At 42.1% G+C, this 144,179-nt stretch overlaps 1 protein-coding gene across 1 annotated transcript; it reads right to left on the minus strand.

The window, feature by feature from the left end:
* Window positions 1-48,621: 48,621 nt before the first annotated feature.
* Window positions 48,622-115,259, minus strand: LOC134600980 (solute carrier family 45 member 3-like). Its single transcript, XM_063445384.1, has 5 exons — window positions 115,042-115,259; window positions 75,485-75,782; window positions 64,258-65,079; window positions 51,968-52,233; window positions 48,622-50,626 (listed from the first exon to the last, which is right to left on the minus strand). The coding sequence occupies exons 2-5, from the start codon at window positions 75,630-75,632 to the stop codon at window positions 50,183-50,185; spliced, it is 1,680 nt and encodes a 559-aa protein (XP_063301454.1). The 5' UTR covers window positions 75,633-75,782; window positions 115,042-115,259; the 3' UTR covers window positions 48,622-50,182.
* Between the last annotated feature and the right edge of the window lie 28,920 nt (window positions 115,260-144,179).

Consider the following 144,179-nt stretch of genomic DNA (forward strand, 5'->3'; position numbering starts at 1 on the left):
TACTAGTTGAAGAAATAGCTAAAATGACAATGAAGGGGGAAGTTATCATCATGGGTGACTTTAATCTTCCTGATATAAATTGGAAAACAAAAATAGCTACTTGTGCCAGGAGCACACATATTCTAAACTCCCTACTCGGATTGTCTCTAAAACAAGTCGTTGAGGAGCCAACTCGTAAAGAGGCCATACTAGATTTAGTGTTAACAAATGGAGATTTGGTATCAGATATTACTGTAGGTGAAAGTTTAGGATCCAGTGATCATCAGTCAGTGTGGTTTAATATAAGAACAGTGACTGAGTCACACCACACAAAAACAAAAGTTTTAGACTTTAGAAAAACAGACTTTTCCAAAATTAGAATATGTGTAAAGGAGTCATTATCAGACTGGAGCAATTTAAATGGAGTCCAAAAGAAATGGGATTATTTAAAAGTTGCACTACTGAAGGCAACAGAAAATTGCATTAGGCTTGTCAGTAAAAGCAAAAAATTCAAGAAACCACTGTGGTACTCCACAGATGTAGCCAAAATAGTAAAAAACAAAAAGTTAGCATTTAGTAATTATAAAAAAACCCAGAGTGAGGAAGACAGAATGACCTATAAGATTAGGCAGAAAGAGGCTAAGCAAGTTATAAGAGCTTCCAAATCACACACAGAAGAGAAAATAGCACATTCAGTAAAAAAGGGGGACAAAACCTTTTTTAGATACATAAATGAGAAAAGAAAAGTAAAACAAGGATTAGTTAGATTAAAAACAAAAGAAGGAAGGTATGTAGATGAGGATAAAGGTCTAGCTGACTGCCTCAATGAATATTTTTGTTCGGTATTTACAGATGAAAATGAAGGAAAGGGACCTCAGTTAAGAAAAAGGATAAATGAGTCATTTATTACACGTGAGTTTACAGAGGAAGAGGTTCTATTTCAACTGTCAAAAGTAAAGACAAATAAGTCAATGGGACCTGATGGAATACACCCAAAGCTATTAAAAGAGCTTAGTGGTGTACTAGCAAAACCATTAACAGATTTATTTAACCAATCATTGATAACAGGAGTAGTCCCAGAAGATTGGAAGTTAGCGAATGTTGTGCCCATTCACAAGAAAGGTAATAGGGAGGAGTCGGGCAACTATAGGCCAGTAAGCCTAACTTCAGTAGTGGGGAAAGTGATGGAAACCATGTTAAAGGATAGGATTGTTGAACATCTAAAAACACATGGATTTCAAGATCAGAGACAACATGGGTTTACTTCAGGGAGATCATGCCAAACTAATCTTATTGATTTTTTTGATTGGGTAACTAAAATTATAGATCAGGGTGGTGCAGTAGACATTGCTTACCTCGATTTCAGTAAGGCTTTTGACACTGTTGCACATAGAAGGCTTATCAACAAACTACAATCTTTGAGTTTGGATTCCAATATTGTTAAATGGGTAAGGCAGTGGCTGAGTGACAGGCAACAGAGGGTTGTAGTCAATGGAGTATATTCGAAGCTTGGGCTTGTCACCAGTGGGGTACCTCAGGGATCTGTACTTGGACCCATTCTCTTTAATATTTTTATTAGTGATATTGCAGAAGGTCTTGATGGTAAGGTGTGTCTTTTTGCGGATGATACTAAGATATGTAACAGGGTTGATGTTCCAGGAGGGATAAGCCAAATGGAAAATTATTTAGGTAAACTAGAAAAATGGTCAGAGTTGTGGCAACTGACATTTAATGTGGATAAGTGCAAGATAATGCATCTTGGACGTAAAAACCCAAGGGCAGAGTACAGAATATTTGATAGAGTCCTAACCTCAACATCTGAGGAAAGGGATTTAGGGGTGATTATTTCTGATGACTTAAAGGTAGGCAGACAATGTAATAGAGCAGCAGGAAATGCTAGCAGAATGCTTGGTTGTATAGGGAGAGGTATTAGCAGTAGAAAGAGGGAAGTGCTCATGCCATTGTACAGAACACTGGTGAGACCTCACTTGGAGTACTGTACACAGTACTGGAGACCCTATCTTCAGAAGGATATTGATACCTTAGAGAGAGTTCAAAGAAGGGCTACTAAACTGGTTCATGGATTGCAGGATAAAACTTACCAGGAAAGGTTAAAGGATCTTAACATGTATAGCATGGAGGAAAGACGAGACAGGGGGGATATGATAGAAACATTTAAATACATAAAGGGAATCAACACAGTAAAGGAGGAGACTATATTTAAAAGAAGAAAAACTACCACAACAAGAGGACATAGTCTTAAATTAGAGGGACAAAGGTTTAAAAATAATATCAGGAAGTATTACTTTACTGAGAGGGTAGTGGATGCATGGAATAGCCTTCCAGCTGAAGTCGTAGAGGTTAACACAGTAAAGGAGTTTAAGCATGCGTGGGATAGGCATAAGGCTATCCTAACTATAAGATAAGGCCAGGGACTAATGAAAGTATTTAGAAAACTGGGCAGACTAGATGGGCCGAATGGTTCTTATCTGCCGTCACATTCTATGTTTCTATGTTTCTCTGTCCTCTCGTGGTTTTCTTTTTATCCCTCCCAACGATCATTCAGTGTCTCCTTTTCTAATGATACCTCCTCCCCTCGTCCTGTCTCGGTTGGAGTCCCCCAAGGCTCTGCCCTTGGTCCCCTTCTATTTTCTCTTTATATTGCCTCTCTTGGCAAACTTATTACCTCTTTTGGATTCCACTACCACCTGTACACTGATGACACCCAGATATATCTCTCCTCCCCGGACTTCTCCCCTGCGGTCCTGCAACGTGTCACTGCTTGCCTTTCTTCCATCTCTGACCAGATGTCCTCCCACTTTCTGAAACTCAATCTCTCTAAAAGTGAGCTCCTTGTCTTTCCTCCTCCTAATACTGATCCTCCTCTTTTGCTCTCCCTTCAAGTAAGTGGTTTCCACATAAGTCCATCCTTGCAAACGCGCTGTTTGGCGTCATACTTGATTCTGGCCTCACCGTTGAGCCTCACATGTTGCCAAATCCTGTAGATACGATCTTGAAAACATAGCCTGCATCCGCCCGTTTCTTACGCAAGGTGCCACCAAGGAGCTTGTCCATGCTCTAGTAATTTCCTGCATGGATTATTGTAACCCTCTCCTAATTGGTCTTCCCAAAAGCCTTATTGCCCCGCTACAGTCTGTAATGAATGCTGTCGCCAGACTGATTTTCCTCTCTAGTCGGTCCTCTCACACCTCACCCCTCTGTCAGTCCTTACATTGGCTTCCTGTATCCTATAGAAGTCAAAGGAAAACCTGTGACCTTCTCCTGTCTCATAATATTGTAAAGCGCTACATAATTTGTCGGCGCTACATAAATGGCAATAATAATAAGATACATTGTTCTTGTTCTAAATAAATTTTATTTGCATCAATTGTTTTTAGTAAGTCACCTAAAATTGCTCAGATCAGTCCCACCCTGGCCACATGCCCACTCACCCTGCTAACATTAAACTGTTCACTATGCCCATTTGAAATGTTGGAAGGTGTGATTCTCTTTAATTAAGTCATAATGGGAAAAAAACTGAAAATGTATTACCTCAATGCAATGCAGCAAAGCTGTGTAGCTACATCTGCCTGCACTTAACATTGCCTCAATGCTTTCATTTCACTGATGCTGGATATCCTCATACAAAGAGTGAGGACATCAAGCATCATTTAGGCAACCAGTAGTTTTTCCATTAGAATCCAGTAACTGCATCTAGTGGCTGTCTGACTGACAGCCACTAGAGGCAGTCATAGTCCTGCAAGGTAATCATTGCAGTTTCTTTAAAACTGCAATTACTTACATTGCCTGACTAAGTGGAACAGAGACACTGCATCCAGACCACTTCAGATGAAATGGTCTGAGTATATGTAGTATACGTATGCCCAACTAGTACTTGATACTAAACACAATACAGAGTCCAGAGTATGCTCAGTATTATTCTGTTCTTTTTCTCTGTAGGGGGTCAAGGGCATCCCTTACATTTTGTTTTTGCTGCATGCACTTTTTACCAAGCAGCATGGCGGCTGGGCTTGTGGTTTTTTTGCAGCATTCCAACTAACTCGGGAAACACACACTTGAGTTACAGCAGCCTGATATAGCTGTATTATCACCCCGAGCACACCATTTTGCTCTCTCCTTTTCATCTCTGTGTCACTTCATATAAATGAGGAGGAGGAAGAGGCTGACAAATCAATCCTTTAATATGAGGCAGCCAAGCATGGAAATACGTTTGCAGCCTCCCTCCTCCTTATTATTATGCAGTGAAATAGTAAAACAGCTTGAGAGCAAGAGGGAGGAACTAGGGCCATGTCTAACTCTGGGCTGCGGCTAAAACCTTTATAGACCAGGCACTGTATTAATCCTTTATTCTACTCCTAAATTCTTATCCATATTTCCTAATTAGGCAGAGTAGGACTTGTGTCTTGTAGTGGGCGCCTATTTTTAACACTTATAATGGGCATTTTTAGAGCTTAAATGGGCTAGTGGAGAGAGATATGTATTAAAAGCCTTTGGGAGTGTCATTTGTAGCAGTGCTACAGGAACAGTAGTGTTTGTGTGTGAGGCTGGACAGGAAGTGGACGGAATAATTTATAATTTGTTCACTAAAAGCCTCTCTCACAGGAAATGCCTTGCACAAAGAGTAAGGACAGTAATTCACACTGTACTGCAGCTCCAATATCAATATTAAGGGATCACTATAGGGTCAGTAAACATGTATTCCTGACCCTATAGTGTTAAAACCACCATCTAGCCCTCCCCTCCAGGCCCCTCATGCCTCCATAAATATAGCAAAATCTTACTGTATTCAAGCCAGATGCTGTTGCCTCAAAAAAGCAAGCAGCCTGCTGACATCATCAGAAGTGGTAGCCTGATCCAATCACAGTGCTTCCCCATAGGATTGGCTGAGACTGACAAAGAGGCAGATCAGGGGCAGAGCCAGCATGATTCAAACACAGCCCTGGCCAATCAGCATCTCCTCATAGAGATGAATTGAATCAATGAATCTCTATGAGGAAAGTTCAGTTTCTGCGTGTAGAGGGTGGGGACACTGAATGTTTGGATGCATTTTAGGCAGCCATGACCCAGGAAGGATCTCTAAAAGCCATCTGAGCAGTGGCCAGTGAAGTTATCACTAGGCTGTAATGTAAACACTGCATTTTCTCTGAAAAGACCGTGTTTACAGCAAAAAAGTCTGAAGGTAATGATTCTACTCACCAGAACAAATTCAATAAGCTGTAGTTGTTCTGGTGACTATAGTGTCCCTTTAAGTGATTGTCTGGGCTGTAGAAGACATAGGATGGTGAGTAATTTGCAAATCACTCTTACATGCCCTAAACACCTTTTTTCCCCTAACCCTAAATGTAGCCCCTTCCAAAATCTAAACAAACCATTTACTGAACCCCAAACATAAGCACTGAAAGCCTAGACCTAAAAAAACACACCTTTATCATAGGTTTAATTCCTTATGTATCCTGCTCACCTTTATTAAAACCAGAATCACTCCCCCACCAGTTCAGCGTAAACACATGACCAGAAAGCCAAACCATTTTAAAGATTCTCTACTCAATTCATAACCTCTTTAGGCCCTCATTCCTACTCACCTTCAAGCTTCATATTTCTACTAAATGTTCCACTTACCCACCTGATCAGACCTACGCCCTATCTATCTGTTTAGACAATACTTGTACAGCTATTACCACAATACTGCATGAACCCATTGTGTTGTCATTGTGTTTGAAAAATGTGTTTTTGGTATTATATAGTGCATGTATTAATTGTAATTACTTGTTTACTAATGTTCTGTATATTTGTATTTTATTGAAGTGTCACAGCAATCTAAATGTAATGACCATATGGGCTAGTGCCAGGTAAAAACAAAGCGTTGTATGTTAGTTCCTTTCGGAACTTGTGTCCTGTGTGGATTTTTAGGGATCCCAGTAACAGAGGTTTCATACCTGTTGGCTGGCTGCACGATCCTTCTAGCCTTGAGATAAAGCAAGAGAACTAGGCCTGAGAGCTGCAAGTGTCTTTATAAAGGCAATAGAAATCACGTTGCATCCAGAGGTGGATGCCTGCCTGGGAGAAGGGCTGCAGCAGAATAGGTAGAGGTGACAATACCTGCCTGGAAGAAGGGCTGCAGCAGAATAGGTAGAGGTGACAATACATGCCTGGAAGAAGGGCTGCAGCAGAATAGGTAGAGGTGACAATACCTGCCTGGAAGAAGAGCTGCAGCAGAATAGGTAGAGGTGACAATACCTGCCTGGAAGAAGGGCTGCAGCAGAATAGGTAGAGGTGACAATACCTGCCTGGAAGAAGGGCTGCAGCAGAATAGGTAGAGGTGACAATACCTGCCTGGAAGAAGGGCTGCAACAGAATAGGTAGAGGTGACAATACCTGCCTGGAAGAAGGGCTGAAGCAGAATAGGTAGAGGTGACAATACCTGCCTGGAAGAAGGGCTAAAGCAGAATAGGTAGAGGTGACAATACATGCCTGGAAGAAGGGCTGCAGCAGAATAGGTAGAGGTGACAATACCTGCCTGGAAGAAGGGCTGCAGCAGAATAGGTAGAGGTGACAATACCTGCCTTGAAGAAGGGCTGCAGCAGAATAGGTAGAGGTGACAATACCTGCCTGGAAGAAGGGCTGCAGCAGAATAGGTAGAGGTGACAATACCTGCCTGGAAGAAGGGCTGAAGCAGAATAGGTAGAGGTGACAATACCTGCCTGGAAGAAGGGCTGCAGCGGAATAGGCAGATAGGACGATACCTGCCTGGAAGGAGAGAGCTGCAGAGAGACCCCAGTCAAGCTTCGTCGGCTGGGGCTGAAGTGTTCCGGGTGCCTGCAAGCGGCTAGAAAGTGAACTCGGTGGAGTACAGGAGCACCGTCACACCCACAATATTAGACAGTTTATCATCATTATTCAGCTGTAACAAAACACCCCTTCCCCCACACTCACTACTGATCTGATAAATAAAATACTGATCCATTGTACAGAATTAGATACAGACCCAGCATCCATAGGGCTACTTTGGTGCAGTTGTAGGATTTAATTGAGGTCGATGTTTTTATTCACTGATGAAAGATGTAGAACCTGTATTTTGTGTGTATGTACTTTTCTTTTTAAGTGTGATTTCATAACACAATAATTATACACATGCCTTATATATTGACATTTGGTATTAATTTACAGTTATTGTGTGCTGTTTCTGTTATATAAGCAATTATATGCACTGGGTGTAGCTGAATGCTTTTTTAACTGAATGCTTTTTTCTTTTTCCCACAATGATGCATCTTGGTGTATAAATTATTATTGAGGAATGTAAAGCTTCAAATCAGATGTGTCCTTTTTGAAACTACATGAAAGGAACAAAATGAAATAAAAGTGAATACTTAATACAATCAGGCAGGGTTTTTCACTAAACTCTTAATTTGTTACTGATATAAATGAAAAAAATATTGGACATTTTTTTTTAAATTTTAGAATTAAGCAACATTGCATAGTTTGTGCAAAAAATGATCATAGGCATGATCAACAACTTCATGAATCGAACCCACACCCTATGCACATGGTGTGATGGAGGAGGAGGGAGCCTGAGTTCCCATTCTGGAAGAAAGGGGGTAGATCGATGTTGGGGGTGGGAGGGCAGGGCACACAGAAATCTCAGAAGTGCCAATTTGGTGGCATAGCTGTTAATTTTGTTTTGATAAATATCTAAATTCCATACAAATGAAGTGCTATTGTTTACAAAAGTCATCAATTTGCTCAGATTTCAAATAAAATATTTTCAGTGGAAATGTCTCTGTATTGTTTAATTAAAACCAAATATGGATAGTGAGAAAACTGAACGTCAGAGTAGTGCAGGCAAGCCATTATATACAGGGATGCACTCCCTGTATCCCTTAAAAAAACAAATGTGCAAACAAAACGGTATATACGATACAGAAATAGGGCGCCACTTATCACAAAAAACAAATGGTGAGTATAGTTACCCTCCAGCAGATGGACATGGAACATTTATATGTAAGAAAATAGAAAAATAGAAAACATCATAGTGGAAACTTTAATAAAGAAATGGTAAAACATATAGGATAAAAACACTCAAAAACGATGTGGCACATTTGAAAACATTCAATATGTGCTTAAAAGCTGGTGCCTCAAATAGGCTAAAACCCCAGGTTAGGCGATCTATGTGTAGGTCTGTGCAAAACTGCAGAAAGAGATGGACCAGAATATTCACCACCAGATGCTTCAATTGTCAGGGTAGAAAGCTGCTCAACGCGTTTCGTCTGAACACTGGAGACTTCTTCAGGAGCTTGCGTGTATCTTCTTGATTCAGCATTTAAATATGCCAGGTGGCGTCCCATCTATGTGTCTGCGCATGCGCAGCCAAACCATCCGTCGGCGTCCGCCGCGCATGTGCGTTCCACCATGGAACACAAGCAAACTTTATTGTTTTAAAGTACCAGGGACAACACTCGAAACCACATAAAAAATAGCCGATATGTGCCCCAATGCTATAGTATATTGGGTGCACAGATTAGGAGTGTTCTGAAAACTAAAAATTAGTAAATAGTTACCAAAAGGGAGAAGCTGCTGCCTCTGCCTGTGAATTGTTTCAGGAGATATAAATAAAGACACTGCAAGCTATTAGTGTATAGCAGCCATGTTTCAGGAGATACAGGAAGGAAGTACACACCCCAACAGGAAACGTGTGCAATAGAGAATAAACCATAGAGTTAGTTGCATGTAAACCAAACATAACATCCATAACAGCTGCCTCTTTTAGTATTAATAAATCAACATTGTGAAACACTGTCCTTGTAATAACATTCTAGAGGTTGAGTCTTAAGTGGTTGTGAATGTCTGCCACTACGAGTGAAGACTGGTCCAGGTTGTGCAAATAGTCTTTTAGCCCTCTCTGAGGTTACTGGACTCTTCACACCACTTACTGGCATGCTTTGAACTTGACTTTCAGTGGACAGGTCAGGAAGCAGTTCAATTTCCCAGAAGCCTGAGTAATGATCGACTAAGAGCAGGTACTCTTTTTCAGCATAGTTGAATAAGTCCATGCTGACAATCTGCCAAGGACATGTAGGTATCTCATGTGACATCATGGTTTCTTTTTGTGGCGAGTGTGCATATTCATGGCAAGTGGGACAATTGCTAACAAAGTCTTTGATTTCACCTTGCGTGTTGGGCCAGTAAAGAGTATCATGAGCTTGTCTGTAGCAAGCCTCACCTCCGATGTGGCTTGAGTGTATGTGCGATAACATCTCTGCTCTTAGTGACTTCAGCACTATGACCCTTGGGTGTTTGTACAAGATACCATTTTGTATGCTGATCTCATCTCTGAAGGACCAGTATTCCTTCACAATTGCAGGTGCTGCATCCTTTTCATCTTGCCACCCCAACAGAACTATAGACTTCAGTGCTTGCACAGTTGCATCACTTTCTGTGTGCTGTGTGAGCTGATGTAGCCGCGGATCTGTGACATTAAGATAGTCTGGTTGATTGACTTTGGCAAAGAAATTCTGTTTCTGCTGCAACAAACAAACTGCAAGATGCTCATACTCACCTCCAGGTGCCACGTGTTCCGTTGTAGCTCTGATTGTAATTCTGCAATGTAAGCATCTGCAAACGCTTTGGAGCACATAAAAGCAGCTTCTTGAATATGGCTATTAGCGGTTTGTGATCAGTTTCAGCTATGATTGCATTCCGGCCATAGAGATAATGATGGAAACACTGACAGGCAAAAACAATGCTTAAACATTCCTTTTCAATTTGAGCATAATTTTGCTCAGCTGAAGAGAGTGCTCTGGATGCAAATGCAACTGGCTGACCTTCTTGCAATAGACAACATCCTAGGCCATTTTTGCTTGAGTCGCTTTGTATAGTAACAGGCTTTTTTACATCATAATATTTTAGCACTGGGGTAGCTGTGATCAAGCGTTTTATTTCCTCCACTGCCTGGTCATGCTTGGGAAGCCAATGCCAAACTGTATCTTCATCTAGAAACCTTCTCAATTGCTCACACACCTCAGACAAATGTGGCATGAATTTCGCTAGGTATGTGACAAAGCCAATAAAACGCTGCACTGCTTTGGTGTCACCAGGCTGAGGCATGTCCACAATGGCTCTAATCTTATCTGGGTCAGCTTTCAAGCCTTCTTGAGACAGGATATGTCCATGGAAGGGAACGTCTTGTACCTTGAATTGTATACAAGTCTGAAGCTGTTGCCGCTGCCTGTGAACTTCCTCTGACCTCTGACATCATCAGAACTGGTGGCCTGATCCAATCACAACTGACAAGGAGGCAGATCAGGGGCAGAGCCAGCACAATTCAAACACAGCCCTGGCCAATCAGCATCTCCTCATAGAGATGAATTGAATCAATGAATGTGTCTGCAGAGGGAGGAGATACTGAATGTTTGGATGCATTTTAGGCAGCCATGACCCAGGAAGGATCTGTAACAGCCATCTGAGGAGTGGCCAGTGAAGTTATCACTAGGATGTAATATAAACACTGCATTTTCCCCTGAAACAAGCAGTGTTTACAGCAAAAAGCCTGAAGGGAATGATTCTACTCACCATAACACATGCAATAAACTGTAGTTGTTCTGGTGACTATGGTGTCCCTTTAATTTTATCTCTTATTTCTAGAATGCATTTTAATTTAGCAGACTTGAAGCCATGGACATTGCAGTAGCAAAATAAAAATAAATACAGAATAAAAAATATAAATGCGTTTTGTGAAAACAGTGTGCATATTGGTGTATGTGTGTGTGTGTGTGTGTGAATACATATATCTACATAAAAGTATATATATATATTACGTATATATATTTTCTCAATGATTACGTTTACTGGAAAACATCTGGTGTTTTAATCAAGAAACAGAAATATTATACATAGATACTTATAGCACAGACTTCACAAGTTACCGGCTGTAAAAATATTTGGGTCCCCACAGGAATTTCCCAATAGGAAAATTGGAATGTCCATGGGTGCCTGTGCACACCCATCACTTGTCATCAGTCTGCATTGTATGTTAGCGCAGCAAAAACCTATAGGTATATCTGACCCATGCAATTCTAACCCAAGACTTTAAGCTCACTGAGCAAACCTCCATTTGTTTAAATATGCATAGGGATTTGGGATAGTGCGCAGGTAACTCAATTCTTTGGTTTTTGTTGTATGTATTGGGGCTGATGTGTGCTATGGTCCTTGCTGATGCTCAAGAGTAGTGGGAGTCTGAGTGCAGGACTTATTTTTGTGTATTAGTATTTGCATTTGTATCACACAGCCATGTTTCAATGCTGACGCCCAGCCCATGTGTTCAATATTAAGTGTTAATAAGCATGTAGGGGTTAACAAAAATAACCCTCTCTGTCTCATTAGAGACTTTTTGCCTGAAGTTGAAGGACGCAAAGTGAATTGTTAGTGTAGGACCCACCTAAGAAGTTTGCCTTGACATGGCAGGTTGGCTTACACCTAATGGCCATTGGAGTGAAACAAAAAAACTTCCTTTGTTTAAATATGCATAGGGATTTGGGGTAGTGCGCAGGTAGCTCTTTTCTTTGATTTTTGTTTTAAATACTTCCATGGTTATTATACTTGAATATTTACTCACAAAAAAAGATAACTCTACTAAAAAGAAACTGACAAAAAAACAAACAAATATGTCAACATATTAATAAAACAGTAAATGATGGAGTTAACAATGCTGTTCCAATTCAATGACACCTGTTACAGTGTCATAAAGCAGGTTGAAAACAGCTGTCAGCATTAGGTTTTACTTACATTAAACTATAAGTGAGAGACAAATCAGTGTTTCATTCAAAGGCCACAATTAGCTATTGAAAAAACAACTCGATCTGAAAAAGAATTGGACTGATATCATTATCAGAATGAAGTTCTACATTTCATAATGGCAGGGGCTGGGCCTAGGCTTCAAAGCGGCTGGATGTGCCTTGCATGAGCTTTGAGCCTAAATTTTATATTCTATCGAGAACCCAATAATCCCATGGCTAAAAAGATGAAATTGGTGACTTACCTGAAGCTGGTTGAGGTGCCTCAGATTAATCAACTTGACTATATTTTGCATTCCTGACAGAAGTTCCAGCAGGGTCTAGTATTCTCGCTGGACTATGAGGATGAGTATCAGGCACCATCACAGACTTTCCTTGCGGTTTCTTCCTTCTGGACCGGTGGGGAATTTCCCAGTCCCCAATGGCTTGCACTGTGAATTCTAGCTGCGGAACCTGTTTAAATCTTTAACACCACTTACCCTGCAAGATAGCAGCGGCACTCTCACCCGGGGCCAAATTGCCTCGCCCCCCCCCCCCATAAGTCTACCCCCCACCCCTTACATTCCTGCCCCCCACGTCACCGCCACCCACACACATGCGGAAAAACAGATACACATGCAGAAACATACACAGACACACACACATACATGTAGACACACACATACATACAGATACACACATAAAAACACACATACATACATAGATACAGTCAGAGACACATACATAGACAGACACACACATACACATACACACACATGCAAAATGTTAACGTCACCCTCATGTTTCCTACCTTTTAGATGCAAGAGGGTGACTTTCCCTGGGGTCCAGTGGCGCAGCCTGATGGGAGTTCCCACTCTGACTCCCTCCTCTACTTCCTCCTGGCTCCCGGTGGTTGCCGGGAAGAAGTGACTGGGCAGTCACTTCCTCCCAGCATCTGACATTATCATAGGGGGCCCAGTCGTGCTGTTAAAGCGCAGCACTGACCGGGCCCCCTAGAAATTAATTTCCATCGGGTGGCCCATGCTGTTAGGCCCTTCAATGTTGCCCCGGCGGTTACCCCGCGCAGGCCAGGGCCGGAACACATGGCAGCGGGCACTCGGTTGCTGGGGTCCGTAGGGCGGCCGGGCCCCCTAGAGTGACGGGCCCAGACACAGCTGCGACCCCTGTGACCGCAATAGTTCCGCCACAGCTCATGTCTATATATCTAAATATACTGATGACCCTTTCTTCACTTCATGTAGCGTATTTAGACATGCTTGCCTCTTTACCTATTATTTTTTTTTAAATGTTGCCTGTTCTCTCTCATGCCACATAATATTAATGCTGTGTACTTAACAGCCCAGAGGAATGGGGAAGGAGATGGGGGTTAAAAGTAGTCACCAAGTCATTACTGTTATTATCACCCTGCTCCCAACCACAAAGGAGGAGTGTCAATCTAATAAACATGCAAACCTGGGGCTAACCATATAAGAAACGTACACACGAAAATAGAAATGCAGCTTTCAATTTTACAAGGCTACTTAAAATCACCTATCTCAGCAAACAAATATAAGGATTCACATGGCCATATCCTGGTAAGCCCACCACTACATCACAGCACCCCAATATTGTTGGGTCTAGGGGCTGTTAGGCGAACTAGGTGCTGGAGGCGGGGCCGCCATCACGGGGTGACAACCATGACGGTGGTCACTGGCCCGGCAGCCCGGGCCCCACGTGGAGCGGCCCTGATGGGCCCTATATCTTCAGGGGCCCGGTCAGCGCTGCGGCCATGTAATTGCTCGACCAGGCCCCTTTAAATAAAATTGCGGCTACACCGCAAGTGCTGCTGGGAGGAAGTGACGCCCGGTCACTTCCTCCCAGCTTACTCCACGCGGGGGGAGAGGGTGAGGAGAGGACACCAGAGGCATCCGCTCCCATCATCCCCAGCCACCCTCCTGCAACTTAAAGGTAAGAGGAGGGTGGATGATAAATGAGGTGTGTTATGTATGTATGTCTGTGTGTGTGTATGTATATATCTATCAGTATGTATGTCAGTATGCATGTATGTCTGTGTATGTATGTCTGTATGTCAGTATGTATGTGTGTATGTCTGTGTGTGTATGTCAGTATGTATGTATGTCTGTGTGTGTATGTATATATCTATCAGTATGTATGTGTGTATGTCTGTGTGTGTATGTCAGTATGTATATATGTCTGCATGCCTGTGTGTGTATGTCAGTATGTATTGTGACCAAAAGTACTCCTTTCCCTTGGTACCTTGTCCTCAGGCTTTAGAGACACTTCACACGCTGGATGAGGTAAAAGGACTTGCTCTTTTATTGTGGATCCAAAATAAATGCACAGTAAGGTATAAAGGTAACAAAAATATACAAAACAAAAGCCTTGCTCTTCTGAGCACTAACTAAACTAAATAATCAGCTAACTGGGTTGGATGGCTTGTCCATTTCCCAACATAAACAACCTCACTGTTTCAGGTTTTCAGCTCTCTGTTTCCACTCACAGAAACCAAACACAATCTCCCTCCTTCCTTGGCAGGGGAGTACTTAATAGCACTGGTAATTGACAATCCTTTTCAGGTGAGTTAAATTAGGATTCAAACTCTGGAACTGGACTTCTCACCTGTAGGTTACAAGCAACTTCCAAAATGTGGAGTGGAGCACTGGCCAACCCTACTCTCCAAGTACTCCACCCCAGGGCCCAAATATACACATATTTAAAGTGCAACATTCATTATAACATAACACATTTCCCTGGGGCTAATTACACAAAGTAGGATCCTTGCAAAATCTGGGGAGGTATATAGATTCCCTCCAGCACAATTCCTTGCTTTCGGTCACACATCCTCCCCCCCAGCTCAGACCTATTGGGTCGAGCGACCATGGACATTAGCGAGTGCATCCGCGAAAGACCATCTGCATTTCCCTGTTTACTCCCAGCCCTATGCTCTATGGAGAAATTATAGGGTTGCAAGCTAAGGAACCAGCGGGTTACTCTACTATTTTTCTCCCTGTTTTGGCTCATCAAAGTAAGGGGTGCATGGTCTGTCACTAGTCTGAATTTTCGTCCCAAGAGATAGTATTTAAGTGTGTCTACTGCCCACTTTATAGCTAGACACTGCTTCTCAACAATGGAATAGTTTCTTTCTTGGGGATTAAGCTTCCTGCTTAAATATAATATGGGGTGCTCCTCACCCTGAATTTCCTGAGAGAGAACAGCACCTAGTCCTACATCAGAGGCATCTGTCTGTAAAATAAATTCTTTAGAAAAATCAGGTGTTACCAACACTGGTTGGGCACAAATGGCTTCTTTAAGCTTTCTGAATGCTTGTTCAGTCTCTGGGGACCATTTTACCACTACTGGAGCATTAGCTTTAGTAAGGTCAGTTAATGGGCTTCCAATTGTAGCAAAATTGGATATAAATCTCCTGTAATAGCCAATGAGGCCAAGAAATGTTCTCACCTGTTTCTTAGTCAGTGGTCTCGGCCAATTTCGTATGGCTTCAATTTTAGCAACTTGGGGTTTCACTAGTCCCCTACCAATAGAGTAGCCCAAATATTTTGCTTCCTCTAGGCCAATTGTACACTTATTAGGGTTAGCAGTTAAGCCAGCATTTTGTATTGAGTTAAGGACAGCCTGTACTTTTGGAAGGTGAGATTCCCAATCCTCACTGTGTACTACAACATCATCCAAGTATGCAGCTGCATAGCGCACATGCGGCTTTAGTATTCTGTCCATCATTCTTTGGAATGTGGCAGGGGCACCATGCAAGCCGAAAGGCAAAACTCTGTACTGAAATAGGCCATCAGGAGTAGAAAATGCGGTCTTTTCTTTTGCTCGCTCTGTGAGTGGTACTTGCCAATAACCTTTGGTTAAATCTAGTGTAGTGAGGTACCGAGCTCTCCCAAGTCGTTCTACTAGCTCATCAACTCTAGGCATGGGGTATGCATCAAACTTAGAAATAGCATTCAGTTTGCGATAATCATTACAAAACCGTACTGTATTATCAGGCTTTGGTACCAGCACAATTGGACTGCTCCAGTCACTTTGTGACTCCTCAATGACTCCAAGATCTAACATTTTCTTAACCTCTGCTCTGATAGCTTCTCTGCGAGCCTCGGGTATTCTGTATGGTTTGAGATTGACCCTTTTTCCTGGTTCTGTCAAAATATCATGTTTAATCACAGTAGTCCTTCCTGGGACTAGGGAGAATGCCTCTTTATTTAATCTAATAAACTCCTTAACTTCCCTTGTCTGGTGTATTGACAGGGTCTCTGAGATATTTACTTCGGGGTCAATATTACACTTATCAGGGAAGGTTGAAGCCTCTGTAGTAACCAGAACTTCCCTTTCTTTCCATGGTTTTAGCAAATTGACATGGTATATTTGCACTTCCTTTCTTCTACCTGGTTGCCTTACTTTATAATTTACCTCTCCTACTCTTTCAATAATCTCATATGGCCCATGCCAAGTTGCCAGGAATTTGTTCTCTACTGTGGGAACCAGGACTAATACTCTGTCTCCTGGTTGAAATACTCGAATTCTAGCATTCTTATTATAGCTATTCTGCTGATTTTGTTGAGCCTTTTGCATGTGTTCTCTGACTATTGGCATAATGGCTTCAATACGTTCCTGCATCTGAGTTATGTGTTCTATTACACTGCGATGTGGGTTTGCTTCTTGTTCCCAAGTTTCCTTTGCTATGTCAAGTAATCCCCTGGGGTGTCTGCCATACAATAATTCAAAAGGTGATAAATCCGTGGAAGCTTGGGGTACTTCTCTAATGGCAAACATTAAATAGGGCAATAGAAAGTCCCAGTTTTTCCCATCTTTATCAGTTACTTTGCGCAGCATAGCCTTTAACGTTTTATTAAATCGCTCAACCAAACCATCGGTTTGTGGGTGATAAACAGAGGTTTTGAGGTGTCTAATGTGAAGGAGCTTGCAGAGTTCCTTAGTAACCTTGGACATGAATGGAGTACCCTGATATGATAGGATCTCCTTGGGAATCCCAACCCGGCTAAACATCATCATTAACTCTTTAGCAATGGACTTTGCTGAGGTTGTGCGCATAGGTATTGCCTCAGGGTAACGGGTAGCATAATCTAGTACTACTAATATATACTGATGCCCCCCACTGGATTTTACCAGAGGACCTACAAAATCCATAGCAATACGTTCAAAAGGCACTTCAATAACAGGCAAGGGTACTAAAGGGCTACGGTAAGCCGTAAAGGGCGCAGTGACCTGACATTCAGGGCATGACGAACAGTAGTTTTTGATAGCTGCGATTACTCCAGGCCAATAAAATCTCCTCAAAACACGCTCTCTTGTTTTGTCAACCCCTAGGTGACCTCCCAAAACATGGCTATGTGCAAGGTTTAACACAGTGCGCCAATAGGCTTGTGGTACTAACAGCTGCTTTGTAATACTCTTTTTTCTCAACTCTGTACAACAGATCATTATCCACTTCAAAATAAGGGTAAATAAGAGAATTCCCTGCATTGACAGGGGATCCATTCCTTATAGAAATATTATTCCTGGCTACCAATAATGTTGGGTCAGACCACTGTGCACTTCTGAAGTTACCAGGCCTAACCTCTAAATCAACTAACTCTATATCTGGTTCAGAGCTTCTAGAAGGCCCCGCATTAGTTTGTTCTGGGTTTTCACCAACTAATGTTTTTATAGGGGAGTGATGCATACTGTTAGGCTCATCATCCTGATCTCTCTCATCTGCCAGAGTATCTGCAAAAGGAAATTCATCATTCTGTTCACCTGATGGGTTTTCAAAACATGCCCATAGGTCTAGAAAATGGGGAAAATCCCTTCCAATAATCATCTCATGTGCCAGTTTTGGTACCAGCCCCACTCTGCAGTTTACAGTACCACACTGGGTTTTAACAAGTATATCTGCAGTAGGGTAGTTATGTATATCCCCGTGCACACAAGCAATATCAACTTTTCCAGAGTTAACAATATGAGTATCCTGTAATAAGGATTGGTCTAGAAGGGTAACCATACTCCCTGAATCTAGCAATGCCTGTATATTTTTTCCCTCCACATTCACGGTACACCCAGGGTGACTATTCAAATAACCATTTTTTTCCACAGAACATACAACCTGTGAATAAAGTGCAATTCCTTCCCAATGATTACCAAAATTACACTCCATTGGTTCAACATTTTCAGGACAGTCTTTTGCAATATGTCCAAAGTTTCTGCATTTAAAGCATTTTATACCATAATTAGTACTTTTTGATTCATTTGTAGGCTCTTCCCACCTCCCAAAGTCTTTTTCTCTTTTAACAATGTCTCTTGGGTAATAAGACCCTGTTCTCTCATCAAAAGACCCCCTTTTCCCTGGAACAGTCTTACCAGATTTGCTGGGGTTGTAGGTTTTCGGATTCTTGGGTCTCTCTTGGCCAGAAGGTTGAAGCAGTTCTCCCGCTGCTATATACCGTTCAACCAATTCAACCAATTGGTCTGCTGTTTGGGGATTGCTCTGGCTGACCCACCAACGAAGTCCAATAGGTAAGCCTCTTAGGAATCTTTCCATCACCAGTTGCTCCACAATGCGGCTGGGTGAGTTGATCTCTGGCTGCAACCATTTTCTGGCAAGGTGTATCAAGTCAAACATCTGTGAACGAATCGCTTTATCCAGGCTGTAAGTCCATGAATGAAACCTCTGGGCACGGACGGCTGTTGTCACCCCCAGGCGTGCCAGTATTTCTGCTTTCAGCTTCTTGTAGTCACTGGCTTCCGCTGGTTCCAGATCATAGTAAGCCTTCTGGGATTCACCCGTAAGAAATGGTGCTAGCAGACTTGCCCATTCCACTTCAGGCCAACCTTCTCGCTCAGCGGTTCGCTCAAATGCCATCAGGTAGGCCTCTACATCATCTGTGGATACCATCTTTTGCAAGTAGTGACTCACTCTGATCACCTTTGGACATTGTGGTGATTCTGTGGCATCCCTGGCCAGCCTTTGTGATAGACTCTGGATCTCCTGCTGTATTACACATGTGGCATGCTGCTGCTCCTCTCTGAGCAATTGATGAGCTGCTGCCTGTGTTGCTTCAACTTGCTTGAATAAAGCATCTGTATTTTCCTTTTGAGCCAGTACAAGCTGCTGCAGTATTGAAATGCTCTCTTGCTGTATTGCATTAGTCTCTGCAGTCCTCCTGTTTGTCTCTTGCTGTACAGCAGTGGACTGGAGCAAAGCTTTCATGACATCCTCCCTTTTCTCAGCAGTCTCTTTCTCCCTACTTACAGACTTTGCCGTGTGCTGCCCGCATCCTCCACCATATGTGACCAAAAGTACTCCTTTCCCTTGGTACCTTGTCCTGGGATTGGGGTGTTACACACAGTCTTTTCAGGCTTTAGAGACACTTCACACGCTGGATGAGGTAAAAGGACTTGCTCTTTTATTGTGGCTCCAAAATAAATGCACAGTAAGGTATAAAGGTAACAAAAATATACAAAACAAAAGCCTTGCTCTTCTGAGCACTAACTAAACAAAATAATCAGCTAACTGGGTTGGATGGCTTGTCCATTTCCCAACATAAACAACCTTACTGTTTCAGGTTTTCAGCTCTCTGTTTCCACTCACAGAAACCAAACACAATCTCCCTCCTTCCTTGGCAGGGGAGTACTTAATAGCACTGGTAATTGACAATCCTTTTCAGGTGAGTTAAATTAGGATTCAAACTCTGGAACTGGACTTCTCACCTGTAGGTTACAAGTGTAACGAGTATATACCCCTACACGCAGGATCCAGCCAAACAGAAGACAGCACAGAGGAGAGATACGTCTACCGGACCTTAGAGTGGCCGGACTCGACGTAATAGGAGAAGTACAGAGTCAGGAACGATCCGAGGTCAAGGGCACAAAGAGACAGCGTAAACGAGAACTAGCCGGGGTCTGGTACACAGGAATCAGCAAGCCGGCAAACAGAACAGACAAGGATAAAGCGAAAACGAAGTCAGAATACAAAGCCAAGGTCAAATACGGAGAAACACAACTGAACACAACAAGCACTAAAGGGAACTGTAGCAGAAACCACGATAGGGCAAGGAACTAAGGGAAAAGGGTAAGTATAAATAGGTTAAAAACTAATGTGATTGGCTCCTGTCACGTCCACACCCCCAAAAGGTAAGTGTATGGGGTGTGTGGGATGACAGGGGCCAATGGGAGCCTTTTGGCAATTTAGGCTCCCTGTCAGGCTTACCTTGCTGGGAGTCCAACATGCAGAGATAAAAGCTCACCCTTGCAATTAGACACAGGCCGAGGTGGTCAAGGTAGAACTCACCTGGCCTGTGAATCTGTGCACGGGGGCTGTGCAGGTGAATGCTTGTAGTCGCAGTACAGACAAGGAAATCCAGGAGAATAGTCGTAGGTAAGCCAATGGTCAGAGGGTGCCGGAAATCAGGGGATACGAGTAACAAGCCAAGGTCAAAGGATGCCAGAATTCAGGAGATACGAGTCACAAGCCAAGGTCAGGAGAATACTTAGAACGCAGAGTAGCAACTCTCTAACCAGAGTCATTGAACTGACACTGCCCTTAGGGAGGAGCAGTGTCTTATACCTTGATGATTAGTATATCAGGTTCAGCTGGAGAGTGATCGACAGGTCTGAGCCAGGTGAAGTCCAGCCCCTTAGTGCTGCAGGTAATACAAGATAAAACAGGAGTTACCCCAAGTCCTGAAATGGCTCAGAGGTTAAAGAGCAGGTTCAGAACTGCCAAGTTTACAGGTTCAAATCCCTCTTCGGGCAATAAAGGGGCGACCCCGTCTGGCAGTCTGGAGGTCTTGGGGTGAATCCTGACAGTACCCTCCCCTTAAGAACGCACTCTGGGCGTGAACAGGTTCCTTTTGGGAACTGTATTCCTCGTCTTCGGACTCCGTATCACTGAGGAAGTCCTTGTAATCAAAGTATCCAGAGCGGAGTCCCTCAGTCGGGGACTTTGGGGTATCAGTGTCGGGTACTGGTGGAGAAAGGTCTGGGCCATTCAGAGACCTGGTACAGGCGGAAATAAACTTAGTCCCACAAACCATATTATCTGAACTATTTCCCATAGGTGAGTTTTCTGGAAGTAGTGATTTCTTGTGGTCTTGAGATCCACTGGCATCAGCAGCCATCGTAGTCTGGGTACTCTTCTGCATCACGGAACGTGGAAATATCCGACAGCACCTTTGACATTTTTTAGGCCGTGTTGCCGGAATAACAGGGTGCAGCTGAATTGTACCCACTTGAAGAGGTTCAGGCCGAGTTGGGCGAATAGGGCAGTGAGAGATAAAGTGCCCTTCTTCACCACAATAAAAACAGAGACAACGCGCCCTCCTTCGATCTCTTTCTCTAGATGGCAGTCTTGTTTTAGAGCGGACGAAGCCTATCTCCATGGGTTCCTCCCTGTCCACTGGAGATTCACAGCTAGCTAGAGGAAAACCAGGGTCACAAGGCGGTTCCTCCATGTCCATTGGAGTTTCATAGCTAGCTTGAGGGAAAACAGGGGTACAAGGAGGTTTACTGGAGGAGGGTTTGCGTTGTGCCCTTATGGGGACTTGGTAGGAGTCCTTTTCTTTAGGTAACAGCGATTTGCGGTTAGATGGAGCAGGCTTGGGAGTAGCTTTCCTGGAGGTAGAGCTCTGAGAATCCATTGCGGACATAAATGACTCCCAACTGTCCAAGACAGTGCTTTTCTCCTGTAGCTTCCGGTATGCCCACTCCTTGATCCGTCCGACAAGTAAGTTGATGGCCGAACGGACCTTGACAAAGTCACTGTTGTAAGTTTTAGGCTTGAGAGCAAAAAGAAGTTCACAATCCAGTCTGAATGCTGTGAAGGAGGAACGGGAACCATCAAAGCGGTCAGGCATCACAACAAACGGTTCTGGAAAATCAGGTTCTGGAACTGGGCGTACTGGGTCTTTAAGAGATAAAAGTTCTTGCTGCAGTTCCGAAACAGTCTGGGTCAGGCTGGACACTTGCTGAGCAAGGGAGGTGAGCATTATCTCTGTGGACTCCATAAAGGTCAGTTCAATCTGTCAGGCTTACCTTGCTGGGAGTCCAACATGCAGAGATAAAAGCTCACCCTTGCAATTAGACACAGGCCGAGGTGGTCAAGGTAGAACTCACCTGGCCTGTGAATCTGTGCACGGGGGCTGTGCAGGTGAATGCTTGTAGTCGCAGTACAGACAAGGAAATCCAGGAGAATAGTCGTAGGTAAGCCAATGGTCAGAGGGTGCCGGAAATCAGGGGATACGAGTAACAAGCCAAGGTCAAAGGATGCCAGAATTCAGGAGATACGAGTCACAAGCCAAGGTCAGGAGAATACTTAGAACGCAGAGTAGCAACTCTCTAACCAGAGTCATTGAACTGACACTGCCCTTAGGGAGGAGCAGTGTCTTATACCTTGATGATTAGTATATCAGGTTCAGCTGGAGAGTGATCGACAGGTCTGAGCCAGGTGAAGTCCAGCCCCTTAGTGCTGCAGGCAATACAAGATAAAACAGGAGTTACCCCAAGTCCTGAAATGGCTCAGAGGTTAAAGAGCAGGTTCAGAACTGCCAAGTTTACAGGTTCAAATCCCTCTTCGGGCAATAAAGGGGCGACCCCGTCTGGCAGTCTGGAGGTCTCGGGGTGAATCCTGACACTCCCACTGTCTCTTTAAGAGCGCGCCCGAGACTCGCGGCGCGCTCTTAGATTCAGGCGGGACATGTGACCACATCTCGCGGTCACTGCCCGCCTTCCTGCCTGAAGCGTCGGATGAGCCGCGCGCGGCTCGTGCAGCCGCAGGACCGCGCGCGGCTTGAAGAGAGGACCGCGGCCGTCCCTGGGAAAGGTGAGTAACGCTACAGTACCCCCCCCTGAGGTCACGCCCTCCGGGTGGGCAGGACTACGTCGGGCAGGAAAACGTGAATGGAAAGAACGCACAAGGCGGGAAGCATGAACAGCATCCGCAGAAATCCAACTGCGCTCCTCAGGCCCATAACCCTTCCAATGTACCAAGTACTGAAGCCGACCCCTAAGGAAACGAGGGTCAAGAACAGCAGACACTTCGAATTCCTCATGACCCTCCACAGAGACAGGAGGAGGAGGAGGAGCATGCCGGGTATAGCGGTTGCGCACGTAAGGCTTCAACAACGAGGTGTGAAAAACATTAGGTATGCGCAGATTCTTAGGCAGACCCAAGGCATAAGAAACGGGATTAACCTTATGTATAATACGATAAGGACCAATGAAGCGGGGAGCCAATTTCATAGAAGGCACCCGGAGACGAATATTCCGCGTGGAAAGCAAAACTCTGTCCCCCACAACATAGGAAGGAGCCGCTCTGCGATGCTTGTCAGCCTGAGCCTTCTGGCGAGCAGCGGAGTCCACCAAAGAATGCTGAACCTGCTCCCAAGTATTACGCAAACCACCCAAATGCTCATCCAGAACTGGCATGCCCTGTGAGGAGAATGCAGCCGGGAGAACAACGGGATGCTGGCCATAGACGACGTAAAAAGGGCTTTTGCCGGAAGAATCATGAGTGGCGTTATTCCGAGCAAATTCAGCCCAAGGAAGCAGGTCGGACCAATTGTCCTGATGGTGAGACACAAAACAATGGAGGTACTGCTCCAGAGACTGGTTGGCACGTTCAGCAGCTCCATTAGACTGGGGATGGTAAGCGGAAGAAAACGAGAGAGAAATACCCATTTCTGTACAAAAGGCCTTCCAGAACCTGGAAATAAATTGGCTACCCCTATCGGACACAATAGATAAGGGAATGCCATGTAACCGAAATACTTCTCTAGCAAAGATAAGGGCCAGTTCCTTGGATGTGGGCAACTTGCGAAGAGACACAAAGTGAGCCATTTTGGAAAACCGGTCAACTATCATCAGGATGACTGTGTTACCATTCGAAGGGGGTAATTCAACAATAAAATCCATAGATAGGTTGGACCAAGGTCTCTCGGGAACGGGTAACGGATGCAACAGCCCACAAGGAACTCTACGAGAGGATTTCATACAGGCACAAGTAGTACAAGCACTTATATAGTCAGTGACATCCTTTCGTAAGGAATCCCACCAAAAATACCGAGAAACCGCTGACACTGTTTTGGAAATACCAGGATGTCCAGCAGTCTTAGTATCGTGATATAGTGACAGAATATCCCGTCTCTCGGGAACGTCAACAAACAATTTATCATTAGGCCTCTCGCTAGGTGCCAGGCTTTGTTTCGCTTGTATGGTCTGCAATAGGGACGAGGAAATTGATATTACAGTAGTAGCTATTATCCTGTCTCCATTCTTTGAGTGCTAAAATGATAGCAAGGAGTTCGCGATTACCCACATCATAGTTCCTCTCTGCTTTGGACATTTGTTTAGAAAAGAAGCCACAAGGATGCAATGGCTTTTCAGGAGACTCTCTTTGAGATAAGACAGCACCTACCCCGATATCGTAAGCATCAACTTCAAGTATATAGGGCAATGAGGGGACAGGATGCTGTAAAATAGGTGTAGAGGCGAACGTAGTCTTAAGGAAGTCAAAAGCTTGAAGTGCCTCGGTAGACCAGACCCGAGTATTGCCACCCTTTTTTGTCATACGAGTAATAGGTGCTACAATAGACGAAAAACCTTTGATAAAACGTCTATAATAATTAGAGAAACCCAGAAAACGCTGGATGGCTTTTAGACCTTGCGGCAGAGGCCATTCTATGACAGCAGCGAGCTTCCGGGGATCTATACGAAAACCCTTAGCGGAAATCAAATACCCCAAAAACTGGACTTCGGATTGGTCGAATAGACATTTTTCTAATTTACAATAAAGACCATTAGCAAGAAGGGTCTTCAGAACGGTCATAACATGTCTGTGATGCGTGTGTAAGTCTGTAGAATATATTAAAATGTCATCCAAGTACACAATAACGAATGAGTGAATAAAGTCTCTCAAGACATCATTAATAAACTCTTGGAATACTGCTGGGGCATTGCAAAGCCCAAATGGCATGACAGTATACTCATAATGACCTGACCTAGTGTTAAAGGCTGTCTTCCATTCGTGGTCTTTTTTATACGTATCAAATTGTATGCTCCTCTAAGATCTAATTTGGTGAATACCGTAGCATGTTTGAGCCTGTCAAACAATTCTGTTATTAATGGTATAGGGTAAGCATTTTTGATGGTGATTTTATTAAGACCTCTATAATCAATGCAAGGTCTTAAATCACCTTCTTTCTTCGATACAAAGAAGAACCCCGCTCCAGCCGGAGAAGAGGATCTCCTAATAAATCCCTTATCTAATGATTCTTTAATATATTCCTCCATGACACGGTTTTCTTGAACCGATAAGGGGTACACCCTGCCCTTTGGAGGAATAGTGCCAGGCAACAAGTCAATAGCACAATCGTAGGGTCTGTGAGGCGGTAATTTGTCAGCCTCTCTTTTATCAAAGACAGTCTTTAAAGATAAATACTGAGAGGGTATAGCCGTAGACAAAGGAGGAGTGGTCGGAACATTAATAGAATTCACAGGCGTGACTTCAATAGTACACGATTCATGGCAGGCCTCACTCCATGATTTTATCTGCCCTGTCTCCCAGTCAAAAATGGGATTGTGGAGGGCGGGGCCTGGCCGCCGAGCTGGCCGGTCGCACGGCACTACAGTTCCAGCGAACCTCGCTTAAAAAACTCAAAATGTAGACCTATTGGATCCACCTGTCGACCTACCGCGGTGGACCGGCACCTGTGGAGACACTGGACCCGGGGTGAGGCTTGCAGCTGCTGTTTTAGTCCCCCGGGGGGGTGCGCATCGCTCCCTCTGGATGAGGCCTACTTGGGTGGTGAGTGAGGCAGACGGCCGCCGCCCACTATCCTGCCCGAAGCTATCCAGCCAGACTCCCTCGGCTGGGCGGAACGGGCCCTGCCCCCCCCCCTCGGGGCCAGTGGGGGTGATCCCGGCCCGCACCCAATACGCCCTGTGGCCCCGGCTACACTGAAGCTCTCGAGGCCCGACGGGCCACCAAAACGCAGCCCAGACCGCAACTAAAATGGCGGCACTGCGACCCTGCTGGCACACACGAGCACTTCAGGCCGCCAAGGGGATGTTACCCTCCGGAATTCCACGCAGGCACTGAGCGCCTGCATGAAATAACCCAGCACCCACTAACTCATAGCAACCGCCGGATAAGCACTACCAAAGCCTGGAGCCCACCCTCGACAAAAAGGCGGGAGCGTTTGCCTGCTGACCAGCGAGGAACAGACCCATCAACCTACACCCAGCAGTCGACCCCTCGGGCCTGCCCAGACGACTAGCGCAGAGTGCACACCCTAACTCTGCTCCGAGGAGCGGGCCTGCACCGCCTTCACAATGGCACAGCGACACCTACCAGCCGGACTGTAGAGAAGGGGCACCAAACAGTCAGAGGAAAGCCGCGGAAAAAGGCTCCACATCACAGGGGGACTCACGGGCCTTCAACACCCAAGCTACGACCCAAGGCAGCAACGACGGAACGAAACAGCTCTGGACTCATTGGGGGTGCAGAACCTGCATGACATCCCTCCTTGGAGTGCAGGTGCTTGGCGACCTGCCACTGGGGTGTCGGGGTGCTCTTACAGCATAAGCGAGTGATCTCAGGACTCTTACTGTATTTTATGCTTACATGTCTGCAGCATGCTAAAATATAAGAATGTGTAATACATACACCTATAAGCTATGACAGATCACCTATTCCCTTTTCCTATTTTCCTTTCTTCTTCTTCTGTTTTTCGCTAGCGATACAAAGCAGAGTTACCAACATATCCTGTCCACTAGAAGAAGTTCAGCAGTTTTTGTCAGCTCAGGCTTTTATTTAGCAATGCACAAACTAGCACAACGCAACCACATAGCAGCACGACTTAACGCGACAACCATAATTAATACAGCGAGAACCTGATCTGCCGTAATGGTGACCTGGGTACAAACATCTAACCATCTAACCTCATAACATGCAGGGCGGCATACCTAACCATACCACTAAGCGAGAATAATTTTGTAGTATACACATGTAACCTAGCGTGTTTATTGCAAATTGCGAATGTCTTATAGCCTGTTATTTTCATGATAAAAACAAAAACAAAAATGTGCTGTCTAAACTGCCACACTGTGAAATGATGTGAAACTGCTTGCAGCGCCTGTCGTGGCTCTTTACGCTTATTGTTACTTCAAGCACAAATAAAATAAAGAATTAAAAAAAAAAAAATGGGATTGTGGGCACGTAACCATGGATACCCTAACACTAACTGTGAAGAGGGAGAGGTGATGACCTGGAACCGAATGGTTTCATAGTGTAAAACCCCTGTGTACATGTGTAACGGTGCAGTCTCATGAGTAACAACTGGAGATATCAGTGGTCTACCATCTATGGCCTCAACGGCCAAGGGTATCTCCCTGATGGGAATGTTGTTTTTCTTTACAAAACCAGAGTCTATAAAATTCTCGGCTGCCCCAGAGTCAACCAAGGCGTATATATTTTCAATTATACAACTCTTTCCCATATGTAACGAAACAGGGAGAAGCAGTCGGTTAGGAGGCAATGTAGGAGACTTAGAAATCACACCCAAGGCCAGTCCCCTATAAGGTCTTAGGTGCGAGAGTTTTCCGGGAGCAAAGGACATTCCTTTACCATATGGTCTCTCCTACCACAATATAGGCAGAGTCCCTCCCTTCTCCTATGTAATTTTTCATTATCAGAGAGTTTGGCAACCCCTAATTGCATAGGTTCCTCTTCGGATACTTTTACACTCTCCGGTGTATCAACTCTGGGGTGAATAGGTTTAACAAAACGTCTGTTTCTGTTCTTGGTATAGAGCCTGTCACGAATCCTATTATCTATATCGATGAGGTAGTCAATAAGGTCCTCTAAAGCAACAGGAAGCTCCTTAGCTGCTACCTCATCCAATATAGAGTCCGATAAGCCTTCCATGAAGGCAGTAGTTAACCCATTGTTGGTCCAATCTACCTGTGAGGCAAGAGTACGAAACTGTATAGCGTAATCAGCCACAGACCTAGAACCCTGTTTAACCCTCATTAATGCTCTTGCGGCATTTTTAGACCTTTTCATAGTGTCAAAAGTTCTGCGAAATGCTGTAAGGAAACTGTGAAAGTCATGCACCATAGGTCCATTAGCCTCCCAAATAGGGTTTGCCCATTCAAGTGCTTTGTCGGTAAGTTGGTGCATAAAGAACCCAACTTTAGACCTCTCTGTGGGAAATGAACATGGATACATCTCAAAATTAAACTCTATTTGGTTAATGAACCCTATGCATGTCTTAGAATCCCCTCCATACCTAGGAGAAGGCGTTAAATGGGCCGAAGTAGTAGGCAAAGCGGATACTTCAGGAAGCAGGGGTGTAGGAGGGTTAGGTACGGTTGCTGGAATGGTTCTAGCTAAGAGCGTCTGGAGAGCCTGAGCTATCTGATCCATACGGTGATCCTGCTCTACAAATCTAGCCTCATGGGACGCCATCTGTTGAGCTAAATCTGCGGGGTCCATGGCCCTATCGTAATGTAACGAGTATATACCCCTACACGCAGGATCCAGCCAAACAGAAGACAGCACAGAGGAGAGATACGTCTACCGGACCTTAGAGTGGCCGGACTCGACGTAATAGGAGAAGTACAGAGTCAGGAATGACCCGAGGTCAAGGGCACAAAGAGACAGCGTAAACGAGAACTAGCCGGGGTCTGGTACACAGGAATCAGCAAGCCGGCAAACAGAACAGACAAGGATAAAGCGAAAACGAAGTCAGAATACAAAGCCAAGGTCAAATACGGAGAAACACAACTGAACACAACAAGCACTAAAGGGAACTGTAGCAGAAACCACGATAGGGCAAGGAACTAAGGGAAAAGGGTAAGTATAAATAGGTTCAAAACTAATGTGATTGGCTCCTGTCACTTCCACACCCCCAAAAGGTAAGTGTATGGGGTGTGTGGGATGACAGGGGCCAATGGGAGCCTTTTGTCAATTTAGGCTCCCACTGTCTCTTTAAGAGCGCGCCCGAGACTCGCGGCGCGCTCTTAGATTCAGGCGGGACATGTGACCGCATCTTGCGGTCACTGCCCGCCTTCCTGCCTGAAGCGTCGGATGAGCCGCGTGCGGCTCGTGCAGCCGCAGGACCGCGCGCGGCTTGAAGAGAGGACCGTGGCCGGCCCCTGGGAAAGGTGAGTAACGCTACAACAAGCAACTTCCAAAATGTGGAGTGGAGCACTGGCCCACCCTACTCTCCAAGTACTCCACCCCAGGGCCCAAATATACACATATTTAAAGTGCAACATTCATTATAACATAACACATTTCCCTGGGGCTAATTACACAAAGTAGGATCCTTGCAAAATCTGGGGAGGTATATAGATTCCCTCCAGCACAATTCCTTGCTTTCGGTCACAGTATATATGTCTGTGTGTGTGTCAGTATGTATGTGTGTATGTATGTCAGTATGCATGTATGTATCTGTGTATGTATATATATGTGTGTGTGTATGTCTGTATGTATGTATATCAGTATGTATGTGTATGTATGCCTGTATGTATGTATGTCACTATGTATTTATGTGTATGTATGTTTGTATGTCAGTTTGTATGTATGTCTGTCTGTCAGTATGTATGTATGTCTGTATATGTGTGTGTCTGTATGTGAGTATGTATGTACATCAGTGTGTGTGTCTGTATGTCAGTATATGTGTGTGTGTGTATCTGTATCTCCTTATGCATGTGTATGTGTCTATATGTGTATGTCTGTTTCAGTATGTGTCTGTTAGTATGTGTGTATCTTTCTGTGTGTGTGTCTGTGTCCTTTTGTGTCTGTTTGTGTGTATTCCTGTGGGTGGGATTTGGAGACGGGGCTTGGAGGCAGGCACCCGGGGGCCCAGACCTTGAGCTGTGTTAGGGGCCCCACAATTTCTGATAGCTAGATGTTTCCTGGTGGGCTGCCTGCCCCTGTCTGGGGCTGCAGCGCTGGGTGAACCGCTCTTGAGCTGCCCCCAAAGCAGGGCCGATCCTCAATGCGCCCAAAGGTGGGGGCGCCGAGAGGAGCCCAGTTTCAGGGGGGCCAGGAGGTGGCCATCTGGCCACCTCAGAGCGTCCCCAAAAATTCACTAGGTAAGGCAGAGCAGGCACCTGCTTACATGGGGGTCCGCAGGAATTTTTCTATGGGGGGGGGGCATAATTATAATGACATCCATGTTTGGCCCATGAAGGGGAGGGGCATAGTCATTATCACATAAAGCCAGGGTAAATAGCGTTTTCACAACTATGGTGTCAGGAATACATGTATGTATTCCTGACACTATAGTGTTCCTTTAAACAAATTAATGGAACATTCTGGTCACCATAACAACTGTGACGAGAGCAATCTCGCCACATTGCATTGGAGAAGCCTGGCTGCCCGCCTGCTGCCTTTGGACTATGGCCCTGGGAGATTGGGCCCTTTAAAAACAGTATTCGGCCATAACAGAGTGCATGTCACTCATTCTGGCCCTTTAAACACAGTGGGGCCATTCGGTACTTGCCCTGTGTGAGCGGGGATACCCCCAGATAGCTATGCCATGGAGCCTATTCATATAACGAAAGACTAATGGAAAGACTTTAGCTCCATGGCAATTGAACTGTGTGAATAGGATCTGAGCGCTATTCGGTAGTTTCGCTATTCGGTAGCTATCTGGGGATATGTGAAATGTCTGGGTGTTATGTGTAAAAGATGACTTTATGTATTTTTAAAGAATTTTATGTCTTTCTGTAACCATGTGGTTTATGGAGTCTGCCTCTAGCCCTGGATAATTGGATTACTTTCCCCTTTGTCTCCAGGATAGAGGCCTCTGTAAAACCTGTTTAAACCAGATTGCCATGCTGCCAGTAAGGGACAAAAGATACTTTTACTAACTTTTGAACCCCTGGTCTGATTCATGCCATTTTCTAATATGTTGTTCCCCTGAATGGATTGATTGTGAATATGTAATTTTTTATGTGAATGTGATGTATGGTTTTAGAGTTATGAATGTTAGGTAAAAAGTATGTTAAACTGTAAATGTTCTGGCCAGCAGATAATTGAGCTATGTATATTGCTAAAACTCAATTATCTAGCCTGGCCCAGAGGAGGAGTTTTGTGTTGCATAAATTGTGAGTTCTGTGTGCCAGTAAATCAGTCCTGTTCCAGCATTAAGCTTTGGCTCATGTGTGGATTATTCGGCGATACCAGCAATTTATTACTCTGTGGATTACTTGCTGATTTTATTTTATGGGAAGAAGGGAATGCTTGATGGAGTAACGGATTGTACCGTCACAACAACTTCATCTAAATGAAAATGATGCCAGGATGCCTCTGGGTGCATCTTTCCTTTAAGGGGTTAAACCTCTCTCAAATGATTTAACCCCAAAGTCTTCCTCCAGCTCCAGATCTCCAGGTCGCTCAGTGGTATTCAGCTTCTGAAACGGAGTGTCAGGAAGTGCAGATTGACGTCAGGCATGGGTGCCACTGATTGGATAGAGTCAGCTGTCGCTCTAAGTCAATCGCTAGTTCCCGGTTCATAAAATGTTTTACTTTTTGTGAATGGGGAGCTACTGATTGGCTTAGAGTGCCAGCTGACCGCTCTAGCCAATCTGCGACACCCCTACCCAAAGGCACTCTGTGCTTCCTGACAAATTAATAAAATACACATTAACACTGAGATTTTTTTTTTTTTTTACCTGGGAAGATGAGAAGGTTCAAAGTTTCCCTGCCAGGCACTTCTTTTGCGCCCTATTTCTATTCCTTTCTGTTTCTTTTCCTACTTTACCTTTGCTCTCCTTCTGCCCCTTCCGCTCCTTTCTACTCCTTGCTGCCATTTCCAGCTCCTTGCTGGCCCTTTCTGCTCCATCTTCTTCTTTACCTTTGTGCTCCTTCTGGTTCTTTCTGCTCCTTTACCTTTCTTCTCTTTGCAGACCATTCCTGCTGCTTGCTGACCCTTCCTGCTCATTGCCGCCCCTTCCTGCTTCTTGCTGCCCCTTCCTGCTCCTTGCAGACCCTTTCGGCTCCTTGCAGACCCTTCCTGCTTCTTGCTGCCCCTTCCTGCTCCTTGCAGATCCTTCCGGCTCCTTGCAGACCCTTTCTACTCCATGCTGCCCTTTCCAGCGCCTTGCTGGCCCTTTCTGATCCTTCTTATACTTTACCTTTGTGCTCCTTCTGATTCTTTCTGCTCCTTTACATTAGTGCTCCTTTTGTCCTTACCTGCCCCTTGCAGACATAGAAACATAGAATGTGACGGCAGATAAGAACCATTCGGCCCATCTAGTCTGCCCAATTTTCTAAATACTTTCATTAGTCCCTGGCCTTATCTTATAGTTAGGATAGCCTTATGCCTATCCCATGCATGCTTAAACTCCTTTACTGTGTTAACCTCTACCACTTCAGCTGAAAGGCTATTCCATGCATCCACTACCCTCTCAGTAAAGTAATACTTCCTGATATTATTTTTAAACCTTTAATTTAAGACTATGTCCTCTTGTTGTGGTAGTTTTTCTTCTTTTAAATATAGTCTCCTCCTTTACTGTGTTGATTCCCTTTATGTATTTAAATGTTTCTATCATATCCCCCCTGTCTCGTCTTTCCTCCAAGCTATACATGTTAAGATCCTTTAACCTTTCCTGGTAAGTTTTATCCTGCAATCCATGAACCAGTTTAGTAGCCCTTCTCTGAACTCTCTCTAAGGTATCAATATCCTTCTGAAGATACGGTCTCCAGTACTGCGTACAATACTCCAAGTGAGGTCTCACCAGTGTTCTGTACAATGGCATGAGCACTTCCCTCTTTCTACTGCTAATACCTCTCCCTATAAAACCAAGCATTCTGCTAGCATTTCCTGCTGCTCTATTACATTGTCTGCCTACCTTTAAGTCATCAGAAATAATCACCTCTAAATCCCTTTCCTCAAATATTCTGTACTCTGCCCTTGGGTTTTTACGTCCAAGATGCATTATCTTGCACTTATCCACATTAAATATCAGCTGTCACAACTTTGACCATTTTTCTAGTTTACCTAAATCATTAGCCATTTGGCTTATCCCTCCTGGAACATCAACCCTGTTACATATCTTAGTATCATCAGCAAAAAGACATACCTTACCATCAAGACCTTCTGCAATATCACTAATAAAAATATTAAAGAGAATGGGTCCAAGTACAGATCCCTGAGGTACCCCACTGGTGACAAGCCCAAGCTTTGAATATACTCCATTGACTACAACCCTCTGTTGCCTGTCACTCAGCCACTGCCTTACCCATTCAACAATATTGGAATCCAAACTTAAAGATTGCAGTTTATTGATAAGCCTTTTATGTGCAACAGTGTAAAAAGCCTTACTGAAATCTAGGTAAGCAATGTCTACTGCACCACCCTGATCTATAATTTTAGTTACCCAATCAAAAAAATCAATAAGATTAGTTTGGCATGATCTCCCTGAAGTAAACCCATGTTGTCTCTAATCTTGAAATCCATGTGTTTTTAGATGTTCAACAATCCTATCCTTTAACATGGTTTCCATCACTTTCCCCGCTACTGAAGTAAGGCTTACTGGCCTATAGTTGCCTGACTCCTCCCTATTACCTTTCTTGTGAATGGGCACAACATTCGCCAACTTCCATTCTTCTGGGACTATTTGTGTTATCATTGATTGGTTAAATAAATCTGTTAATGGTTTTGCTAGTAGACCACTAAGCTCTTTTAACAGCTTTGGGTGTATTCCGTCTGGTCCCATTGATTTATTTGTCTTTACTTTTGACAGTTGAAATAGAACCTCTTCCTCTGTAAACTCACGTGTAATAAATTACTCATTTATCCTTTTTCTTAACTGAGGTTTCCCTTTCCTTTATTTTCATCTGTAAATACCGAACAAAAATATTAATTGAGGCAGTCAGCTAGACCTTTACCCTCTTCTACATACCTTCCTTCTTTTATTTTTAATCTAACTAATCCTTGTTTTACTTTTCTTTTCTCATTTATGTATCTAAAAAAAGGTTATGTCCCCCTTTTTTTTTTTTTTACTGACTGTGCTATTTTCTCTTCTGTGTGTGATTTGGAAGCTCTTATAACTTGCTTAGCCTCTTTCTGCCTAATCTTATAGATCATTCTGTCTTCCTCCCTCTGGGTTTTTTTTTACAATTACTAAATGCTAACTTTTAGTTTTTTACTATTTTGGCCACATCTGCGGAGTACCACAGTGGTTTCTGGAATTTTTTGCTTTTACTGACAAGCCTAATGCAATTTTCTGTTGCCTTCAGTAGTGCAACTTTTAAATAATCCAAATTCTCTTGGACTCCATTCCATTCCACCATTCCTTCTTCTTGCAGACCCTTGCTGCCCCTTCCTGCTTCTTGCAGCCCCTTCCTGCCCCTTGCTGACTCTTTCTGATTCTTGCAGACCCTTCCTTCTCATTGCAAACCCTTCCTGCTCCTTGCTACCCCTTCCTGCTTCTTGCAGACCCTTCCTGCTAATTTCTGTTCCTTTCTGCTCCTTCTCCTACTTTACCTTTGTGCTCCTTTTGCCCCTTCGAGCTCCTTGCTGCCCCGTTTTGCTCTTTGCTGCCCTTTCCAACTCCTTGCTGCCCCTTTCTGCTCCTTCTCATACTCTACCTTTCTGCTCCTTCTGTCCCTTCCAGCTCATTGTTGATCCTTTCTGCTCCTTGATGTCCCTTCCTGCCCATTTCTGTTCCTTCTACTCTACCTTCCTCCTCCTTGCTGACCCTTCCTGTATGTTGCCCCCCATCCCTCACTTACCTGATCTGTAGGCTGCTCCCCCATGCTTCCCTTAACTGATCTGTAGGCTGCACCCACCACCCCTCACTTACCTGACCTGTATGCTGCCCCCATCCCTCACTTATCTGATCTGTAGGCTGCCCCCCATGCCTCACTTACCTGATCTGTAGGCTTCCCCCATGCCTCACTTACCTGAACTGTAGGCTGCCTCCTCACTTAGCGGATCTGTAGGCTGCCACCCCTATGCCTCACTTGCCTGATCAGTAGGCTGTCCCTCATCCTCACTTACATGACCTGTAGGCTACCCCCCATGCCTCACTTACCTGATCTGTAGGCTGCTCTCCCCCATGCCTCACTTACCTAATCTTTAGGCTACTCCCCCCCATGCCTCACTTACCTAATCTGTAGGCTGCCCCTCATATCTCACTTACCTGATCTGTAGGCTGCCCCCCATGTCTCACTTACCTAATCTGTAGGCTGCACCCCCTTGCCTCCCTTAACTGATCTGTATGCTGCCCCCCATGCTTCACTTACCTGGTCTGTAGGCTGCCCCCCATGCCTCACTTACCTGAATTGTAGGCTGCTCCCCATCCATCACTTACCTCTTCTGTAGGCTGCCCCCTATCCCCCACTTACCTAATTTGTAGGCTGCCACCCCCCATGTCTCACTTGCCTGATCTGTAGGCTGCCCCCCCTCCATCCCTTACTTACATGACATGTAGGATGCCCCCCCCATGCCTCACTTACCTGATCTATAGGCTGCCCCTCCACCCCTCACTTACATGATCTGTAGGCAGGCTGCCCCCCCCATCCTTCACTTACCTGAACTGTAGGCTGCCCCCCTATCCCTCACTTACCTGATCTGTAGACTGTCTCTGCAGTCTGGTAGTTGCTGGCTGCATTCTGTGCTGCTCCCCTGCAGATTCAGTCAGGGGAGTGTAAGTGTTTGACTGTCAGTGTATGTGTGTGTGGGGGTGTCTGTCAGTGAGTGTTTGACTGTCAGTGAGTGTCTGGTGTGTGTGTGTGTGTGTGTGTGTGTGTGTATCAGTGAGTGTATGTATGTCAGTGAGTGTCTTTGTGTGTGTGTGTGTGTGTGTGTCTGTCAGTGAGTGTCTGCTGTGTGTGTGTGTCAGTGAGTGTATGTATATCAGTGAGTATCTTTGTGTGTGTGTGAGTAATTGTATGTATGCCAGTGAGTGTCTGTGTGTGTCTGTCTGTCAGTGAGTGAGTGTATGTCTGTCAGTAAGTGTTTGTGTGTGTGTGTGTGTATGTCAGTCAGTTAGTGAGTGTACAATTTAAAAATAAGGTGCGCTATACCTTTAAAACACTTAGTACGTGTTACCCTCGGGTAACCAGTGCCATTGTTGCATTTTCCAGCCACAATTTGTGTATCCTTTTATATATATATATATATATATATATATATATATATATATATATATATTCTCACGTGTTGCACATTGCACATGCACTTTATAATATTGATATATCATATGGAATGATATTCTATGTTTTACACATACTAATTGTTTTAAAGGTATAGCGCACCTTATTTTTGGATTGTATACTTAGTGGTGTTTTGAGTTATTTCTCACTCTAAGGTGCAGCTTTATAATTAAGAACATTGCTTCACTTGTTAATATTTTATGTTCACTATCACTGTAATTGTATAGCGCCTTTCTTTTGCTTGTATATGATGTTTTAGTTAGTGAGTGTATCCTGACTGAATCCCCGTATTTCTTTGCTGAGATGATTTTAAGTAGCTTTGTAAAATCTAAAGCTGTATTTTTGTTTATTGAGTGCACTGTTCCTTTACCTATAATTTGTATACATTTTGGTCTTTATGGCAGCACCACTATTTAGAAATTTAGGTTTTGGATGTGTCCCCAATTCCCATATTACCGGTCCTTAACATTAAAGACAGTCCGAAAACAGTAAAAGAACTACAGAATTGGAGAAGAAGTCAAGGTCATAAATAATAGATGTGTGAAAGAGGGATAAACAAGCCGAGCTGGTAATCAAAAGGAGAATCAGAACTATGAAATGCATTTTTAGATATCAGAGGCCACAATAGCACGATTCAAATACAGAGGAGTGGCCTTAATACCAATAGTTGGTTTTCTTTAGTTTTGACACCAGAACATGTGCAACCTGCATTTGATATATTACATGAACAAATGTGGCTCAAAAGAAATAGGTTGTGCTGGCATAAAAAAATGCAGGGATGGAGCAGCCCAAGACAAATATAATGATGGATTGGCTCATAAAGGGTTATTCGCTAAATTGAGAATTCCAGGCGAATTCAAAGTAAATTTCAAATTTAAGGTCAAAATAGCGGGACTGGAAATGTTCCCTAAGTCAGCTATGCTTTCAGTTTGGCTACTCTGGCTTGAAATGTGAAATTCACATTGAATAACCCTGATGGTGTCCATTCATGTCATGCAGTATCTTAGAGGGACAGAAGCCATGACAAGGAGTGAGAATAGGTTAAGGTAAGCAATACATTGGGACTCCTTGGATATTTTTAAACATTTGTTTGTTTGTTTTATTCAAGGATATAATAATTATGTGGGGTAACAGTTTGCAATTGTGGCAATCATTTCCAATCACTGGTGCTGTTATTTGAGGCTGCCTAGTCGGTATCGAAATTGCAAAAATAATGGCAGTACAAATGCTGGAATTTTTCTCATGTTGAGATGTACAATACTGTGCCGGCCAGTAGGGGCTGTTGTTTGTGTAGAGAGACAGGGATAGGAAGTTACACTATTTCCCTGCCTCTCTCTACTGACTGAATACGCAAGGGAGCAGCACAGAGCATAGCACCTTCAGCCAGCTTCTCCCGGCCTGCAGACAGACTGCATATCAGGTAAGTGAGGGATGGGAGCAGAGATATGATAGGACAGGCTGTAAGGAGAGACACTGAACAGAGACACTGAACTACAAGGAGAGTCACAAGTGTGGATCAAGAGGTGAAGAAAAACAAAGATTATGGGGGTTAACAGGTGGAGAGAGACACAGATCATGGGACTTAACAGGTGGAGAGAGACAGATTGGAGATAACAGGTGGAAAGAAACAGATCAAGGGGTCTAACAGGTAGAGAGAAACACAGATGGGTTAACAGATGGAGAGAGACACAGAGGGGGTTTAAAAGAGCATGGTGACACAGATTGGGGTTAACAGGAGGCGAGAGAGACACAGATCAGGGTTTGCACAGGTGGAGAGACACAGATGGGGATTTGGACACTATGGGAGACACAGATGGATGTTTGCACAGTATGAGAAAGCCAGATGAGGGTTGAAAAAGGAGGAGAGCTACAGATGGAGTTTGATAAAGGAGGAGATACACAAATCATGAAGGTTAACAGGTGGAGAGAGACACAGATCATGGGAGTTAACATATGGAGAGGCACAGAGGAAGGTTAACAGGTAAAGAGAGACAGTTAACGGGGTCTAACAGGTGGAGATAGACACAGATGGGGGCTAAAGAGGACAGCGATACAGCTTGGGGTACCAGAAAGAGAAAGACACAAATCTAGATTTGGATAGGTGAAGAGACACATATGGGAGTTTGCACAGCAGGAGAAGGACATATGAGGGTTGATAAAGGATGAGAAATACAGATGGAAATTGATAAAGAAAGAGAGACACATAGATCATTAGTGCTAGAGACACAGATGGGGATTTGGACAGGTGGAGAGAAACAAATGGGAAGTTTGACAGGTGGAAAGAAACAGAAGGGGTTTGGACAGGTGGAGAGACAAAGATAGGGGGTGTGACAGGTGGCTATCTATCTATCATTCATGAGTTATATCCACTCCACCAGGAGAGTTTGCATGTTGGAAAAACTGTGGAGTGGAAGAGTTTGGCAATGAATGTCCTGGTGAACTGGAAGCAGTCGAGGACTTTCTATTCACATTCTTATTCGCCCTTTACTTTCTTTGTTTATTTTTTATATGCCGAATTTACATTTACCTTTTGTTTGGTTTCTATGATTATTTGCAACGCAGAAATGTGTGGTACTTGTGGCATTACATGTCTTACTTGTCTGATACCACCATGAATATAAAGTATTAAAAACAATAAAAAAAGGACAAATTGAACTATGACAGCGTTTAAAATACATTACCGAATTAAAATTTTTACACTTACAGTTGCAAGAAAAAGTATGTGAACCCTTTGGAATGATATGGATTTCTGCACAAATTGTTCATAAAATGTGATCTGATCATTATCTAAGTCACAACAATAGACAATCACAGTCTGCTTAAACTAATAACACACAAAGAATGAAATGTTGCCATGTTTTTATTGAACACACCATGTAAACATTCACAGTGCAGGTGGAAAAAGTATGTGAACCCCTAGACTAATGACATCTCCAAGAGCTAATTGGAGTGAGATGTCAGCCAACTGGAGTCCAATCAATGAGATGAGATTGGAGGTGTTGGTTACAGCTGCCCTGCCCTATAAAAAACACACACCAGTTCTGGGTTTGCTTTTCAAAAGAAGCATTGCCTGATGTGAATGATGCCTCGCACAAAAGAGCTCTCAGAAGACCTACGATTAAGAATTGTTGACTTGTATAAAGCTGGAAAGGTTTATAAAAGTATCTCCAAAAGCCTTGCTGTTCATCAGTCCACGGTAAGACAAATTGTCTATAAATGGAGAAAGTTCAGCACTGCTGCTACTCTCCCTAGGAGTGGCCGTCCTGTAAAGATGACTGCAAGAGCACAGAGCAGACTGCTCAATGAGGTGAAGAAGAAACATAGAGTGTCAGCTAAAGACTTACAAAAGTCACTGGCAAATGCTAACATCCCTGTTAGCGAATCTACAATACGTAAAACACTAAACAAGAATGGATTTCATGGGAGGATACCACAGAGGAAGCCACTGCTGTCCAAACAAAACTTTGCTGCACATTTACAGTTTGCACAAGAGCACTTGGATGTTCCATAGCACAACTGGCAAAATATTCTGTGGACAGATGAAACCAAAGTTGAGTTGTTTGGAAGAAACACACAACACTATGTGTGGCGAAAAAGAGGCACAGCACACCAACATCAAAACCTCATCCCAACTGTGAAGTATGGTGGTGGGGGCATCATGGTTTGGGGCTTCTTTGCTGCGTCAGGGCCTGGACGGATTGCTATCATTGAAGGAAAAATGAATTCCCAAGTTTATCAAGACATTGCAGGAGAACTTAAGGCCATCTGTCTACCAGCTGAAGCTCAACAGAAGATGGGTGTTGCAACAGGACAATGACCCAAAGCATAGAAGTAAATCAACAACAGAATGGCTTAAACAGAAGAAAATACGCCTTCTGAAGTGGCCCAGTCAGAGTCCTGACCTCAACCCGATTGAGATGCTGTGGCATGACCTCAAGAAAGCGATTCACACCAGACATCCCAAGAATATTGCTGAACTGAAACAGTTCTGTAAAGAGGAATGGTCAAGAATTACTCCTGACCGTTGTGCACGTCTGATCTGCAACTACAGGAAACGTTTGGTTGAAGTTATTGCTGCCAAAGGAGGTTCAACCAGTTATTAAATCCAAGGGTTCACATACTTTTTCCACCTGCACTGTGAATGTTTACATGGTGTGTTCAATAAAAACATGGCAACATTTCATTCTTTGTGTGTTATTAGTTTAAGCAGACTGTGATTGTCTATTGTTGTGACTTAGATGATGATCAGATCACATTTTATGAACAATTTGTGCAGAAATCCATATCATTCCAAAGGGTTCACATACTTTTTCTTGCAACTGTAATTCTTTAGTTTAGAGAATAAACTAGAGAGGTTTATTCATTAAACTGTGAAATGTAGCGAATTGATATAATAATTGTAAATTCTAGACAAAAATAATTGATTTGCTAAAATTCTCCAATTCAGCCGAGGCACAGCTTGGCTATTTGAATCTACATTTTGTAATTCGGATTGCAGTTTATTACAATTTGGTGTTGAGTGAATAAAACCTGTGTATTTGCATATATTGTCTATGAAGCAGACAGGGATATGATGCAGACAGCGTACTGCTGGGTCCATTGAGGGACTATTCAAAAGAGCAGTCTAATCTCTCTGAACTGCAGAGCAATCGCTCTAAACAGCAGAATCAAATTGTAAATAGTTGTTTTTTTGTGATTTACACAACGTACAAATGTATGTTTTACTCTTATGTCACTACTTGTGATTTACATACTGTGGTGTCAAATCCTGTGATATCATGCATATATATTACTTATGCAAATTAGCATGGCCAGTATTTTTTTCCTAGAAAGTTATCTAAATTTTTTTTTTTCACATCAATCTGCACTTAATGTGTGAAGACTTTTCTCTTTGTCCTCTTTTTTCCATTTCAATAGAAATTTATACTTTTATAAATTAACCTATAAATGACACCCCCATGGCTGTCAATCAGACGGCAGGTCCTGTTACTTCCTGGTTTGTTTAGCTCAGTGGAGCTAACCTCAAGAGTCCGACATTGCCCAGTGCACCTGCCTTGCAAAGGCTTCTCATCGAGCTGCATTGGGAAGTCTGTGATTGGATAACCAGAAGTCTGGGCGGGTTAGAAAGGCAGTTATTTCAAAGGCTGGAGACAAGAGCACCGCAGCTTTTGCACATAGTTTTAGATATACCCACAATGAAAAAACATGTTTTCAGTGTGGTTATATCTATTAAATAGAGTTTGTTTTTTATTTGGCCAGTAAATTGTCTCCTTAAGCATTCCGACCCTTAACTCAGTACTCAGCATCTTTGACAGTGATTACAGCCTTAAGTATTTTTGGATATGATGTCCCATCAATAAAAGGGTCAACGTACAACTCTGCTATCTTGTACTTTCCCATGGATTTACTTGCTGTGGAGTAGCAAGATTATGCCATCACATAATGCAGTGACCAAGGGGTAACAGGCTGGACATGCACATGCAAAGTATATATATATATATATATATATACACACACACACACACATGGATATAACCCCTTCTACCTTTCATCAGTTTCATCTGAACTGTAAGAGTTTCCTGCTAATTTGTATTTCAATCAAACTAGGCCTCTATGCCTTTAAAATAGCTGCAGAATGTATTTATTTATTTAGTTTTTAACATAGCCGCTGGATTCACTTATTACTAGGCCTATATGGATTTTCGTATAGCCGCTGGATCAGCCTAAGGCCGGTGAGATAGCTCAGTGGGCTAAAGCATCATTAGAAGAATCTGTTCAATCTTTGGGGGCTGCAGGTTCATTACCCATCAGAGTTGATTCAGCCCTTTATCTTTCTGAGGTTGATAAAATGAATACTATTAAACTGGGAAAAAGTAACATCCCCAGGATGTAGTTGGAAACCAGAGAATATCCATTTCCTTGTTGAACACTTTGTTTATGTTTTTCATAGTGACTTTTAAAACAGCTGCTGGGTTCACTAATTCATTTATTCACTTTTTCTAGGCCTCCTTGACTTGTAAAATACAATTGCGACTGTGACAAATGCTCTTTACCATGGACTTTTGCCACAAACTCCTGGAGGAGTGTGGAAGCTGGCCTCCTGCCCACTGACTATGGTCCATGTCGGAGACCCCGTTCGGGAGTTACCCTGCCCAGCCGCCATTACCCCGGTGCCCCTGTTTCGGCACTTTGCCTTCTCTGGAATTTAACCGAACACCTGGTCCCTGGTGGGCGTTTGCATGAAGAAACCCACGAATGGTCCTCAGCGGTACTTAGCCGCGACTGCTATGGAACTAATTTCAGCATGAGGACTTTGTGGGTTCCCGGTCACCTCAGCAGGACTTAGCCGCAAATGTTATGGAACTGTCGACATGAGGTGACCCTGCAGTTCCCGGATAACTTGGTCTGCGGGTAATGAACCACTTTGTGAAAACAGTTAATTTGTACCCTTCATCGAGTCTTGGCTGATGTTTGGGTATACCAGAGTTATAATCACTGCTTCATTTCTGAATATGGGAGACTATTCAACGGATATACTCAGTCGGAGTATAGAGGGTCCGTTACAGCGGCTATTCTCAGCTTTATTCACGGATTTGTATACTACCAGAGGAAGAGAACCTTGTGATTTCTAGACATGTGCAATTCGTTTTGGTTCGAATTTAGGCACTATAGGATCCCTTTATTTTTTCATATTCATGGTGAAAGATAAATGTCTTCTGAAGTCACCTTGTTCCCTCCTAGTTCAGGGTATAGCTGGGAACACGGTTCGACACAGTCCAAGGCATGGTACAGCTCTCTTCAGAAAGTGCAGTAAGACTTATCATGTAAGTAAAGAATGTTGACTGTCATATTACTTTAGCAGAGAGAGTTTTGATCCAGGTCCTCCACCATAGGTCTAATAAGATGGTCACAAGGGAGAAGGCTAACTTTTCTATAGAAATCCCTTGGACAGTGATAACTACGAATACCATCCATTGGGGTCGAGAAACTTTTCTCCAAAATCGAATACGATATGAAAGGGACATCCTTAACATCCAACACCTTTCTTCTGCATAGGTTGAATGTCAGGAGTCTGGTCGGGAAGGGGTGCTGACTAGTGCAGCAACCTCTATAGGGTGGAACCCAGAATGCAAAGCAACCAATATACACACAAATAAAGGCAAAAAAATAAGTGTATTGATATTTAAGGAAAACCATTAAATAAAATACAAACACAGATAACTGAATGTAGGAGAAGGACCTCTGGATACAGGAAAGGCCTGTGGATACAGAGAAGGCAGGACAGGCCTTGGATACAGAGAAGATAGTACAGGACTCTGGATACAGGGAAGGCAGGACAGGATTCTGGATACAGGGAATGCCAGCTCAGGAACACAGGGAGACAGCTAGCACAGGAACAGGATAGGCAGGGCCACACCAACAACATTAACATTAATGAATTGGTAAACAAGAAAGGGTGAGGCTTAACTAAATAGGGAAATGTTAATCACAAAGTAAGGCAAGCTGGGAACAGGGAGAGATCTCAGCCTGGTGCAGCAACCTGGTTTAGCACCACAGACAGGTAGTGGTAGTGTGAGGTACTGCACCAGACTGAGAAACCAAATCATGACTTTGCAAGAGCCAATATCAATCATCCTGACCGTTCCATGTTGGTATCTAGTCCATGGTTTCCACTTCTGCTTATCATCTTCAACACCTCCATTGGATCTCCCAAAAGAGTTATTCTCTTTTCTATTGCTACTTTCCTCATTCTGAAGGTGTGGATATTAAAGGACCACTCTAGTGCCAGGAAAACATACTCGTTTTCCTGGCACTAGAGTACCCTGAGGGTGCCACCACCCTCAGGGACCCCCTCCCGCCGGGCTCTGGAGAGAGGAAGGGGTTAAACTTACCTCTTTTTCCAGAGCCGGGCGGGGAGCTTTCCTCCTCCTCTCCATCTTGATCGCGACGTCATCGGCTGAATGCGCATGCGCGGCAGGAGCCGCACTCGCATTCAGCCGGTCGCATAGGAAAGCATTTACAATGCTTTCCTATGGACGCTTGCGTGGTCTCACTGTGATTTTCACAGTGAGAAGCACGCAAGCGCCTCTAGCGGCTGTCAATGAGACAGCCACTAGAGGCTTTGAGGGCTGGATTAACCCTCATTATAAACATAGCAGTTTCTCTGAAACTGCTATGTTTATAAAAAAAAGGGTTAATCCTAGAGGTACCTGGCACCCAGACCACTTCATTAAGCTGAAGTCGTCTGGGTGCCTAGAGTGGTCCTTTAAAAAGAAGGGCTTAAATATCAGCCTTTTCCAGCAGCCGTTATTAATACCCTTCTGAAAGCCAGGGTAAACATATATCCTCTGCTACATTTACAGAGTTGGGTTGCCTGTTTCCTGTACTATTTCTAATTAGGTGATTATTCAAATTCCTTCTACCAAGGAGGTTCTAAATTCTTCAATCCAGGACTCATATAGGATTTATTCACATCACCTCAGAGGTATATGTCTCAGCATTCTCTGATCTTTCTTTTTGCAAAGGGGATTCGATATGGAGATATCTAAATATTGTTCAGCTGTATTTATATGATCCCTCAGTTAACCATTGTGTCCCATGGAACTCTTTCCTGTGTTTTTCTTTTTTTAAAGGCAATGAAATCTTCACCCCTTTTAACCATGAGACTCTAGCTCTCCACAATTGCTTAATACTTAGTTTGCTCTATCAGTGACATTAGCATCAAGTGGAAGGATATCAGATCAAGTACTACTTTGCCTAGAACCCTTTACTCCAAGAAGAAAAACTCACAGGCACTCCAATTCTCAAGCCGCAGGCAGATTTATTGTGACAGAATGCAACGCAACGTTTCGACCGGAAAGGTATTTTTCAAGCTTGAAAAATACCTTTCTGGTCGAAACGTTGCTTTGCCTTCTGTCACAATAAATCTGCCTGCGGCTTGAAAATTGGAGTGCCTGTGAGTTTTTCTTCTTGGATTATTGTTCTGGGATTGCTGGTCCTGCTCTGGAGCACCCTTGGCCGTTGGGATTGAGTGCGGTTCTCACCATTTACTCTGCTTAATAGAACCCTTTACTGTCATTTAGAATAATCCTCAATCTGTTCCTGAATTTAGTCATAAAGTAACTTCTTCTCTCTGTATCAATGACGAAATTATTATTCCAGCTCTAAAAGCCTTTTTATTAGAATGAAGACTCAGTAATGAAACTTTCTCCTCTTGTCCTAGATGGATGTCTTAGGATCTATTTCTATAGATCTGCTTTCTGGATTTCTTCTGTTAGTCTGTTTATCTTTCTTAATGAATCAGGCAAGTTCTTCAAGCCTCTATATAAGCCATCAGTAGATGGTCAGTCTTGACTATTTTCAGGCTACTAAGCCAAAGGGGTTACAGTACCAGAAGGTCTGTTAGCTCTCCACTAGTGCCCTTTATTATTTTATTATTTATATAGCGCCATCAGATTCCGTAGTGCTGTACAATTGGAATTTATTCCTTTTGAGCATTAGTGGTCACGTTTCCATGGAACTTATCGGTAAAATGACTGCTTGGTCATCAACCAATAATTTTTTCAGACAATCTTTTGGTACATTTTAATTGGTCAATTTGATAATGTTTCAATAGTGGTCAATTAGTTGTGTCACTTTCCATTCATAATTTAGAAGTCTTGTGTATTTCTTTCCCTCCCTTGGGTCTTACCCATAGTTGTGCTGCCATGGAAATGGCCAGGTAAAAGGAAACGGTATTCCTCCTTACCGTAATTTTCTGTTTCTGGTCATGGCAGCACAAAGATCCTGCCCTGTGATATTGCTGGACACTAAGGGTGGGATGGCTAGGAGAGGTCACTTATGCCTTTTGTTTTAATTAGGTCCCTGTCTAATTAGGGATAGGGAGGAGCTACCCACTGTTGTGCTGCCATCGCTTATGAACTAGAAAAGAAAAGTACGCTAAGTAGGAATACATTTTCCTATATCTATATACATTTTTATTTTTTTAGGAAAATGTATTTATATATATATATATATATATATATATATATATATATATATATATATATATATATATATATATATATATATATATATATATATATATATATAAATAGAAAATCCTTGCACTCACGCTCTCATCAAATGTTGGCCGGGTGCTTGCAGTCCAGGGAATGGCATACAATTGTAGATAATGACCAGCACTCACGGACTTGGTAAAGTTAAAACTTACAGTTTATTGTTTTCCATATTAAAAGATCAAAGTTTCAGTTCCCTCTGGAACTTTCATCAGGATCAGGCCTGATCCTGATGAAAGTTCCAGAGGGAACTGAAACTTTGATCTTTAAATATGGAAAACAATAAACTGTAAGTTTTAACTTTACCAAGTCCGTGAGTGCTGGTCATTATCTACAATTATATATATATATATATATATATATATATATATATATATATATAAAACAGTGGCAGAACTGTGCAAGGCAGAAAATAAATACAGTGAATTAAAAATTGGCTTCACTGGGGGGAGACAAGTAACAAGAGTTTTTGTATTTTTTTTTCTGCGATGGAACTAATCTGTTTTGAGGTTTACCTCAATGCTATGAATGGTTTAGTTTTTTTACAATATATGTTTATGTATCAAAACAGAGTCATTGTAACACACATTAACTGTAGATGTAATTATTTTGCCTACATTTGACTGATTGTGGTACCACCAGGCAAACATTAACTACACCTAGGCTGATGTTGCATTTTAAAAGGACTATAGGTAAAGATCTTAATGTTTATGCTCTTGCCCTCTTGTAGATATTTCTGATGAATTAGAATAAATTTTAACTGTAACCACTGGGAATAAAGTTAATTTATTAAACACTGAATTCCAGGAAAACCAAAATCCAAACTGTTAATATTTTTCCAAATAAACTGTTGTTGCCCAAATCTTGCAATTCAACTCTCAATTCTCTACAATTCAGTGTCTAGCAAACAAACCTCAACATGTTTTAATAGCGAACAAACCTCCACGGGTTTTAATAATAACTTTAACATTGTAGGTGGTTTAATCCAAATAGGGTTCATGAAAATGAAATACAATCTAAGCCAGTTTTTAAAATCTCATAACAAAAAGCCACCCCCAAAATATAGCTAACAGGATATAGGCATGATTGATTTCCCAGGATTTGTATTAAGTATCATTGTACAGAAATTTACATTTGTTTTTAGGAGTAACAGCTATCACATGCTGCATTTGTAAAATGCGAAGGGTGGCACACCTTATGAATTGACATAATCTGGTCATTTCAGGTTTGTTTTATACCAGGAAGCCTTATGACCCAAGATCACAATATATGTGCATTGGAGTTTAATGTAGTTAATGGATTTCTCTTAAAATATTGCTTCTTAACTTCAAAAGAAAACCTTTTTGATATCTACTTTTATACAAGTAATGTATTAGGGAAACAACTTTGAATTTACACCTCTAGTTAACTTTATAAAATCATTTGGGTGCTGATGTTTTCAGAAACTAATCTTAATGTGGTTTATGGAAATTAGGGCTTTATTACTGGGACTAGCACTTTACTAAAATATAAACCAGTAAAAAAATAAAAAAAAGTCATTCCTTCAGCATTCAAACAATGTGGAATTACTTACTTACAATTATTATTTTGAACAGTTTTGTTCCAGCACCCACATTTCAATAAACTCAAAGCCATGTGTCAATATCAAGTGTATTCAAATGGCTTGAAGTTACAGAGATAAAGAATATCATCAAGGTAAAACAAAAATATAAAGAGCAGATACAAGATTCATATATCTATAATTTGAATATAGGGCAGAAAACAGAAATTGCCAAGGCACATTTGGGATTCATGTTAAAAAGAATTCCCAGAGTTATGTTTAAATGTTATGTGTATGCAATTAAATCTTGCATTCATTCTCTGAAAAACACATCACACATTCCTACTATAAACAGCCCTATAAACGTTTTTAAAGCACACAGATCACATCTGATCTGTTTCCTTATGATTTTTCAATAATTACCCCCTGGATGCAGTTCTTTTATCTCTGTGTAAGGAGATCCAGTAAACCTGAAAGTAACCTGTAAATATGTTTAATCCTATTAACAAGTGAAACTGAAGAGGCCATTGGCACAACTTGCATAGGCTTGGCCATAGGCAGATACACTTATGTACCAGTGTAGGGTGTAACCGTAACAGGACCAGGTGGATGCCCATACCAGTAAAGTTCTTAGTAAGCCAGAGGAGCATCAGTATGAAGAGATGCTTGTGTAAGATGCATGGTTGATGGGTACACAGACCAAGGATTAGAAGGCTGGGTGGAATAGGCTGGGGGTAATAATAAGGCCAGGGAATAATGAAAGTATTTAGAAACTTGGGCAGACTAGATGGGCCGAATGGTTCTTATCTGCCGTCACATTCTATGTTTCTATGTAGGGTACTGTTCATTATCATTCATTGCAATAGGTCCTGCTTATGTTGCAGTGTCTGTATACTGTCAGTGTTGTTGTATGTAGAGATTTTAGATTCCGTGTTTGTGTTTCAGTCTAAGCTGTTGGTTGAAGAGTTACTTTCACAAATTAAAGACAAATATCAGTTAAGTATATATTTATTTTAATAACTTTATTTTGTTATGACAATAATGGCAATTCAGTGAAATGTCCCTGTTTCAACCAGTATTCAGCTAGTTCTACAGTAAGACCCAGACTTGTTACTAGGTCTTCAATCTACAGTAAAACATGATGACCCCTACACTAACGGAATGGTAGGGATATGTCATGACATATCGATTCCTCTCTAGCAATAAACAGAGTGCAGCTGAGTGCTGTATCTCAATGAAAGTATAGCCGCAAACCAGCACATGCTGCACATCCAGGCAATCAATGCGATCCTGCCATGCTACCTAACAGTGTACAGCAAAGTTCTGTTCTCCAGCACCACTCCTGACAGTCACTTTAAGTACTCTGGAAAGGAACTTAACTACTGAGGTTTCTTTTTAAAAGTAGGTGGCTGCTATAAAAAAAATAAAAAAATGATTGATGTTAAAAAAAAACAACAAAAAAAACAACAACACACGTATCCTCCTGCCCCCTCCACCAACTGAGATCCAGGGCTAAACAGCCCCCTAAGCTTCCCCCCAGCAACATATATGAGAAGACATAATGAGATTGCATCCAATAACACATGTACCGTTGGTTCTTACATATTATAAATACATACATATCTAGCAGCTTATTTTTTAGTTACACAAGGTCTACCATACATGATAGTTAATATGCCAGAATATTCAAAGATTAAATTTACACAGTATGCACATTTCTACAAATATTACATATTTAATATAATATGCATGTGGATATAAATAGCTATATGAAGAATTAAAATAACTGTGCAGTTTAATGATCTCAAGATAAATAATAAAGCTATTATTGAGATTTTTCATCCAAAAGAATACATCTACAAGAATTAAGTTTTCGTAGTAGTGTGATTAGTTAGAATTTGCAACACATTCTCTACCGATTTCTAGGTAACAATATAAACAAATTATTACATACATTTTATATAGGTAATAATAGCTTAGTTACTATCTATCTGTGTGTGCTGCAAATGTAAAGCATTTGTACTTGCCTTCTAAGACCTGCCAATTTTTACATTATATTGACTAACATTCTTTGGCAATCTATGCCAAGATCATGTATAGCCTTTGGATAGCACGTCCGCAACCAAAAATGTACTATATTAGCATAATATGTTTTCATGAAACAAAAGTACAAATAAAAAAATATATTTATATCTTTATACATTATGTAATTGTAAAAATAATCTGAGTTTTTTTTTCTTTTGTTATATTCTATAAAACTGGCAAGTTGCTGTGTTTCAGTGGTCAGAATCATCTCTCTAGTTTTATATGGTGCCCGTAGTCCTTAGGGAATTTGAGTTATTCTGTTAGATGTGAGAAGCAGTCAAAATACTGAATAGCCTGCCTGGTGACCAGTTTAGCACAATGCACAAAAACTCACACAATATGAATTGTCAGTGTTGTTGTGCACAGTCCCAGCTGACATGAGCTTCTGCATAATCATTTACCCTGCTCTAAAAATCTTCAACACAAATTACAAAAATTAAAACTTATTTTGTAAGTGTAAACATAGAACTCTGTAAACACACACTTGTTGCTTAAATATGTAAAGAAAGTGTGAGGCTTGAGAATCTTAGCTCCAGGAGTCTTTTTGGTCAAATGTTATTCTGTTTGCCAGGAAAATGGCAAAAATACCAAAAATAACAGATGATGCTATATACACTGTAACGCTTTCCATTAACTGTACAGTCATACCCATGAATAGAGAAGGAATTACTTGTGAGAGAAGTAAGGTGCTGTCTAAGATTGCAAAGTCTAGTCCAATGCCACGTTTGGTATAATGATCTTTGCAAGTCTCATTCTTTTCATTCTCGGGACTAAAGATATTTTTGGAGTAGTATTGGTGATCAGGAGGAATTTCGCTATACACAACGCTTTCCTTGTTCGGAACCCCTCTGCTTTGCTTCACAGTACCATCTTTGTGGCCATTTGGTATATCAGGTGCAAAATATACTGCTTCTTTGGTGAGAGTATTTCCATTTGGAGACTTAAATTCCACTGGTCTTGGTATAAACATCTAGTGAAAAAAGACAACATTTATTGTAAAGATTTAAATAGATCTTAAAGTATATCGTTGTACATCCCACAACAAAAATATAGAAATAAACAGGAGACACATGAAAAGGCTGCATTTTCAGATATACCAAGAGAAAGGGTTACATGGCTATAAAGATACATGTTTGTGTAGCTCGTAAAACAGGATTTAGGGACATGATAAAAACAAGGATCAAGTGGAAATGGACACGTCACAATATATTGCTTATTTTTAGGAAAAACGGTTACTGAGGAATTTACTGATGTATCTTATTTCAAGAATATAACACTTACAGGGTTATTTACTAAAGTGTGAAATGCCAGGAATTCAAAGTGCATTTCAATATTTATTTCTAAATAAGAAAAATTTCTAAGTCAATTATTTTTTCAGTTTGCCTGTTTTGTCCTTAAATTTGATATTCACTTGGAATTCCCAGCAATTCTCACTTTGGTGGAAAAGTGTATAGCAATGATTTAGCTGTCTCCAAATTAGACCAACCCCTTTGAAATTACACTCCTCTAAGAATAGAGCAGAAAGATGTGTGCCCTGTGTAGCAATAGTAGAGACAGAGGGTGTATGTGCATTATCTCACATGCAGGAGCAGTCAAGCAGTCTCTCAATCCCACCCATTGCACAAAGAGCAGGGGAATTACAGATTCACTAAGCAGGCCTAGTGAATGCTCCCTTTTCCTCCAAACCATGTAACTTGTAGTGGAGGGAATAAAAAGCTGGGTAAATGACCCTACCCCTTCCACAACCAATATGATTTTGGTGGAAGGTGATTAGTGAGTCCATAAGCCCCTTATGCCAGTGATAATCCACATGGCTTAACTAATTAAAAGAACCCTCTAATAGAGTACAAGTGAATTATCTCTGCTTGTCCTAAAAGTTAACACCAGGTGTTTTGTGGTCTTCAAGACCCTAGCCAGCAACCAACCCAAACAATATGCACCCATCCTTAAATCCCTACCTACTTAATGAGGGGATCAAATGAAACCTGGCAATTTGGAAACCCCCATAAATGTATCTATCAATGTCAACCAAAATAAATTAGTTATAAAAATATTATCTGATTCATCTAAATAGATAGAAACTAAAAATAAAAATTATTCACTCCCTTTGTCACAGTGCAGTGAAGGTTCTCCATGATAACAGATGAATATAAATGCTCCGGCTGACAGAAGAGCCCTTAATTGATAAGCCACCATTTAATTATTTATTTTTGCCAGCGAGCTATAAATTGGTTAGACCTGATCGATATTTTTAAAACAAAATATACTTCACAAAAACAAGAACCAAAAACATTAAAATTACAATACGTACATCTTTTTCTTTGTGGTATAAGCAGATGAAGGTGTATGGAAGTGTCTGTAGTGTAGCATACGCAAACCCAGTCAAGGATGACATAAAAGTAACTACTGCAATATTCTGCGAAAAACAGATGACCAGGGCAGAAAATGTAAAAGTGACCATGCTGGCAAGATAGATTTTTCTTGATCCAAAATACTTGCAAAGCTTGTTCATAATCACGGAAAAAAAGGTTGAAGTGGCGCATTGAAGAAATAGTCCCAGACTCCCCATCCGGATTCCTGTGGGAAGATGGACAGCAGATTTTAGGTTTATGAGTATAAATATTGTCATACTGAAAACTGGGTGGGTAGAAAAGTACTAGTTTTAATTTATATAAAGTGACAGTATCTCAATTTGGTCGTGCAGTTCTCTGTCTCACATGCAAGTAGTCCCAGACAGCAAGAAAAAAAAAAAAAAAAAAAAAAATCACATTTTATATACAAAACTATAACTGTACTTCCACAAAGCCCACCAAATATACGGTTTGGAGGGCTCTGTGAATTCTATATTCACAAGTTTTATCCTACTTTGATGTCTTTTCTAGAAACTCGAAAAGAATTATCCACTAAAGTGAGAATTCAAAGTGAATTTAAATTTAAAGGGACACTTCCGACATCTAAAGCATTTTAGGCTGCTGAAATGCTTTATGTGTCAACAGTGTGTCCTAATATGTTTCAGTGAAGCTAAACTCAAGTGGCAGCAATTGTTCAGTGCATCTGCCTTGCAAAGATGTTTCATTGAGCAGCATTGGGAAATCTGTGATTGGACAGTCACAGAAGTCTGGGCTGGGTTAGAAGGGGAGATTTGCAAAAACAGCGGAACTGCAGGTTTTGCAAGCTGTTTTTAGATATATCCCCAATGAAAAAAATGTATAATTAAATGCATGTGTTCATTTGAGGTATATCTGCTAAACAATTATTTTTATTTATTTTGTATTTGGGCAGTGGAGTGTCCCTTTAAGGTAAAAAAAGCCAAATCAGAAAAATCTCTCTAAGTCAGCTACGTTTTCAGTTCAGCTACTCTGGCCTTAAATTTGACACTCACTTTGAATTCTCACTTTAGTAAATAAGTCTGTAAATTACTGGTTTGTATAGTTCTATAGTGAGTTCTATAGTGGTAAGGTATTCTACTTCCATCCTAATATGAAGTAAATGTGTTTATAAATTATGTATATGTATGTATAATTGTATATGTATGTATAATTAAATATGGTGTTCTTGTTCTAAGTGGTTTATGCATTACATGGTGAGTTATAAAAGCTCATTATGTTGTCTAACAGTCTTGTTCGTTTGCTGCCCTGTTACCGCACCATGAATAATCACTACAAAAAGTGTCCATCTTTGGCTATTTGAAATGCTGGTTAGCATGGACTCTCTTTTTTTTTTTGAATTCTTTATTTTTGTTGCGCAGGTTTGTACAGAAATATTGACGGACGCCACAACAGCGTACATGTGCATATCAACGAGTTAAACAGTGGTAGCGATACGTGCGCATTTTTAGATTTTTAGGTACAGGCTTTTCCATGCGCCATAGTTGCGTTCATATATACGTATACATGCTTAGTATTGGCGTGAGTGTATATACATGTTAAAACAAAAACAGACTAGACAATTACGTGTTGAACATTACTAGTAGATTATGGCGCTGCTATAGATTACCCTTGTGTAGTGGTAATAAACAGTTGCACCTCTAGCATATTATGATTACAAACTAGTGGTCATGACCTAATGCTAGAAGCTCAGAAACATTTGTAGTGCAGGCAGGTTGATTTCCCATGGCGTCATTGCACTAATATTAATAACATGGTAACACGGTAATGGTACAGATTTACTAATTACAGCTGAAGCACAGTGACATGCATGGCAGTATAAGCAGTGCAGTAAACAGAGTCTTAGTGTTGCTCTAGTCCGAGGGGGCACATATAATGCTCTGGATAGAAAAGAGCTGTTAAACATCAACTTGCCCGAGGTCGCCAGGAGGACACCAGATGATGCGGTTACCGCAAGCGCTGTGTGCTTGCAGAGTGTCTTCGGTGCTAGGGTCTCTGTAACAGGCAAACAATTAAACACGAACTGGTTGAGTTCTACATAGGTAGGTTGGCAGCAGGTCCCCTTCTAGAATTTATGTCCGGGGTTAAGGTAGTGGCTGCCTTGTAATTATCCTCGTGGAGTCTTCGTGGCACAAATGGAGCTGAGCCTGCCGGGTCCCACGTGTGTGTCGTGGCTGTGGCGCTCGCTCCTCCGGTAGTGAGTGCGTCCCGTGGGAGGCCCAGAGTCTCCAAGATGGCCGTTCGTCCTTCGAGGTCCCGGATTGGGTAGGTGTTGTCGGCCTGGAGGACAGTTAGGACATGAGATCCCCTCCAGCGATAAGGAATGTCCTTGGCTCTGAGTAGCGAAGTGAAAGGCTGTAGTGTCTTGCGCCACCCCATGGTACTCCCCGATAAGTCGGCAAAGAAAGTGAGGTTCGAGTTCTCAAAATTGTAGGCGGTTTTTCCCTTGAGTGCCCCCATTACTGCAGCCTTGTCTTGCTTTGTTTGAAAACGGACTATTAGGTCCTGTGGGGCTGTGGTGGGTGCCTTCGATGATCTCAGGATGCGGAACATTTCTTCAATCGTCACCGCTTTCGCCTGTTTAGGTGTGAGTATCGCCGTTATCAGCCGCTTCACGCAGTGCGGTATTTCTGTGTCCGGGATCTCTTCAGCTAGGCCTCTGATTTAAAGATTTTTGCTGCGCCTGTAATCTTCCATTGACGCGAACCTCTGTTCCGTGGCTGCATGTTGTCGGTGGAGTGTTTGTATCTCCTGATGCAGGTGGGCGATTTGTGCCTTTGTGTCGTGGGATTCCTTTTCCATAGTTCCCATCCGACCCTTTAGGACCTGCAAGTCTTTGCGGAAGGCCGCCATATCCCCTTGGAGGTCCATCCGCAGGCCTGCCAACAGCTCCTGCATGTCCGCCTTGGTCACCGGTGCGGAGTCCGGTTTGGTGGTAGTTGTTGCCGGTCTCTGGTTTGGCTCTCGTAGGGAGGGCATGTGGAAGTCCTCAGGCTCCATGAGCTGGTCGTCTGAGAGGTCGGAGCTCTCGCCCAGGTAGGCGGCCATCTTGGGTAAAGAGGAGCCATGTGCTTGCCTCCATAAGTCCCCGATGCTGGTGCCTGGCTTCGGCTTGTCCGGTTTTTGTTTTTTAACTTTTCGACCCATATTGGCTTGGGTTGCCTGGGGATCCGGTTTCTCACGGCGATTTGGGGATTTTAATACATTTAACAGGTTGCTGGTCACGGAGCGCAGTTTGCATGCGACCGTTCAGCTCCATAGCTTGACTCTGCCCCGAAGTGGACTTTCTTAATGCAAAAAAACATACGGAGAACCAATCAGCTGAATGTAAAAAAGTAGCAACTGACCAAAAAGCCAAAGACGCCACAGCACCCCTAACGGAATGAGGGTGGGATCGATACCCGCTAGAAAAAACAGCCATCTTAACCATCTGGCAAGATAAGTAACTGCGTGCATACGTAGGAGACAACAGTTGGATCGAAGGAGAAGATTGCAAGAGTGTCGTAACCTTGATATAAGGGACCAAGGCTGAAACCCAGCACTACTGCGGATCTGAACTTAAAAACATTTTGAGCGCAAGGCGCAAACATCCAACGGAATTACACTAGACATTCCTGGCATAAAGAAAGATTCTCATTACCCGGCCAATCATGCAAAAAAACACAAAATAATAGAAACATCCCATCAGTGAATTTACCTGGCACCCATGGGACATATGCCCCACATCAAAAGGCAGATGAAGGGATCCTTGCATACAAGGATACCTAAAATTGGGACCTGAACACCTGAGATGCAGATCACATTACATTGATGGAGTGGTAAGAACATCCAGAGGAAAAGAGTGTAGACAAAAGATTTAGAACGGTAGAGACAGAGGCTGTTATCTATACTTTTTCACACACACCAACCAGACTAGGAACCCCAGGAGGACAAGTAACAAAAAGGAAGTATGGGTTCCAGGCGACCATGAGTCCCATAAGAGGTCCTTAGCCGCCTGTGATAGCTCATCAACATGAAAGAGTCCAAGCCACCAGACAGAAGAAGACTCTCTTCAAGAAGCATAAGGTAAGGGATATCTCACAGATCCATGAGAAGCATTGGGTAATGTGGCAGAAGGAGTAGGTCCTCGCATGACAATTCAAGAACATCCAGGAACAGTGGATGGTAACTTGCTGTCTGGAAATATGGTGATTGACCATTGCGACCATTGTGAAGGGCGGAAATGCATATGCCCCTTGAGTAAAGCATCCAGAAGTCTGATGATTGCTCTGGGAGGCAAACAGATACAACATGAAGGGTCTCTCATTGATAATAGGAGAGAGAACATCAATGTATCCAGTCCCCAATAACTGCTGTCCCTCCAATGCCTGGAGAACCAATCCATGTGAGATTTGTGTGCCGTCGAGGTGGTTGATATAACGCATATAGGACACATTGTCCATTCTAAGCAGGATGCAATAGTTGGAACCCCCCTTCACCAGGCTGCTGGCTAATGGTCCTGCTTAGAGCTCCAAATAATTGAAGTGGAGTGAACGTTCCTGTGCACCCCCTTTTCGCTGGCTGTGCCCCAGCTCAAAAGGTTGGCATCTGACTCCAGTATAAAACTCGGTAGTGTAACCGTCCTGGAAATATTGCTTGTATAAAGGATGCCAAAAGTCCCACAATCCTTGTGAGCAACCGAAGTGGAAGGGAGTTGCGGTGGAGCACCCTGCGAATCTCCCTGCATATTGATGAGATATGTGAAGTAGGTAACCGGCGCACACAAGAAGTGGAATTAATCTTGAATCTCAAGAAATGAACCGCCTGGGAAGTATCTAGAGTGGAGCAGTCCAGATTGAATCCAAGAGATTCGAGAAAATTCACAACAAAAATGAGTCTGCCATTGTAGTCTCAATGCCTCAGAACAAAAGATCAGAATGTTATCCAAGTAGATAATACAGCGAATCCCCTGTGCCTATAGGTGCACGACCACTGGCTTCAGAAGTTTGGTTAAGCACCACAGAGACAAGCTGAGGCTGAGGGGAAGGCAGGTGAATTCCCCATCAGCAAAACTGCAGATAACATTGGTTGGCTGGATAGACATTGTTTGGCTGGATGGACAGGAGCTGACATATATGCATAAACCAATCGCCCTCCAGGACGAGGTACCTCAAAAGATGTATACCCTTTATCTTGAAGTAGCAGTAAACCATGTTAGCATTGAGATCCATCAGATTTATCACAGGTCCAAAGACTATGTTTTTTTTTCCTGACCAAGAAAATATTACTAAAGAAACCTCCGCAATCTGTGACGGGCTGCATAGCTCTATTAGTTGCAACTCTCGGACCTCTGTGTCTATGAGGTGGGCATTGCTCGCCGAGAATTGGATGGAGCGAGGTGGAAACCCTTGCAGAGGATCAGTAGTAAACTATATCACGGAGCCTTTGACGATCTGTAAATTCCAGACATCTGGATTGATGTGACGCAACTCCATTCAGACGCTGGTACACTTACAAGGAAAACAGGGTGTGGGTGTCATGGAGGAGGTTTGCAAGTAGGCAAAGAACAGAGGAGGAGTGTGGGTGGACATGGGAGTTACAAAAGATTTGATGAGATAGCGGCAGGGGAGAGGAGGGCCAGGTAAACCATGACAGTTTCACTTTAACCAAGAAGCAATAGGCACAGCAACAACTGTATTAATTGCAATAATACTGTGGCTCACCAAGGGATGGGATGCCACAATAACTTTGCAATGCAATACACACAGTCCTAGAGGGACCAACAATTTAACCCAAAGGTTCGTAAAAATAAGGGAGATAAAGTGGCCACATTAGGAATAAAGATCACATACAGCAGTTAGCACAGAGTTGACAGATGAGGGAAGGGATGTCATAACAACAATTCAGATAAACAATTCAAATAAAACACCACTATTCACACAAAGTACAGAGAAGCAAAAACTCTGACCTGTCCTTTGGATTGAGCAACAATGAAAGAAGAGGTGATTAAGTCCAAATCACCTCATATACATACTGTCTGTTTTTAATATGTTTTGTTTTTTTGTGCTGCTAATTGCATTGAGTAAAGATATACAAAATATGAAGCTTCTTGAAATGTGGTAAAATTAACCCAGAGGTGCAGTGCCTCTTCATACAGAGCATATAAGAAACTTTAAATGCACTTTTATTTTTGTTCATTAGTTTACAATATTCTCAAAGCATCGTGTGGCCTCTATTTCCTATCTGAAAACACAAATTAATAAATTTAAGATTATCCATTACAAAATCACATTTTAACATAAAAATGTCAATCCTGTTTTCCCTTTGATATAGAATAAATAAAATAAAAATAGATAAATAAAAAAAGTCCACATCACAAACAACCCAAAGTATTAGTTTAAAAGGACACTATAGTCACCAGAACAATTACAGCTTAATGTAGTTGTTCTGGTGAGTATAGCCAGCCCCTGCAGTAAACACTGTCTTTTCAGAGAAAAGGCAGTGCTTACATTACAGCCTAGGGACACCTCCAGTGGCGACTCCTCATATGGCTACTGGAGGTGCTTCCTGTAGCAGTGCTCCACAGTGTGCAACACTTACATTCAGTGTCTCCACCCTCTGCATGAAGACACTGAACTTTCCTGGTAGAGATGAATGGATTCAATGCATCTCTATGAGGAGATGCTAATTGGCCAGAGTGGCATTTGGCTCTGCCCTGACCTGCCTCCTTAGTTGAGATAATTAGAATTTATATTCTCAGTCAATCCATTGACTTTTGATGATGTCAGCCAAGGAGGCAGGTCAGGGGCAGAGCCAGCACCAGCAGACTGGAAATAAAGGTAAGATGTTACTGCATTTAGGGGCATAGGTGGCTAGATAGTGTTTTTAACACTATAGGGTCAGGAATACATGTTTGTGTTCCTGGCCCTACAGTGTTCCTTTAAGGAAGCCACTACAAAACATGCCAAAACGATTAGATTCAGCATCCATTTTAACAAATTCAGTCATTTCTGATAGCCTAAAGTCTCTGTTAGTCTGATCTTCTTTCAGTGAATCTGAAACAAAAACTTTAACATAAAAAAACTTTCTAAAGCCAGAGTAAATTTACATCTCAGTAGTAAATGGTATTACATTGGAACATAATCAATGTAAATAAATGGTTGAAAACCATGGCTTAGAAAATGTTTAAGAGAAACTGCAAAATGCTGCATTTCATTTATGGTTTTCATGGTGATACTATGGGAATGCCATTCAGCAAGTTAGTGGGTGTACAGGCATATCATACAAATTCATGTATATAGATTTTCTTTTCTGCGATATTTTGCAGAACCAAATAATTTTTACATTTTGTTAGCAGTATCATTCCCTAAGCAGTGAGCTGTAGTGAGTTTCAAAAATTAGGCCTAGATAGCAGGGCACATATTCTTCGACTCTGCCCGCTTTCCCATTGGTCTATTTTACGCTAGATTTTGCAAACGCTGTTGTAATCTTACCACAAATAACTATTTAGCAAATAAAATCCCTAAAATTGTAAAACATTTTTAGAGCCTAAATTCCTGAAAATGTATAATGAAGAATTAATTGAGACCGAGAATAGGCACTACTGTTCTATTTTTGATTGTGCCAGTTTAACTATGTGAAAAATGTATGATGAATCTAAAAGCTGATAGCAGCTAGTAAAATGTCTCTAACTGGAACATTTATAGAGAGACAGCCGTCTTTAATTTCCACTGCGGTTTCTGTAGATTAAAAGATATGCCAGAATATCTTTTAACATATGTAAGCCTTATCTAGGATTCCTTACAGCCCCCAGTAACCCCCAACCCTAGTGTTTACTTTAAATATAAAACTGAAATATTCCAGAGCTTTATTTTTATCAAATGATGTCATGATATACGTTCTAAACTATTGTGAAGCCTGTAGATTCATTTGTAGTTAACTCCTGAAGTGCCATAAGCAAATACACTGAAGTGATCATGAATGTCCTAGGTCCCCCTTGCCCTCCCTTTCTTTCTTTTAAATAAAGGGTTACTTACCTGTAATTCAGTGGGGAGAAGGTCTCTTGCCACAGCTCCGTTTGTTTGCCAGGAGATTATCAGCATGAATAATCTCCTGGTCAATCCATGCTTCTCATAAAGAAACACTGTAAAACAGGGTGAATTCACAGAAATTGCCAAGTTGCACCTGTAGTGCTTGCCATAATAAAGGATTGAATCCAACGCTTCTCTTTTAGAAGCATAGACTACCGCTTAGTCTCATGGGACATGAAGCAAAATAATAATGGATAACGAAGTCCCAAGGTAAGGCAATCAAAATAAAAAAATGCATTAGTAAAAAAATTAAACCGTTCTTAAGAGGGCAGATAAAAGTGTTGTTAACAATATATTTACAGTTTTATTGAATAAATGAAATTAACTAAAGGGCAGGCTGTTAATTAATCCCTTGTCCGAACCCTGAAAGGACCCGGAGATTTATAAGCAAACATCAGGAACTTCAGCCAGGGCCGGACTGGCCCACCGGGATACCGGGAAATTTCCCGGTGGGCCGCGGCACCTGGGGCTGGGCTGACAGCCCTTATCATTGCTCAGGCTCCTGTAATCCTAGCAGGCCATGTGTGAGCTGTGCAGCCGCACAGAGCCCCATGGGAGCAGGGGGAGCCAGGCGGCCGGCACAGGACATATGGCCGGCCGGGATCATGAAAAAAATGTTTTTTAGAATTTGCGGCGGGGGCAGGGCTAGCGTGTGGTGGGGGCGGAGCTTAGGGTGCGGCAGGGGCGGAGTCTAGTGTGAGGCGGGGCGGAGCTTAGCGTGCGGCGGGGATCCTGGTAACTGCTGCATGGGAAGCAGGAAGGAGTCCCTGCTTCCCCAACAACCAGCCTCCAGGAGCTCCAAGGGAAGTGGAGGTAAGAAGCAGATCAGTATGTCTGTTTGTGACTGCCTGTGTGTGTGACTGTCTGCCTGTGTGTATGACTGTATGTGTGTGACTGCCTGTGTGACTGTCTGCCTGTGTGTGTGACTGTGTATGTGTGTGTGTGACTGTGTGTGTGTGTGTGACTGTGTGTGTGTGTGTGTGTGAGACTGTCTGCCTGTGTGTGTGTGTGTGACTGTCTGCCTGTGTGTGTGCGCATCTGCTAGTGAGAGAGTGAGCTTCTGTGTGTGTGTGTGTGTGTGTGTGCGCGCGCATCTGCTAGTGAGGGAGCCTCTGTGTGTCTGCGCACCTGCTAGTGAGTTTGTGTGTGTGTGTGTCTGCTAGTGAGTGAGCTTGTGTGTGTAAGTGAGCTTGTCTGTAGGGATCATATGTGTGTGTGCGTGTTAGTGAGCTTGTCTGTAAGGAGCATGGGTGTGTCGGAGCCTGTCTGTGGTGAGCATGTGTGCACAGTGAGCTTGTCTGTAGTAAGCATGTGTGTGATCGTGAGCTTGTCTGTAGTCACCATATGTGTGTCAGCGAGCTTGTCTGTAGTGAGCATGTGTGTGTCAGTGAGCTTGTCTGTAGTGAATCTGTGTGTTAGTGAGCTCTTCTGTAGGGAGCATGTGTGTGTCAATGGGCTGGTCTGTAGGGAGAGTGTGTGCGTATCAGCGAGCTTGTCTGTAGTAAGCTTGTGTGTGTATCAGAGTTTGTCTGTACTAAATTTGTGTGTGTGCCAGTAACCTTGTCTGTGTGTGTCACTGAGATTGTCTGTCAATTAGCCTATTTGTGTGCATCAGTAAGATTGTCTGTGTGTGATGTGAGTATGCTTTACTGTATAATTTAATTACCCTGAAAGGACTAATATTTTGAATTAGAAGAAGAAATGTATCAATAATATATATATATATATACACACATATATATATATATATATATATATATATATATGTCTCAACACCCTACATAGCACAATGACTTATGGGGTTGGCATAGATTTTTTTCCAGGGCTGCTTCGTATCCCCAGTCCGGCCCTGACTTCAGCATATAAGGCCCACCCCTAACAATGCTACTGATAAATACAAACATAATAGCATACACCTCACCACCTATTTCTGATACACTGTGTATTTTCCATGAATGTGAAGGCTTTATGCCTGGAGTTGTGGAAGGTGTTTTCTGGCCTTTATCATCCTACATCTTGGTGTTTAGTCAGGTTGGAGTCCCACCCATCACACCCTTTGTTATTCCTTCATTAGGTGTGCCTACGTTATTCAGGCCTACCCATTCGTCAGTTTTTGGCACACAACTCAACTGACTTGCTTTTATTCATATGGCCCTAATCTTACTAATTTTATATGGCATTTGTCCCTAACCACAATGTTAAGTATATGCATTTTCAGAGCTGTCATTTAACCAATAAAGAAATTAAGAAGAAAAAAAGACAAATAACTTTTTCTTATACATATTTTCCAACAAAATGTTGATCTGCCACACAGTTGTAACCTTTTGATAAAAAAAAAAAAAAAGTTTGGACAAACCCACGGTGTCTATTTTGGCCTACAGGCAATTGAACCTTTCACAATGAAACAGCAGTATAAGTACACATTTACCCAGTAACATAATCTGAATTGCTATTAAGTGGATACAAAGTGCTGATACATATACTATATTTATCTTAAAATCAGATCACATTAAAATATTTGAAGTAACACTTTGTAGTACATAACTGCCATGTAACACATTCTTATTTGTACACTGATTCTAAATTTAAAACATGTAGGATACATTTTGAGGTTTAAAGAGATATGTCCCTTAAAGTACTTCAGCTTGCTGAAATGCTTTTTGTGTGAAGTGTGTCCTTTTCAAAAACTTACAAAAAGTGCAGATTTCAATAGAATTTGAAATTGGCACTTGTATAAATTAATCTTGTTACATCCCTAGGCTAGACAATTCTGAGTTTTGTGAATTACACTGACTGTTTCACCCTCAGTACTCGCATAGTCTCTCCCTTTGTCATGGTCTGTCTAGTCCAGTGTGCACCGGCTGTGTGGTGTGTTGGCTATGCTTATTGTGTGATGTGCTGGCTGTGTATGATGTGTGTGTCTCAATATATTCTGCATTCATGTGGCTTTTTATATATTTGGGGCACCTCATTGTTTGCCTCAAACAGGCAGTTCTATTTTATCCCGATAGTGAATTTTACCATCCGTGCTAGGCATAAGCTTAATATTCTAACGTTTATTAATTTACATTTCACGCACACTAAGATTCAAAGAGTCGCACACTCAGCTTTACACTCGCACACAGAAATTCACAAACTCACAGATGCAGACACACAGATTCACAAGCTGTATTTATTGAGATATTCTTCCACCATGTTGCTTTATTTTTATCAGTCACCCATATTCCTTGAAGCGGCTGCACCATTTATTATATTTAAGGTACTTATTATACACAGTTTTCCAGTTTATGTGTTACTATTAAAGAAGCAGTACAAACCTGTTATATGCTTACAGTCTTTATGAGATAGGCTGTGTTCTAGGTAACTCTACCCATCCCTCTCAAAGCTACTCTCATCATCCCCTGTTGCAGTGTGTATAGGTATCTACAGGATTCCCAGAGCACTGGCAGACTTAATTGGAGGCATATTGTGCACCCTGCAAGACAGCAGAAGTGATGTCTGTGAATGTGCGTCCATGTTTGGCATGTGTCCTAGGCTATCATCAGTGACATCACAAAATGTTTCAATTGGACATGTGTGACCGAGTCACACACATGCAATTCGACTTTTCACCATTCCCAAGGATAGGACTTTGATTGGTTAGATCAGTGCCCACCCTGTGTGTGGGTGTGGAATATTCTGCCTACAGAATGAGACAACTTTCTCATTTAAAGTTAAATCTGTTAATTAAACAGTTGTCTCAAAGTGATACATGTCCCGTTAAGCATGGTGTATCCACAATCTAAAATTTTGGTTATCCATATTTGGCTCAAAAACCTAAGTTCAAGTTTATTTTCCTCTTTTTATATTGACACACATTTCTGCTGACAACTTCCATAAAGACCTATTTTCATTTAAAGCATATGTTTTTCTCACGCTGTTATGTAAATACTTTATTTGTGTTTTCTCTATATAAATATTTAAATTATTTTTTTCTTTTCCTTTAAATTTTTTTTAAATAATTGGAATGAATGTTAATTTATTTAGACTATTATGCTTTAGACTATTATGGTCTGATTAATGGTCTTCTATATTCCCAAACTGATGTTCAAATTTTAAAAAGTAAGGAGAGAAAAAAAAGCTTGAAATGTTGTATATAGTATTACCTTCATCATACCGAAGTCTTGACTCTGTTCCAGGCGCTGCACTTGGAATTCCTTTATACAATCCCTCACCAACAAAGTCTGTATAGAACAACATGAATGACATTACAGCCATCCAGCTACAAAGCTGTGCAGCACACAGCTGCTTCATGATCTTAGGAATTTGACAGTAGCTGTGATATATTTTAGGGGTAATTTTCCAACATAAGCTCAATAAGCAGAACAAAGGGTTGGATTTCAAGCCGCGGACCTTTAATTTTGGCACACAACAGCACCTTGAAAAGGATATTGATGTGAAAGAAGAATTGTCCAACCCTTGTGGTGTTCTACAGACTGACTCTTCAGAAGCTTTCATAGTGACAAGGACACTTACTATAAATATAAAAGTTAGCACTGAAAAAAGGCAATCATATTGTCCACCCAGGTAAAGAGACATAAATGTGTAGTTCCAGTTGACAGAGGTAAGCAGATACCCTATGCATCCACCTATGCTGATCATGAAAGAGAAGGTGGCAAAGGCTTGACCACAGCCTTCATCGTCATCGTAAAGGTCAGACAGAAGGGCTTCAAGTGGGGTGAAACAAACTTGGGCGCAGCAGTCTAACAATCCCACCCCACAAATTAGGAAATAAATGTGGACCGTTTTCCCACCCCAACTGATGTAGGAGGCCAAAGTATCTGAGTATGGAATGATGAAAAGGGAGAGAAGGACCCCAAGAGAGAGAATCCAGATGAACGGACGTCTTCGACCATAGGTACTTTGGCAGTTGTCGCTGGCATATCCAATTAATGGTACTAATATCAGTCCCAGTACTGGTCCTATGCCTGTGGAGAAAGTACAGAAATGATCTGTGAGATCACATATTTACAATATTATTAATAGTGCTATAATTTTTCATTTTCTTAAGTGTCAGAATAACAGCAGTAGATGGTCTCAAAATTAAAGAAGATAATCCAGCAAAAAAACAAACATATTTATTAAGATAATTGTACATTTTATTAACAATAGATTTCAACTCTATTTTTAAAATCATCACAATGAGCTATAGTATGAATTGTGCTTAAATTGTTCTCTTAATTCATATTTTTTGTATGAGAATGCATCATATGCATTAAAAAGTAGTTGTATTATTTTGTACTTCAACATGCTGCTAATGGGTGGGGGACACTAGGTTCCCCCCTTATTATAGAATTTAGAGCCCACACCTGTCACTAATGAGTGGGGACTATTGTGGGGAACACTATATACCAATGCTATAGATTCAATAGCCCCACCATGTGGTGGCTGGCTAACAAGTGCTCGGCAGCCGCACATAATTAATCCTTGCAGTCCTGAGGGTTATTAAACTATTTGCCCACTGGCTGCTAGTGCTGCCAGTGGAAAAATAAGATTTATAAAAAAAAAATTCCCCCAACCCCAACAGACGACACAATTCATACACCCCCCCCACACCAACAGAATTGAACGCGCACCGAAATCAACCCAACACCCACTCACCAGAACACCTCACACCTACAGCACACTCATTCCACCCCTCTCACACACCGAAACCCAGCACCAAGGAATCCCACTGCATCCCCCTACAACACGGCCACCAAAGACAACAATAACACACCACACCTCCAAATCCAAAAGACTGACACATTATCCCCCCCCACCCACCACAGCACGAACTCCTCAAGTCATGTACAACCCAAGCAACACAATACGAAACATCCGACAATACACAACTACAGCCATACTTCCTACAAAATCCCATCTTCCTGACTCATCCGCCACAATGGCAACAAGTCAAAGAGGGTACCACCTTCAACACATCAATCACCATTGGACCGCAAGTACCTGAAAATGGAAGCCCCAAAAATGGAAGCCCACGATAAAAATGACGTGTTGTCTACAGAGACACCCAAAACGGAAAACCCGCATACCGTAAGCGCTACTCTGCATAAGGACAGAAACTGCATGGCTTTGTATCGTGTACCCCCTCTCCTCCTTAACATGCACCTACAAAATTATAAGCGACAGGTATATGACAAGACACCCTACCCCCCCACCCCTCTTTTTTCTGTAACCCACCCCACACCCGAGACTAACCCATCACAGAAGTCGAAATAGTGACAGTACATGCATATTTGATGACAACACAGGCAGTAACTATCGACAAACAACCGATATGCATGCTTGAAATGTATGATAAATATTAACAGAAATTACAGAAATTTCAAAAATAAAGAATTTACAAAAAAAATAAATTAGGTCTCAGATATGAAGCATTCAGTTCTGGCGGTATTCGGTCTGGCTGCATTCTGAACCGAAAATCTGCATGAACTATGTCCACATTTTGAAGTCTGAATGGACTGTAGGTCTTCAACATACCCTCTCAGTTCAACTTATATGCCCTTTTTACTCCTATATAATTATGAACCGTCAGTAGAACTTTACAATTCATCAGGTTTAGCTGTCTGACACATCTCAATGATTGCAAGTTGCTGTTCTGTAACTCTGAAGTTGCTGATAAAACGCAGACTTTACACGTGCTTATAGTTTAACTCCAATGACATTTTCCCATAGTTTATAATACCTACGCTGCATTTTTCTATAGAAGCAATTTTGTTCTTCAGATTATCTTTATTTTGAGGAACATATTCATGTATAAATAAGTTTCCAATAAGGCAAATCTAAAAGGCTTTTGGTAGGCGTTTAAGCTTAATAATGTTGAAGATAATAATCTTTCTTTAAAGGGATAATAAAGAAATGTAATGTATATATATATATATACTGTACATACACACACACACAAATTATGTCTGTCTCAGAAATTATTTTTGTTGGAAATCTTCTGTGTCTGCTACATTCCCAAGATAAAATAAACCATGTTCTAAAACAATGGTCCTTAAAGGAACATTCCAAGCACCATAACCACTACGGTTTGACAACTTACTTGTTATTCAATAGGTGGCCACTGATACCTCATCTTTAAATGGAAACTCCATCAAGCCCCGCATGCAGGGCCATGCTCACTGGCTGAGAGTGCTCAGCTTATGCTTTCATTGAAAGATCCAGACCCGTACAGCAGGGCTTAAACCTGGGGAGCAAGTGGATGCTCATAGGAGTTTATGTCTTACCCCAGATAACTGTCAACCCATTCTTAAACAGTTTGACTACTTACACGGTAACTCCTGGCACCATGGTCAGTTCAGTGAGCTGTAGTGATTAAAGGTGCTTGGAGTGTTCTTTTACATGTTTTGATATGGATCCAAATTATATATATATGGTCTTAGTTTTTGACACTTTCTTCAATTGCAACATTTACCATCAATCCCTTTTGCAGTTTCAAAAACTAAAATTGTGTAAAACACCTTAATTAATCTCTCCCTAGTTTCAGAGGAGTGTTCACTGTACTGGCAAATGCAGGGCCGGTAGAATAAATGGTTTTTAGTGGTCAGTTATCTGGATCCCTATAAATGATATATGCCTTTTTTTAACCAGTATGGACATATTAAATTGCTATGGGGAACCAGTTTTGAGTTTGGATCAGTTAGTTTAAAACTGCTGTTCTAGAACAGTGCTAGTAGCACAGGTAGAGAATCAAAACAAATTATTCCCATGCACTCTGAAGCAGAGAAAGGGGATTTAAGCTTCAGGAATTTTTCTGTTTGAGCTCAGAGGTAACTAGTTTACTGGAACCATTAATTAGATCAGCTGTGTGCAAGCTTAAAAACGTGGTCTGTTAGTCATCTGTGCAGACTGAAGTAATAAAGAAAACACTATGGACTACAATTGCAGATTATGTTAACGTAGTGTACGTATAATCTTAATTTTAATAATGACAGGAGGCGAGTATTTTGCATAACTTTCTTTACTTATGCCTCCAGCAGCACAAGTCAATCAATCAAAAAACTTTAACCAATCCTAGGCCAACATAGCCTGCATATAAGTCTTTAGTGGGCGTGTCTATTCCTCTTTCTTTGATGTGAGAAGTCCTGTAACGTCAGGTTGTGAGGTATCTTTTAAACTGGAACTCTGTAACTTGAACGAACGTAGCTTGGATTGGAGCTTGATGGATATTGTTGTCCGGCTCCCAAGTCATCTTATGCTGGAAAAAAACGGAAATAGGTGAAAGATGTGGAAGTGAACTATTGTCCGCATGCAACCTAGACCTGATTCAGTTACTAAACATGACTAAGTATTAGGTTATAGTATTGACAGTAACTATGAGAAGTTAACTAGTAAATTCTATACTGTTTACGTGAGGTTTATGCTAGGAATGTAACAGTTTGTCATGATGTCACAATTGTCTGTAAAATGCTATAAACAGCGAGTATCAAGGGGGGGAACAATCTCAAGATCTATGGGGGGGAAAATACTCGCCTCCTGTCATTATTAAAATTAAGATTATACGTACACTACGTTAACATAATCTGCAATTTTATTACATGACAGGAGGCTTCCTATTTTGCATTTTTAACGCTGCGGTAACAACGAAAAAGATGAGTGAGATGTCTGTCGAAAGTAGAAAACTCGGAAGGTGTTTTCTCTAGTCCAATCTGCCGAGCGCAGGATGTCCGTGAGTGAAGCTCCCGCCGAGTATGCACGCGAAGCCGCCGCCCCGCGTACCGAGTGGGCCCCGAAATTCGGTTCTACCCCTGCAAGGGATAAGAGCCATCGTACCCATCTGGCCAACGTAGTGGTAGTTACTGGTTTGTATGGTTTGGTGTAAGATACCAGAAGTTGACCTGATCGGTAAAAACGGAGTGGTTCGGTAACTTCTACGTACCGAAGCAAAGTGGTCACGACGCATAGCCGCGGAACCGTCGAAAAAAATGGATAAGACACGGATGTGGAGTCCGTCTTAGTCCTGCGAGATACCGAGAAGGTAACCCCTACTGGTGTAATAGTGAAACCATCTATGTCAAAAGCTCTAACGTCTGCGACCCTACGAAACGAAACTAAACATAGGAGGAGAGTTAGTTTGGCTGATAGTTGTCTCAGTGACAAGGTCTCGTTGTCAGGCCAGTTCCTAAGGAATCGGATAACTATATCAACGTCCCAAAGAGTGTTATACTTTGGTACCGGAGGTCTGGCTAGTCTGATGCCCCGCAGTAGCCGGCATACCAGAGTGTTCTGACCCACTGGTGTACCGTCTATCGGGGTGTGGGCCGCCGAGATGGCGGATCTGGTGATATTAATTGAGCGGAATGCTCTGCCTTCTGAGAACAGGTTTGACAGGAAATTTAGAATGCAGGGAATAGGTGCTGTAAAGGGATCAAGGTCCCTTTCCATGCACCAGCGGTTCCATGTGTTCCATGCGGATAGGTAGCTACGTCTAGTGCCCGGTGCCCAGGAGTCCCATAACAGGTCTCTAGTCGTCTGCGATAGGCCTGAGACGTTCCAGGATCCCCGGAAAGACTCCAGGCTACCAGTTCCAGCCGGTCTTGTGTAATCAGCGGATGAGGTTCCCCGTCTGGGTTCACCAGGAGGAATGGGAACACTGGTAATAGTAGCGGATGGTCCTGTGATAGAGCTAGTAGGTCCGGGAACCATGCTTGGCTCTTCCATAACGGTGTGATCAGAATCAGAGAGGTCCCCGCTCTGCGTAGGTGGTGGAGGACTCTCGCCAGCATCGAGAAAGGTGGGAATGCGTAAGCTCCTGACTGTGGCCATTGTTGCAGGAACGCATCCACTGCTTCGCTTTGAGGGTCCAGGAGCCAACTGTAATATCTCGGTAGTTGAGTGTTCGTCCGTGATGCGAAGAGGTCTATGTGTAGCGGACCTCGTATCTGCCTTATCCTGCGGAAGATGGTGGTGTCCAGGCGCCAGTCGCTGCTGTCTCTCCAGTGTCGAGAGAACCAGTCTGCAGTGAGGTTGTTGACACCCGGTAGATATTCTGCCTTGATCGTGATGTTGCGGGGTAGGCAGAATCGATAGATGTCCCTCGTCGCTTCCGTCAGGGCCCGTGATCTGGCTCCGCCCAGGTGGTTTATGTACTGGACTGCCGAAATGTTGTCCATGCGCAGGAGTATGCAACAATTGGACATGTTCTTGGCCAAACTCCGGATCGCGAAGGAGCCCGCTATCAACTCCAGGCAGTTGATGTGTAGGAGTTTTTCTTCCTCCGACCATGGCCCTCCGGTGGACGCCTGTGTGCAGTGGGCTCCCCAGCCCCATAGGCTGGCGTCTGACTCCAAGACAAAGTCCGGATTCGGACCGAATATGGCTCTGCCGTTCCAGGCTTCCATGTGCAGGAGCCACCATCTGAGTTCCGTCCGTATTTCTGCTGACACTGGGATCCAGTGGTCGTATGTCTGACCTTGTCTCAAGTGATATGCCTTCGCCCGTTGCATGGCCCGGTAGTGTAGCGGTCCCGGGAAGATCGCTTGTATGGAGGACGATAAAAGGCCTACCATTCGGGCTAGGAGGCGAAGCGGTATTGAGTCTTTTCGAAGTACCCGGCGTATCTCTTTCCGTATTGCCGCAATCTTCGCAGTGGGTAAACGGAGGGTACATGTCCCCGAGTCTATTTCGAATCCCAGGAACTGAACCACCTTGGCAGGTTGTAGAGAAGATTTTTCTCTGTTTATGATGAAGCCCAAAGATTCCAGCAAGAGCACTATGAATCTCGTTTGAGAGTGAAGCCTGGGCGCTGATTCGCAGAAAATCAAAATATCGTCCAGGTATATTAGGCAGCGGATGCCTTTCTCCCTTAGGTAAGCCATTACCGGCTTCATGAGTTTCGTAAAGCACCATGGTGCTGAGCTGAGGCCGAATGGGAGACAGGTGAATTGGTAGGAAAGGTGGTTCCATGTGAAGCGGAGGAAAGGACGGCTGACGCAGGCTATCGGTACCGATAGGTAGGCGTCCTTTAAGTCTAGTCGAGTGAACCAGTCGTGTTGCAATAGTAGGTCTCTTAGAAGGTGGATTCCTTCCATTTTGAAATGCCTGTATGTGACGAAAACGTTCAGTTGCCGTAGGTTGATGACTGGTCTGTAGTCTCCTGTTTTCTTTTGGACTACGAAGATGTTGCTGAAGAAACCCGTATCGTCCGGGGCGACCTCCACCGCCCCTTTGTCGAAGAGGGTTTGAATCTCCTTGTCTATGATTCCTGTGAGTGTTGCCGACGCTCTTATTGGAGGTGGGCGTCGGTCTTGTACCGGGGTGTCTGAGAACTCGATCTCGTAGCCGGTTACCGTATTAAGGATCCAGCTGTCCGAAGATATCTTCTCCCATTCCTGTGAAAAGAGAGACAGTCTGCCTGCAGTTATGTGGGAAAAGAGACAAGGTGTGTCGGGGATGCTCACCTGTATTGAAACGTCCGCGTCCGCGGGTGCGGGTGCCTCTGGAACGGAAAGATCCTCTCTGGAAGTTGGTTCTTGAGGTTGGGAAGAAGGCTTGAGATGACTGGTATCTGGGGCCTGAAGGCCAGAAGCGGCTGGTGGCTCGGCCCCTTTGGCGACCAGCCCTGCCAAAAACTCCACGGCGTGGTGTGGTGGTGCGAAAAACTTGCCTGATGGAGGTCTGAGCCTTATTCAGAGTGGTGAAGATGCTTACATGTTTCTTGAGTTCAGTTATGAAAGAGTCACCGAAAAGTTGACCGTTCGCCAGCGGTCCCATTTCTTTTTTACCCAGCTCCATCAGTTTTGGGTCCATCTTGAGTAATGCAGTTCTGCGGCGTTCTGCGCACATTGCCGCGTTGGTGTTACCCAGCATACAGATGGCCCGTTGCGCCCATTCACGTATAGTGTGGGCATCCAGTGTGGTGCCCTGGGATAGGGCTAAGTCGGCCAAGTATAGCATTTTTGCTAGAGGGCCCAGGATGTCTAAGAGTTTGTCTTGGGATTCCCTAAGGCCCTTCTCTATCCCTTTTCGCGGGTCCCGACCTGCACGGGACATGAACAGGGATACGGTAGTATCAAATTCCGGGGTTAGTGCGATTTTATCTGGTAGTGTGGGTCTTGGGCATTCTGCCCGTAGTCTCGCCCTTACTTCTTTGTCCATTGGCTTTCTCAGCCAGAAATGGACGAACTGAGTCAGGTGTTCTGGCAATCCCCATTCCGTTGATCTTGGATGTCGGATCGTGCGGGGATCGAACATGGTTGCTCCTTGGGGGTCTATGAAGGTGCCCTCTTCCTGAGGGAATTCCTGTTCAAGGTATGAGTCTTGATCATAGTCTCTGTCGTTTCCCTGGAGGTCTAGCCATTCCTCGTCTTCCGAGTGTGAATCTCCCGCCTTCCATTCATCCATGATGTCAAGTGATGGTGGGGGGTTGTGATCATCGTCCTCCGAGGACGGAGAATATGGAGGGGAAGTTCCTCTCTTCATTGTCTGGTGGCTCTTCTTCAGCGGTGTTTTTCCTTTCTTTCCTTGGGTGTTCGATATGGTGCCCTTCCGTTGCCGTTTTGTAGCGTGGTAATCTCCGAGAAGGGCATCGTCAGTAAAAACCGTGGGTTGTTCAATAGCCGTGTCCGGTTTTGGGTTCTGCATAAGCAGTTTGTCGATAGCTTTCTCCACGGAGGCGGCTACCGCCGAGTTAATGAGTGCCTGCCAATCTGATGGTGGTAACTGTGGTGAATCACTCATCTTGTGTTGTGTGTTGGGTCTGTCTGTGGAAGACAGGAAAGTGTTAGGAACTGAAATGCGTGGAGTGCCGTATGATACAGTTCATGTATAGAGTCACATATATATGATAGTATGGCAGGGAACGAGCCTGCTGTTATTGAGTCACTAGATTTAATAGCAGGGGTAATTCTGCTTGTATCGGTTCAGTTAATATATACATATAGCAGGGGATGAGCCTGCTGTCACTTGTTTGAGGCTGTTTGCAGCTAGGCACTTATATATATATATATATATATGTAGCAGGGGATGAGCCTGCTGGCACTATGTCACTTGATTAGAGCAGGGGATGAGCCTGCTGGCACTATGTTACTTGATTATAGCAGGGGATGAGCCTGCTGGCACTGGCACTTATTTAAAACAGATGATGGGTCTGTTTATATAGTGACTCTTTGACTCTTCTGTGTATAACAGGGTATGAGCCTGTTGCACTAGTGACTCTAGATGTAATGCAGGGAATGAGCCTGCTTGAGCTGTGACTTTGAGAAATACAGCAGGGGATGAGCCTGTCTGTACTGTGCCTTTAAAAGTATAGCAGGGGATGAGCCTGCTAAAACTGTGCCTTTAAGATGTACAGCAGGGGATGAGCCTGTCTGTACTGTGCCTTTTGTCTGTACTGTGCCTTTAAAAGTATAGCAGGGGATGAGCCTGCTTAAGCTGTGTCTGTAAGATATGCAGCAGGGGATGAGCCTGTATGCACTGAGCCTTTAATATGTCTTAGCAAGGGGAAGTCTAGGGTACTGATATCACCAAATATACACAGTGTAGGTAAACCAAAATGACATATTGACATAAACCTGTGAGGAGAAAGAAGGACGGGTCGTTTGAATCACGACCGTTAGGAGCGCTAATGGCCGTCGTGGGTCTCGCGGAAGCGAGATCCAAGATGGCCGCCGTTCGCGCCAAAATGACAGTGCGGTCCGCGATCGTGATCGCGGTCCGCTGTCAAGCCTCTAAATGCCGCACAAATAAGCGGAATGCCCCTCCAACCCCACACCCACCTCCCAAAGGGTCCCTAAGCGAGCTCCATACCCCAGAAAAAAGCGCGGTCGCGGAAAAAACGCCGCGGGTAGGAGACAGTAAAGGGTGAGAGGAGAGGTAGGGCAGAGGGGGAGAAAAAATAAAGGACTAGTAAAATAAACATATACAAATAAACATTAGATAATGGAAAACAATGAATATTATCCTAGCAATATGAAATGAATATAAAATAAATAAGCTCTGAAGGTAGTACTCTGACCTGTGTCTTCTGGAAGCAGCAAAGAAAGAGGAATAGACACGCCCACTAAAGACTTATATGCAGGCTATGTTGGCCTAGGATTGGTTAAAGTTTTTTGATTGATTGACTTGTGCTGCTGGAGGCATAAGTAAAGAAAGTTATGCAAAATAGGAAGCCTCCTGTCATGTAATAAAATTAAGAGATGAACACTTTATATTGCTTATAAACTTTAATATGTTCTGTTGGTGGAGCAAACAAACTAACAGGGCATGCGAGAATCCTGAGAACAGACAACAGCTCAAATCCCTTCGTAGGTTCTCGCTTAGTTCCCAAGCTGATTTTAGCTGATCTTGTGCTATTACACAGAGACCCTAAACCATTTGCACATCGGACTGAACCCAGATCTATCCTGAATAAGTTTTCAAACACAGCTTAGTGTTCCAGGCTTGCTGTAGCTTACCAAGCGATGTGAACAGAGTAGTCAATGTAGTAAAACAGGGCACAAGAAAATATTGACAACAACTCAGAAGCTTGCCCTTCAGTGGGTCGATGCTCAATTCTTAAGCTGGTTTTAGCTAATTGTTTGGCATTACAGAGAGAACTAAAACCATTTGCATATCAAACTGATTCTGCTCAAAAAGTACTTAGTCCTTTTGCACAAGAGATACCCTTTCATCTCAGGTAGAGAAAACAATCTTAAACGGGTTAATAGAAGTTTAACCCCTTAAGGACACATGACGTGCGTGACACGTCATGATTCCCTTTTATTCCAGAAGTTTGGTCCTTAAGGGGTTAAATGAAACAACATCTCATGAAACGTTTAAAACGATTTAAAGGTGATTTTCAATATTTTATGCAAAGATGTAACTGCCATTTAAGCTCTAGTCTTTCTTTAAACCAGCAAGAGCATGCACTGCAGAAAAGGTCAAATGCTACTTGTCAAATACCTTACACAACGTGCAGCAGATTTCATCCAAGAGGATGCAGCCCCCTGCTTAAATTAAGCTGGTTCAAATCAATACAATGCATTACAGCTCTGGTAAAATATGATAAATATACAAAAGAATGTCTTAAAACCAGGAATTAGAGGTCCATACAAGTTGGAGTGGCACAGGGTGCTGTTGCTGCAGGTTCCTTACCGTACACAGAAAATGCTCTTATTTCAAATATTAGCAATTATAAATAGACATTCAATATCAATGAACCTCTTAAAGCAAATGTACAGCATGTACCTTTACGCTAACCCCTTAAGGACCAAAGTTCTAGAATAAAAGGGAATCATGACAAGTCACACTTGTCATGTGTCCTTAAGGGGTTAAAACAGCCATGGCATGTCATCTGAAAAAAAAAAGAAGGGATTATTTTAAATAAATAATTCAAAAGGAAAAAAATCTTACCCAAAACCATAGTCATGTACTGCTCTTCCACCCCAGCTTCCAATAGTAGAGGGGGCACGTACGTTATCCCGGCTGCTACACATATTTCAAGGCCACAGGTCAAAAAATTGAGTAAGATGAGATGCCCTTGTAAACCACAGGACGTCATGTTAGATAGAAACTTCCTCTTACAGGGGTTACAGTCAAATGTTTCAAACAGCAGATGTTAGTTTCTGGGATTTTATGTTATCCCAACCAGGAGCTTTTGAAGTCATTATTTCCATTTGTTCTTCCGGAGTCTTGTTCTTCCTTAGACATGCTGCAAAAGAAAGACAAAAAATGTAAATATGATTTGGTATTTAGATAGCACTGAAAAGCACTTGATAAAGTCAAAATGGTCATGGTCAGGTAACGCATATCAAACTGCTACAATACAAGCCTTTTGATGTTCTCAACATACACTCACAAAACAAGCTTTCCTGCTCAACTGAACTGAAGTTCATTGCTCATGTTTGAACAGGAGGTCACGTTATAAATATTCACATTGAGGCACCAAAGAAGATAGTCAACCACTAATATTACAGCTGTTGTGGATAATTAGGGTGTTAGTCCAAAACAGCTGGATTGTATGTTTTCCACTATATTTAGTTTCCATTCGGGTGCCTTAAAATATACGTTAAACAGAAACAAGACCAGACAAAAGGTTCACTATATATATATATATATATATATATATATATATATATATATATATATATATATATATATATATATATATATAAAATCTAGTTTTTCCAACAACAACAAAGTTAGCGTAGTGTTCAAGACTTGCTATAGCTCACCAAAGCAAAATGAACAGCGCAGTCAAGGTATTTCTTCAAGCAGAAACAGTCTTTATTGGAAACAACATGAGCATTACTCATAATATTCCCTCACCCCGACCAATAGACATTGCAGTTACATTAAACGTTTTGTATGTGGTTTATTACTGTGCCAAAATGTCTCCTTTGATTTTTTTTTTCTCCAGAAGAAAACTGATCTGACTACATGGGATATTTAGATTTTGATTCCCTATAAATGTGAATTCTAATAAATATTATGTGGTTTGCTTTTATTAAATTGCATGCAAAGGTCTTTTCTGTGATTTTTTTCATGTAATTACCTAATTAATAGGTAACAAATTAATTCCATGCTCCCCACCTCTGTTTAATGGGAAGGACCAACTTAGGGTGGGTGACTAGGCTGTGGTAACACAGTGATGTAATACAGTTAAGCCTACGGGTGTTCCAGACAGACTGGGAAACATTAAATATCTTGAGGCTGCTATTACGGGCCTTCAGCTGGAAAAACTGTGGGTCAGTTGTGGCCCATAATATGTTTTCTATGAACTCCAGAATGTCTGATTGTTCCATAGTCTTACATAATAGATTTTAATAAGCCTATGTATACAATCGTCTGAATTCTAGGTTTAATCTGGCATTTTTTGTTTGCAGCTCTAGAGCCGGTAAGAAAACTCAATGATCCCAACACTAACAGGTAAGCAGAGACGTGTCAGATATGCCATGTTATATCCTGTCCTTTAAACTCCTGATCAGTGTGCTGCTGATGTTCTAAATAAAAAACAGCCACAAATAAGCCCCTGCTGCATAGCCAGGTAATCAATGCAATCCCTCCATGCTACCCAACTAATAGATAATAAATGTGTGATAATAAATGTGTTTAAGCTTAATGTTATTATCTATCAAATATGGTAATACAGTACATAATTTTGTAATATGCCACCTTTTATAGTAATGCTGAGATAAATTGAGACTTAGATCTAACTTTTTTTATATTAATCCTCCTTTTTCTTAAAACTCGTAACTTGATTGTTGGCTGACTTCAGTTGTCCTTAAAAGGGATACTATAGTTCCAGGAATACAAAGCTGTATTCCTTGCACTATCACTCCCTTTGCCTCACTCCTCCCTCCGGTGGTAAACAAAAGGTCAAAAACCCTTTCTTTACTTACCTGATCCAAGCGCCTATGTCCCTCGGTGCTGGGTCACAACTCTGCCTCCTCCGACATTACTGACGATGGGGGGTGCTAATGCACAATCAATGCTTTCCTTTGGGGAAATGGTTGATGCTGGATGTCCACATGCAGAGCGTAAGGACATCTAGCGTCAGTTAACAGACTAACAAAAGTCTGTTAACAGCCAGGAAGAACCTCCAGTAGCTGTCAGGTAGACAGCCACTGGAGGCAGACTTAGTGCTGCAATGTAAACATTGCAATTTCTATGGAACTGTAATGTTTTGCATTGCAGCACTAAGTGCAATAGGGACACTGCACCCAGACCACTTCAATAAGCTGAAGTGGTCTGAGTGCCTGTAGTGTCCCTTTAAGCTACACCTCAGGGAGGTGAATTTATGTAGGCAGTAATGTATAAATAGGAATCTATTTTCAGGATTTTCAGTGTTTATTAGGGATTTTACCAGAGCAGCAGTGTCCTATACCAGACAATGTTGTTCTTCATTTCTCATGAAATATCACATGCAAACAGTATACTTGACTATTAGTATATAAAAGTGCAACTATAAACACTGACCCCTTTGAGAAGTCCCCATGGGTGATCAAACCAAATTGTTTTTTAAACATGTGGGGTACTGCATACATAAATATGTAATCACCAAATTAAGAAATAACAAACCAATATATTCACTGACATCCAAATACGCTCCATTGACTATAGCAATGAAGTACATTTATAAATATTTATAAACACAACTGAAAAATAATAACCATGCAGACCATCTTAGCAATACAAACATCTGGTAATAAATTCTAGCACTCACAAATATGCTGGCACAATAATAATAATATACACTAAATTGCAAAATATGTATATAATGATGCAGGGTAGCGAATGACAATAGACAAAATTATTACCCTAATAATAACATGTCATCGAGTAGTGAGAAGAGACACTCAGCACCTGAAACTTGCATATTTATTAGTTAAACATAAGACAACTTGCTTAAGTTAAAGTGCATCCTGAAAGCCTATTTTGTTTGTTTTTTTAAAATAGTAAAATAGTTAGCAGATTTTAACCTTCACTTTTCAATCACGGTTAGTGCTGGCTTTTTATTCAGTTCAAGTACTCACAGCAATGCTACCTAAATCTTTTCTGAAATGCAACATCATACTCGGTGTTATTATTAATCCTTTTAAATATTCAGGATATAAAAGTGTACCTGTCATTAGTACACTGACATGCTCTATTGACAAATTTATAGATTTTATTTTAAAATATGGCTACCATCCACCACCTGTCAACAAATTTTTAGTACAGACCTCTACGCCGGCAGCACAAAATTCTAAGCAGGGGATGGCATAAGAGATGAGAGAGAACTGACAGGACTTGAGCAGGTGGTTCTCCAACTATTTGTCATAGTACTATAGACTAATGTCACTCCATTTTGATGTTGATGTGCTGGGAATGAAGCTAGATTTATGTCATCATGTGAAAGGATCCTCAGACAGGGTCAATTATATTTTAGATGGAAAGGACAGCAAGGTAGATATTAGAGTGTAATAATTGACAAACAAATCTTTTTAAAAAGGTGGCGCTGGAAACCTGGTTAGGAGATAAGTACATATAACAGCTCCTAAAGGACATAATTATATAATTTAGCTTTATGGATAATGGCATTTGTTCAACCTGCCATGACCAGTTCTCAATTTAGGACAATATGTAGTCAAACCTTGGGCCCTCTGGGAAGGGAGCATGTCAGTCTATGCTCCTCCTCCCCCCCACCGCACAAGTGAGAACAAACTCAGAATAGTGTGCAGAAGCCCAAGTTAATGACTGCCAAACAAGTCTGGGACAAATTATGGTATAACGGGTTACAGAGAAACAATCTTTACTTTCAAAGACTGTGTCGACAATGTCATATAGTTTCCTGCACAGTTATATTAATGACATTTAATGAAAGTGTTCTTTTATGTATGTTCATGTAGAATTTAGGTTAATTGTGTTTTGTATTGTCTTTGTTCACAAACTTATGTTGATATACAACTCTGTGCAAAATACTGGTGCCTCATAAGTATTTGGTAATATAATTATTACAAAACCTAGAGCTGCTGTACATTATGATAATAACAATAATAGCCAAACTGTAAAAATTCACCAAGTCAACAATGCTCAGAGTTTGGCTATTTTGGCCGTGACTTTGAAACTCACTCTGAATTATCAACAATTTTCACTTTAGGTAATAACCATTTAAGACTTGTAGTTTCACCCAAGTGAGAATTGAAAGAGAATTCACAAACTGGAAAAATTCTCAACATGCTTTCAGTACAGCTACTCTGACCTTAAATTTCAAATTCACTTAGAAATTCTCATTTTGGTGAATAACCCTGTAAACCAAAAACCAATGATAAAAAAAAAAAAAAAAAAAAGGCAAAATAATCTAAAAAGCCAGATTTGAAAAAAATAAACGAATTCAGCCATTATTCCAGCTTGGCCAAGTTTATCAGTTCCTCTGTCAGTTCTTCAAAACAGTTTGGTGAATAAGTCCATATGTCATTACTCCATGTACACCTTTTGAATACAAGAAGCAAAACACTGATTGACAGCGCTTTAACGCTTGTGAATTATTAGACTGATGAAGACCCACTACGTAACTTAATGAAAATAAACGGTTAGTAAGTAAATGAGATGTCTATGTCGCAATGTTGGGTGGACATAATAGCAAGAGCAGCACATTTTTGCCTTGGGACACTTGGTGTGATAGTCAAAAGTGTTTCAAATAAATGCTCTAGTGTCTGCTGGCATAAATTTCATATAAGTACTTCTTAGTCCAGAACCAAGTGATAGCTCAGTAAGGCAAAATAGCAGGCTGCAACATTGTCCCAGCACACTGTGCTGCATTCTGAATGTTCAATCAGACTGTGAGAGAACACAAATAGATCTATGTCATTGTAAGCAGCCAATCTTTACTCCCTCATCATATCATCGCCATGGCAGAGGGCAACCGAATATCATTATTAACCGAGTTCTCAGGTTTGCAATCCTTCCCCAGTCTAAGCAACACTATGATGGAGAATCATTAACAAGCAACAAGATCCTTGACAAGTCTCCACTTAATTAGACTCAAGCAAACCTGTAACTTAATGAACTGCTATTTTATTAACTTTTGTATCACGCAATGGAGAAAGAAACACAAAGTATTCCAGTAATCCAGTAGTACTATAATATCACAGATTGATAGTTATATGAAACGATTTAGAGAGTGCTTGGAAGAAACGATGGGCAGCTTGTTGCTGTTTGGATGCTAGAAATGATGAGAGTTGCAGTTTAAAAATGTGGAACGTTTCATCTAAGACGGACGTTTATTTAATGACAGTCTATTGTCTTTGGCTGCCAGCCATGATTATTACAATTTCTGTTTCATTATCTGAGCACAGCCTGTCTGCATGGTAGCCTCTGCTAATGTGTCTTATGGGAATGGAGAAGTTGACGAGAACACTTGTAATCTATTAAATCATTTTAGTCACTGTTTCCAGACCTTTAACCTTTTATAAGCATTTGAATGTATTCATGATGACTAAACCCCAGTTAGTTTCTCTTACTGTAAGACATAATAAATAATAAATAGTAAGTACTGTTTGGTATGATGCAATGTAAGAAACTATGACCATACCTATGTAGAAAATAAACGTGGCAGAGATATTTCTTAACCCTCTGCAAGTATTTGGAATAAGTGAACTTGAATACACAAGCATATTTAGCTCTTCGGGCACCATAACAACTTCATTGAGGAAGAGACTTTAGAGTTAAAAAAACATTTGTGAATAATTTAATTTAGTGGTTCCCAAACTTTGTAGGTTCGAGGCGCTCTTAATATTTCAGTATTTTTCCAAGGCACCCCAAGTCAAAATTTCTAGGTTGTATATCTGTACAGCACTGCGGCATTTACTGGCGCTATAGTGTAATGCACAGTGTTGGTGTTTGAAGGGGTGCTTGTATACATTTATTGTGTTTTAATACAGGGGTGTGTTTGCGTTTGATTGCAGGGGTGTGTCTGAATGTTATGTTCACTTTTAAATGTGGATGTACTTTTGTGTGAAGTATTTGTGTTTGAGTGAAGGGGTGTGTTTGTATTTTTTTTGTTTGAATGCAGGGGTGTTTTTGTATGCAATATTTGTGTTAGATTGCAGGAGTGTGCTTGTATGTTGTGCTGGTGTTTGACTGCTTGGATGTATGCACATACATACATACATACTTACACAGATAATTATGCACATTAACACAGATGCATATAAATACACCGACACATACACACAAATTCATTTAGACACCTACACATACACACATATAGATACACACCGACACAAACACACACATAGATACACACATGCACCCTGACACACACAAACATTGATACATGCCGACACCATGACACAGATACACACTGACATAAAAACACACACACTGGCACAAAGATTCACATATACAGAAGCACACTGACATTACATACACACATATATATATATATATATATATATATAAATAATGCAGCACTCGACCTGGCCCCTGTTAAGCAGTAATGTGTCCCTGGTGCTATAATCATAGCACCAGGGAAATATTTCGCGGCACACAGTTTGGGAGCCGCTGGTTTAACTCCTAAAGGTAAACCAGAGCCAGTGACTTCAATGCAGCTGTTTTGGTGCCTTGAATGTCCCTTTAAATTTACAGGGTCTGGTTCACTGCTGTGAACATCAATTGTAAAGGGACTGGTTTAAGAAAACTGTTTATTTGGAGTATTTTTGTTTGGGGCTCTGCACAGCATTTTTTTTTTTTTACTGATCCAAATAAAGTAATGGACATATACTTTTGTTTTTATGTAGACCTGTTGCAAAGGAATGGAAATAAGGGGGGGGGGGGGGGAGCATATGTTTTATAAGAAGTCATTAGGAGTTTATTCAATAAGTACTAGTCTTGATTATGAAAAATAACACTTGTTCCATCCAGGAGATTTGGACACAACAAATGTGTCTAGATTTCACCCTACCTAGACACAAATAATAATAATAACAATAACAACAAAGTATTTAATCAGGAAAGGTACATTCAGTTTACTCTGGTTTTCAAGTACATCCTGGGGATGTTTCCTTAGCCCAACATCCAGGGGCTGTTACTATTACCCAATTTAAATGGCTAAAATCCTGTAGCAATTGATGGAAATATGTAACTGAATGTTCATAATTTATAATGATCCATCAAAATTAGCCACTAGCTGCCTGCAAACTTGATTTAGCTAAATTTATACAATTCAGAACTGAATTTGCTGGCAGATAGTGACCAAATCTTTTAGATAACCAACTCGTAGGAGTACATTATAAACAACAATTAAAACATTAAAGGACCACTATAGGCACCCAGTCCAGACCACTTCAGCTTAATGAAGTGGTCTGGGTGCAAGGTCCATCGAGGGTTAACCCTTTTTGCTGTACACATAGCAGTTTCAGAGAAACTGCTATGTTTACCTATGGGTTAATCCAGCCTCTAGTGGCTGTCTCATTGACAGCTGCTAGAGGCGCTTCCCCGCTTCTCACTGTGATTTTCACAGTGAGAAGACACCAGTGTCCATAGGAAAGCATTAATAATGCTTTCCTATGGACTGACTGAATGCGCGCACGGCTCTTGCCACACATGCGGATTTAGCCGATGACGTCCGAAGGAGGAGGAGAGTCCCCAGCGCTGAGTGAGCCCGGCGCTGGAGAAATGTAAGATTTTAACCCCTTCCTCCCCCTTCAGCCTGGCGGGAGGGGGGCCATGAGGGTGGGGGGGACCTATTAATACTATAGTGCCAGGAAAACGAGTTTGTTTTCCTGGCACTATAGTGGTCCTTTAAAGTTTTGGTTATAAAATGCATAAAATATGATTTTTTTAAAAAATATTATGTGTTTCAGGGTTATTCAGTGAATTCAAGTTTTCCCGAATAAAATCCAAAATGGCAAAATTGAGGCAAAAAAGCCTGTCCTGCAGCATCAACACTGTGTGAGGCCCTCTCAGCCTGTCTTGCAGCGTCCAATATTGTGTGAGACTGACAGACTGACTGTACTGCAGCACCTAATAGCGTGAATGCTATATATTTTATATATAATATTTGAACAGCATTAGATATACTCAGGTGGTTGAAATTTGGTTAATTTAATCAAACTGGATTTGCCTTTAGTAAATATGAAAATTGCACATTCGGTAGAGATTCATTTATTTGAAACATATTTTGTATTATAAATTTAGTCCTTAGTGAATAACTCCAATATATTTATCTAGATCAGATTCCTCGTCTTACCCTGATGATATTATGAGGGATCTGATATACTTGAGTGTTATTATACACCTGGCTTGCAGATCAGAGTTTGATTAACTCTGTTTGTTTTATGTGAGAGCATTATTTTAAACTATTAGTTGCATTCTAATCAAAATTCCCATTTCCTGTTGCTCACTTCGGGGCTATATCTTTCAGCAATGTGTCCTTGAGCTGGTAAGATTTATTCTGTGAACTTTCCAGACTTTCAAAATTTTACCAAAGCAACAAAGAATCAAACGCACTCCAACGCATACACATAATAAATTGTATAAAATATATGATTACACATACAACATTGTTTAAAGGTAATCTAAACAGATACGTCAACAGAAGGAAACAAGGAATGTACAGCCTCTTCAGAATGGAGTGTGAGATCATCCTTTTTTCAATGTTCTTCACATGTTTGCTTGTCTTTCCAATGTTGTGATCAAGACCACCCTTTGTGTCAGTGGGAAGTGCAGAGGGATATCTTTAGAGAGGGAAGATATTACATTTCTCAGGTATGAATATAGACTATAGAGGTGCCTAACCGTGAAATATATCTTAGAAAGTATTTATATCTATAATTTTTACATGGTGTCCTACATTCAAAACATGTGTTGTTTACTATGGACATCATGACCTCCAGCTTTCCTTCATGTATTTCACAGAGGTTTAAACAAGATTATATATGGTTATAAAAAGGTACGGTCAACCTTATTTTGGTTTAATTGAAAAAGTAATTATTCAATCTAAAAGTATATAAATATTTATTAAAAACACTATTGTGCAGTGCCAGTAAGAATTCCTGGTTTCACACATTTGCTGTAATTTCTGGGTATCATATATCCTATATATTCTAATAAGCTTGTATATTATCATGGACAGATAAACAGTGTGTCTAATTATTAACTGCATGGACTATTAAGTCAGGGCTTCACAAATTTGCTTGGAATCTAGGAGCCAGCTAGAAAAGTTAGGAGTGAGAGAAACCAACGGAAAATACAATTCTTAAAGGGACACTATTAGGGATGACCAGATTAAGGAGGAACTGTACAGATACTACTAGTTTTATAAAACAGGCTAATAATCTCAAGAAAAGTTTTCTACATAAAGGGTATGATGAGAAAATGATAGAATCTACTATACTACTAGACACACTTGCCGTTAATCAACGGGACCTGATACACAAAGAAAAAACTAAACTACAAAAAGAGATCGCTTTACCTATAGTATTAGACTATATTGATAAAAATAAACATCTGAGAAAGATTATTAATAGACATTGGCACCTCCTAAAAGAAGACCCTATTCTTAGAGGTATAATCCCTGAAGACCAAAAATTGTGTTTAGAGGCGCCCCGAATTTAAAGAGACACCTCACAAAAAATTACACTAAGGAGAATGAAGAAGGGACTAGTAACTTCATGAAATCTAAAAAAGTTTTTTTTTCAGATGTAATACGTGTCTAGCCTGTAGAAGAACTAATTCAGCAGCAAAACAGATGAGTACGTTTAAATCAAACAACACCGGCAAGATGGATAATATAAAAGAGAGTATTACTTGTGGAAGTAAAATTTTTATTTATTTACTGGAGTGCCCTTGTGGCCTCCAGTATGTCGGACGTACTATAAGACCATTAAGAGTAAGGATTAATGAACACTGTAGAAATAGAGAAAAATTATAAAAATAATTCGGTGTCATCTCATTTTTGCATTCATAATAATAATCCTAAACACCTCTCTTTTATGGGTATAGCCACAATAAACCACCATTGGAGAGGCGGAGACCCTATTAAAAGAATAGGAGAAACAGAGATGGAGTGGGTTTTTAAATTAAATTAGATACCCTGCACCCAAAGGGGTTAAATGTGGAGTTTGATCTTTTTCATTTTTTATAAAAGTTATGTTTTGCATGGTATTAACTATAGATTGGTTACTTTTATATTTCTAGTTCTATTATTATTATTTTTTTTATATTACTACAGTAATATCTTTTAACCGTGCCTTTTATCTCTGTTTCACCTCCTACCTCTCCATTGCAGTATTAGGTTTCTTATGCATGTACACTTTTTATCAATTTTACTTTATACTGCTGAGTTATCCAACTGCTTTTTGTGCTTTTTATCCTAATATAGTCTCTCTACAGCTATTCTACTATATGTATATAAATTGGACACACGATGTGCACTTTAAATTTCTATGCTGTTTTCTTTAGTACTACCTATACTCCAAAGATGCCTCTTATAGTTTGCATCATTAATAAAAAAAAATGTTTTTGGTCTATAGGGGTTTTAAATATACCTTTGAGTGTATGTATATGTTTTTTTGTTTTTCTGTTTATACATTGTAATTTGAACAGCATCAGTTTGCCTTTTTATTTGCTGTAAAATATTTCTAAATATCTTTTTCTCTATTTAATGTATGCCGAAAAAACGTCCGGAACTACTTTCAAATAGTTCACATCCCCTTACTAGAGGTGTTGCTATGCTGCCCGGTATATATGCGTTCCACGAATGGAACGCAGTACATTACCATTGGTCTATACGCCGCGTCACTTCCGGTATGACGCGTGCGTTTCACCAATGGTTATAGGAAGTAGGAAGGGCACAAGCATCATGTATCATTCTACACTCCCACTGGTATATGCGCCGCGTCACGTCCGGTGTGACGCGCGTGTTCCACCAGTGGCTACAGGAAACAGGAAGATACTTTCTGCATCACACCAGGAAATCATCAATTAATTTGGAATACCTATAAAAACGGACGGAATCAGGACTTTACCCACACTTCTGAGGAAGCCTTCTAAGGTGAAACGCGTCAAGTGGGACTTTTTTTTAACTATTTGTATATTACTCTTTTCTTTTTAATAAATAGTATATATTTTACATACTATTTTATTGATTGTAATTATTTTGGATACCTGATTCCGCTGCAATTCCTAGTTACCTTTATATTCCTTGGTGGGGATTATACCACCTATGCCATACTGACTAGAGCAGGTTGTGCTCTAGCAAATGTGAGTACACTACTTTTGTATTTTATTTGTACATTTTACTATTACATATTGCGCTATTGTTTTTTTTATTTCCCTACATACTATCTATATCCGATCCAGAACTACTAGACGCACTCCGAAGTATATCCTGAGACGGGGATTGCACCGTCCACGCGCACCAACAGCTGAGCTCTGGGATAGCTCTGGGAAATGTGAGTGTAACTGCCTTAAAGTATCTACATAACCCGCTGGTTATATCTACAATATTGCACTATTGTTCTTTTCTCTATGTTCTTATATTTTGAGGTCAATTGGATATAGACCATCACATATACATTGTTGTACGTATACAATTTATTTGTATCACACTGTTTGAGGGAGCGGTTTCCTAACCCTATTTGTTCACACTATTAGGGATGCACCTAAATAAAAATTCTGGTCTGAAACCAAAAATTCAGGATGCCCGAAAATTACTTTTTCCCCCCAAATTATTTTAAAATAGTTTTTTTTCTATAATTTTATTAATATTGGACTTTGTATCAATTCTTCCCTATTGAGATTTAGCAGACGCAGAATGTCCTCATGCACAGCGTGAGGACGCCCAGAATCAGTCCCTCTGGTGGACTAGAGGTGGAGTTTTTTGAGAAACTGCAATAATTACACTTGCAGGGTTAAGGGAACTGGAACACTGCACCCAGTAGGGATCGACCGATTATCGGTTTTACCGATATAATCGGCCGATATTCGGTATTTTCGGCAATATCGGTATCGGCCAATAGGGATACCGATATTGCCGATAATACCAACCAGGACCGCCAGGCTCATTACAAGCCCGGCGGTCCTGGGGGGGCGAGCAGCAAGCGTTTACTCACCTCCCAGCAGCTCCTCCAGGTCCCCAGTGTAAATCTCGCGAGACCCGCGGCCAGCTCTGACGGCCGCGGGTCTCGCGAGATTTACACTATGGAGCTGGAGGAGCTGCTGGGAGGTGAGTAAACGCTTGCTGCCCACCCCACTTCCCTCCCCTCCCCCAGCTAAGCCAATGCCACTGGACCACCAGGGATTAACATATCCTCCCTCCCTGGCAAGGCAACAAGCAGGGAGGAGGGACAACTAAAAATAAACTATAATAATTAAATATATAAAAACAAAATAATTTAATATAAAAATTAAAACTTTTTTTTTAATAAAAAATTCCCCCTCACACACACACTATTATTATACACATACACTACACAAACACAGTGTATATACCTGTCTCTTGCCCTCTCCAAAAGGGCAGCCCACCTTATTTGATTGTAAATTCCTGTCCTAATGTGTTTTACACCCCACCTCCTATAGAATGTAAGCTCGTTTGAGCAGGGTCCTCTTCAACCTATTGTTCCTGTAAGTTTATTTGTAACTGTCCTATTTATAGTTAAATCCCCCTCTCATAATATTGTAAAGCGCTACGGAATCTGTTGGCGCTATATAAATGGCAATAATAAATAAAATAAATATAATTCAGTGTGTTTGTATAGTGTGTGTGTATATATAATGCAGTGTGTTTGTATAGTGTGTGCATATATAATGCACACTACACAAACACACACTGCATTATATACATACACACTATACAAACACACTGCATTATATACACACACACACTATACAAACACACACTGCATTATATACACACACTATACAAACACACACTGCATTATATACACACACTATTCAAACACACACTGCATTATATACACACACACTATTCAAACACACACTGCATTATATACACACACACTATACAAACACACACTGCATTATATACACTCACACTATACAAACACACACTGCATTATATACACTCACACTATACAAACACACACTGCACTATATACACACACACTATACAAACACACACTGCATCCACTACACACACACTATCCAAACACACACTGCATCCACTACACACACACTGCACAAACACTGCATCCACTACACACACATACACAGCTCCCCTGTCTAAACACACTGCATCCACTACACGTGGCATGTATATTTTGTGCATTTACCTTTAGAAATAGTTTTTTATTTTCCAAAATGGTAAATGTACAGAATATCGGCAAATTATATCGGCTATCGGCCTGAAAGTTCACAGAATATCGGTATCGGTATCGGCTCTAAAAAATCAATATCGGTCGATCCCTAGCACCCAGACCACTTCAATGAGCTGAAGTGCTCTGGATGCCTATAGTGTCCCTTTAAAGGGACACTGTAGGGTTGTTAGTGCGTCACAGGCAGCTGAGAGCGGTATACCGGGAGCAGAGAGCGGTCGAAACCAAGATCTGCAAGTAGCCCCAAGAGCAACATGATTTCACAGAATCACCAAGAAGTCCCACTTTTCCTGACTTCTCGAGTAAAATGTGCAGTGATAATCAAAGCATTTTTAGTAATGCATTGCTGTGTGCTCCCGCTTTTATCTTATTTTTATGGCCCAGAAATATAACCATACCGGGTAAGATAACCTCAGGGACGTTAACTTTGTTGACTGCACCTGTGTGAACAAATTGTCACCGCTCCAATCAGAATTGTAAAAACAGTTTGGTTATTAAGTGGTGGATGCAATAAAAGTAGATTTGTGTTTTGTTTTTTATTTTAATTTTTTTTCCTTTTGCACAATTTAGTTTTAACTATAATTCTATGGGTATTGGGGTTGTTGAAATTCCTATCTTGATTTGCCGCATGTTATCAGTGCGCTACTACTTTATGGAATTTATATGTATATTTGCAGATTTTCCTAACATTGTAAGTTTGTTTTTACAGTTTACTTCACTAGCTCAGTAACCTTGCAATCTAGTTTGTTAACCTGTTCCTCAGTTTCTTAAACCGCAGGGCTGCTTCTGTGAATATACAGCAACAGAAAATTCTAGGTGTGCCACTGAAGTGCTCAAGCATGTGCGCGTGTGTAACATTAAGTTGAACTGACTTTGAGATATAGTTTGTTATAGAGTTTGTGTATTTTTCTTTAAGGATTAGACTCCCCTCGTATCAGATTTATCACTGTACATTTCTAACTAAATGTAGGAAAGCAATGTCTGAACTTTGCATTGCAGCTTATTGTGAGATCCATTCCTGTAATCCTTGAGATGTAGTTTGCAAAATTCTGCAGTATCAAACTTGGACAGCCTTATTATAGAAGAACTGGTGCAATAGCAGGATATTGAAAGATTGAAATGTTCACGGAATATTTCTAAACTTAATTTAATATTATAGCTCTGTGACTTAGCTCATGCTAATGAGCCATATTGCTGGTTTTCTGGACGTAAAAACTGAAAAACAAATATAGGCCATATGTAAAATGCCAAGTAATTGTTTCTGCCTACTGGCTCGAATTAATCTATTAAACACCCAAATGTTGCACACTGAAGACTAGTAGTTACACTTGGTAAAGAGGTAATCTAGTCTATCTTAACTCCGCCTCATGTAGTATATTGTGTAACATAACGTGCTATTGTGCAGGCCCATCATAGTTATAGCATTGAGAACTGCTTAATGGCAATAAAACCTTAAATCAGCCAACCTCAAAATGATATCTTTCTAATTGTCTAGAGGTATGAATCTGCCACCGCAAGTATCTGTGTTTTGTTTTGTTTAAAGGTTTTCATAGTCATTATATTACTGTCACTGGTGTCTTTTAAATAAAAAGTTAAGCTGTGAGACAGCTGTTTTCTAAGATATTGGAATATATGGAAAATTCTGTAAGACAAGCTTTATGTAACACAAAAAAAAATAAATGAAAAAATCTTATTCCACACACAAAAAAAAAAAAAAGGGACACTGTAGGCACCCAGACCACTTCAGCTCAGCTCAGTGGTCTGGGTGCTGTGTCCCTTTTGCACCTAATGCTGCAATGTTAAACATTGCAGTCCCAGAGAACTGCAATGTTTACATTGCAGAACTAAGTCTGCCCTCAGTGGCTGTCTACCAGACAGCCACAGGGTGCGCTTCCAGAATCGTAACAGACTTTTGGTCCCTTATCTGATGCTGGATGTCCTCAGGCTCTGCATGAGGACCTCCAGCGTCAGAATTTCCCCCATAGGAAAGCATTGATTCAATTGCATTTGCCGCGCATGCGCATTAGACCCTGCTTGTCATGGGACAGAGGAAGGGAGGAGCTTCGACCCAGTGTCGAGTGACATCGGCGCTGGGATAAGGTAAGCAAATAAAGGGTTTTTAACCCTTTATTTACCAGGCATGGGGCAGGCAGAGGGATCGGTAGTCAAAAGGATAAAAAAGGATCAGCGCTAATACACCAAACTAAAAGATATATATAAAAATTAGAGTAGGCGACACACCTTAAAACATAAGGCTCTCTCTTAGTCTTATAAACAAACAACAAGGATAAGGGGGGATAAAGATAGCGCCAGAAATTATAAAAACAGAGGTGTGTTAGAACACACATAATATATATATATATATATAGCAAAAGAAAGTTCACACATAAGTCCAAGTGTTAATCCAAATGTAAAAACTTGCTGGAAGATAAAACCTCAGGGGGCGGAGCTTGGAGCCGGAACGAAGCAGCCGCCATCTTCCAGAGCTCCGGAGCGAAAATATCTAAATCCAGCAAATATCACCAGCATCCTGCATCGCACACAGCCTCCGACTAGTGGGTCGGCTTCAGGGCATCACACGGAACACGCAGATGCCCTTCTTTTCCACCCCAGGCAGAAAAACCCGAAAACGAGGCTCCAAGGCCTACCTCACGGGCGGACAGCCGACGGAGCTCGCCTGGGGACTTGATCCGCGGTACACACCGGAATATTACGCCCAGACAGAGGCAAGTACAATGGGGCGAAGGTCACAAAAGCAGCCTGCCCCTAATTCTAGAACGCAGCGAGACATCAGCCAAATGCTGCAGTCCCCTGCCACATCAGTTACCCAAATGCCCCGTGGGCCCTCACCAACCTCCTCAATGGAGGGAGAGCACACCGACATTTCCCCCTCCATCACTCACCTACAGGAGGCAAGGCAGAGGGCGGGAGACCCCCCGGACACACTCCTTCCCAAAATTGACCCCCAGCGGGCTCTGCAGAGGGCAGGGGACCACGCACCGGCCTCCAAAAGTGATATCCGGGAAATGCTAGCCGGCCTGCAGAAAAATCTAAAACAAATGTGGGAAGATGACCTCGCAGTACTCACCACAGAGGTGCAGTCAGTAACAGCACGCACACAAGCCACAGAATCAGGCCTGGCAGACCTAAAACAGGACCTCCAAACACTAGGGGACACAGTGCTGAGCCTAAAAGCAACACAAACCGCGATGGCCAGACAACTAAATATTTTGGACGATAGAGGCAGGAGGAAAAATTTGAAAATACGGGGGGTCCCAGAAAATATACCACTCGAAGAGCTGCCCCATTTCATCAGGCGCCTGGTGGCAACGGTCCTACCGTCAAAAGGGGCCAGACAATTTATGTTTGATGGCATATACAGGATAGCTAAGTCACCCCGGGCACCAGAGTCAGCGTCACGAGACCTTATTTTGCGCTGCTGCACCATGACTGATAAACTGGGAATACTGGCAGCGTTTCAAGGGAAGACCCCATACACATTCGAGACTTATCAACTCTCTTTATTTCAAGACCTCAGCAGGGAAACACTCCTTTGGCGTAAAACGCTGAAACCAATCACTGCCACCCTTCAAGAAGCAGGCATCACCTACAGATGGGCGACACCGAAGACCTTGTGGGTAACTAAGGAGGGAAAACACTACAAAGTCTCGGATCCAGCAGAGGGACCGGCGCTACTAGCAACACTGGGGCTAAAGAAACAAGACATGAACGCAACCTCAAGCCTCGAGCGTAGACCAACGGGAAACAGAGCAGTACCCGAACCCAGAGGACCACACGTAGCCAAGACCTGACTTAAGAACATATCCCATCAACCACAGTTGAGGGACACTGACACTTTTCCAGATTTACAGTTAGCCCCATTACATTGGTTAAGCTGTCCTACCTACCACCGATACAGGAGCACACATATTCCGGAGCTCAATTAACACCCTTCCTCCCTCTCCCCCCCCCATCCCCAGGGTAACAGGGGAACTATGTACAAAGGGGCCTACACGCGACCTCTACGACACCATTCGGCCAGCGACCCACCCAACCTACGACATAGCTATGTAGGACTGACAGTCCACCATCCTACAACACTTAAGTGACGCCCATAGCCACACCATAGCAGTCATTCTCTGAGATGGGACCTGAGCCACGCAACTAGATCACACGCAAATAGTCCGGACCGAAAGACCCCCCACAACATAAGCCTACTAGGGAATACCGTGGACACATACAAATAGTCTAACGACTCACAAGGAGCTTCTCCTAGAACCTTCTCCTAATAGAGGACATAGACGAATTTTGACTCTCAAGCCCCTAGACAAGACATCCACTACCGGGTTTTACAAAACAGGCAATGTTGGTGGGGACGGCACCTAAACAGTGATGAACTCATACTCACTTACACACGAACCACACACTGCTACAACCCAACAGCCCTCATAAAGCAAAAATGTGCATAATGTTTCTTGCAGTTGTCTTGTTGTACCAAACTTACAATGTCGATACTTTACTTTACTATATCCATAACAACACAGGTTCGTGTATTTTTTCACAATATGCGCTGAAAAATAAAGAATTAAAAAAAAAAAAAAAAAGAAGATAAAACCTCAAAGAGTCAGGGTAGTTCCTTTGGAATGGAGTCAGATCAGAGTATTCTTGTCAGCCATATATGCAACAGAAAGAGAGAACTAATGGTGCAGAAAATCCCAGAATAACATAAAATAAATAAAACGTCTACGGTCCTACTTACAATTGATAGAGCTTAATCTGGCTCTAGTCTGAATGGCGTACAGTGGTACAATCCCCACTTATAGGATACATAGGATGGTGTAGGTAGGCAGATGTATCATCAGTATAAAGATCATAAAATATATAAAAAAGAGACAGCAATAGTGCTCACAGTTTAAAAGATACCATGAGTATAAAATAATGAATTGGTACTCATTTGATTGGGCAGGCTAATCCCCACCGTGGATTCTTTTGGAGTAGTCCTCACTGGAACTTAAAATCGGATGCCAGGTAGAAAAATAATAAAAAAGTAAAATGGCCAAAATACCTTTATTAAAATACAATGTACAACAAACAGTTAAAATATCCACAACGCCTTTCACCAAAGTGGCTTTCTCAAGTGGAGGTTGTATCCCTGGCACTACAATATCCCTTTAAGCACACACTCATTTACTGACAGACACATACTGACAGTCTCACACGCACATTCACTGACTGACACACACTGACAGTCACACACACACAGATGTCACTGACAAACACAAACTCACTGATTTGACACACACAATCACTCATCAACAGACACACACTGACAGACACATGGATAGTCACACACACACACACACTCAATGACAAACATACTCTCACTGATTTGACAAGCACTCACATACACACACAAATTATTATAAATCAAATTAACATTTTCCACCGAGCCTCCCTACCTGGAGCTGGCGTGGATCTGTCCCTGGGGTCCAGTGGGGCTGCTGGGAGGCATGCCGCTGCGCTTCAATCAGTGGCGGCGAGGGAGCTGTGATCTCCCTGCTCTGCTCCCTTGCGCCCAGTCTACTGATGCCGGGAGCCAGAATATGACATCACAGCTCCCTCGCCGCCTCTGATTTAAACACAGCCGTATGCTTCCCAGCAGCCCCACTGGAACCCGGGGAGAGGGGGAACACCAGGTAAGCCAGAGTAGGTGTTTGGGGCTGCTTTTTTTTGCTGCCCCCTGGTTAGTGCTGCCCAAGGCAAATGCAGCATAATGTAGTTGTTCTGAAGTCTATATCCTATTCCTGAACGCTTTTCAATGTAAACACTGAAATTTCAGACAAAAGGCAGTGTTTGCATTGCTGCCTGGTGATACCTCTAGCGACAGTCACTCAGACGACCTCTAGAGGTGCTTCCTGAGTCAGTGCGTCACCTATGTTAATGTTCCCTATAGGGATGCATTGATTCAGTGCATCTCTATAAGAAGTTAAATTTGCGCAGTGGCATTTTGCAGTGCAATAGTCTCCCACCCAATGCTTTGCTATGGGGAAGCACTGGATTGGCTGAGATCGTTAAAATTGATGATCGCAGCCATTGAGGTGGGGCCAGTCACTGCGTCAGAGTAAAAACACCTTTGCTATGTGATTGGAGGGAACACACAGACCTGCAAACACATACAGACACACACACACACAAGTAATTACTTGATTTCAATTTAAATCTTCCCAGCCTCCCTACCTTTGGAGAGCTGGAGTGGATAGGCTTTCCCTGGGGTCCAGTGTTGCTACGGTCATCTCCCTACTCAGCTCCATCTCGCGCACTGTTTAGTGAGCCGGGGGCCAGAGTGACGTCCTAACCCAGATCCCAGCATCACTGCAAGGCGTGCAAGGGAGCAGAGCAGGTAGATTACAGCTCCCTCCATCGCCGCAGCACTAAGTGAGCAATGCTATGGTGGTGTTTTTTTAAGAATAGGAAAACAGGGTTGAGCCTTGTGAAAGTAGACAGAGAGGGAGTAGAGTGAACCAGTAGGCAAAAATCAGGCATGACTAGCTAAATCTGAATGGTACAGTTAAATTCAAAACATGCTAGACCAAAAACACATCAGCCATGCGCCTGAGAAATAACCACTGGGGCTAATAAAGGAAAGCACGTTAGACATATAGCTAAATATAAGAGCTCTTATGCTACTGGGTTTAAAACGCAACCAAAAGAAGCAGAGTAAAGGGGAGACTTTAAGCAGAACATCATATATTGCTGCTATTCTGATATGGCAAAGATCACTGAAATTCTAAGGGTTTAACTACCAGAGATCACCCTATGCCATGTATGGGCCAGAAGCAAGAGTCCAGTTCCTTCACATCTTGTAGCAAGCGTTGTCGGGTTTCCCCTTGACTGGTAGGAAAGAGGTTGCAGTGCCACATGTCCCCATACCTTCGGCCCCTGGCCTTGAAGAGGGCCAATGCCCTAAGTCCATGGATCCTTCCACTTCGAAGTGGCAGGATCCAGAGTTCACGGGGTCACTGATACGTGGGTGACCTCTTAGGTGTATGGTCGGTGGCTGGGAGGTAACTTCTGGACTCCAGCCCAGAAAAACAATGTGTCCAGCCCAGAAGAACAACAGAGTCCTCAGCATGGGACCCAGCAGCTGGAGGAGTACGTTGTGCAGACTGGTCGTGGATACGGAGCCAGAATCTCTGGCAGATTTTTTCAAACCTGGCATTAAAGAGGTCCATTCAGCTCTGGCCCTCTTGCTTGAGTTGAGGTTCTGACACAGCGGTCATCTTGGGTATGCCACGCGTTGCAGGGGTTTCACACTTTCAGGCTTCTGTACAGGAACGTATGTTGCCCAGTGGGGACCAGAGGAGGGAGTACAGGGCTCTGTTTTCTCACAAGGATGCCCTGGCAGACCCAAACGGTGAGATCAGCTTTTTCTCCCATCACAGGTATGTACCAGGCAACAAGAGCAGGAGGTCAGAATCTCGGGGATAGCACCTAACGTGTCTAGAGTGTGCTAGGTGTTGGCAGTGGAGTCAGGATGGTGGTAGGTAGGGTATTTGTCCCCCAAACACATGAAATTGCGATGTTTGGCAGGAGCTCGTGCCCTGTGTGACCGACCCTGTATGGTGGTCAAGCCCCGCTCTCTCAGCTTAAAAACTTTTAACCAGAGTGTTAGTATAACAAATATCCCTCTGTCTCTCTTTTTTATCCTAATGTCCCTCTCTTTTAGGAGCTCCATATTGTTCGTGTGTCTGGGTGTATAACAGAGATTAACAGCAATAATTATCACAGTAATGTGTGTTTATAAATCAATCTGTGTAGATAAGATACATTGTTGTTGTTCTAAATTAAATTTTAGTCCTATTAATTGTTATTAGTAAGTCTCCTAAACTTTCTCAGAAAAGAGCCAACCCTGGATACACCCCAGTCACACCCTTAAAATGAAAGTGTCTATCTTTGTGCATTTGAAATGTTGGCAGGTATGTATTGGATGTGTCCACCAAAAATGTATAAACTATAATAAATACCTATGGTAGGAAATTAATATAAAACAGCTCATTTTATAGTTAGACGCTACAAGTCTGTAAACACAGCTGTCAAAGGCAGAATAATAGCACAGATCTTGCTATGACATGTCTATAAAATTTAACAACCAGGGAACAAAAATAATTGAAAGCATAACACATTGTTATCTCAATAGCAAAAGGTTTACGCAATGCCCTATCAATTATTATAAAAGTACGGAAACCAGCGTAGATATTCAATCAATAACCTAGCATTGACTTAAAAACATTTTTTTATTAGGGCGGGGCCGGACCGCCATGCTGAGCGGACGCACGGAGGAGCAGCTCCTGAAAGGCTGCTCCGTTTTAGCCCCAACTAACCGGCAAAAAGCGTAACCAACAACCGACAGCGGTGCCCCGGTGCAAACCAACAACCCCGGTCCCGAGGAGAGGCTTGCCGCGAGGTTTTAGTCCCTCGGTGGGGTGATCCCCGTCCCGCAAGATGGAGACCGCCCGGGCGGTGAGTTGGGCAGACGGCCGCTGCCCAGCTGTCCTGCCCACCGGCGGAACGGCAGAACCGAGAGACTGGGCGGGTCCGGCCCTGTTTCCCCCCCCCTCTGGGCCGGCGGGGGTGATCCCGGCCCCCATCCTGTGATCTAAAGCAGCGACGCGGCAACGGCGGGAACCCGCTTTCAAGATGGCGGAGACCGCATGGCGTGCAACCTGGATCCCTATCTGATACCACACAGAGAGATACTAATCCCTGCCTGTGCAGGACCCGGCAAGCCAGGGAAAAGCAGCACCAACACCCTCAACACCAGAGGGTTCTGCCCAGAGATGAATCGAGGCAGCAAGGCCTGGAACCACCCTGCCACACTGCTCAGCCTCCCACAGGGGAGCAGTAAACGAAGGCCCAACAGCCTAAGGTAACCATATTGGGACTCTCCCTTCAACCAAGACAGACACCAGCCGAGAATGCAATTGCCCCAAGACGCAGCCATCGCCTCCCCACTCAGATGCCCAAAGGGACTAAAGCTACAGCCAGAATCCTCAAACCTCTCGTCCCATTGTCACAGGCGGCACTATGCACAGACGGGCCAACCAGCACGACGAAATGGATCCTTGCCCGGTTAACATGGGGTGGACTTTTCTAAACGAGCGCAGCAAAATCTAATTGTTGATAATGATTTTATGTTATGCTTTGTGTCCAAGCAACTCATATCTTGCACTGGTATTTTCAGATTTAGCGATAACAGTATTTAAGCGAGAGATATCAGTATTAGAGCTAGAGATATCAGTATTAGAGCTAGAGATATCAGTATTAGAGCTAGAGATAACAGTATTAGAGCTAGAGATAACAGTATTAGAGCTAGAGATAACAGTATTAGAGCTAGAGATAACAGTCTTAAAGCGAGAAATAACAGTATTGAAGCGAGAAATAACAGTATTGAAGCGAGAAATAACAGTATTGAAGCGAGAGATAACAATATTAAAGCGAGAGATAACAGTATAAATGCGAGAGAGTAAAGTATTAAAGCGAGAGATAACTGTATTTAGCCATAGCATGTTACTATATATAAAATGAGGTAGATAATCATAGGAGACGTTGACAATATGCTATGACGACCCTATCCTGTACAACTCTTGAAAGTCTCCCTCTCTATATTCTGTACCCCTATAATCACATGCCTCAACAAAAATAAAGAATTTAAAAAAAAACAAAAAACATTTTTTTATTACACTTCTATAAACATTCATTAAATAGGAAATTGTGGTTGTGTTTTTTTTTAGCATGCTTCATTATAAACTGAGGCTACAAAAATGTGATTATGATTCAAACGACATAAATTAAGTTGTCAAGGGCACTCTCCCATAGGACATAGTTGACCAACAAGTATCCAATCCAGCAGAACTTTTTTGACTATAAAATATGTTTAGATGTACAGTATAGTCCATTATAAATTATCAGGGCTCTATTCAAACTCTCATTCTATGGTATGTCTAAAGGCATTCTAAGCATTAACTAGTAATAGTCATTTGTGTAATACCCTGTCTTTACCTCTTTAAAATAATGTTAAACTCACTTTAAATATAAAATTATCATTATATATCAGTAACAAATATTAAACCCTGTGGCAAGGAACAAATTGGGACAACAAATGTTAATGCCACTTATTGACTGTGGGGATGCAGAATAGGCAATATGCACCACCTTTTGTTTCAGTAAATTTAAAAGTGTTTCTAATTAACTGGCTATCATGCATATCTAGATATACTCTTCTCGCTGAATTCTATTCCAAGAAGTAAACTTAAATGGACACTATAGGCTCCCAAACCACTTCATCTCATTGACGTGGTCTGGGTGAAGTGCCCTTGTCCCCAAACCTTCAAAGTGAAAGCATTTCAGACAGCTACTAGAGGCGCTTCCCGCCTTCTCACGGAGTTTAACTCTGTGAAACAATGTTGGATGTCCTCATGCTTTGCATAAGGATGCCCAGTGTCTACAAAATCCCCATAGGTGTCACGTTTAAACATTTCATATGAAGGAACACAACTGCAGATTTCTTATAGTTCGAATATTTATTAGAAGTAATTGGTATTGACTTTAATTCCAATATACAGGTACTGTAGCATTAAGTAATAAACGATAACTGAAGTCCACAATTATATGCACTGTAGCCTTAAGGAGTAATTGATAACTGAAGTCCACAATTATATGCACTGTAGCTTTAAGGAGTAAACGATAACTGAAGTCCACAATTATATGCACTGTAGCTTTAAGGAGTAAACGATAACTGAAGCAGCAAGAGTCCTTTAGTAGTACTGATTAATTAGATGATAAGAAGTTACAATAGCTGTTCCATAGACTTTAACTGAAGATTGACAGATGCAGCTAACTGAGACAAGTATGAGTTGAAGTTAGCTGTAACGGTTGACTTTAACGAAGGACTTTGGAGACAGGAAATAACAGCTTTAGATGCAACGCTTATCAGAGAAGTTTTACTTAGCTTCCGGCACATAGAACACTGGTTCCCGAGATTCCTCAGAGGCGGATTATCCTGCATGGATAGAGTTCAGCTTTAGCCGTGGATGAGGAGAGGCGAAGGGAACTTGAAGTCTTCTAGTCCGGTCCGGTAACAGCAGGCTTTCACAACTAAGTTGCAGCCGGTTCGTGAGTACGGAACGTAGTTCATTAATCCAGCGTCGATCAGCTGGTGCGGTCAGATTAAATAGGGAGACCGGGTCATGAAGAGGTGTGGCTAAGCTCCGTGGAACCAGGAAGTAAGGGGATAATATAATTAAGGCATGACAATAGGAAAGAATTGATTCAATGCCTTCCTGTGGGGATGTGATGGTGTAATGTGTGTGCGCCACTTGCCGAGTATGCACATTGGGTCCTCCATCAGCGTGACGTCAAGGGAGGAGGAGAGCGATCTGGTGTTGGAATTAATGTAAGTGATAAGGCGGGCGGGGCCTGACGGTGATGGCGGCTGGACGCATTATCAGAGAGCTCCGGGCAAATTCTTGGACTTAAGCGACTTACCCGTACTACCGGAGCTCTCTCCGAACCAGAAAGCAAGGTTTTGAACGCCTGGAGTAAGGCGACCGGCTCTGCACGATCGGTGGCAGCCGTCCAGCATCGAACCCTTCACGGGTCGGAGTAAGGCCTAGCAAGCAGCGCGGAGGGGAGAGGCGGTCGCTCTCTCAACCAAGCTCAGGCAGACCTCTGTACAACCCTTGATGGCACCCTGCAACCCCCCCCTTTGGACCGGCGGGGGAGATCCCGGTCCCCACCCTGGAGGCTCACTCCCTCCACCAGGACTAAGCGACCCGGCCTCAACCAGTATTGTCACCCCACGTGGCATAACCAACATGGCGGACGCGGAGGACCCCGCGCCTGATTATGGCGCTGTGATGCCCAGAACGATGGCCTTCCTGGACAATCTACTTGCCGACTTCTGGGGAGCGCTGTCCCCCCGCAACCCAGTACCCGCACAACAAATCTCACAAGAGCACCCATCCAAACCCGATCCCTGGCAGCCTCGAAATAAGCGTAACACAGAGAAAACACAAACAGGACGAAAAAGATCGGGTCGGCGGAGCACAAAGGGCGGGAAGCACAGGCCTGCATCGGACAGTGCTGCCTATGGTGCCATCAGCCGGAAAGCCAAGCAAGCTGAAGCAGGGAGAGGAAAGCAGGGGACACAGAAGAAGACACTAAACATTATGGACACTCCACCGACCTTTTCTGGGTCACTACACCTCCACCATGCCGCGCCTCAAAACTGCGGAGTACCCCTGACAGGTATCGGCTGACCGGGAAACCTGAGTCTACACACATGCCCCAGACAAGGAAGCATTACAGAGACTCACAAGCAGCAGACACTGGGTAGAGGCTTCACCACACGTGCCACAGAACTGTTTTAAGCCCAGGTTTCTGATGCCCCACTATATGATATATGTGCAATCTTGTCTTCCAATTTATAGTCTGGGACTGCATACCAATACTTATGGGCATAATGCCCCCATTTTGAGCATATATAACACGTGCCCCGCTCCAATGGCACAGCAGATTTAAAGTTGTAGCATGTTAACTCACCTATTAGTCTATGTACACCTGCTGGCTATTAACAGAATCTTTTCACTCTATGTTCTCCCTGAGGGGTCAAACTTTTCCACCTCACATGAGATACAAATGTGCTAGCTAAATGGTGTCTTTAGCATTTTCACTGTTTTTACTGCTCTATAGGTACTTAGCCATGTTACTGCTGACCTGGTCAACAGGTGAGACAGGACGGCTTGCAGGATACATTCACACTTGAATTGACGCATTAAAGTTACACTACTTAAGCTTGTTAACTAAAAACACATTTCTGATTCATCTCACAGCAAATTAAGAATATTCACACCTGTGCATTGGTCTGTGGGTCTCTGTGCAATCTTTTAAATCTACGTACAATTCAACGCACACCACTTAGAACAAGCATAGTTGTTTAAAGACACATGCATCCAACTTGCAAAGTGTTGTGAATAGCTGGTTTAATATGCTATGTATGTGTGGTGAAAAACACGGCAAGCAAATTCTATCTCACTGTTGTCTATCATAAGTTAAAAACCTGTTGATTTTACATGACGCCTCAAGCTAGTTAGACTAATCTTGTTTTATTTTTATTCTTATGTTTAACCTCTGCATGTCAACGATATCAGGATGCCTGCCGTAAGCAAGCTCGAGCACAAACAAATAGATATCGTGTAGACGTGTCTGCATAGAATGTTACGTTTAAAAAACTAAAATTGTGCAAAATCTTCCAAGCCACTGTTTAATCTGTTTAAATATGTCTGTACGCTGTTGTGGCGTATAAATGCGCTTTGTACTTTCATGCACAACAAAAATAAAGAATTAAAAAAAAAAAAAAATGTAAGTGATAAATGTTTTTTTGACCCTTTTATTTTTGTGGGGGACATACCTAAAGTTAGGGTCAGAGGCATACTATAGCATTTGGAACACAGTTTTGTATTCCTAATGCTATGGTGTTCCTTTAACACTTGTAATTGAAAAGCAGTTTTCTAATTAATATCTATGAGAAGATTATAATTTAGTTACCAGAGATATGATTATCTTTTATAATAAAATCTAGCGTAACATCTTTTTTGCCTCGTTTGAAACTACTTTTGGGAAAAGTTACATTGTGTATGTTATCTCTACTACAACACATGTATAACTTATTGTTCACTTCTAGTGCTCTACTCAGAAATGAGACAAAAAAATTAAATAAATAAATAATAAAATAAATTTATATATATATATATATATACACACACACACACACACACACACACACACACACACAGTACAATTGGACAGGGTTTTCTAAATGGAATTGCATTATGATGCAATACATACTGGTTTAAATTTACTATAAACAAAGAAGAGAAAAAATACTTAAGCCCTCCACTAGCACCCACGTGTTTAAATGGGTTTGCTTTTATTTTGCATTGCTAAGAAAACATAGGTGCCCTCCCAATTTTTGCAATGGTCTTTACCAAAAGGAGTAACAACTCTATTCAACTCATGTAAAAGAACTGTAAAGGAGGTCTGTCTAATCCCTGCTCTGTGCAACTGAGTAACAGGAGAGGAGCAGAGAAGGTAGGGAGGGATCAGGGAATAGATCCGGGCACATCATGTGCAGCCTGCAATATACAGAAACAAATAAATACAATTAAACATAAACAAGTGTATTTACTAAAATGGGGATTCAATGTGAATTCCAAATTTAAAGTCAAAAAAGTCAAACTGGAAAATCATCTAAGTCAGCTATACATCCAGTTCAGCTATTTTGGCCTCAAAGTGGAAATTCACTTTGAATTCTCACTTTAGTGAATAAACCTGGCAGTCATAAAGTTTGTATTCTGATTGTATTTCGGCATCTGTATCTGCATTCCAAAATCTATGTGCATATTCCTTAGAAATACTAATATGCTATGTATTTGACCCATTCTATTTTAGATTAGTTTATTTAATTATTTAAATTCTAATTTAGGATTATTCAGTCAAGTATTAATTCAAGGTGGGTTTCAAATGTACGTTCAAAATAGCCAAATTGAAAAAACTGAAAACAGTCAGTTTTGCTTCCAGTTACTTCTGCCTTAAATTTGAAATTAACTTTGAGATCTCACTTTAGTGACAAATCCTTTAAAAGTTGTAAAACTCAGGCCCGGGCACATGGGCTTTTATGTTATTAGGGTGACCTATTTATAAAAGGGAGCATGTCACCCTGGCCTGCTGTATATTACACAATAGTGGGGAATTGTCATATTAGAAAATTGTATACCTCCTGAGGTCCTGGGAAAGGAATTTAGGCGTGCCCATAGGGGGCATCTGAATGCCAGTGTTTTTATTTTGTCATAGCAAAGGCTTAATATTAATTTGTTATTTCAGTTTTTCTTTTTCATAATTTGTAGTTTTCAGAAATCTATATCTTAATGCACTGTGATTAAAGACGTACACACTGAAAAGTCGCATTCAGTGGATTGTAATAGAGTTCTTGCAACATATCTATCTGTACTATGGAGACATGCAGAATTTGGACACTTTTAAACTTGCATCATAAATTCCAATCTGTGATTATCATATGACTGGGACACAATGCATGTGGAAAGGTCACCGCTTTGAATAAGCTTCAACACAGGTGGTCATTTCATGCTACACTGAATCTCAACCATAGGAATCCAGTCAACTGGGTTTTATCAAACCAATACAAACGCAAGATTTTTCATACGTGTATTTTGTTTTATCTGTTTTAGATGGACTGATTTTGTCAATCTGTGTTTTTATTATAACATGAAAATAATGCATGACAATTTCAGTACTGCAAAGATAAAGACAAACCATATTTTGAATAGTGAAGCATTTCTTATTGTGGCATATGGGATTTACATGACAATTACAATACTGCAATGATACACCACATTTTAAATGTTAATGAATAATGTCAATAAAGTTATAGCAGGGACACAGACAGCATTAATATATATTGGCAGCAAACAGATTAATCAACTGACAGAAATTAGATTTAGATCATTGTGGCTATACTAAACTAATTTGTTGACTAGGATAATAAAACACCAATGGTCATTTATGTGAAAGAACTCACAGGCATGTTAGAATATAATTATATAATGTTACAGAAAATCTGTTTTACTACTAATACTGTAGACAAGGGCTTCCCAAACTTTTATGGGCCGAGACCCACTTTTCAAAAGAGTAATTTTTCGAGACCCACTTGCTTTTAATGCGTATTTTAGAAAGTGAACACCATGGCAATCAGCTTCAGAGGCATACAATTGGCACACCATGGCAAACTGCTTTAGAGGCATACAATTGGCAAACTATAGCAATCCGCTTTAGATGCATACAATTGGCATACCATGGCAATCAGTTTTAGGGGCATACAATTGGAACATCATGGCAGCTTTAAATACATAAACTTGGCACACCATGGCAATCAGCTTTAGAAACATAAACTTGGCATATCATTGCAATCACTTTTAGATGCAAAAACTTGGCACATTATGGCAATCAGCTTCAGAAGCATACAATTGGCACACCATGGCCAACAGTCAGATACATAAAATTGGCACACCATGGCAATCAGCTTTAAATGCATAAAATTGGCATAACATGGCAATTTGATATATCATGGCAGTTTGAGAGGCAGAATCTTTACACATCATGGCAATCAGTTTTAGAGACATACAATTGCTTGCTCACAGACTCAGAATCAGAAATGCTGTTGTCCTGCTCTTTCATCCAGGCACCTCACGTTGATTATCCTAGTGGTGGAACTAATGTAGAGAGGACCCTGGTGCAAGTATGTTTTCTGGGCCCCCATCTAGTGAAAGTGTGACCAAAAGGTAGATCTCCATCTGTCGGATAACTTCACAATAATATGCCAGATGGAGATCTACCATTTGCACATCATTGAAGGGTTATATTTGTGAGCAGTATTTGAATGTAAGCATGTTTTTGTATTAAGTATATGTGTGCATGTATGGGTGTATTTGTATGTACTGTTGCTATTGGAATGTAGTGGTGTACTTGTTTGTAATGTTTGTGTCTGAATGCAGGGGTGTTTGTATATGTAGTGTAGGACTTTAACCCCTTAAGGACCAAACTTCTGGAATAAAAGGGAATCATGACATGTCACACATGTCATGTGTCCTTAAGGGGTTAAATGCAGGTGTGCTTTTTGTGTGTAGTGTTGGTGTTTGTATGAAGGGGTGTTTGTAGATCATTTTAGTGTTTTAATGCAGGGGTGTGTTTGTATGTAATGTTTGTGTTTGATTGCAGTGTGTGTGTGTGGTGGATGCAGTGTGTGTATATTGTGTTTATAAAATATACATATACACAATGTGTGTTTCCATGTAAGTGTTTTTTTGTATGGAGTATGTGTGCAGTGTATACACACACACACAAATACACACATTGACACAGCGATACACACAATGACACAGATACACACAGACACACACTGACACAAAAGGACACGCAGAGACAGGAGGTGAGGGTGACAGTGTGGGAGGGAGTGTGTGTACTGGTAACAGTGTGGGGGCAGTGTGAGAAAGGGTTACAGTGGGCGGGCAGGGGGAGAAAGGGTTACAGTGGGTGGGCAGGGGGAGAAAGGGTTACAGTGGGCAGGCAGGGGGAGAAAGGGTTACAGTGGGCAGGCAGGGGGAGAAAGGATTACAGTGGACAGGCAGGGGGAGAAAGGATTACAGTGGACAGGCAGGGGGAGAAAGGATTACAGTGGACAGGCAGGGGGAGAAAGGATTACAGTGGACAGGCAGGGGGAGAAAGGATTACAGTGTGCGGGAGGCAGGGGGAGAAAGGGTTACAGTTTGCGGGAGGCAGGGGGAGAAAAGGTGACGGGGGCAGGGGGAGAAAAGGTTACAGTGTTTGCGGGAGGCAGGGGGAGAAAAGGTTACAGAGGGGCAGGGAGAGAAGGGGTTACAGTGGGGGGTAGGCAGAGAAGGGGTTACAGTGGGGGGGAGGGAGGCAGGGAGAGAAGGGGTTACAGTAAGGGGGTTAGGCAGAGAAGGGGTTACAGTGGGGGGGTATGCAGAGAAGGGGTTACAGTGGGGGGGTATGCAGAGAAGGGGTTACAGTGGAGGGTAGGCAGAGAAGGGGTTCAGTGGGGGGGTAGGCAGAGAAGGGGTTACAGTGGGGGGTAGGCAGAGAAGGGGTTACAGTGGGGGGGGAGGACGGCAGGCAGAGAAGGGCTTACAGTAGGGGGGTAGGCAGAGAAGGGGTTACATTGGAGGGGGTAGGCAGAGAAGGGGTTACAGTCGGGGGTATGCGAGAAGGGGTTACAGTCGGGGGTATGCGAGAAGGGGTTACAGTGGGGAGGGAGGAGGGCAGGCATAGAAGGGCTTACAGTGGGGGGTAGGCAGAGAAGGGGTTACAGTCGGGGGGTATGCGAGAAGGGGTTACAGTGGGGAGGGTAGGCAGAGAAGGGGTTACAGTGGGGAGGGTAGGCAGAGAAGGGGTTACAGTGGGGAGGGCAGGCAGAGAAGGGGTTACAGTGGGGAGGGCAGGCAGAGAAGGGGTTACAGTGGGGGGGAGGAGGGCAGGCAGAGAAGGGGTAGGCAGAGAAGGGGTTACAGTAGGGGGGAGGAGGGTAGGCAGAGAAGGGGTAGGCAGAGAAGGGGTTACAGTCGGGGGGTATGCGAGAAGGGGTTACAGTGGGGAGGGAGGAGGGCAGGCAGAGAAGGGCTTACAGTGGGGGGTAGGCAGAGAAGGGGTTACAGTCGGGGGGTATGCGAGAAGGGGTTACAGTGGGGAGGGTAGGCAGAGAAGGGGTTACAGTGGGGAAGCCAGGCAGAGAAGGGGTTACAGTGGGGAGGGCAGGCAGAGAAGGGGTTACAGTGGGGGAGAGGAGGGCAGGCAGAGAAGTGGTTACAGTAGGGGGGGGAGGCAGGCAGAGAAGGGGCTACATTGGGGGGGTTGGCAGAGAAGAGATTACAGTGGGGTGGGGGGGCAGGCAGAGAAGAGGTTACATTGGGGTGGGGGGGCAGGCAGAGAAGGGGTTACATTGGGGTGGGGGGGCAGGCAGAGAAGGGGTTACATTGGGGTGGGGGGGCAGCCCGGGCAGGCAGAGAAGGGGTTACATTGGGGTGGGGGGGCATTGTTGGGGCTCTGTGCCCTACCTTCATTATACATCCCTGGTGGTCCAGTGTCTCCCTGGTGGTCCGGTGGGATAACTCTTCGGTCTGAGCTCCGCCGGGTGCAGCGCTGCAGACAGTGTAATAAAAGTCTTGCGAGCTCCCAGAGTGTTGCCATGGTAACGCGCTGGGAGCTCGCGAGACTATCACACGGTCTGCAGCTCTGCACCCGGCGGAGCTGCAGACCAGAGCTGCTGGGCAGACTGATTGGAGGGAGCCCGGCGGCATACAGGGCAAGCCTGCTTGCCTGACTGCCCGGCGGCCCTGGATGTGTGGGTCAGCGCGACCCACTGGGGATCGCCCTGCGACCCACCAGTGGGTCGCGACCCACACTTTGGGAACCGCTGCTGTAGACAATTTATCTGGGTGCTGAGGCTTATCAGTAGGGGAAAGTACAGCAATGGAATGCTAGCAGTTAAGCCTACAGGTCATATGGGTGGCCAGAGGGACACAGCTCAGCTACATCCAGCCTGTGTTGGCTGTGGACTTCTCTACCAAAGACCTCCTTCTGCCTTAGGAGAAGCCTCACGTGGCCCCAGGTTAGGGAACTCCACAAGGAACTCTCCCAGTTTCCTGTTGAGCCAGTCTAGACCTTGGGACAGAGACCTAGCATGGGAATTTTGCTCAGCCCTGATGGGTAAACTCCCGTGCCACTTGACAGTAGCACCAGCCTTGATCATCATAATGACCAGGTGAAGTCCAGTGCAACTGACAAGGTGATAAGAACATTTCCTCCTACAGCATCATTATAACTATGGACAGATCGAACACAACTGAATGTTTACTTGTAGCTACTGAATTTAATCTTCAAATATTATTTCAAGAGACCTCTAATGCTATACAAGTTACATATAGTTACATAGCTGAAAAGAGACTTGCGTCCATCAAATCAGCCTTTCTCACATATGTTTTTGCTGTTGATCCAAAAGAAGGCAAAAAACACAGTTTAAAAGCGCTTCCAATTTTGCAACAAACTAGGAAAAAATTCTTTCTTAACCCCAAAATGGCAATCCGATATCTCCTTGGATCAAGCAGCTATTACCCCACTAATTATAAATTATATTCCAGTATGTTATGTTTTTGCAAGTATTTATACCATGGTGTTTAAAACCCCTTAAGGACACAGGACATGTGTGACATGTCATGATTCCCTTTTATTTCAGAAGTTTGGTCCTTAAGGGGTTAAACATCTGTATGGACTCTGATAAAACCACCTCTTCAGGCAGAGAATTCCACATCCTTATAGTTCTTAATGTAAAAAAAAAAAATATTTCTTTGCCTTAGACTAAATCTCCTTTCTGCCAGCCTAAATGTGTGACCTCGTGTCCTATGTATAGCCCTGTCTATGAATAGATTTCCAGATAATGGTTTGTACTGAACCCGAATATATTTGTATAATGTGATCATATCCCCCCCGAGGTGCCATTTTTCCCAAACTAAAGCGATTTAAATGTTTTAACCTTTCTTCATAGCTAAAATGCTCCATTCCTTTTATCAAATTTGTAACCTGTCTTTGCACTTTTTCTAGTGCCATGATATCCTTCTTTAGAACAGGTGACCAAATTGCACAGCATATTCAAGGTGTGCAAAAAATTAAGAAAATGTTTGTGTAGGCGCTTCAGAAAATAAAATATAAGAAAAATACGACTTGGGTAAAAAGAAGGTGTACTCCCCTATCACCTTTACATAGAATACATAAAACACAGCACAATGTACACCCAAAGTGATAGCACACCAATGTGTTGAACCTGTGCTGCTCCGATACATGAGTATATTTGGTGTGCTATCACTTTGGGTGTATATATTTAAGGTGTGGTCTTACCAGCGATTTATAAAGAGGCAAAATTATATTTTCATCCCAAGAATTAAAGCCCCTATTTATACATGACAAAACTTTACTGGTAGATTTCAAATCCAGAATAGTATAAAAAAAATTAAGTTATTTCTACGTTTCATTATTTTTCTATCACTGATTAATACACTTTTATGATTCCTACTGTATAAGACTCATAAGAAAGAAAAAACATACCAGAAACAAATACAATTAAGGAATTGTTGACATACACTTTGGAGTAAATACAATGGGTGTTCTTTGTGTATAGAAAAGCTGCTAGTTCAAATTTAGGACAATGGCACAGCTTTGAACTAAAATATGGCTCAAATGTACACATATAAAGGATTGTTTGTTACTGCTGACTATAGGTATTAGCCTAGGTTGATTTGGGGGATCATTTTTGCTCCAGCATAAACCATTTTTACATCTTAAGCTGTAATTTTGTGTGTACTTTTTACTACTGTCCTGTCATTGCTGCCCTAATATTACTATTCTTCTAAATGTTATGTGCTACTTTATAGGACCCCTGAGTTTTTGCTGACTTTTTGTTTTGTGGTAAGTCTACTTAATTGTCATTGCCACAACACTGGTCTTGTATGCTCTGGGTTTTTAATTATCTATTATGATATCATTATTTTTGTTACTTGCCCTGTTGTCTTGTATTGCTGTTATGATGCATGGTTTCTTTAAATTTAATTTGCATTTAGGCATGACCTGGCATCTTTTACAAAGTATCCCAGAGTACTTTCCTTCTTTACAAAGTATCCCAAATTAGTAGCCTCCTGAGCCAGACTGCAAGTCTGGACATGTAGTGACTGACTATAACAGGTGTACATTAAAACATTGATTTGTATGTCCAATATATATCTTCATTTTCTAATCAGTTCCTGGTGTCATTATATTCCAAATGTGTCAACACCTCTCGTATAAATGTACACTCAAGCAGTTCCACCCTCACCATCAACCTCTTGAAATCATTGTCAAAATGCCACATTTTCACCAACAATTATTATTGGTATTTATATAGCGCCAACTTATTCTGCAAAGCATACATGTCTGTCGCTTTAAGAACATCTCCAAGATACTTCCATTCCTAACACCAGACAAGACCAAAAGAAATACTACTCAGCAGTAATGTCCTGCCTGGATTACTGTAACTCTGTCCCATGTGTATCCACTACTCTGACCTATGCCCACTAGAGATGTCGCAAACATAACATTTTCCGTTCGCGAACAGCGAACGCGAACTTCCGCAAATGTTCGCGAACGGGCGAACCGCCATAGACTTCAATAGGCAGGCGAATTTTAAAACCCACAGGGACTCTTTCTGGCCACAATAGTGATGGAAAAGTTGTTTCAAGGGGACTAACACCTGGACTGTGGCATGCCGGAGAGGGATCCATGGCAAAACTCCCATGGAAAATTACATAGTTGATGCAGAGTCTGGTTTTAATCCATAAAGAGCATAAATCACCTAACATTCCTAAATTGTTTGGAATAACGTGCTTTAAAACATCAGGTATGATGTTGTATCGATCAGGTAGTGTAAGGGTTACGCCCGCTTCACAGTGACAGACCAAACTCTCCGTTTAACGCACCGCAAACAACCATAAACAGTCCATTTGCACAACCGCAAACTCCCCATTTGCACAAGGTTGGATACCAAGCTAGCCATGTCCCGTTCCTTGTCCTCACTGATGTCATTGAAGGTCTCTTCCTCCACCCAGCCACGTACAACATCAAGGGTCCCCGAAAGGTGACAACAAGCCCCCTGTATTTTTTTTTTTAAATGTACACTACTGTTACACCAGATATGAGTTGCACTAGTGTGACACTGTGCCCTGGCAGGCCCTGAAACGCACACGTGTGAAGGAAACTGACTGCTATTATATTACAGTCAAAAAAGTTGTTTTTTTAAATGCAAGCTATTGGGACACCAGATATGAGTGGTGGCACTGGGCAAGTGGGCACAGTATACGCTGTGAGCCTGACACACACGCTGGCAGGCAGGCAACAAAAATAAATAAAAGCAGACTGATGTTCTAGCCCTAAAAAGGGCTTTTTGGGGTGCTGTCCTTACAGCAGAGATCAGATGAGTCCTTCAGGACTGTAGAGGACACTGAATACACTAGCCTAGCTATCGATTTCCCTATTAAATCAGCAGCAGCTACACTGTCCCTCCTCTCACTAAGAATGCAGCTTCTGGGGGGTAGGGCCTAGCTGTCATGGAGGAAAGACGCACTTCGTGTGAGCTCCCTCAATATCTCACTTTAAGCAGCTATCAACAAGCGAATTTCACCCCAGAAGGGGATGACCCAGCAATGTTGCTCCTACCTGACCGACCCGACATGATTAATAGCGGTCAGCAACTCGACAGAGTCTTACTTACCTCCGCGTGGCAAGTGTGGCCTGGTGCTCACCGGGCGGGAGAGGCGGCCGATTTCCCGATCCTGGGATGCCCAGGAGCAGCTACTTCCCGGCAGGAGCTCCGTCGTTACCCCCCCCCCCCTCGGACCGGTGGGGGTTATCCCGGTCCACCCCCGAGAGACTGTCTGGAGCTAATGGACGCACAGAGCACAGCCGCCCAGGCTGACATACTCATCTGCGACTCTCCCAATATGGCAGCAGCCGCGTGTCCTCCTGGTACCAGCAAAGCATGGCAGGATATAGAGTCTAAGCTGGACAGACTCTTTAATCAATTTTGGAAGCAAATAACAAGCAGGAAGCCCCAACAAGCTCCACCACAGCCCCAACAAGCTCCACCACAGCTAAGCGAAGCAGTCCCCATTAAAATCCAACAAAAGGCATCGAAGACGGGACCGGAGGCACAAACAGAAATGCAGAGCCTGCCCCACGTCAAGCACTCGCCTCCACCTTAAGCCACCACAATCCCGCACCGGACGTGAAGCACCACCGGGACAGATCCGACCACCCGACAAAACAAGCTTCAACTACCTCAAGCCGCGAGCCCGACACTCAGCCAGAGACTTGCCTTTGTTGTTCCAGTTATCAGGGATTTCCAGGGTCTGCACCTGGCGCCCAGAAGGGATCGGATGAGCACAAGCAGTAAACAGCAGCCTGCCAAGCATGTCCCACTATAGCCGATCCTCCACACCATGCCTTTGATCACATGAACTGCTCTCTGAACATTAACTAATCCTAAAGTAGCAAGCGTTTAAACATGTCATTATTTCACCTCCTAAAGAGTTTATTGTCGTAGTTCCTTACATGCCTTTACCTTAACCGTTCATGTATTATGTTATTCACTAGTCTCATCTCATGGGGCGACTCACACTTGATTTATAACTAGTGGTGGAGCTGCTGATATAAATACACAGTTAGTAACGTTCAAGCTACACCCTAAACATGACAGCCATCTTTCTCAACAATGTACTGCTATATACTCATACCCTCAGTGCAACTAGCCATGATATACGCACGTTCAGCCTAGCATGCTCAAATATAACACACTTTTGTCTAAAAAAAAAAATTATACAAAAAAATGAAAATAAAATAAAAGAATGCAGCTTCTGAATGAATCTAAAATAAATGCTGTCCAGGAGATGGGAGGGAGGGTCTGCTGCTGATTGGCTGGAATGTGTCTGCTGACTGTGAGGTACAGGGTCAAAGTTTACTCGATGACGAATAGGGGGCGGACCGAACATCGCATATGTTCGCCAGCAAACCGTTCGGGACATCTATAATGCCCACCAATAGCGAAGTAAAACTGAACTGCACTAGATGTCAAATAATGCTCCTTCATTCTTCATAATTTGTTCAGCCTAGGCCTAATGCCTCTCTTGTCATTGTTTAACCCCTTAAGGACACACGACGTGTGTGACACGTCATGATTCCCTTTTATTCCAGAAGTTTGGTCCTTAAGGGGTTAAGGACACATGACATGTGTGACATGTCATGATTCCCCTTTTTTCCAGAAGTGTGGTCCTTAAGGGGTTTATTCCACTCTCCTCTGTGCGACAGCTTCCATGCTGCACCTAACCTTTTGAATTCTTTGCTCAGTCAGATTCTTCCCCACATACCAAAGCTTTAAACTTTCCTTGTTAAACCCACCTACTCCATAAAAGCTTGTCCTTAAGAATCTCCAATACAGATGCTGAAGTTACCATAGCATTTACTGGTTCTCCACACTATCTCATCCAAAATCTTCCTATCCAATCTGATTGTCCTATTTTTCAACTTTGTGTACTGCATGCTTAATCCGGTCATACTGAAGAGCAAATGTATAGTGTCTTTTTAAAATAAATATATATATTGACCAAAACTGTGCATGATATTTTCATTGTCACCCCAGCCAGAGGTTCAGCCCTAATAAATGTTTTAGGCCATATATATATTGACAAAAACTGTGCATGGTATTTTCATTGTCACCCCTGCCAGAGGTTCAGCCCTAATAAATGTTTTAGGCCATATATATTGACCAGAGTTGCGCATGGTATTTTCATTGTCACCCCAGCCAGAGGTTCAGCCCTAATAAATGTGTTAGGCCATACATATTGACCAAAACTGTGCATGGTATTTTCATTGTCACCTCGGCCAGAGACTGTCATGATGTGAGCTGGGGCAGTTCAATGCAGCTTGCTATGAGGAGGCATTTTGTGGTGAACTGTGTGTTTGGTTTAATTGCACCTGGTCACCTTTGTGTTGGTCCTGGGAAAGAGTAATATTTTTTAGGTTTCACACAAGACACTAGAAGGCTGAAGCCTAATTTATACTAACTTTTGAAAATATGAAAAAGAGGAAGCCCTCGGAAGTTATCCCTAAAAATTGTTTTACTGAAAATATGAAACAGATCCCTGAGAAGTTAATATCCGTAAAAGATTTTTATACTGATGGTATATTATGACATTGTTCAGTGTGGCCTAACCAGGACGTAGGAAACGTAATATTTTATGCATATGTATGTTATTTACTTTAACTTGTGGGATACCAGCAGGTATATAATTGACAGCAAAGTTGATATAACAACATAGAGGAGATAACACCGTTAAATAGTAGTAATGCATTAGACTGCAATCTACAGTATCTATTCAGCTGATAACTTAAATTCCTTTGAACCAAACAATGAATCATGTTAAAATAACAGGCAGAATGAATTTGAAAGTGCTGTCATGTTTACTTCTCAGATGCACAAACTATTCACTAAAACACACGTCTATGTAGCAATAACCCTACAGCGTTTGCTGCTAAACTTTTCAAAGAAACAGCTGAAGAAATTATTCAGACCTCTTCAGCCATTTATTTCAATGTGTGTATCATGCAGTACCAACTTCATCCTCTGCAACAGGCTCTGCTTATGGGGCAATGAAATAGTTAATGCATTCAAGGCTCTGTATGGGAGATTGTCAACTACAGTTGAATGAGGAAATGTAAAGTTTTTTTGACGTGTATAAATGTAGTTAACACTGGGATTGTAGCTGAAGGTATAGTTATTAAAGTGCGCGGAGTGGCTGTGAGTTATACAAGAGTCAAACAATGCCAAGCTCTGCTATAAAGTAACTTCACGTTGAGTACTGAGCTCCCAGGCGTGTTCGAACACGGATACAAAGTAACTGGGCTGAGTGTTCTTTGTCTTACCAGATCCTTCCGGGGACGGGGACGGAGCCGGGTCGGGGGCATTTCTTCCTTGGATCTGATTGGACCAGGTTTCCCGGCACCGGGGGCATTTAAATGTCTGCGGCGAGAGGAAATGTGGAGTTAGATCTGGGGGCAGCAACCGGCAGGAAACGGAAACTCCAGGGATGGAGAGTCAGTGACTGAGACAGTGTAAAGGAGAGGGGCTGAGACACAGAGTGATAGGGAGTCAGAGAGAGGGGCTGAGACAGAGAGTGATAGGGAGTCAGAGAGAGGGGCTGAGACAGAGACTGATGGAGAGTTAGAGAGAGGGGCTGAGACAGAGACTGATGGGGAGTCATAGAGGGGCTAAGACAGAGAGTGCTGAGGAGTCGGTGAGTGGGACTGAGACAGAGTGCTGGCGAGTCAGAGAGGGGCTGAGGCAGAGTGATGGAGGAAGTAAGGGAAATGGGCTAAGACCGAGATTCTGAGAGAGAGTTACTGTGAGGGAATGTGACAGACTGAGTGAGAGAGAGGAACTGCTGCAGACTTCGAGGGAGAGTCAGTGACAGTGGCTGAAGTAGCCTGAGTGAGCGCCAGAAAGAGAGAGGATGGGGCAGAATGTGAGGAAGGGTAAGATGTCGGAAAAATGTGTGCTTTTGTGGCTCTTTTTTTATACATTTTATACATTGGAAGCAAGAAATTAACCAAAAAAAGAGAGAGTCAGAATCAGAAAAAAAGAGTGTCAGAAGTGGTGCAGTAAGATATGATGTGGCACAGATAATGGAGTATTATTGCAAATAGTATAGTGGCAGAAAAAAAAAAAAGTTTCAATTGGGAATATACCACTTTTCATACATAATCTCCATGTTGTTGGTTTCCATGGTGATTGCTCCCTATCATCACTTTTTCCCTTAATAAAATATATTTGAGAGAGGCAAAATGCCACGGGGAAGTTGTGAAGACATGTTGCTACAGTGTAAGGCAGGGCTGGGGAGAATTCATTTTAAAAGTGCCAACTTTAAAAAGACAAACATCTAGTTATATAAAAGTTTAGTTCAGATTGGTTGGATTGGCATGAAAGTCCTAGCCCCTTCCCTTCTGTAAATGCCTGAGTTCGCAAGACAGTTACTCATAGTCTACACCCGGTGGAGTGGCAGACAAGATTCCCAGCACACACTGGACCATCAGAGATCAGCATGCCCTCTCTGTCACGATACTGGGGAACCCAACACGCTAACACACACACAGACACACAGACAGAAAGTGTGCAGTACCGGTCCTTAGAGTGGCCGGGCTAAGCACACACAGAATAGTCAGGAGACAAGCCGAGTAAGGGGAACCAGAAAACAGAATAACGAGAAACAAGCCGAGGTCAAAGGGTAGGAGAAAGTCACAAAGTCAGTATAACAAGCCAGAGAGTACGTAACCAGAAAGCACACGTTCAGAATCAATACTATAAAGCAAAGACCACAACAGGGCACAGATAGACAGGAAAGGTAAGTATTTAAATCCTAGCCTGAATCCTGATTGGCTAACCACCAATCAGTATTAACAAACACACGTGGGGGATATCTATACCTCCCACTGTGTTTGTTGCACTGTAGCTTTAACGCCGGGTCACGTGAGTGACCCCGGCGCTTAGATAATAGTGCCGGCTCCCAGCGTGCAGCGTTAGACATGCTGCCGCTGGGAGGAGGAGAAGAGGACGCGAGCGGCGTGTCAAGAGGAGAGGACGCCGCTCGCTTATCGGTAAGGGGAGAGGGGACCGCGGGCGGCGACGGACCGAGGGTGAGTGCTGCGAGAGGATTGCAGCCTCCCCTCACCGCTGCCCGCGGAGCCCTGACACTCTCTCTGTTTTTAAATATTAATAATTTAATAAATCCCCTATATAAACACTACACCTCTAATGAAGGGGTATAACCAGGGTGGTGGGGCGCTGTGAAGATTTTTTTGAACATGGCGCCTAATGCCGGCCCTGATTATAGAACTTGGAAGCATGTAGAAAAGACAGAAACACAATTTTGAGCACATTATAACACTGCGCAGAGACCTTCACTGACTCCATGTGATATTTAGAATCCAGTTCAAATGCACTACATAGTCTGGGATCCAGGTACCATAGTAACATGAATTTCTATAGGGTATTATGTAGCCATTCTGTAAGATCAGCAGTCCCATTCATCCACCTCCAATCAAAATCTTGCCACACCACTGTAGGAGTGGTATGCAGCGCAATCTTTCACACAACCCCCTTGTACAAGTTGCCTTCCTTCGATGCTGGATTTGTACTTCCTTGACCTTGAACTGAAAATGATGGAGGGCCTAAATACAAGATTTGTATATATTTTGTGGCCTCTTGTGCATGCACCTAACCTCCGTCTACAACTAGACTTTGCTGATATATTTATATATAAAATCATCCTCAATGCATTTATAAACTGTAAATGTGAAGCATATAAAATCTTTATTAGCAAGTTGAGGGTTAGAGAAACCTGCTGAAAGAACAAGGAGTTAGTGCTTGTCCTATGGGCCTTGCAGCAGTTATAATGGACTCCTGGCCACATCTGCATGGTATACAAATTTTCAGGGCAGCAGCAAATCACATAAGTAAATGGAGACATGTAGGTCTCCGATACATTGCTGATATCCAAGGTTATTTTGAATGTCCGGTGGTGGACCACTATGTGGGGGTAATGTTTTATTAACCATAAAAGTACCCTGGCTGCTGTCGGGGATCCTGAGAGATTTGCAGCGTTAGCCAGCCGGGGCATGCTATACCATAGTGGCGGTCGGGTCGGGTGGAAAGTATCCTAGGTTACATGGCAATTCCGGTTACGTTGCTTTTCAAGTTAAATTCTGTGGAATGATGAAAGGGAAGAGAATAAGGGAGAGGATACGGTAGGGTGGAGGACGCATAGCTTGTCTAGCAATGTGGTTGCATCTCCAGGTGGCAGTTGCGGTAGTGTGAGTGCGTGCTGTATGGCTTGCAGGGCGTCGGCATGATGGGAGCCCCAGCAACCCCCCTGGCATAGTGTTTCCGGTGTCGTCAGGTTGAAGTCAGTGTCTGGGGTATTGTGCTCTGTCGCTCTCGGGCATCAGATAGGGTTGTATGGACCCGAGGTGGTTGCCGTTGCGACCTAGTCCATGAAATGCCCCCGTCTCCCTATGTGGTATTGTACCCCCAGTCTCCCCCCCCGATCCAGTCAGGTGTCTACTGTGAACAAGGTGGCACCAACGGTCCCATTGGTTGCTTTAGTTTCCTCTTCTTTCCCCCCAGTCGTGGTGTCTCGGGCGGGAGCGGTGTTGTTGGTTCCGCATGGTATGTGTATCCTAGGTTCAGCTTATGCGTAGTGTACATTGTGAGAGAATGGGGTAGTTCGTCTGCAGTCTGTCGCGGTCTCGACTGAAAATGTGACTAAAAGTTGGGTGGGGTCATCTAGCCGTCGTCCTTTCTTGTGTTCCCTAGTGCCAGTCTCATTAGGGATCACCCGCTTATTGAATGAGGACTTGGAATTCGGCCCCGTCAGTGCAGAGGATCCAGTGTGTCCAGATTGTCATGGATGTTTGTATGTTTGTGATCTCCCCTCTGCCTGTAGGGAGAGCTCCTCTAGGGCTCGGAGCTTCTCCATGCATTGGTACCATAGGGTCATAGGCGGGGGCGTCTGTTTTTTCCAATATAGTGGGATCAGGTTTTTAGCTACATTGAGGATTCAATCGTTAGGGATCATTTATAGGCCAGGCCAAAGAGCGTGTTTTAGTGTGATGGTGCAGGTTGCAGCGGTGGTGGGTCATCTGAAAACTGTTGGATAATTTTGTGCATGGTTGCCCAGTATGGTTGGATCAGAGGACAATCCCACCATAAGTGTAGAAAGGTTCTCGTTTCCCCACCACACCTCCAGCACTTGTCATCTGGTGCGCAATGTAGTGTGAGGGTACAGATTTTGGACCACTGTTTAGGCGAGACTTCCCCATAAAACCCGGTGGCAGTAATCTCTTCAGTTTCAAGAGCATGCCATAGAGAATGTACAGGCCCCTTACCATTGGGTCAGGGTCCATGCATAGTGATTGGAATTCTGTGTGCTTTTGCGAAGTGGAGTTGGCCGGGACGATAGATAATATGAATTCAGAGAGCTGGCGATGTCGAAAGTGTAACATGAAGTGTGACCTTTCGGTTGACGCTAGGGATTCCAGGGGTCTGAGCCTTCCATCATCAAGGGCATGGCAAATCCAGGAATCTTTTGCCCCAATAGGCATTTGAAGGTTCTGGCTTCCAAACCCATGGAAGGCCATGTTGTTGACTAGTGGTAGCAGTGGGGACGGTGAGGTGGTAAGGGTTAGTGGAGTGGCCACATTACGCCAGACTTGAATGGTCGCTTTCATATTTAAATATTTTTTACAATTTCTATATTTTTATATATGATATATATTTTTTTTAATTTTTAATACATTGTAAAATATACAATTTTCTATGATAAACATGTATGAATAGAACATTCCATTTATTTTTTATTTTTTTTTGACATGCATGATAGTAACAAGCATTCTCGCTATGCTACAACAGCAAAGCAAGACAATTATTAACATTACTCTTAACAGTGTAGGCAAATAGGCGGAACTGCGCACATTTTTTGGTGTAGGAATTAAGAGTGGTGCACACTGAAAACATAGATATTATATATTAGAAAAATAGCATCACGTTTGATCAAGATTCTATGAGACAGCTTATCACGATCTACTGAGAATGTCACGTATTCCCTTCTCCCACCGAGTAGTCAGGCAGGTACCTTATATGCTGATATGAACCTAGCCTAAGTTTGTGGTAGCAGTACAGTTAGACATAACCTATGGGTATCTAGACTCCATATATGCCTATTATCCACCTAACTAAAATAAGTTGAGAGTGCAATAGTATAAAGCATACTAATGGTGGATGGGGGAAACAATAAGGTCAAACAAAATGTATAGCGATCAGTGATCAGACTTCACGGTTATACCTCCAAATCAGGCGCCTTCTGCAGCAGAACTAGGTAGGTGAGTCCAGTTGGAGACCATTGCAGCCCAGGGTCTTCCCTCCTAGGATAGCACGGTGGGTACAGCGTACCATCTGTGGGTTTCTTCGCTTGCGCCTTGTAGCCCTCCGTTTGTGTGGCTGGTACTTACAGGACACAGTCCTGTTAGCTCTCACCCCAGGTGGGCAGTGTGTGTAGGACGCAGACGCTTGAGACCTCTGTGCGCCCTTGCGGCCTCCCCTTGCCACATTCTCTCTCTCCTTAAGGTGGGACATATTCAGCCAAATGCGCGTTACATCAACATGGCCCAAAATTTGTCAAAGATAATTTCAATAGTGTCCTTGGATTTTTGGTGGGGGCTGGGTGAGGCTAGCCCATGCGTGTGCAGGCCACGTGTAGCAAGGCCAGATGTATCCACCATCGTGGTGACCTCCGTTCCCGTGCAGCTTGGGAGTAATGTATCACCCACTGTGAGGCTCGTGGCTGTGGCAGCGCAGATCAACAGGGACCGGGATATCCCCCACCAGTCCAAAGAGAGGGGGGGGGGAGTAGGTGCATTGAGTTTGTGTGTCTCAGTTCAGTGGGATGAAAGCAGCCGCCTTTCCCCCACACCGTCTCTTGTAGGCCCCAACCTGCTGCTGCGGTTGCCGGCGTCCCAAGGCTTTGCGTTAGGTATCAAAAGTTGCATGTAGGGGTCCCCAGTGTATAGGGCTCCCCAGAGTGAGTTTCCCTGCACGTCAGCACGAGATATCCCCAGGTATACTTCCCCGGCAGCAGGAGTTCAGGTGAGACACGTCTTTCCAGCTGGCTTGCCAGGCTCTGCCCCAGAACATTCCTTCTTATTTGTTTACGTTTTAATTATAAAGAGCAAAACCATAAAAATAAAATTTCATAAACCTAAACACTGTGTGCCACTGTTATGGGCAAATGCAAATATTACAAGTTTTAGAATGAAAGGTTGTATTTCTTAAACTGTGTACTTTGTCTTTAAGAGATATTGCAAACTGACAAGGTGTTAGAAATGGAACATATTGTTTTTCATAGATGTTTCTTTAAGCAATAACCTCAGTGCATAATATGTTTGCGCCATTTTGTCCCAGACGAATTACAATAACAATAACGCATAAACAAGCTTCAAGGCTATACTACGACTCTTTCAGTACACAATATACTGTGGTAACCCCAAGTTAATGGAACTTCCCCAAATCCGGGAATCTCCCACGACTGTGCACTTACGTCTTAGTATAAACAACAGATAAGCTATTCAGACTTTAAGATGCCATCTTGAACTAAGTCAGGAAAATTTCCATGACGTATACACCCTTTAGTTATGGCCTTGTATCTTTGCCAAATTAAGGGAGGTCCTAAATTGATTTAAAGTAGACAAGTTACTTTTTCATATATGAACTATGGTGACTCTAAAATGACGACACTTAAGGTATAAATAGGTGTACTTTTAAAATGTTAAGAAACAGAGGAGAGACTTGGAGACAGATGCTGCTCCATCTTAAAATGACTGAGAGGCTGACATGATGACATGTTCAGAAGGGTATGTTAACCTATTAATGATATTTGCAAGCATTTAATTTCATCTTATAAACTCTGCTATAATGGATGTTATATGTCTATATTTATATTTTTATATAATAAATATCTAAAAGACAAAACTATTGCTTCCAAGACAATCCTTATTTTATATTGTATTCTCAATTATTTACATATGTTAAATAGAGGATCTCTTACTAACTATATAACATTATGGCTAAGATATCTGTATGGTTAGCCCTGCTAAGTTCTATGCTTTAAGACATTATAGAGGTAAATAAGGGAACCGCCCACGGTTACACCACCATTTTGTCAAGCTTTGTCAAACCTGACATTTCCATAATAATTACATTATTGGTATGACAACATCATATATATTTACTTTTTTCTTGTATAATTTCATTAGTTTTCAATACACATTTATTACAAAATAGAAAGAAAGGTGGTTTTGGACTTGCATTTCAGCTCTTATAGGAGTAATGGTTTGTAACCCTTGAGCACACTTGGCCGCTAATTTTGCAGGTAAATGTTATTATAATATTGTAATGATCTGCACAAATGCAGGTTTATTCACTAAACTCAGTAGAGTAGCGATTTAAAATAGAAATGGTCAAATTTACACTAAGCTGAAAAGGAGAAATACAAAATAATAAGTTTACTATTCAGATTTCCAATCGGAGTTTAGTGAATAACGCCATGATAGACACTATGAAGGTTTTATCCTAACCAGGAATTGTGGAGTTGATAATAAAAGAGCACAAATGAGATGCAAAAAAAAGAGTCCAACTGGCAAAAATATAAGCTATTTTGCCTCAAAATTTGGCTTGCTATCCACATTCTATAATTTACAAAATAAGCCGTATAATTTTACAAAATTCAGCTTTTTCTTTACTCGCATAATGTCACTTTAAACCAGCTTGTTTAATTAAAAGATGCAGGGAGCATAACCACAAAGGTACTCAGACCCTTTCCTTAGGGAAATGAGTCTCAAAACAAGAATAAACAACATTTAGGTTTGAACCAAAGAAAAGAAAATGTTACTTGCGCTTTCTCCTTAATCCCTATGTATATTTAGACAAATGGAGGTCATTTAGTTGCTCCAATGGCCATTGGAGGGATGCCCGCCTGCCAACGTCAAGGCAGACCCCCCTAAGCGGGTCCTAACACTGACCCTTCAGCCTGCTTCCTTGAGCTTCTGGCAAAGATATCTCTAATGAGACAGAAAGGGGTATTTTTTTATATACACCCCTTTACTTATTAACCCTTAATAGGGAACACATGGGATGGGTAGCAGCATTGTAACCAGGCTGTGTGATACAAAGTAAATACAAATACAAAAAGAGAAGTCCTGCGCTTAAGCAGCAAGGACTACAACACACATCAGCCCCAATATATAGTAAAAACCAAAGAAAAGAAAATGTTACTTGCGCTTTCTCCTTAATCCCTATGTATATTTAGACAAATGGAGGTCATTTAGTTGCTCCAATGGCCATTGGAGGGATGCCCGCCTGCCAACGTCAAGGCAGACCCCCCTAAGCGGGTCCTAACACTGACCCTTCAGCCTGCTTCCTTGAGCTTCTGGCAAAGATATCTCTAATGAGACAGAAAGGGGTATTTTTTATATACACCCCTTTACTTATTAACCCTTAATAGGGAACACATGGGATGGGTTTTAGGTTTAGGTTTGACACTATGAGCTTGTAGTATGGAGTAAGTTCTGTGTGCACAGATTCATTATCTAATCAAACTATCTGGAGACTAAAAGAGTCTGCTAAGCTAGGGGTGTGTCAGGTGTGAGATGGGAACAAAGAAGGAACAGAAAAGCAAGGAAGGGTGTAAGAGGCCATCATCATCTCATCAGTAAAGATGACAGATACATACCCACACAACCATTAATGATGGTCTTTCCCTATTAGCATGCTATGATGTGTTTTTTTAATTCATGTTCCTCTAATATGAGCAAAGCTTTAAAAAAAAAATGGCACGTTGTACATACAAAGGCATGTATTTCCAAATATAAATGCCAAGTTATGCTCTGTGATAGACACTTGTTGCTACTCATTTAACAAGGTATTTCATGCTGGAATAACATTTATAGGCATAAGACTGTGATGGCAGCCATGAATAGCATTTGTCCTTAAACAGAGACTTTAAACACCCTGACCACTATAGCTAGATCTAGTGGTTATGATTATAGGCTACACATATATTGGTATGTGGGTTAGACCCACAACATATAGATAGGGGTTAACCCTAATCACTGGAGTACAGAGGGCATGGGGTTCTACGTATTAGGGGGGTGCCATCAGGGCCGGACTGATCCACCATAACTTTGGTCCGGTGCGCGGCCACCTTTGGCACACTGGACTGGGGGACAATTGAAGGGTAACCGGCAGGAGGGGAAATGGTCACCTCCTGACGGTCATTGAATGTAGTGGAACAGAAGCTCTTTCACCACGGTCAGCAGCTCAGCCATGCTACAACAAGGTATGGAGGGTAAATGAGATACATGGAGGGGCTGGGTTGAGAAAGGAATGAGATACATGAAGGGGCTGGGGGGGCTGAGGCATGAAAAACATAAAGGGGGTTAATGAGGCACAACTAGGGGATTGGGTGTTAAAGAGACACATTGAGAGGCTGGGGGTTTAATGAGATATGGTGGAGCTGGGGGGGGGCACAAAGAAACATACAGAAGGGCTGGCAGGCACAAAAAGACACACAGAGGGGCTGAGAGAGGTCAAAGAAACACACAGAGGGGCACAAAGAGACACACAGAGCGGCTGGGGGGGGGACCAAACTCAGAAGGGCTGGGGGGGGGCGGAGACACAGAGGGAAAGGGGAAAAACAGACAAAAAAAGGGGTTGGAGAGAAACAAATGCCAAAGGGGCTGGGGGAAGAAAAAAGCATGTCAGCCTGCCACACTAGTCTGCCAGACACAACTGTCAGCTGCAGCCAGCCTGCCACAGTAATTAAGGTGCGAAAAACCAGCTGGGCTGGGTATGAGAAAGCTATGTTATATTACTATATTGTGAATGGGAGAGTGTTCAAGAAACCCCTCTACAGTGACAATTAGACTCAATTGTAGTCTGTAATGGGGCCTTGAGGGGACTCTTTCTAACATACAGATTTTACATTTCTGTAATACATATTCTTGAAAACACAAAAATTATATGGGAAGGAGGGGGTTTGCCAAATACAGGATCCGCCCTGGGTGACAAATGCTATAGGTACGTTCCTGACCCTCATTACTTACAACACAGGAAGAGTGGTAATACATTTTTAAAAGAAAAATAACAAAAGGAAACTTAAAATAAAACTGACTCTACAGGAAAAGAGAATCGCATTTTACACTTCTGTAAAGTTGGACAAAAAATGTCCCAAGGCCTCTTAAAGTTCTTACCCTAATTTTACAATAAATATTCACACTTCTGAATGCCTGGTATATGGTATGGGGAAGAGAACACTACGCTAAGATCTAACTTTGGATATCTAGTTGCTGGTAGCAGAGAGATACTGGAAGTAGGTATGTAGGTAGTGCAGGTGAGGGGTAAAGATAGGCGAGTCCTAAACTAAGAAGTTAAAGCATAGTCACCCTAGTACTGTATGCCTTACAGTAATATCAAAATATATTTATATCTATAATAGCTGTAGTGCTGAGGCTAGATATAAGCACATTACACCTACACATATCAACACACACTAACACCTGTGTGTATCTATCATTGTAAAGATATTAAGGGCATCAGGGCATCTAAAACCCAGATATACCTCAGCACACACTAAAATCTGTGCTTACATACATACACAGAGGTGCTGGAGCCACATAAGAAGACAGGTGGGAAAAAGGAAAAAGGAAAAAGTGGTAGTGTGTCCTATGCTTGTCAGAAATAAGAAACACCCTGAATACTATCCCTTAATAGCTCAAACTACGTCAGCACGAAGTAGGCCTGTGTGCCTATAATACCAAAGGAGAATGGATATAAATTAAAATTACTCAAACAGTGCTACCCATCATGAAAGTCAAATACCTTATATACTCGAGTATAAGTCGAGTATATACATATGTTTTGTGCTGAAAAACCCCAACTCGACTTATACTCGAGTCAGTGTCTGTATTATGGCAATTTACATTGCCACAATACAGACAGGGGGCTGGCAGAGAGCTCTTACCTCTCCTGCAGCTCCTGTCAGCTCCCTCCTCCTCCGCGCCGGTCCGTTCAGCACCTCTGTCAGCTCCCAGTGTAAGTCTCGCGAGAGCAGCGGGGTCATAGTGCGGCTCTCGCGAGACTTACACTGGGACTTGCAGAGGGAGCCTACCGGACCGGCGCGGAGGAGGGAGCTGACAGGAGCTGCAGGAGAGGTAAGTGCTTCCTGCTAGCCCCCCTCCACTGAACTGCCAATGCCACTGGACCACCAGAGACTGAGAGCCCCCTTCCCTGCCATGTATCAAGCAGGGAGGGGGGGTGGAAAAAAATAATAATAATAAAATATTAATAATAAAAAATAATACTAAAAAAATTACTAATAAAACAAAAAAAATAATACTTAAAAAATAATAATAAAAAATTATTAAAATAATTTTTTAAAAAATAACAAAAATGCCCACCCCCCACCAAGGTTCTGCAACACACACACACACACTGCACTCATACACACACACTGCATTCATACACACACACACTGCATTCATACACACACTGCATTCATATACACACACTGCACTCATATACACACTGCACTCATATACACACTGCACTTATATACACACTGCACTCATACACACACACTGCATTCATACACACACACTGCATTCATATACACACACTGCATTCATACACACACACTGCATTTATTATATACACACACTGTAAATAAATATTCAATTAACATAATTTTTTTAGGATCTAATATTATTTCAAAATTTACCAGTAGCTGCTGCATTTCCCACCCTAGTCTTATACTCGAGTCAATTAGTTTTCCCAGTTTTTTGGGGTAAAATTAGGGGCCTCGGCTTATATTCGGGTCGGCTTATACTCGAGTATATACGGTAAAACAAAAACACTAGAGTATACAAAACTATTAGTTTTTTTCTTTGGAAGCCAATGCAGACTCAACCTGGGTATCCACTGATAATGCTGTAATTACATGGTGAAAAAGTATATCTGACGAACTGTTTGACGATTAAATTTGTCACATTAAGTGATGTATATTATCAAAAATTTAGGCATCCGTTGACAAAAATCAAAACCCTTAAAGGACCACTATAGTGCCAAGAAAACATACTCGTTTTCCTGGCACTATAGTGCCCTGAGGGTGCCCCCGCCCTCAGGGTCCCCCTCCCACCGGGCTCTCGGGGGTGGAAGGGGATAAACTTACCTCTTTCTCCAGCGCCGGACAGGGGACTCTCCTCTTCCTCGGCTGAATGCACATGCGAGGCATGAGCCGCACGTGCATTAAGCCAGTCTCATAGGAAAGCATTCACAATGCTTTCCTATGGACGCTGGCGTCTTCTCACTGTGAAAATCACAGTGAGAAACGCAGAAGCGCCTCTAGCGGTTGTCAATGAGACAGCCACTAGAGGCTGGATTAACCCATATGTAAACATAGCAGTTTCTCTGAAACTGCTATGTTTGTAGAAAAAAGGGTTAAACCTAGCTGGACCAGGCACCCAGACCACTTCATTGAGCTGAAGTAGTCTGGGTGCCTATAGTGGTCCTTTAACAGACATCAAAGATAATTAAGGCATCCAATTCAAAAATAATTTTCTGTATACAGGGAGTGCAGAATTATTAGGCAAATTAGTATTTTGACCACATCATCCTCTTTATGCATGTTGTCTTACTCCAAGCTGTATAGGCTCAAAAGCCTACTACCAATTAAGCATATTAGGTGATGTGCATCTCTGTAATGAGAAGGGGAGTGGTCTAATGACATCAACACCCTATATCAGGTGTGCATAATTATTAGGCAACTTCCTTTCCTTTGGCAAAATGGGTCAAAAGAAGGACTTGACAGGCTCAGAAAAGTCAAAAATAGTGAGATATCTTGCAGAGGGATGCAGCACTCTTAAAATTGCAAAGCTTCTGAAGCGTGATCATCGAACAATCAAGCGTTTCATTCAAAATAGTCAACAGGGTCGCAAGAAGCGTGTGGAGAAACCAAGGCGCAAAATAACTGCCCATGAACTGAGAAAAGTCAAGCGTGCAGCTGCCAAGATGCCACTTGCCACCAGTTTGGCCATATTTCAGAGCTGCAACATCACTGGAGTGCCCAAAAGCACAAGGTGTGCAATACTCAGAGACATGGCCAAGGTAAGAAAGGCTGAAAGTCGACCACCACTGAACAAGACACGCAAGCTGAAACGTCAAGACTGGGCCAAGAAATATCTCAAGACTGATTTTTCTAAGGTTTTATGGACTGATGAAATGAGAGTGAGTCTTGATGGGCCAGATGGATGGGCCCGTGGCTGGATTGGTAAAGGGCAGAGAGCTCCAGTCCGACTCAGACGCCAGCAAGGTGGAGGTGGAGTACTGGTTTGGGCTGGTATCATCAAAGATGAGCTTGTGGGGCCTTTTCGGGTTGAGGATGGAGTCAAGCTCAACTCCCAGTCCTACTGCCAGTTTCTGGAAGACACCTTCTTCAAGCAGTGGTACAGGAAGAAGTCTGCATCCTTCAAGAAAAACATGATTTTCATGCAGGACAATGCTCCATCACACGCGTCCAAGTACTCCACAGCGTGGCTGGCAAGAAAGGGTATAAAAGAAGAAAATCTAATGACATGGCCTCCTTGTTCACCTGATCTGAACCCCATTGAGAACCTGTGGTCCATCATCAAATGTGAGATTTACAAGGAGGGAAAACAGTACACCTCTCTGAACAGTGTCTGGGAGGCTGTGGTTGCTGCTGCAGAATCCATGGATGGCAGGCTTTTGAGTGTCCTTGCAAAGAAAGGTGGCTATATTGGTCACTGATTTGTTTTTGTTATGTTTGTGAATGTCAGAAATGTATATTTGTGAATGTTGAGATGTTATATTGGTTTCACTGGTAAAAATAAATAATTGAAATGGGTATATATTTGTTTTTTGTTAAGTTGCCTAATAATTATGCACAGTAATAGTCACCTGCACACACAGATATCCACCTAAAATAGCTATAACTAAAAACAAACTAAAAACTACTTCCAAAAATATTCAGCTTTGATATTAATGAGTTTTTTGGGTTCATTGAGAACATGGTTGTTGTTCAATAATAAAATTAATCCTCAAAAATACAACTTGCCTAATAATTCTGCACTCCCTGTACAGTGTCATAATATCCAAATCTAAGTTAGGGAGTAAATCCTCATTGCAGCTCAAAGTCACTTAGGCTAGATTTCAAAGTGCCATTTAAAGGAACGCTATAGGGTCAGGAACACAAATATGTATTCCTGACTCATTTAGGTGGCTTGCCGCCCCTTATCTCCCCTCCCCGACCATTGCCACCTTAAAAAGTAATAACACCTTTTTGCTGACATCATCAGAATTTATGATTTTAGCCAATCCAATGTTTTCCCGTAGGAGGCAGGGCCAAACAATGGCTTGGCCAATCAGCACCTTCTCATGGAGATGCATTGAGTCAATGTATCTCTATAAAAGAAAAGTTCAGCATCTCCATGCAGTGTGCAGCACTGCCCCAAGAAGCACCTCCAACAGCTATCTGAGGAGTGGCCACTGGAGGTGTCCCTAAGAGGCAATGTAAACACAGACTTTTTCTGAAAATACAGTGTTTGCATTAAAATGCCTGCAGGGAATGATTATACTCACCAGAACAAACACAATAAGTTGTAGTTGTTCAGGTGACTATAGTGTCCTTTTAAGCTTCTAAAAGTGCTCTTTAGAAAAGCTTGCTGCAAGTGGCTACAAAATGAGTTGATAAAATACCTATAAACATCAGTTGCACACAGGTCTAAAACAAGGTTAAATGCAGCTTAAGCTCAATTCAAATCCAATGATATTAGAACTTGAATATGTTCAGAAGTACAGCGTTAAAAGAAGTCTTTTGAGTTTACATGCTGAGTCTTCCTATGTTCTCAGTGACGATCTAACACTATCCTGGGTGAATTTAAGCCAGAATTGTGATTTGTTAACCCTATTCACTATCAATTCTTATTAAAAAAAGGACAACATTTATTTTAAAAAAGTGGGATGTATAGTTAACACATAAATGTTAAATGTCATATATATATATTGGTAAACGGAGCTGAAATAATAAAAATATGATAAATTACATGTCAAGGTTTCATGTATTTGTTCGCCTTTACAGAATAATTGTGTATAATTATTATTTAAGAAACTGATTCTGGGGGGCGGAGCCTGACTGCCAAAAGGAGCAGACGTGTGTCACAAGAGCTCCTGCACACGCTACCGTGAATCCGGGGATATCCCGACCCTAACGACTCTATAAGCACAGCCTAGCGTTAATCTTCAGAGGAGGCTTTGGTGATTCGGGAGACACCTCACTCGAGTGGCCCTGCAACTGACTGCCCAAATCGAGGCCCTGAGGCCTACACACGAGGGAGCTAGGGAGAGGCGGACGCTCTCCCGGCACCCCAGCTGTTTTCTAAGTGACGGAATCGTGCAAACCCCCCCCCTTCCCTCCCTTTTGGACCGGCAGGGGTTATTCCGGTCCTTATTGGACATTATGGAAGACACCACGTGTAATCCCCTGAACGATGCCCTGCTACCCTCTCTTGAAGAAAGGCTGGATCACTTATTTGCTGCCTTTTGGGACAACATTTATGCCCGGGGGGCACAGTAGAGGACAACCACACCAGCAATAACCCAAGGAGAGGCCATACTGAGACCCACAGCTCCTAAATGGAGCACCGGCAAAGCTAGGTGGGCGGGAAGGATTAGGCGGACGACCCGATACAATCCTCCAAACCGAAGACCCAGACAAGCGGCAAGTCGCCCTACTCCCCAGCAGGGACTACCCCTATACAGCCCCATCGCCCTCCGGAGGACCAGCACTCATCAGGGGGAAAACCCACTCAAGAAGCCACGGGGACACAAAGCGGAACCCTGCTGCACGTCCACAGCTCCCCTGAGCAAGCTTACCCAAGGGACTGTACTTACTCACAAAAAGACGACTAAGGCGGCTTCAAGTCGGACATTCTCTCCAACCGCAACACCCCTATGCAAGCTGGGCATCGGCTGAACCTACCATACCACCAAAGCACTGGCCCGTTGCCACGAGGTTCAAGCAGGTCAGATGACTAGTACATCAGCCTCACACACTCGTACATTGGGACTCTCACCTGCAGTTAACGTTAAAGTCTGTCTGATTAGTGAATAACGCCACCTGTGTCATGTACAATCCAGCATGTTATTCCATTCTAATTAATGCTTAAGCAATCTGATTACTAGCGATGTTTTATTTACTTAGCCTGATCCTCACAAGTTTTGCTTATAATACTCAGACGTAACTATATAGCTTGTTTAGCTTGTTTATCACCCGCTATGCCTATAATGTTATGCATGCCGATACTCATGCTCCTTAACATAGACTAACTCTACCTACACCATATTGTTTACTACGCTTTCAACAAAACAAACAAAAAAAAAGTGCTGTTAACGATCGCCAAGATATAATATCTACTATTTCATCGGCTTGTACCAGCTATCGTGGTGGTACAAGCAGTTTGTCAAACCTTATGCACTGCAAAAATAAAGAATAAAAAAAAAAAGAAAAGAAAAATAAACTGATTCTGTAAATCTTTTGGGGGGGGGGAATGCGGCTTCCTAAAATGTAACCAGAATATAAATGTATAAACATATTTACATATGGGAAAATGCAGACACATTGAAATATAATAAATTTACACCATACATCTGTACTATACAGTATATATTTCAAGTTTGTAGTCATAGATATCTACCCATAGATATTTCTATGGAGTATGGGAGCAAAGCGACATTTTTAAAGCCCCTTAACAGAAAACAAGAGTGTAATGAAGCCGTGAAAGAGAAATATATAATTTTTTTGTATTAACATTTTTATTAGTTTTGACAGGTGGATAAATACAGGAAGAGTAATATTTTAAAAACCAGTGTTGGAGTAAACATCAAGCTTTTTGTTTTGCATTGTTTTTTGTTCCTCTATCTGTATACATTCCTGGGAGAAAATGAGTTAATAGATGGAAAGGGATGGGCTTGCTTTTAAATACTAATCTCCCATTAACTAGGCGATATGTGTTATGGCTTACGATGACATCTTTGAGGTTAACAGTCTTTGGACCATCGTACAATCCTAAATGTATAGACTAGAAACTGTATATAAGAATACTAGGTGGAGCTCTATAACAAAAGTGTATTTTTAGATGAAATCGCAGGAAGCACTGGTAAATATAGTCCAGCAAGATGTGTTGTCACAATTTTAACAGTATGTGCTATACAGCATGCAGCAAGGGCAACTTAAAAGCACTCTTGTAATTTATGTGCTGCCTGGAAGGAAGAAGGCTTTTTTGGGGAATTGCCCAGAGCGGATGGAAGCACTTCCAAGATAAAATATGTGGTCAGACTGTGGTTTGACCACAACTGGTCTATGGTTCTGTTCCACATCCTTTTGTTTTGATGGTTAGCCTTAAGGAGATAACACGTGTTGTAGACGGGTTGCAATTTACACTCTCTTTCACTTTGCTTGTGCTCAGGAAATAGATCATTGAAAGAGAAGACTTGTCTGTTATATTCTTGTAGACTTTTTTTTTTTTTTCATAAAATGTCATAGGGTGCTTGTGACGAACAGTTGCATGTGACTCTTCCAGGAATATTGTGTGCATTAATATATAAGAGGAAGTTGACGTTATATTCTTTTAGGAGACACATTATGCACCTTGTCTGTAACTCATACTTCCGTAGATCAAATCTATAAACTGCTTGTGTGAATGAGTGCGGTCTTTTAGAAAGCATCATCAGCCCTGGACAGAAGCCAAGACACAATCCACTTAAGTCACATTTTGTCTTTTCCTCCTACAGGAGGAATACATTCTATTGGGTACCAGAGCAGACATTAACAGCTACTCTGTGTATCTCAACTTGAGCTAAACTGACATTCAATTCTGGTTTGTGATTGTCATTAAGATTTCGAGTTGAGTGCCACCTGAACAAAACAGGATTAACCATAAGATTTCTTTTTTTTTTTCTTCGTAATTAAGGTTATTTAAATCAATTATCAGTGCTTATTTAAAGTCATAAATAAACAGATAAATACCAACATGCATACACAAATGTTAGGATACTACTGAGAACTGACACGATTTCCATTAAAAATTACAGTGAAATAGGTGATATGTTAGTTTGTCCAGGGACCAAGTCAAAGTAGATGAAGGGTTAGGTTGTGAAAATTCAATGACATTAACCAAAGATTAATTCTGTATTTAATTCCTCTAATGGAGTCGCATTCTTAAAGCTGCGAGGCAGCAGCCTAAAAACACTTTTTTATTCTAGTGGTTTGGGAGGCAAATCCTTCCCCCCCACCCTTGCTAGTCCTCCATGTCGCTCTTGGTAAGTAGCAATGTATGAAGAAGAGAACTCCAGCAGAACCTGATTTATTGATTTATCACCAGCTTTTTTGAATGCTTAACTATATTAGCTTACCTGGAAACACTCTAGATTTGAACTAGACTTCCAGGGTCTGACAACTGATCTCCAGCTCTGTATGGTAGAGTTGGAGCCAAGCTCCTTTCTGAGTGGTTTTGCCAATTTACAGGCAAGATTGTCCTTTCTTCTCTAGCCAGAATAAGAAGGAGACTTTCTTCCGTGGATTAATCCGGGCAACTTCCCAGGCATAAGAGAGCTGTCAGGAGAGGTAATTTCCCCCTGGGTCACTAGCATGAGAAGTATTAAAAATATTCTGATAAAGCACACTGTCCTCTAACTTGCATCGCTCACAATCCAGACTTGGCAGGAGGTTTGCTCTCATCAGTCCTACATAACTTCCATAGATCCAATTGGATATATATGCGACAATTGTGTGACCATTGTCAAATTAAACCCTTAGTAGATATGATATCGGATACTTCCCTGACTGGCCTGGGTAGGTTTCATTACCACCAACTTAAGTCTTATTACTCTTCCACTGCCGGCAAATATCTCTTTCACAGGGATCTCATAAAGTTTGAGGCAATTTGTGCCTCTAGGGTACACATTTTAAGGGGGTTTCCCGGTGCTCTACGCCATTCTGCTCAGCGAAGAAATCAGTCTGCCACCTAAATTAATTTCTAGATGGGAAAGAGAGACGAGAGTGATGCTAACTGAACAGAAATGGGATAAAATCTTCATTCTGACACACAAATGTTCCATTAGCTCCAAATTCCAAGAGATGAGCTTTAAGCTATTGTCCGATTGGTACAGAACCCCGGACGTTCTACACCTCATGAACACCGACCTGACTGATGAGTGTTGGAACTGTACATGACTACTCTATTGGATTTCCCTTGTTTGTTCTGCGTATCCAGGAGTACTTTTCCTGCAAAGCCCCAGTGCATTGTTCACAACCTTGGAGATTTCTCCCTAGAGTCTCCTCAGTTTGTGTTAAACTGAAAGGGTGTGCCTTAACTCACCACTTCGGACTCCCACCTCCAGGTAAAATCCTTACAGCACCAGTTTTCATTGGTGGCAATGGAATCATGGGAAAGAGATCTCTGTGAATGCTTCATCGTGCTGTAAAGTCATACTAATGGAGGTTGCAGGTATATGATGTCACACCTTAGAACTTCAGTAGCTTCTATCTGGCAAACCCATACAATTTATGTTCCACGTAAGTAAGACCATCCAATCTGAGAACACAACGTTTTTTTGAGAATAATGGCCATTCATTTGTATTTGCCCCATTAAGTCAAATGTTGCCAGTCCTTCCTTTTCCCATGTGTGTGTGCACTAGTCTCTAATACAGCCTACGTGAAGTCTATTTCATGCAACTACAACCCTTTCTGTATTTTTTTATTGAAAGAGAACTCTCATGGGTTAAATTTATATTTAATATTTGCACGAGATATCTTGGAGGTTGGTGAGGGTAACTTATTCCATGGGACTTTCCTGCATTATTGTACGCATTAACATATAAGAGGCAATTGATGTTGTATGTTTTCAGGAGCCACATTCTGCGCCTTGTCTGTAACTCATACTTCCGCACATCAAATCTGGAAAGTGTTCACGAGTGCAGTCTCTTAAATCATCATTGTCGGCCCTGGATAAAAGCCAAGACACAGTCCACTTAAATCACAGTCTGCTCTTCCTCTTTCTGTATTAAAAGTTATACCTCTAATATCATAGATTAATGTAACTAAATATGGTATTTAATCCAATCAGGGCTCAGGTTAGCCAAATTTCTTGTTCTTGTACTAAAATATCACTAGTCCTAAAGTGATACAAATTCTGAGAGGAGTGTGTCCTGTTTTTGAATCACATATTTCCATTTTGATTCCTATTTTTACTTTTATCTCCCTTTCTTTTATACTATTCCCCTTTACCTCTGTTCCCTTTCACACATTCCACTTCCCAAGGTCAAGTGTAGAGGACATCAAATTTGCTACCCATTTTCGGAGACTTAAACATAAACCTAACATATAGACCATTGAACATGTTCTACTTTTTTGATTGAATCATGTTGCCTGACACTAATATATATGATTGCTTTCCTCACTGACATATAATATGTTTATATAGATTTACTTCTGGTCTGTTCTTTATTTGTGATATTTATTTTAAACTTCATCACCTTTAATTATGTGTATAAATAAATACATTTTAGAGAACCTGGTAACTGTAGGTGATTTAAACAGTAATATTAACTAGAATGATCCCAGAATCTAATAATTCAAAAATTATATAGGTATTGAAATTCAGAAGTGGAAATGTATTCTGAAAAGTTTGGAAAAGTTCTGGTTTTGGCAAATCCATTCTAATATTGACTTGCCTTGCATGTATGTTACTGGTCCTTTAAGTTGAATAAACACCGACATATTCCTTAAATAATGAGCAGGCAAAATATATCTGTAATCAAAACCCATGCTATAATCTATTTGTATTGCTCCAATCCGTGCTATATAAACAGCGATTAAAGTATACAAATAGTCTAAGTATGTGACACTGCAGGCAATAAATCTGCTTCATCTCATAGAACTGGTTATAGTGTCTGGAATCCCCCTGGTGCCTTCTTTTCATTCAGCGTTAAACAATTTTTTATGTTTTTATGTTTTAAAACTAAATGAGAGGCTCCAGCGGCCAATCCCCTCTGTGCTGCTTTGGTTACTGATAATGTATTAGCCCTTGCAACAATGGGCAGCTATGATTGGCTGAGAATGTCAACTGACTTCAAGAAAATGTTTTCCAGTTCTGCTACTGTGGCCTATAATGTAAAATTAATTTTAAATTGACACTGAATTCCTAACACTTTGGTGAATTAGGAAAATGTATCCATACTTATCACAATTTATTTTCCTAGATATATCCTTGGCAGCAGCGCAGAAGAACTTGAAGTGGTCCAGCAGGCTTAGAATGGTTAACAGCCAAATCATCATGATGCCAACGGGACATTTAAAACTTACAACTAAACTGATTCTTGGTTTGTCCAAACCCACTTGAGAATTGGACAAGTATGGCACAAATCTATGTACATGAGCTCTGTCTTTGAAAAGCAGCAGTAGACAACCTTCCAGATGTTTTGCTTTGCATCTCCCATGATGCATTGCCAGTATTATGGCTGTAAAAGAGTTATGGGAGATGTAGTCCACAACGTTTGGGGTGCTGAAGATTGCCTACCCCTGTCCTAGAGGATCCCTGGACGATTGACAAATTGATGCCTGTGTAGTTCTATATACTGATGCCAGGGAAAGAGGCAAAACGCAACAACACTACACAAGGGAGGAATGGGCACTACAGAGTTGAATATTCACCTGTAAAGACATACAGGAAAGTGAGTAAGTAACTTTTACCATATTGTGCACTTATACTACAGCCCTTTACAATATTATAAAGAGGGGAATTTAAAAATGAGAAAATTACAAAATTAACAAAAGGTTGATGATGACCCTGCTTAAAAGAGCTTACAATCTAGACGCGGTGGGGTATAAAACACAAGAGGAAGGCCTGAGTGGGGGATAGCAATCAAGCGACAGGTTGGGAAAGTAGAAAAATTGACAGGTAGGAGTAGAGTGTGGTCCTTTAAGAGAGTGAGAGATATATTTAAAATAAAAATTACTCTGGGAGATCATAGGCTATTCGGAAGAAAGGGTTTTGGGGGAATTAATTTTAAATGATTGAAGATAGAGGACACTCTCATGGGAGTAGGTAGGGCATTCCAAATGAGTAGAACCACCCGCAAAAAGTCCTGCAAGCAAGCACCAGTTAACAGTAGTGACATGGTTTAGGACAGAGGGAGAAATATCAGGGGAGAAGAGATATATCTGGATGACATCATCTTACAAGTGGTAGCCGAGAAACAGGATGAAGAGAACAGAGCCCTAGGGGACTCCAACTGAGACAGGATGAGCGGAGGAGGTGTTATTAGAAAAGGAATCACTGAATGAACGTTAGGAGAGATCTGATGAGAAACACAAAAGCACTGTTTTACTAAGATCAAGGGAGTGAAGAGTTTGCAGAAGGAGACCATGATCAACAATGTCAAAGGCAGCAGAGAGGTCTAGAAGAATTAGTATGGAGTAGTTACCTTTAAATTGCTAGTTACTTTAATCAAAGGAGTCCCAGTAGAATGGAGGGGTGGAAGACAGATTGAAAAGGGTCAAGGAGAGAGTTGGAGTTGAGAAAGCATGTCAGACGGTTAAGGGCAAGTCATTCCAGAAGCTTAGAGGAGAAAAGGAGAAGAGATATGAAAAGGTAGATATAAGGGGGGTCAAGAGATGGCTTTTTAGGAAGGGTACGACAGTAGCATGTTTAAGATGATGGGGACAATGCCAGAAGAAATGTCCTATCCATATAACTCTTGCTGAATCATAGGTCACATGCCCAGATTACTGCTACCATGAGGGTCACACACATTTTAGGTAGAGTATCCAAATAGACTACTTTTTCCTCCAGAGTCCTTATTGGGGCTTCATAATGGGGTTACCGAGAGAGAGGCTGAACTCTCCTGGGGGACGTTAAATAAAAATTAGCTATGGTAAACTAACGTGCAAGGTAGTAATATAAGAGAACACTGTCTGCAACCAAAATGTCAGAAAAGAAGATGGAAGATATGTATTGGGTTTTGTTTTATAGTTTTTGTTTGCTCTGTTAAACAGCCAAGTGGGTAGAGCTACCCTTTGGTGACGCTGCCATAGATTAGCCATTTCTAACACCGTAATTTCTAAATTAAACCGCTAAATAAAATTCATTTTTGGTCCTATGTCACAAGAGCATTTTCTGCAATTCCCTTTAATAATTCAAGGCCAACATTGAAAGGAGACCAAGCAATTAAAATGAACTTATACATTTTTTGTGTAAGGAACAGAACCTCAAGTTGACGTTATTTTGTTGGGCTCAGAACAAATATTGCACACATAAGCTTAGAGATAACTTAAAGGGTTACGCAAAGCACCATAGCCACTTCAGTGATTTGAACTGGTCATGGTGGCTGGAGTCTGTATGTGCGAAAAGCTGCACATATTGCGTTTAACCCCTTTGGCCAAAAGTTTTGGGCTGTCTAATGTCAATTCTGTACAAATTCCGATGCACAAACACTCACTCAACCAATGAATAAGCGGCAAGATAGACATCTGCATTCTGTAGCTCTGTAGAAGTTGGGCACACAACATAAAATAGTTTGCCTCATTACCGGGGAAACAGCACCAGGGTACTCATACCATCATCACCACTACAGAAGGCTGTGGTTATGGTCATTGGAGTAACCTTTTACCTGCATTAAAGTCACTTTGTAATTTGCTGAAAATCCCATCAGGGATATGTGGTTATTTTATCATGTTGTAAGCTATTATCCATAGGAATTTAGAACTCTTTCTTCATGGGTGTAACAGGAGTTATAGTACCGGCAAAGTTTGACTTTTTGTAATCAAAATTATTGAGTAATAAGGGAAAGAGGTTGGGGAAGAGTTGCCCCATTCTGTTACACAGCATCTGTCTGAATTAGAATGATTTACATTCGGCATTGAAACTAGGAATGCCAGGCAGGAAAGCCACGGATGTTAAATAAACTCTGACACTAGCTCTTGAATAATTACATCAGCTGCCTTGCAAAACAGTTCAAGTTTCAGCCAGCTGTTTCCAGAGCTCTGCACGCTTCCCATGCAGATGTTACTGTGATGTCACTGACATATCCCAACCTGCCGTCACACTCGAGCGTTGCAACAAACGTACACTTTGTGATATCGTTTTTTTTATGTTTGTTGAAAGACACATGACATTTGAATCTACAAATAAAATATTAAAGGGACACTATAGTCACCAGAACAACTAAAGCTTATTGAATTTGTTCTGGTGAGTAGAATCATTACCTTCAGGCTTTTTGCTGTAAACACTGTCTTTTCAGAGAAAATGCAGTGTTTACATTACAGCCAAGTGATAACTTCACTGGCCACTCTTTAGATGGCTGTTAGAGATAGTTCCGAATAGTTCCTGGCGAACATAACATGTTCGCGTTCGCCACCGCGGGCGAACACATGCGATGTTCGGTCCGCCCCCTATTCTTTATCATTGAGTAAACTTTGACCCTGTACCTCACAGTCAGCAGACACATTCCAGCCAATCAGCAGCACACCCTCCCTAGCAGACACTCCCACCTACTGGACAGCATCAATTTTAGATTCATTCAGAAGCTGCAACCATTTTATTTTATTTTTTCAATTTATTATTATTATTTTTTTTTCAGTGCATATAAATGTTACAAGCAGATACTCCCCCCAGACACTCTGTATTACTGCAGATACTCCCCCCAGACACTGACACAGAGCAGAATAGGGTCTGTTCCCCCTACATAGGGTCACTTGGCAGATATAGATTGACACCTATCCTAAGGATCCCTGATACACACTGACACAGAGCAGAATAGGGATTGTTCCCCCTACACAGGGTCACTTGGCAGATATGGATTGACACCTATCCTAAGGATCCCTGATACACACTGACACAGAGCAGAATAGGGACTGTTCCCCCTACATAGGGTCACTTGGCAGATATGGATTGACACCTATCCTAAGGATCCCTGATACACACTGACACAGAGCAGAATAGGGACTGTTCCCCCTACATAGGGTCACTTGGCAGATATGGATTGACACCAATCCTAAGGATCCCTGATACACACTGACACAGAGCAGAATAGGGACTGTTTCCCCTACATAGGGTCACTTGGCATATATGGATTGACACCTATCCTAAGGATCCCTGATACACACTGACACAGAGCAGAATAGGGACTGTTCCCCCTACATAGGGTCACTTGGCAGATATGGATTGACACCTATCCTAAGGATCCCTGATACACACTGACACAGAGCAGAATAGGGACGGTTCCCCCTACATAGGGTCACTTGGCAGATATGGATTGACACCTATCCTAAGGATCCCTGATACACACTGACACAGAGCAGAATAGGGACTGTTCCCCCTACATAGGGTCACTTGGCAGATATGGATTGACACCTGTCCTCAGAGACCATGATACACACTGACACAGAGCAGAATAGAGACTGTTCCCCCTACATAGGGTCACTTGGCAGATATTGATTGACACCTGTCCTCAGAGACCATGATACACACTGACACAGAGCAGAATAGGGACTGTTCCCCCTACATAGGGTCACTTGGCAGATATAAATAATGAGGGGGGACCTACTGTCCTCCCCCCGGCCCCCACCCCTGTGCGGTGGGTGGGGCCATAAATCACAATGGGGGGAGGACCTACTGTCCATGGGAGTTTTGCCATGGATCCCCCTCCGGCATGCCACAGTCAAGGTTTTAGTCCCCTTGAAACAACTTTTCCATCACTTTTGTGGCCAGAAAGAGTCCCTGTGGGTTTTAAAATTTGCCTGCCCATGGAAGTCAATGGCGGTTCGCCCGGTTAGCCGGTTCGGAACGTTTGCGGAAGTTCCCGTTCGCCATTCGCGAACCGAACATTTCGTGTTCGCGACATCACTAGTTAGAGATCCTTCCTGGGTCATGGTTGCCTAAAATGCATCCAAACATTCAGTATCTCCTCCCTCTGCATGCAGACACTGAACTTTCCTCATAGAGATTCATTGATTTAATTCATCTCTATAAGGAGATGCTGATTGGCCACGGCTGTATTTGAATCATGCTGGCTCTGCCCCTGATTTGCCTCCTTGTCAGTCTCAGCCAATCCTATGGGGAAGCACTGTGATTGGACCAGGCCACCCCTTCTGATGATGTCAGCAGCCAGCTTGTTTTTCTGAGGCAAACAGCATGCAGAGCTACAGCTTCAGGCTTGAATACAAGTAAGATTTTGTTATATTTATGGAGGCATGAGGGGCCCAGGGGGGCTAGATGGTGATTTTAAAAGATCAAACAAAGCCGTTTTCCTGACATTATAGTGCCCTGAGGGTGCCCCCACCCTCAGAGTCCCCCTCCCGTGGCTTCCCCCTTCAGCAGCTTACCTTAATCTAGCACCGGAAATAAATGTAGATAAAATCTATTGAACATATAAAATATTGCCATTGGCAATATTTTATAGGTTCAATAGATTTTATCTACATTTATTTTATCTGTAAATTCTTCATTTTACATCTATCTGGATTCCCTGCTGTTTACTACTGGGAGGAATTTTCCATACTCCAGGTATCCAGACCAGATATCCAGACCATTCACAGAGGGATTTGGATCACCCCTAAAAGATCCTAAGGTCATCCACACCAGAGCCAGGTCCAATATATGGCTCTACCCTTGTGAGTGCATTCTTATATATGTAACTATTTCATTTATGATTTAGAGTTATCTGCACTATTTGTATATCTCTCTGTCTCCACTGCATTGTGGCTCTTCCAGTGTACAGACCAAGCAAAGTACAGAAAAAAGGAGGGAAGCACAACTCTAGTGGTGCCCAAAGAGCTACTTCAAATCTTTTTGCAGAACAAGCAAGAATACAGATGTTTTGGGCAGAGTCCTTTATCCATGCTTTTTGTTCTTAGTAAGGTTTGTTCTTGCTTGTTTTTAAAATTGTAACATGATTTCACTTTATTTTGTATCCATCGATACATTATGATAAAATCCAATATATACTTTAGCACGTAGATATAACACGTAATCGGTGAACTTAAAAAATTAACAGGTTTTCTGCCAAAATGAGGGGTAGATGACCTGGAATTTTCATAGGCTAGTTTTTTTTTTAAAATAGTACATAGGTCATATTTGTGCTGGATGAACAATAACCTATTTTACAATCGCGGCAACAGTGGTTGTTAATACTCATTCCTCAAGTTCATTTATGGATCCGAAAACCAGACTGAGTAGTTGCTAATGTGCACGTATGCGCGTTGAACACTTGTCACCATAAACATCCCAGACATATTAATCACTCTGCAAAATTTAAGGAAAAAAAACTATTTTTTATTTCAGGAAGCCCTTTATCTCGGGGACAATAAGGATTTCCTGTAGCAGTCATTAACTTTAGTGTTTAAGCCTAGAGACTGCAAGAAGATGACAAGAGCTGACAATTAACGCGCTCAGACACGGCGACCCCGCAGGATCCAAGTATTCCCTTTGCAATTTGTTGAACGACATTCAGGTTGACACTGCTCTGTTTCCTTTATAAACACACTTTTACCTTCCCAATGATACAAAAAAATGGATTGTTAAGACATAAATTGTTCCCGTGAGATCCCATGACAATGGGCTACACTAGACAGAGACAGTCAGTTCCAGACTATTCTGGTTGAAGCAAGATTGTGCAGACGAACCCAGGAGCCTTTAGCACGCCATTTGAACCTGAGTGTACATTGTGTGACACACAATCACATTTCATGTGTCTTTTACCAAAAAGGAAGTGATTATTGTCGATTTATTATGAATGTTTATGGATGCCATTAAGGTCACATTGAGGTGCTAATCAAACCTTTGTCAATTATTTATTTTTACCAATATTTTGACACCGATTAATGTATTTGTTTCTAAACTTAATGGAAAATATAGCATAGATGTACTACTAAAGCAATCTGTCTAAACATTTTCAGGTGCAACTAGCTATATATCCCATTGTACAGCCCTGCGGAATGTGTTGGCGCATTATAAATAATAATAATAATAATATATGACCTTTTTTTTACATTTTTCCATAAACACTTCATTAGAAGAGAGGATTTTACAAACAGCGTTTTGTTTTTCTTACCCCAGTTTGTTGGATTGATGTGTCATGGCAGTGGCTGAGGAAACCAAGATACACTGTTTTACCATCTAATCAACGCAAACATCTACTATGATAATTTAAAGTTTTACTTGAAAAGCATTTTACCCTAAGATGAGCTTTGGTGTTAGTGCTTGGGTGCATTTATACCATGGTCTTAGTTATCTGACTGTTTTAAGAAGTAGGAAAAACTGTTTTAGAAATATATAACTATATCACTAAAAATCCAGGTAGTTTTTTTTAAAATTTAATCAAACCCTCTGCCTCTCACGTACTCAAATTCTTCATGACGGAATCTGGGAGACCAAACATTCCAGATCAGGATTGGGCTGCCACGGTACAGAAGTGTCTCACGTCCTTACATATATCTTGCAAAATAGGGAAATGAAAATAGAGTTAGAGAATGGGAACTCGATCTGCAAACATGGCAGATTGACTCCTGAACCTCATGTTCTCAGGGATACACAACGTACAACGTGAGGACAAGCACACATCAGCACAGATTCAGCAGCTATTTTTAAGGCCTACAAAATTCAACTGTCATCCATCCAAAATATTTGGTCGAATGCAAAAAAAAAAAAATAAGTCTATGCCCAATGAGTCATCAACCTCTGCATTTTAGAAATATTCCCATGACCCAACGAGGATGTGGCAAATGTCTTTTGCTCCATAAATCATAAATATTGCATGTATATTGCTTAGTCCTCATAAGAATGGTATTCCTGGTGATGCATCTATTTTGTCATACAACTGAAACCGATTTATAGGAACAGGGAATTATTTAGATTAAACAAGCAATATTATAGAAATAATTAATTAATAGTATGTTTAAAAGAATGCACAATTTTCCTTAATGCTTTAATTTAGGCTTAGTGGTTCATTCACTAAATAGTTAATTGAAGTGAAATTGTCTAACTCTGATTTTATATTTTTTTTCTTAATTCACGACATTTCACTGCTTAGTGAATGAACCCATTATTTTTTTTAGGCCTATATTTTCAGATGTGTATATATATATTCACTGTCAAATTCAAGGAGAGAAGGATGTTTAATTTCAATTTATTGTTTGTACCAGGGGTGTAGCAGTTGGCTAAAACCAGGGGCTTCAATCCAAGGGTAATATATTTGGTCCCTCTCAAGTACGCCTTAAGTAGGCGCAAAATAATTAAGTATTATAATTTCTTGCAATACCTTTTTTATTGGACAAACAGAAATTTGTAGTGACAAGCTTTCAGGAGTTCCTTTCTTTATCAACTCTAA

The sequence above is a fragment of the Pelobates fuscus genome, chromosome 3 (assembly GCF_036172605.1).
Source record: "Pelobates fuscus isolate aPelFus1 chromosome 3, aPelFus1.pri, whole genome shotgun sequence".
NCBI lineage: Eukaryota > Metazoa > Chordata > Amphibia > Anura > Pelobatidae > Pelobates > Pelobates fuscus.

Bases quoted from the DNA above. Each gene is read 5' to 3' on its own strand.
- LOC134600980 (XM_063445384.1), bottom strand. From the start codon at position 75,632: ATGACGTCCTGTGGTTTACAAGGGCATCTCATCTTACTCAATTTTTTG. The intron at 65,080-75,484 runs GTAAGATTTTTT...CTTTCTCCACAG, and splicing joins GTACATGACTATGGTTTTGG to GCATAGGACCAGTACTGGGA. The intron at 52,234-64,257 runs GTAATACTATAT...ATCTTCCCACAG, and splicing joins AAGACTTCGGTATGATGAAG to GAATCCGGATGGGGAGTCTG.